The 144,179-nt window shown below is 45.7% G+C and overlaps 3 long non-coding RNA genes and 1 other non-coding gene across 4 annotated transcripts in view; 3 read left to right on the forward strand and 1 right to left on the reverse strand.

Moving 5' to 3' along the window:
- The window catches only part of LOC140219792 (uncharacterized), a 10,568-nt gene extending 7,516 nt beyond the window's left edge, over positions 1–3,052 (forward strand). The window contains exon 2 of the long non-coding RNA XR_011895973.1: positions 1,634–3,052. This is a non-coding gene — a long non-coding RNA (uncharacterized lncRNA). The remainder of the gene's footprint in view (positions 1–1,633) is intronic.
- On the reverse strand, positions 476–550 carry TRNAS-GGA (transfer RNA serine (anticodon GGA)). The gene has a single exon. It is a non-coding gene; the product is annotated as a tRNA-Ser (tRNA).
- A 37,815-nt stretch (positions 3,053–40,867) lies between the features above and the next one.
- On the forward strand, positions 40,868–57,748 carry LOC140212857 (uncharacterized). Its single transcript, XR_011889817.1, has 3 exons — positions 40,868–40,921; positions 52,664–54,650; positions 57,621–57,748. It is a non-coding gene; the product is annotated as an uncharacterized lncRNA (long non-coding RNA).
- An 8,902-nt stretch (positions 57,749–66,650) lies between these two features.
- LOC140219793 (uncharacterized) lies at positions 66,651–80,938 on the forward strand. The gene is made up of 2 exons (XR_011895974.1): positions 66,651–67,280; positions 67,315–80,938. It is a non-coding gene; the product is annotated as an uncharacterized lncRNA (long non-coding RNA).
- The last annotated feature ends 63,241 nt before the right edge of the window (positions 80,939–144,179 follow it).

Consider the following 144,179-nt stretch of genomic DNA (forward strand, 5'->3'; position numbering starts at 1 on the left):
TTTTAGGTTTTTTGGTGGAGGCAACTTGCCAGTTGAGCCTCTTGTACACGGCACCTTTCAACAGACCTTACTGGGGCAAAGCTGCAGTCACCTTTCCCTGTCACCTTCTGCATGCTACTGCTCTTTAAAGTGGTGCTTTTGTTTCCACTTTCCCCTACTTGGGTGTTGGCTGTTGTATTGCATGATTGCCCAGTACTGAACATAGTCCCAACAAGCACCAGAGACAGAGATGGGGCAAACCAAGGCGGCCTGGGGTGGCAGGTGATGTGCATGAGTGCCTATGTACGTTCTAACACAAGAATGCTGTTGTCATGTTGTTATTCTGTCCTTGTCGTTTCATTGCCTTCATTTCATTCTGATCATTCTTTTATCCTGAATAAAGGGAAAATCAGACATCCACCCGTTCGTAGCAAATGCTACAAAGGAAACCCATACGGGTTCCTCGAAAGAAAAGCCTCATAGTTGAAGAAAAATTCGTCCTGGTCCGGGACTCGAACCCGGGACCACCGCCTTTCCGGGGCAGCCGCTCTACCATCTGAGCTAACCAGGCGGCTAGCAGATGGCAGGGCGAAGTCGAATTTGTCGACAACACACGAGGCAAAGGCAAGGTTTGACGTAGTAGTTCTGCGGAAACCCGCAAGGTGGAGAGAAGTAATGAATAAAGGGAAAATCCCTTTATTCATTACTTCTCTCCACCTTGCGGGTTTCCGCAGAACTACTACGTCAAACCTTGCCTTTGCCTCGTGTGTTGTCGACAAATTCGACTTCGCCCTGCCATCTGCTAGCCGCCTGGTTAGCTCAGATGGTAGAGCGGCTGCTCCGGAAAGGCGGTGGTCCCGGGTTCGAGTCCCGGACCAGGACGAATTTTTCTTCAACTATGAGGCTTTTCTTTCGAGGAACCCGTATGGGTTTCCTTTGTAGCATTTGCTACGAACGGGTGGATGTCTGATTTTCCCTTTATTCATTACTTCTCTCCACCTTGCGGGTTTCCGCAGAACTACTACGTCAAACCTTGCCTTTGCCTCGTGTGTTGTCGACAAATTCGACTTCGCCCTGCCATCTGCTAGCCGCCTGGTTAGCTCAGATGGTAGAGCGGCTGCCCCGGAAAGGCGGTGGTCCCGGGTTCGAGTCCCGGACCAGGACGAATTTTTCTTCAACTATGAGGCTTTTCTTTCGAGGAACCCGTATGGGTTTCCTTTGTAGCATTTGCTACGAACGGGTGGATGTCTGATTTTCCCTTTATTCATTACTTCTCTCCACCTTGCGGGTTTCCGCAGAACTACTACGTCAATTCTTTTATCCTCAGGCCATTCTTACTTTTTAATCTGTCTACACTGTCATTGTCACTGCATTGTCGTTTCGTCGTCATGCCATCATCGTTCCATTCTCGTGACTTCAACGCCATTGTACTTTTGTCATTTTTGTGTCGTCGTCATGCACTTGTGGTCACAATAGTTGTGGTCATTCCAGCATCATCATTCTGTCATAGCCATTCCTGCTTCATCATCCTGTTGTCGTGCAGTTGTTATTCTAGCATCGGCGTTCCATTGTCATCATTTCCAGAATCATTCTAGTGTTGTCATCCTATTGTCATCCACCCTATAGCTTTGCATTCCTCTTCATTTACTTACAGCAACTACTGTGAGTAGTGTCAAGGGGCAGCTCAAGCTCGCATCAGCAGTTTCCACAGCCTCCACGCTGGATCCTCATATATGATGACTGGTAAAAAACGGGTACCTTAATTGATAGGCAGCGATTTAAATAGAAGAGTTCCCATGGAACAGCAAAGGCAATTGTACTCCTTGCTTTACTGCATGGACCCTCAAGTGACGGTCGTATCGTTGTCAACACCACTCAGAGACGCCAGTCTTCAGAACTTGTCAGCTGTAAAAAGGCCTTCAGTTATCTCTTCATTCATTCATCATCATTTATTCATCATTTATTGTCCCTTAAGGACCCCTTTCAGGGTATTACATAAGGGGGTAAACAAGCTTGATGCAATTCGTAAACAAGCTTGATGAATCATTGCACATCCACCACTGCATTCAAGAGCCCTTTATACTGTCAAACTATTTTTCCCTGCACTGTATACAATGGGGGGGGGGGGGTCATATGCAGCAACTATGATTCATTGGAAGTTCAAGAAAAGACTCATGCGAATGCATATGATGTAATGTATGACACGGTTTCAGAAAATGAGCTTGTTACAGGCAGAATCACTGTTCATGTATACATATTTAATCAATTTAATGTGCACTCAGTTTTCGTGGGTTTAGAGTAAGAAAATAAATGTGCACCTGAATGTAACATGCCCCAATTTATAAAAGATAAATACAGAATCTTCTACCTAGATGGCCATTTTTGCACTGTTCCTGTGCTGATGTTTCTGCACCTGCATGATGCTGCCACCTAGCATCTGGCTCACTGTTCAGAACATGCCTGCCAATGTACAGGCTACTACTGGTTCCAGCTTTCGCTTGCTTGTTACACATTCGCAGTTTTCATTTGGCTGACCCTCACATTTGTTCTGCATGATGGAATGCCAACCTTGTGACAATGATCTAGCTGCAATGGTATTTAATCAGGAGTTGATTTTGTTTGTCACAAGTGAAATTATAGTGAAATATGTGGTGAAAAAGGCAGAGACGAAAGATTTTGCGACGGTGTGCTAGTGAAGCCAGGACAAGATTCGATTTCACGTTACTTACATTGGCAGTTCTGTTATAGTTAGGATGATGCAGACAGATGTGCTCTGTACTATTTGTAAATAATGTTTTAACAATTCGTGACTAGGGCCACTGTGACTGGATGACTAAATGACTGGTGGTGTTGTTGTGTTTTGAGGAAGTTAATGCTCTGTAAAGCAAATGCTTAAGTGTTAAAGGCACTTGTGAAAAGTTTCGGCAAACTTATCCCAATATTGGTTTTACGTTATCAGTAATGTGGGCGTCCCAGGCAAGGTCATTTGTTATGTGACCGGAGAGGTATTTATATGAATTCACTGCTTCTTATGGCATGTTATGCAGCTCATAAATTTCTAACTCGTGGCTGAGATCTTGTTACGTGCATGAATTTACATTTGTTAATATTCGGTTCCATACACCATTTTTCACACCAGTTTACTATTGCGTTCAGGTTCAGTCGAACATAATTTGTGCTTAGGGTGAGATATTTCGTGTAAAATTACGCGGTCATCCGTGAAAAAGTGTACTTAAGAAGAGATGAAGTTAGGCACGTTGTTAATATAGGTGAGAAAGAGTAGGGGGCCAAGCTAGAACCCTATGGTTCACCAGGGTTCACAGGAGTTGGGAGTCCATGTTGTTAGAAAAAAGGAATTGGGAACTGTTTAATAGAAAGCATTCAAGCCAGGTAAGAAGTTTTGAATTGAGGCTAAGTAAACCTAATTTGATAAGTAATGACTTATTGTACACTTTGTCAAAACGCCTTCTAAAAGCCTAAAAAGAAAGGCAGTCTACCAAAGAACCATGATGGAGGATGATGTTCAGCTTATGTGTGAACATTATGAGCCGAGTTTCACAGACATCAGTTTTCCAAAAGCGACGTTATGAGTGTCTTAAAAATGAGCTCGAGTAAAGAAACCTGACCAGATTTGAAAACAGAATATGTTCCAGTAGCTTGCATGGGGTGCTAGTGAGTGAAATGGGCCAATAATTAAGTGAACTGTCTTTGATGCCTGCTTTATGAAGTGGTATCACCTTGGCCCATTCTTCCGATCTTCCAATCGTCGGGGAGAGAAACATCGCCCAGTGACTGCTGAAATATTTTTCAGTATAATAGAAGAATAAAAACTGGTGCTTTTTAAAAATTTGGGAATAACTGAGTTGCAACCAGTGGATAAACAAACTGACAGGGCAAGTAGGACTGAGCTTGTTTGTAAAGTCATTAACTGTATAGACAAGGTTCAGTTAGTTTGAACCATACAAACATTAAAATTAGTAAGGAAAATTTCCATGAATGTGCAAAGTTCATTGTTAATAGCTGTGAAATTTCTTGAAAAATGTTCACAAAATATTCACAAATGGTTTGAAGTTGATTCTTAACTTTTTGCTTCGATAGCGCAATGTCAAAGACAATAGTCAGTCAAGCCAAGTAAATAATTTATACTTGAAACAAGATCCGGGCATGATGTTAGAACTGGTCAAAGGTATTTGCAAGAGACTTCATTGTTCTCGTAGGTTACGTAATTAGTCGGGAAAAGGAAAAAGGGGAACACAGTTCTAAAATTACATTTGCTATCGTGGACAAGAGATTCATAATGGGTGATTCACGATTACGGTTAATATTAGGAATGTTAAAATCGCCTAGCAAAAACACTGGTAATCTGATGCAGCGGGATATTTTTTGTTGGTTAAGTCCATCTAAAGCCTACATCTTCTATAGTTCGCTGGACATGTCAATGCTTTGCAACTGGAAATCTTTTAAAATGGCTAAGAGTTCGTAACCTCCCTGTCACATTGTGTGATCTCGTCAATAAGTTTAGTTACGGGTGCGGATAGGAAAAGTTTCTAGTCCCATATTTGCAAATGCAGCCATGTTTCTGTTGGGAATGATAATACTGGGGTTAGGAATATCAATGGTAGAGCTTAGAAAATCACGCTTGTTAATCACACTCTGTATGTTGCAGATAAACAGATATGTGGGACATGTAACACAACACCCCTCCGGTGCCACTGATACAATGCCTGCAGACATACCTAACTGACGTATATGAGGGCCTTCATTTCAGATGTGCCCGTTTGCCTTACCTACGGATAAGCCATACATGTAGTATTTCTTGTTCATGACAATTGTGCTGTATCAGAGCTGAAAGGGTACAGGCTTGGGCTGGCTTTTGGTGATTTCGAGTAACCTTATATGGGTGTGATGCATAGCGAGCAAGAAATTCTTACTTCCATCAAAATTTTTGCTTCTAGTTTTGTGTGATCACTTAGTATTCTTTTTTCATTTTATAACTGGAAAATTTTACAGTGATGGGAAGGCATTTTTTCTGTGTATATAGGCTCAAGCGATGAGTACACCGATTTCATTTTCTTGTAGGCTTTCTGGTAGGTTTCCTAGTATTTCTTATGCACAGTTCAGATCCTTCCCAGGATTTGCACGTGTCGGGAATAACACGAAAAAGATGATCGCACCTTTATCTTTCTTCTAGTTCAGCTAGTGATTCTAAGACATTGTTCTGGATGGATAGGTTATCTACTGATGTTTGAACGCTAGCTACATCATCATCATCAGCCTGGTTACGCCCACTGCAGGGCAAAGGCCTCTCCCATACTTCTCCAACCACCCCGGTCATGTACTAATTGTGGCCATGTCCCTGCAAACTTCTTAATCTCATCCGCCCACCTAACCTTCTGCCGCCCCTGCTACTCTTCCCGTCCCTTGGAATCCAGTCCGTAACCTTTAATCACCATCGGTTATCTTCCCTCCTCATTACATGACCTGCCCATGGCCATTTCTTTTTCTTGATTTCAACGAAGATGTCATTAACTCCCGTTTGTTCCCTCCCCCAATCTGCTCTTTTCTTATCCCTTAATGTTACACCTATCATTCTTCTTTCCATAGCTCATTGCGTCGTCCTCAATTTAAGTAGAACCCTTTTCGTAAGCCTCCAGGTTTCGGCCCCGTACGTGAGTACTGGTAAGACGCAACTGTTATACACTTTTCTCTTGAGGGATAATGGCAACCTGCTGTTCATGATCTGAGAATGCCTGCCAAATGCACCCCAGCCCATTCTTATTCTTCTGATTATTTCAGTCTCATGATCCGGATCCGCGGTCACTACCTGTCCTAAGTAGATGTATTCCCTTACCACTTCCAGTGCCTCACTACCTATCGTAAACTGCTGTTCTCTTCCGAGACTGTTAAACATTACTTTAGTTTTCTGAAGATCAATTTTTAGACCCACCCTTCGGCTTTGCCTCCCCAGGTCAGTGAGCATACATTGCAGTTGGTCCCCTGAGTTACTAAGCAAGGCAATATCATCAGCGAATCGCAAGTTACTAAGGTATTCTCCATTAACTCTTATCCCCAATTCTTCCCAATCCAGGTCTCTGAATACCTCCTGTAAACACGCTGTGAATAGCATTGGAGATATCGTATCTCCCTGTCTGACGCCTTTCTTTATTGGGATTTTGTTGCTTTCTGTATGGAGGACTACGGTGGCTGTGGAGCCGCTATAGATATCTTTCAGTATTTTTACATACGGCTCGTCTACACCCTGCTTCCGTAATGCCTCCATGACTGCTGAGGTTATGACTGAATCAAACACTTTCTCGTAATCAATGAAAGCTGTATATAAAGGTTGGTTATATTCCGCACATTTTTCTATCACCTGATTGATCGTGTGAATAGGGTCTATTGTTGAGTAGCCTTTACGGAATCCTGCCTGGTTCTTTGGTTGACGGAAGTCTAAGGTGTTCCTGATTCTATTTGCAATTACCTTAGTAAATACTTCGTAGGCAGCAGACAATAAGCTTATTGGTCTATAATTTTTCAAGTCTTTGGCGTCCCTTTTCTTATGGATTAGGATTATGTTAGCGTTTTTCCAAGATTCCGGTACGCTCGAAGTCATGAGGCATTGCGTATACAGGGTGGCCAGTTTCTCTAGAACAATCTGCCCACCATCCTTCAACAAATCTGCTGTTACCTGATCCTCCCCAGCTGCCTTCCCCCTTTGCATAGCTCCCAAGGCTTTCCTTACTTCTTCTGGCGTTACCTGTGGGATTTCGAATTCCTCTAGACTATTCTCTCTTCCATTATGACACTTATTTCCAGATAATGCCTGTAGCATTGCTTCCACCTGATATTTATCCATATAATTGTGTTGCCTTGCGACTCTGAGGGCTTATTTAGATGTTTATTCTCCTCAGTGGTTTCGGGATAAAGTGAAATATTTCACAATGTAACTTTTTCTCCAGATGCTTCTAATAATCTGCTGTTCTTTAACTTTAAGGTACCCTAAATTAAGAACACCTGCTGTAACGCCGTGTTGTCCTCGAGATTAAAAAAAAATGTTGCCCACCATGGTTGCTTGTTTCACTGTAAGCATGAGGTTGCAGGTTCAAGTCTCGGCCACACTTCACTGGAGGTGAAATGAAGAAAGGCTTCTGGACTCGTGCATTATGTACAAGGTACAGAGCTCCAGGTAGCCAAAATTGATCTGGAGTTTCCCACTACAGCATGCCTCGTAATTATATCATTGTTTAAGCATGTGAAACCCCACAATTGAAATAATCCTAGTCCTCCTCTTTTTGCTGTGAAATGTACGAAGACATTATGGTAGCATGCGGAACTTAATTGAAACATACTGCGTGACATTTCAGAAGGTACGTTATGTACAGCCTTTGATAAAGAAATGAAGGCAATAGGAGTACACATGGGGTTTCGTGCTTGAGAAGATCTTGGTGCTGAAAAGCTTGAAGCTTTGAAGGGCCAGCACTTAGCCGCTCTGATGCTTCGAGTGATGCCTACACATCAAGAGGCGAACAAGGCATTTCATATTCAGGTACCACCAATAAGATAGTGACTTCCTTTTGATGAATACAGTTCGTCTAGTATTGTGCCTTGCAGCCAGCGTGAGAAGTTAATTCTTCGCCATAATTTTGTTTTGTACTTTCTGTGCCTACATGTGTTGCACTTTTCGATCAAGTATGTTGTTTACTCATTCCCACTATGTAGCACTTGAGGAACTTGTGACTGATTTTGTTAGTGGTTGTTCCTTTGTGGATTTTTCTTCATCTGTGAAGTTGGGGCATTCGGTACTTCTGTGGGCATGATAAGGTTTGTTTTCATCTCGCATTTTTAATGCCTGCCGGATCTTACACATAAAGCATGTACATAAAACTCCTTGCAAGACTTTTTTCTTATTACTATGTTTGAGCCTTATCATTGTCTTTTTGCATGTAAGCATTTTCAGAATGCAGCTCTTATGCACCCATTCCTGCGTTGAGCATCGGCGAAACCGGGCGGATGAGCACAGTGAAAGATGAAAGAGAGGATGCGGAGTACAGCAGGTGATGAAATACTGCGAGAGCGAGGTGCAAAGGGGAGGAAGAGGGTGCAGCGGAAGCATGAGGAGGATAGCGGAAGCCACCTTGAAGCACCACCACATGGCATGTCTGCACATCCACGACTGGCAGCATCGACCGTGCGGAGGAAAGAAAAAGAAAAAAACCATAAAGCTGGCTTTCACCATAGCATTCGCCGCAGGCATTTTTCACTAAAGATTACGGTGGCATAAGCTGCAGCTGCCAGGAAGCGGCAACTGTGTGGCTGGTTTATATAAGGTGCCTTGCATAGTGGCTCTGCCAGTTAGTGCAGTGATTAGTGGGATGCCTCAGTATATCGCGAAATGAAAACATGTATACAGCTGCACGCAAATTGCGCATTACGGAGTATCGTAATAGTTGGTGGTTTCTTTTACAGCAATAGAATGAACTCGCTTCACTAGGAAAACACTGTCTTTCCTAGAGGATTATGTAAATCACTGCGTTTAACGAGTGCACTGTTAATATTGATAAAATGTTTTCTATTTGCTTGCTTTTATTGCAATAACCTCTGTTGTGGTTGTTGTCAATGAAGAATCTTTCTGTTTCTTAGTTTTGCTCTCCATAACATTTTGCTGTTTTGTAAGCTCCTTATAATTTCAGTGATGGCACACTGACAACTCTACTAAATTTTTAAAGCGAGAGTTATATAGGAAACTGCAGGACGACCTGTGCATTCACAGGGCCAAGTGACCATAACTCTGTACTGTCTGCTCCAAGTCCTTTGTGTCGACCGTTCATTTTGGAAGAAATATGAAAATGCAGCACCGTGATACCGCTGGAGTGGGTCACTGGCCATGAAAATGTTTCATATGTGTTAAATTCAATGTGAATAGGGAATCTACTTAGTATGTTCTGGTGCATCTGGAAGCACAAGTGTCGCCATATGTCCTATTGTATGACGTGTATTGTATTGAAGCATGGTTCAAGGCTTAATCTAACAAGTTACAGGGACATTGAAGTGCATCTCTGTAACCATCTTAATTTGGTATATTTTTTTATGTGAAGGCACAGCAAAGTTCATCAATGAACAATTCCTTCAGAAGACCAGTGTGTATACCTAAGTGCTCAGTCATGATAAATTCTGGTTTTAAAGTCTCACTGAAACATGTTCGTGTTCTCAAATCAACTGCTGCCTGTTTCATCGCCCTTCTGAAATGCATAATGTTTACAGTGCACAAGAAAAGCTCATTGTGTGTTGTCTTTCTAACCTCCTAGTAGCTGTACTTGTAGGAAAGTCTTGTTTGTTGAGGTACATGATTATGTGGATGCCTCGTGTTTCACCTGACAGGACTTTTAACCTTTTCAGTGCCAGTTCCTTTCAGAGGTGATGCACCTCCAGGGTCAGGTTTTTGTTTCTTAGATGTTGTGAAACGAACAGAATGGCATAATTTTGGTTATATGCAAAAGGGAAGGAATGACACAGATAATGACAAATGCTCTCCAGGTGTGGTCCGAACGTTCTTATCTGACATCAGCGGCATGGCGGGGCAAAAACGAAAAAATGTGCTGCTCCGTCAGGGGCACTGAAAGGGAAAAGGAGGGGTGAACATGATCAGTGCGGCTGCACTCGAGGAGCCCCTTTCCTCATTGTCATGCTGGCATCTTTTAATGTATTAGCATTTGTACAGTACTCCTCGCACTTTCCGGGGGCCAACTGTCCGTTAGTTTGTTTATATCTAACCACTTTACGGCATATCTGGGTCGCTGATAGTCCGTGGACAAATGGTTGGTGCATCAGGCTGCTGCACTGAGAGAACAGGGTTTGAAACCAACCATTACAATTTCTTTTTCCTGCTCTGTAGTATGTGCATGCTTGTATGTTATTATAGAAGAAATTACAGTTCTTCTCCATGACAACTTATTGATAGCTTTTCGATTTTATTTGGGTGAGGCAATAGTCCATGCAATCAATACCCTCCGCGTCCTCTCACTTTAATAAGGTTTTTAGTTTAGTGCTTTTATTGGTAAAAATATGTTCGGATTTTGCAAACCTGTTCATCGTGCAATCACATAGACAAATATTCCAACATGTTGAATAGCTGTACTTCTTTTTTCATGTTTTCTGAAATCCCCCTCAAGGCACTGAACTAGCAACATGCTCATTGTTAGCACTAGCGTCTGTGTGTTCAAATTTTGTCATTCCGTAATTGCAGTTTGATTTTCTTTACGCAGGGTCAAGACATTCAACCTCTCCAGCAACTACCTAAGGTGCAGCAGAGATGCCTCGACTGCTCTGACTTCTGTGAACTTGAGCCTGCAAAACTGTTCTCTCTGAATACATGTATAAGGGTCCACACAGGCTAGAAACCATTTCAGTGCTCCTCACGCCCTCAGGCTTTTGTGAATCACTGCACCATTTGCTCCAAGTCCTTTGTATAGGCCGATAACTTGACACCTGAAAACACAGGACCATGATATCGTAGAGTAGGGAGAACGTTTTGGAATAGATGTGGTCTGAATATCGAATCCATGTATAGTACATGTGCAGTATGCTGTGTGGTGTTCTTGTGCATTGGGAAGGGGGCGCAGGTTTTGCTATGTTTTGGCATATGTTGAGCTGCCAAGTAACATTTATTTCAGCGTGGTCTTACGAGTTGCTAGGAAATTGGTTGTACTGATACTGCTTGCATTGTAGTAACCATATTTATGCAGTATGCCTGCATGGGAAAGCTCAACAAAATTAAAAGAACTCATCCATCAACAATGCTTTGAGCACAGTCGTGTTTGCAGCAAAAATATCCGTGAATAATTCTGAATGTATGGCCACTTATTGGGACTTCTTGGTCTCCTCTAAATTTACTGCTGCGTAAATGAACATTCTTCTGAGTGTAAAAGTCCCTCACCAGGTATGGGCATTGCTAACAGACAACAGGAATGTGCAGGTCACATGATGACAATTATTCAGGGTACTTCGTGAGAACCCCGCTTTCGGCTAGAAATTGTGGTCATACGCATTGATGGCTCTGTGGAGGATGCACCATCCGCAACATCAATTAAATTGTGTGACTGGTAAAGTATCGAATGCAGAATGCGCTAAACCAGCACAGTAAGTGTATCATGCTGTAAAAGTGTAGGAATAAAAATAATAAAGTAGGCTAGGCTTCCAAGATACCTGAGATATGATCCCACGTCTTCAATATCCGAGAAGGCAGGGAAGGAATGTCACTTGCGCGCACTAGTTGACCTAAACAGGTTGTCCATGTTAGCAGTGAAGCTTGCCTCCTGGCAACGCAGTAACTTGACATTTTAATTCCTTCTATATCCCCTAATAATGAACCAATCTGAAAAATTATTGCAGTAGAACATAGTCATAGTGGCACTTTTACAGTGAAGCTGCTAGCCTCTAGTTGGTCGGAATTTTTCGTGTCCATCGACCAAACAAAATTTAACTGAAAAAAAAGCGCATATCTCCTTTGGAATCAGGCTTACAACACACAGCTCAGTATTCATTTCAATAAAGAAAAGCACAAGACAGGCGTCAAAACTGCATGGTAGATGATAAGGTGCCTGTGAGCAATAAAATGCGAGGCACATTCCTTCTCTCCACACGTGTTTCCCAGTAAAGGTTACGGTTGCATAAGCTGCTTAAGTGGGAAAGGGGCAACAGCAGCATACGAATCTGTGAGTGGTGTCACCAAACTTCATATATGAAAGGGAGACCTGCCTAGGAACTCATTCATTTCATTGCAAGACCACTTTGGGTAGACGACGCAGACTCCCGAAGAGCAGCGTGCATACGATGAGCGTCAAAGAGTGCAAAGTCGTAATGCTCAAGAATGCTGTCATGCTAAGACTAGGCAGAACAGTGAAACATTCCAGAGCCCCATCGACGACATTTGAGTGGCTTTCTAACAGCTTCGCTGGCCATTCACTTTCGCAGGGTCGGAATGGCGAGTCAGTTTTTTTTTTACAACTTCATGTCGATTGCTGAAATTTCCAATTAAGTGGTGAAGGGCTGCCGTGATTGCTTAGTGGCTTTGGTGTTGCGCTGCTAAGCATGAGGTTGCGGTATCGAATCCCGGCCACAGCAGCCACATTTGAACAAAAACCAGGTGGTCAAAAATTAATCCAGAATCCCCCGCTATGACTTGCCGCATAATCAAATTGTAATTTTGGCATGTAAAACCCCATAATTTAATTTAAAGGACGTTTACATGCCTATTGTAACAGCTAACTGCATATCATTATTCGTTATTGCTCTCAGTAATAGGAAATACCTGTGTGCTAAGGTATAACCTGTATGTGGGTGCCTCGTTTTGGAGATGAACACTGTAAGTTCTCAGGACTTCACATGGCTGCAGTCATAAAAAAACCTATTTCATCAGCTTGTTAAATGGCACCTTTTACTTTGCAGGAGCCATTCCTTTGTTGCACGCAATATACTTTTGCACGCAATACTTGTCCTTTTTTTCCCTCTTGAATTATGAAGTGTAATCTGTGAGATTGCATCGTGCCATAAGATACAGCCTAGTGAAGCCGCATTGGTAAGAAAATACCACTTAGAATCATGGTCCTCTAGTTCAGTACCATGGAGCACTTTGTTTATAGCAAAGCTTATTACAGAATTCATCCTAGATAATGCCTGTAATGTTTTTTCCATTCATTATTTACCCATGGAATTTTATTGGCTTGTTAGAAAGCTTACTCTTGGTGTTCATTCTTTGCAGTGCTTTCTGCAGGTGAACTTCTCTTTCGCTTTTTCTGCAGGTTTTTTAATGATTCTCCGGTTCTTCACCGCCAGGGTACTGTAATCCTGTCATGTATAATTAAATGCATTCAGATGCTCTAAAGCAGAAAAACAGCAGTTTTGTAGATTCATACTATCATGGTATCTAATCCTCCCGTTCTTTCTCACTGTGGATTGTGCAACAACATTGTGGTAGCATGATGGAACTTTATTGAGTCATATTAATCACATTGTCTAAAGTTTAATTAGATAGTATATGTAGAGCCCCTGTCAAATGAAATGAAGGCAATTGGAGAAGTGCTGCTTTGTCTTTGAGGGATTCTCGGGGCTGGAATGCTGCGATGAGAAAGTACTCTTTGATGCTTTGACAAACACAGCAGGAAGCTGTCGACATTTCGTATTCAGCTGGCATCAATAACATAACGGCTCTTACTTTTGAAAATGCTGTGGGTTTAGCATTGTGCAGTGTGGCTGGTGTAAGATATTTACCCTTGACAACACTGTGGTTCTCCACTTTGTCTGCCTACTTTATGTATCACTAGTAGATGAAGAATGCTGTATTCTCATCCCCACTATGTAGCATTTGAAGAATGTTTGATGGAATTTTTTGGTGGCTGTATGTTTGTGAATGTTTATTTATCTGTGAAGCTGGTTTCTTCCATATTTTTTCTGGGGCATGACAAGTTGTCTTTTCTATTCATGTGGCACACCTCACTGGGGTGGCTCAGCAGCTATGGCATTGCACTGCTAAGCAGGAGGTCATGGGGTCAAGTCTCAGCCCTGGCAGCCACATTTTGGTGGGGGTGAAATGTTAAGATGCTTGTGTGCTGTGTAGTGGGTGAACATTAATCCCCTGTTGGCCGAAATTCATCCGCAGTCCCCTGCTACAGCGGGCCTCATAATTAGATAATGGTTTTGGCACATAAAACCCTAGAATCCAATTGTTATGGAGTCATAGTTTTACTGCCTGTTGGATGAAATAGGTGTACTCCTTCCAGGAGCCTCCTTGTAGCTCTCTTCGAGCCACATTGGAAGAATAGACTAGGCGTCTGAATGAGGCTGCCTTGCCAATGACGTTTTCCGTCGTGGTTTACGTCGCTCTCGGCACATAGTGCAGATCATTGGGGGTCAACCACAGCAGCTGGTGCTGTGCATAGGACTCCTCTACCATGCACATGCATAAAAGAACCACTTGTAAATTATCCCTTATATAACTGTGTACCAGTTTAAACTTCCAATGAGCTTTTGGGAAGCAAGCTTAGTTATATCCTCTCAAATATCTAAGCTTAGTAGCCCTATACAGACCTAAATGTGCTTCGCAACTCGTGAAAGTCTATGGTAGAGACTAGTGATTACGGGAGAGCCAGAAATAAATAATTTCAGGGGGTACTAGGCCACAGTTTCAGAGCTTCCCGATACGGCTTCAGAAAGGCAGTTTCCAAGCGATTCATAGTCACGCTGACAAATTCACATCTGGTGGCACAGTGCAATCGTGAGCAGTGAGGAAGGTCTCGAAAGTGGAGTTTCAGACCAGTGCTAACGGGCTAACGATGCCCAATGGGTGTGGTAGAGAAAGAGTTAAAGAGCGCCAGGTTATCAAAATTAATACGGAGTCTGCCACTATGCATGCCTCATAATTCGGTTTTAGTTTTGCCACTTACGGCTAATAATTCTGCCAACATTCCTGCTGCAATGCGATGTGCCATGTGAAGCAATGGCAATGCTCAATCCTCTCACAGGTAACACACAATGGCGCACAACAATGCCTCAGGCAAACACATCTCCCTGTGCATTCTGTGCACTACACACACAAACAGCAGTGGTGCACATAAGGTAACATTTATTATCAACTCACTGCTCTCATATTGCACTAAACACTGAAGAAATTAAACATTCGCAATCACCATCACCACTATTTAGCATTAATCAAAACAAATGGTGCAGCAAGCTTTGTTTATATCGATTCCCACAGTGTGTGGAAGCTGCCTAATTTCTTTAATTTAAGAAAGATTTTGCAATGCTCAGTAGTGAGAGAGCATACCCTGAGCACCAAATGTACACTTGAAATAATAAAATTCCACAAATTGTTCGAAATGCATGTACTGGAGAAATAAAAGTGCAATGTGCAAGAATTAAAGCACAAACACATGACTGTGCTGACATCTCCCTACAGGAAATAAATGCTTGAACGATGCACTCGATAACTAGAATAATGCTATAACAACTGTTTGTGACCAAAACAATGTGTAAAACTGAGCTGTACTCACAGATTGGAAATGTTGAAAATTCTTGTACATCCAAACCAAAATCTCCTTCTCAGTTCAGTACATCTCCATCACTGCCTACATGCTAATGCACAGTGGAGGCTACAATGCAGAACTTTTCACAAGAAATGCAGCACAAGCACATCCAAGCAGGCACAGGCAGTAAACTTGTCGAAAACACCACCTAAGATAGTCGACGATGCATGACCATACTGCAAATCAAGATCAAAGAGAGAGTTCACTACATGGTTTCTAGTTGCATATAGCACGAGAAGCAGTTATAAACAATTTGCAAGAGCTAGTAGTGCGTTATAAGGACGTTTTGTATCGAAATACGCCAGCGCAGCGCCTCCTCTCACTAGCAGACAACAGAAAATGTTCATCCCTCAGCACTGTCTTCTGTTGGTAAAGGGAGGAAGCCTGAACAGAAGTGTAGTCTGCTCACTCTGCAGGCAGGTGATGCAGTTGAGACCTGTCTATTCTTCCACCGTGGTTTTAGCCATGTGGTCTTCTTGCATGTAATCATTCGTTTAGAGTAATTGAATGATCTGTATTCATTATGAATTGACTGTCTGTTTTCGAGCAATATATATGTTTGAGCTTTGCGATTGTAATTCTTGTTTATATGTTTGCTCCTTGCTTGCGCTTATATAGAATAGCCTTCAATGTAATTCTTTGTTAAAAAGGCAATCCTTCTTTCTCCTAATACCACTATATTTTGCAGTTGATTGTGTTGGGTGCTGCAGAAAAGTTGAGTGATAGCACTTCTAAGTTCATTTATTTCTGCCACTGAATTCGCTTTTAATGAGGTTTTATGAGGACTCATCATTAGCAGTAGCATCTGTGCATTCTGATTTCGGCATTAAGTGCAGTTCGGTTTTCATTGTGCAGGGTCAAAGCATTCATCCTGTGCAGCAACTTCCGAGGATGACAAGTCGCAGCAAGGACGCCTCCACCACTGTGATCACTGCGACTATAAAACTAGAAAACCATCTGATATGAGAGCACATGTTAGGGTCCACACAGGTGAGCATCCCTTTCAGTACCCTTTGTGGTCTACAGCTTTTCATACAGATCCCGCCTGATTATTCATTTGTGCATTCACGCAGGTGAGAAGCCATTCCAGTGCCCTTCATGCTCTCTGAGCTTCTCAAAAAAGGGCACTCTTCAGACGCACCTGCGTGTCCACACAGGCGAGCGTCCCTTTCGATGCCATTTGTGCCCTCAGAGCTTCTCGCATAGAAATGCTTTAAAAGGTCATTTGCGCATCCACTCAGGCGAGCGGCCATATCAGTGCCCCTCATGCTCTCGAAGTTTTGTGGATAGGAGCCATCTGAATATTCACCTACGCATCCACTCAGGCGAGCGGCCATATCAGTGCCCTTCGTGCTCTCGGACTTTTGTGGATAGCAGCCATCTGAATGTTCACCTACGCATCCACTCAGGCGAGCGACCATACCGCTGTGCCATCTGCCACAAGTCCTTTGTGCGAGGTAATGACTTGAATAGACATATGAAAACACAGCACCATGACAGCCCTGAGTAAGTCACTAGTTCTGTATGTATGCATTCTGAAGTAGGCAAAGTCAAAAATTATAAATCTACACACATGTGCAGTATACTGCATGGCATTGTGGTGCACCAGGAAGGAAGTGTTGGTATATTTTTATATGTTAAACTGCGAAGCGACTTCACAAGATGTTTCGGCATAATCTAGTGTTGCAGGGACAGAGGGCTCATATTGCTTTCATTAAACTAAACTAACCATATTCCTGCAGTATCCCTTCATATGCAGGCACGACAAAGTGAAAAGCACTCATTCCTCAGCTTTGCATTCAAAATACTGCTGTTTGCATTGACGTAGTCAGGATAAATTCTGAATGTTATGCCAGTCATCAGGACCTGTTGATCTCCTCCAAGTATGCTGCTGCCTAAATGAACATTCTTGTTAGGTGAATGACCCCTGACCCAATTTGAACACTATGTACCAACAAACAAGCATGGTGCATTTGTCATGCAGTGACATTTATTCAGCAAACTATGAAACCATTCCATGGCATGCAAACAGCTCAAAGTTTAAATGAAAGCCTGTGTGCCCTTCTGGAGGGGGCCCGGTGTTTAGGTCGGCAATCAAGGACACACATAAAGTCCTTGCCAATTAAAGTCACTGTCAGATTTCTTGCACTTTCTAGGGGCTGCAAAAATGTGTAAAATGGTGCAGTTCGAAAAAACGAATCCGTGGCATTTACTGCCTTCAAGGGCTCAGATTTCCACAACCACATCCGAAATTGCTCTGAAGGCCTGTCAGTGCACTTAATTGGTGTCTTATACTGTGAGAGGAAATGGCAGGTGTGGGCATGTATCATTATAGAACACGAGAAGAGAAACTTGTCCGAGTTGGTGGTAATTCATGTTTCGGAAATTAACAGCGCTAAACAGATAAGGACGAAGAAAAAGGAGAACATGACACTGATACCAGTGTCATGTTTTTCTTTTCCTTTTTCCTTGTCTGTTTAGCGCTGTTAATTTCCAAAACATTATGGAACACACACATCTGTCTAGTGGCAGTTGCCCTTTTCCATTCTTGGTATGCTTCACCACAATCACTGCGTATGTTTGACTGCATGACACTGTTGTACTGTGGCGAATATGGCTTTTGGGAATCTACATTATATAACAAGACTTTCTGCGCTTTCCACACTACAACGCTATCGGTAGGGACGATTAAATTGGTGTCAGTGCCATTTCTGACAGCAGTGGATCCTTTCCATAAAAACACAGCAAACAAAGCAAAACGGATGTACCTGAGGGTTCATTATATATAGTACATGTGATGTGGTTTCTCGTCTCAGGTATCAGAGAAGGCTAGAAAGAAATGTGACTTGTAGGCACTAGTAGTGGTAAAGGGTTTGTCTTTGTTAGCAGTGAAGCTCACCTCCTGGCAACATGGTAACCGCAAATTTCAATTCGTTCTGTCTCCTCTAATCATAGACCAGTGTTAAAAATTATTACAGTGAAATGCACCCCAGACAAACCTTGACATGTTCCCGTGTGTAAGCCAAATTTCCAAAAGGGCCCAGTGGGAGGCATTTGAAGAGGTGGTTACTTATGTGCACCGGAAAAGCTGACTGGATATAGTTTATCCCAGGCCAAGCTGAATTTCTTTTTCAACTATGAAGTTTTTTTTTTCTGAGGAAACCGTATAGATTTCCTGTTTAGTTTCATGCTACAGTCATGAGGACGACAACTTTTTTTTTTTCATACATATTTTTAATAAGTGTTAAAGGGGCCCTGAAACACTTTTTGAGCCTAGTAAGAAAATGCTCCTGATATGTAGAAGAAGCTCCTGTAATGAAGTGAGCCAACTATCATTACCGATACGAGAAGGAGGGAATTTTCAGTGTCATGTCAAAATCTAGGAACAGTCGCCTTCTCTCGCCTCCACTATGTCGTCATGCAGCATTATCTTAATTGGACCTACCAACAGCTATTGGCTGCTTTTGTGATCGTGTGAGCATTCTCTGTACTAACTCTATAATTGCTAATGTCAAATTAAATAAATAAGATATATATTTACACATGTCTGCAATCTTCATCCTTGCACTGCCTGTCTACACACAACAGTTGCGTTGCTGCGCATCGCCTCCAAGATGGCAACAACCGGCTGTGTAGTGTTATCGACCGTGGCTGCCTTGGGGTGCCACAGTGAGCATTATTGCTGAGACACTCAATTTTCGGGTAAGGCACTAGTGGAGACGAAAGGAGAGAGAAAGTTGCTTGTCCATGCAATATCCATGTCTAACTTCACTTACTTGAAGGCTACAGAAAAAAATTGCGACGTGAGGAGACATAATGTAATAACTTAAGTCGTTCTATGTTTAGTTAGAAAAGTCCTCAGGGCCCCTTTAGTCCTCGCAGCTATAGGAAGGACTTGTGTGCTCACGGACCACCAGTATGGTGAAAAGGTAGACAAAACCCAGGGCACTATGCCGACCAAAGTAAACTTAAGAGAAAAGAAGAGTTCCTCGGGTTTTGTCTACCTTTTCACCATGTTCCATCCCGAGCAGACGAGCTTCCGTCAAACACAACCTACAGCTAGTATGTGGGTGCCTTGTTGTTTTGGAGTTAAAAAGTAGTATTTCCAAGTCTTCAAGAAGTTATGGGTGCATTCATAGATGTACACTGTTTACACCATTTTGTCATTTTCTAATCCTTTCTAAAGAAGACAAATTGAAGCACGCATTTTTCTCTGAAGCTTGACAATGTACTTGTCTTTTTTATTTTTTTTTATTTTTTGAAACTTGAGGCAGTCTGCATAAGATTTCACTGTGCTATGCGATTCACCTTAGTGAAGATGGATTGATTGAAAAACATAATTTCAAATTATGGTCCTCTGCATCAATGCCACATAGAATCTTGTTCATAGCGATGATTTTTCTAAACCATCCATTTCTCTATATCGAAGTGGTTTAAGGGCTCTTAAGTTGAAGAAGAAAGATGCATTGATTAAAACTGTCATGGTATCTAGTCTTCTTTTCTTTATGCTGTGGATTGTGCGAGAATGTTGTGCTGGCATGTGGACCTTTATTTATTCATATTGTGAAAAATTTCATAAGCTGTGTTATGTATAGCCTTTGCCAAAAGAAATGAGCCCTGCAGAAGCACAAATGCCACTTTCTCATTGAGGAGTGTGGGGTGCTGGAGGTCTTTTAGGTGCTAGTACTTTCTGACATTTTTGCCATTGCAGCAGGAGGCAAACAAGGCATTTTATATTCAGCTCCAATCAGTAACATAGTGACTTTATTTCTTTTGGCAAAGGCTGTGCGCTTAGTATTGTGCCTTGCAGCTGGTGTGAGAGGTTCATGATTGGCTACACTTTTGTTCCCTACTTTCTCTGCATGATAGCTTTTGTTAGTGGCTGTACCATTGGGAATTTCCCTTTGTGTGTGTGACTGGTGCTTTCAGTTTGTTGTCTATTGGGCATGAAAAATTGTGATCTGTTTTGTTCATGTCACATTTTTATTGGCTTTTAGATGTAGTTGTCCTTTTTTAGTATTTTTTTTCTTGATACTCTGAGCAATGTCATTCTCTTTGTGCATGCAAGTATTCCTTTACAGCAGTTGAATGATCTGCCTTCACTTAAGTTGACACTGTCTTTTCTGGAGGTTATATGAATTACTGTACTTGAATGAGTGCATTGCTAATGTTCTTTGTATGTTTCCTTTTGATGACCTACATTGCAATCATTTGTCAATAAACATATTCTTTTTCTTATAGTCTTCTTACCATTTCATTAGCTTTGAAGATACAAGAGCATGTCGGTGAGGCATTTTCAAGTTTTATTTCTTACTGCCTTTGAATGCATTTGCTATAACTTATTCATAAGCAATTTAATATTTGAGCCAGTTCTTAAGTTCCATGTGTTTTGTTTTCTTTTTTATTCTTCATGCCTAAGTGGTTCATCTAAGACACTGGCAATTTTGACACCACTGCTGTTTCATCTTTCCCTGATACAGATTTCATGTGAATGTTTGAATACCTTGAAAGGCCTTTAGTTGGAAAACCACATTTTCAAGGCCTTAGATGTCTTAGAATTTTTATGGGTTCCTGAAATTCTCGAATGTCAATTTTATGTTAACAGTCGCTGAATGAATATTCAAGCTTGGGTAGACTTACCAAAAGATATGTAAAGTCCATGAAAAACTTCTGGTATCTTTATTCTGAAAGTGGCTTTAAAAACTTTTTCTTGCATTACCATTCATATCTACTCTAATGTGCAATGGCAGAATGTATTTGAACCAATGTCAAGATGACATTATTTCCAGTGCCTAGCACCAAATCCTGTTTTGACGACTGTGTAATGAGTGGTATTTCATGCTCACAGTTAACATGTGATGGCTGTCAAACTCTTGGGGAATGGTATTTTTGAAGCCAGAGAGACATAAATTTATAACAGCATACTGTACTTGGAAATCGTCAGTGACCGTCTCACTATTTAGTCGGATAAATATGACCATCAAAGAAACTCTTGCGATACCAATCCACACTCCTTTTTTAGCACTTTTTGTAAATGTAAATTCATGGTGGAGTTGTTTAAGAACAGTTTGGTCAGCCTGGACTAGTTCTTGTTTGACCTCTTGGAGAACAACACAATATGCAGAGTGTTCTTTTTTAGCTGCACCAAATTATTAAAAGAAAAATATAAATTACACTAACCTTATATTTGCCATACGAGTGTAGGCATTGGCAGCCTCTAGATATAGAGCAATTTTTTCAGTGACATGCGTAATTAGTGAAGTTACAGTAATTAAATGTTTAATTAAGAACAATAGGTGGCTACAGCAAATGAGTACTTCAGGGCCTGTCCTTGACAGTATCTATGCCAACGATCAAATTTTGAATAGCAGAGTTAATGTGGGAGCTACGTGAACAACTAGTTCTCCTTGGCAGGCTCCTTGAAACCGAAACTTGCTGGCAAGAGAGCGTCTGTGTCGTCGATGTCGCTGCCCTCCAGCCTTTCATCACGTCTCCGTGATCACTGCCGGTCTGACCCCGTGAGCAGCTTGCGTTATCTCCTTGCTGTCTGCGGCTAGGCCTAGCGCCTCAATGCCGGTGGGCCTCCAAATTTACTTTGTCATTTCGTTGAGCGCCATGTTGGCACTGTAGCACCAATCCCGCTCTTTGGGCATTTAGATACTGCAGGCACGGTGTCTTATCAGTCTGTAGGGGCAACCATACATTCATCATCATCATCAGCCTATTTAATGTTCACTGCGAGGCGAAGGCCTCTCCCTGTGATCTCCAATTACCCCTGTCCTGCACCAACTGATTCCAGTTAGCGCCTGCGAATTTCTTAATTTCATCACCCCACCTAGTCTTCTGCCGTCCTCGACTGCGCTTCCCTTTTCTTGGCACCCATTCTGTAACCCTAATGGTCCACTGGTTATCTAACCTACGCACTGTGACCTGCCCAGCTCCATTTCTTCTCGTAATGTCAATTAGAATATCGGCTATCCCTTTTTGCTCTCTGATCCACACCGCTCTCTTCCTGTCTATTAACGTTATGCCTAACATTCTTCGTTCCATCGCTGTTTGCGTGATCCTTAACTTGTTTTTGAGCTTCCTTGTCAGTCTCGAAGTTTCTGCCCCATATGTCAGCACCGGTAGGATGCATTGATTGTACATCTTTCTTTTTAATGATAATGGTACGCTTCCAGTCAGGATCTAACAATGTCCACCAAATGCACTCCAACCCATTTCTGTTCTGTAAATTTCCTCATGATCAGGGTCCCCTCTGATTAATATACCTAGGTAAACGTATTCCTTCCCAGACCCTAGAGGCTGGCTGGCGATCATTAACTCTGTTCCCTTGCCATTCTATTCATCGTTATCTTTGTCTTCTGCATATTAATCTCAAACCCCACTCTTACACTCTCTCTGTTAAAGTCCTCAGTCATTTGTTTTAACTCGTCATCCCCAGTGTTGCTGAACAGGACTATGTCATCTGCAAATCGAAGGTTGCCGAGATATTCGCCGTTTGACCTTACTCCTAAGCCTTCCCAGTTTTCCCAGTCAAAAGCCTTCCCAGTTCCCAGTCGAACCTCGATATACCGAACAGCGCAGTGATCGCGAAATAGTTCGATATAGCCAGAATTCGATATATAAAATCATGTAAAAAAAACTTGTGCATATCAATCACAGAACCACGGGCGCGATCGGGGATCAGCCGGGAGCGCGCGTTCGATTGCGCCGCACGCAACTATCGTAGGCCGCGCATATCTCGTCAGCCGCACGAAGTCGGCGCGGTCTAGGCCAATCGCGCGCGGCGCAACCGAACGCGCGCTCCGAACGATCCCCGATCACGCCCCGATCGTGGCGCAGTAAATACTCACTTGAAGCTTCACACAAAGTATTTATTTGGCTGAAAGTACTGTGGCAGCTTCTTGTTGGCAGTCGCATGCTTAAACACGGAGTGCTCAACATATAAAAGATCCGCAAGCGAGAGGCCGGTAGCGGCGTAGACGGGCCAAAGCAACTGCAGCCTCAGTTGAAGTCGGCAGCGAGGCAACATCAGCGCTTGCGGAATCAACTTCGGCAGCGTCTTCGTTTGGCTGCTACTTCTGCTGCGATGTCCACGTCCGTCAATCTAAGCATTTTGAAACACTGCCAATCAGTGGCGTAGCTAGGTCGTCTGGCACCCGGGGCCCATAGGTCTTCTGTCACCCCCCCCCCCCCCCCCCGGGTGTAGCCGGCGGAAAGAGGGGTGTTCAGACGTATATGACACCCCCCCCCCCCCTCCACAGGCCCCTTGCACCCGGGGCCCACGGCCCTCCGGCCCCCCCTATTGCTACGCCACTGCTGCCAATAACACACCTTTTGGCGTGTATGTCTGCCACACAACGATAATCGTCATCTCTCTTGCTTGCGTTTCCTTTCTTGAAAACGCTGCGCTCGATACTTTCCCGTCGAGAATGATCTGTCATGCTGATAACGCGCATGCCGTTCGTGACTTGGAGGTACCGGGCTCGCAGCAGAAGGAAATGCGGACAAGACAGGTGACGATTATAGTTAAATATACACCCCAAAAGATGTGAACGTTTAAATGGTGTCTGCCCAGGCGTCTATGAGTGAGCCCAGTGAGCGCGCGCTGTCGCACGTTTTTGCGGTTGCAAACCGCTATTCCTCGCGGAGCGCGGCAGGCGCAGAGCGCAGCACGAAGTCATTGCGGCAAATGCAATGCGCCGTTGACAAATGTCGTTGACGCTGGCGAACTAGCCAGACCGCCTCGTGTGTACGCCGCTACGTTCGAATAGCACCCTCGGCGTTATCTATGTGTGCAGCTATGGGCGTCTTGCGCTGGAGTTTGAGGTATAGTAGCGGCGCCTGGTGGCGGCGCGGGAAACGACATCTGGGTCGTACCAGCTTGGGTCGTATTGAGCCCTGGCTGTGGCGAAGCACGTTTCTATGCCGAGTTTTGCGTCGATTCGCACTTTTTTCTGCCCTGTTGCGAGTGCGAAAAGGCTCGTCACTTCTCACAGACCACGTCGACCACGCTGCGAGCTGGTCGCAGCCTATAGTTTAACGAAAACGGACTCTCCGTGTGCCGTGGGACGTAATGCTGGAAGCAGAAGGAATCGGCGACGCCGATCCGGAGAGACCTAGCTCAGCATCGAAAAAGCGTCACCGTCGATACTGATGCGTCGTGGGCTGCCATGAACAAGAAGGCCTGAATCCCAACATCCGATTCTATCGTTTCCCTTCAAGGCCTCACGAAGCGGAGCGTCGGGCGCGCTGTATAACTGCAGTTCGTCGCGCTGGGTAAGCGAAACTTCGCGCCATGCTGACTGCTTCACCTGTCTTGAAGCTTGCTTGATTATAGATCTGCGTTCTAAAATTCGGTCTTTTGCACCTACAGTCCCGACGGCAGACCGACATAGCAGCAGGCATGGCTGGTGATTCACGATTCGAAACCCGGCCACAGCGACAACTAAAATTCGACCGGTGCGAAGTGGTGAAGTGCCCAGGTGTGTGCAAATGACCACAAATGGCCGGGTTGATTCGGTGATAATTCACTACCCCACTACGCGCAGCACAGGTTAGAGAGTTAAATGTGCTCATACTTGACCTCAAGCCAGCATGCTGAGGCAGCGCAGCAAGATAGTATTGATTACAGCAGATCGATTTTCGAGCGTTGTCATTAAAAGCTACATCAAGCGAGCAGCGCACGAGCTCGCGCTGCGCGATTCGCACGTACGTGCGAGCTCGTATGCATTGCATCAGTTATTACCAGTCACTAAAAGGGACAGATGGCCGCTACTACAAAGCAGGCCTAACTACTTGTTTAGCGGCATGCAGTCAACAATGATTGCAGGAGACCCGCCGTTCCGCGGCATGTCGAAAGACCGCTGCCGTCGCGGCGCGTACCGTCGTGTGCTCGAGCAGTTCCATACACATGATGTCTGCTTATCGCTGCTGTGGATTCATTTATAGCAAGCATTTCCTCGCGTTTGTGCGCCTGAATCTAGCAGCGTGCAAACCTTACCTGAAGTTCCACTTCGTACGCGACTCGCTTCACTTCCGATTGACACCGCGCTAAAACTTCGCCGCTTAATTCTTGAACGGCATACACGTATTCGGCACTGCATAATTTCTTGCCTTTACACAGCGTGCCATTCCTGAAAAAATCTTCGGCGCCCGATATTCGCTGCAGGCCGTGATACAACACAACCGAAAGTGGCGGGTCCATATTGTAAACGTGCTTTCCGAAGCAGACGACCGAGCTTGGTACGACCCATTTTAGGACAGAGGGCGCTTTTTAGCACCTTTTTCGCAGCGCCCCCTGGGCAATGCAAGAACCCCATAGTGCGCAGCAGTCGGGAACCCCCATCGCGCCACTGTGAAAGCTTACCGTTGCGTGAAAGCTCAGCGCCTGTCAACAGAGCGCACGCGGTCTAGGGTGGCGGAGTTCGATATATCCATCTTACGTCCGACCCCGTTCGCAATAAAAAATTAAAAACACATGCGATTTTCCAGGTGATATAAAAAGTGTTCGATACACGCAATAATTCAATATATCCGTGTTAGATATATGGAGGTTTGACTGTAGCTTGAATACTTCGTCCAAGCATACAGTGAATAGCATTGGATAGATTGTGTCTCCTTGCCTGACCCCTTTATTTATAGGTATCTTTCTACTTGTTGAGAATTAAGGTGGCTGTGGAATCACTGTAAATACATTACAAGATATTTACGTAAGCGTGATGTACTCCTTGATTACATAATGCCTATATATGAGTGCTGGTATCTCGACTGAATCAAATGCCTTTTCGTAATCTATGAAAGCCATATGTAGAGGCTGATTGTACTCTGCGGATTTCTCGATTACCTGATTGATAACATGGATGTGACCCATTGTAGAGTATCCACTCCTGAAACCTGCCTGTTCCCTTGGTTGACTAAAGTCTAGTGTTGGCCTTATTCTATTGAAGATTATCTTGGTGAATATTTTATACAATATTGAAAGTAAGCTAATGGGCCTATAATTTTTCAATTCTTTAATGTCTCCCTTAATTTTCGTAGATTAGTATAATGTTGGCATTCTTCCCATTCCTTGAAGTCGATGGACAGTTAGTATAAAGGGCCGCTACTTTTTCAAGTATTATGTCTCCATCATCTTTGATTAAACCGACTGGTAGTCCATCTTCTGCCGCTTTTCCCCGTTGCATGTCTTGCAAGGCCATTCTGACTTCATCGCTAGTTATAGAAGTAGCCTCTGTAACTTGTTCATTACTACTTCGAATGGAGGTATCGTGGCTGCTTTGGGTACTGTACAGGTCGGCATAGAATTCCTCCGCTGCTTTTACTATATCTTCGCCATTCTGACTTCATCGCTAGTTATAAAAGTACCCTCTGTAACTTGATCATTGCTACTTCGAATGGAGGTATCGTGGCTGCTTTGGGTACTGTACAGGTCAGCATAGAATTCCTCCGCTGCTTTTACTATATCTTCGAGATTGCTGATATTACCCTGCTTACCTTTCAGTACATACACCTTGGTTTGTCCTATGCCTAGTTTCCTTCTGACTGGTTTCAGGCTGCGTCCATTTTTTACTGCTTCGAGTCTTTCTCGCGTTATAATTTCGAATATCCCTTATGTTCTCCTTCTTGATGATCTGACAGTTCCGCGAATTCTATCTGATCTCGAGTTGGACACTTTCATTCTTTGTCTTTTGTCTCAGCAAATCCCTGCTGCCGTCGTCGCATGCCACATTGACAGCTATCGCCGCCAAACTTATTGCGATAAGCATCATCATCATCAGCCTGGTTACGCCCACTGCAGAGCAAAGGCCTCTCCCATACTTCTCCAACTACCCCGGTCATGTACTAATTGTGGCCATGTTGTCCCTGCAAACTTCTTAATCTCATCCGAGCACCTAACTTTCTGCCACCCCCTGCTACGCTTCCCTTCCCTTGGAATGCAGTCGGTGACCCTTAATGACCATCGGTTATCTTCCCTCCTCATTACATGTCCTGCACATGCCCATTTCTTTTTCTTGATTTCAACTAAGATGTCAATCACTCGCGTTTGTTCCCTCACCCAATCTGCTCTTTTCTTATCCCTTAACGTTACACCTATCATTCTTCATTCCATTGCTCGTTGCGTCGTCCTCAATTTAAGTAGAACCCTTTTCGTAAGCCTCCCGGTTTCTGCCCCGTAGGTGAGTACTGGTAACATACAGCTATTAAACACTTTCTCTTGAGGGATAATGGCAACCTGCTGTTCATGATCTGAGAATGCCTGCCAAACGTACCCCAGCCCATTCTTATTCTTCGAATTATTTCAAACTCATGATCCGGATCCGCAGTCACTACCTGTCCTAAGTAGATGTATTCCCTTACCACTTCCAGTGCCTCGCTACCTATCGTAAACTGCTGTTTTCTTCCGAGACTGTTAAACATTACTTTAGTTTTCTGCAGATTAATTTTTAGACCCACCCTTCTGCTTTGCCTCTCCAGGTCAGTGAGCATGCATTGCAATTGGTCTCCTGATCGAGTTATTAAGAAAGGCAACATCATCAGCGAATCGCAAATTACTAAGGTATTCTCCATTAACTCTTATCCCCAATTCTTCTCAATCCAGGTCTCTGAATACCTCCTGTCAACACGCTGTGAATATAGCATTGGAGAGATTGTATCTCCCTGCCTGACGCCTTTCTTTATTAGGATATTGTTGCTTTCTTTATGGAGGACTACGGTGGCTGTGGAGCCGCTATAGATATATTTCAGTATTTTAACATACGGCTCGTCTACACCCTGATTCCGTAATGCCTCCATGACTGCTGAGGTTTCGACTGAATGAAACGCTTTCTCGTAATCAATGAAAGCTATATATTTGGGTTGGTTATATTCCGCACATTTCTCTATCACCTCATTGATAGTGTGAATGTGGTCTATTGTTGAGTAGCCTTTACGGAATCCTGCCTGGTCATTTGGTTGACGGAAGTCTAAGGTGTTCCTGATTTTATTTGCAATTACCTTAGTAAATACTTTGTAGGCAACGGACAGTAAGCTGATCGGTCTATAATTTTTCAAGTCTTTGGCGTCCCCTTTCTTATGGATTAAGATTGTGTTAGCATTCTTCCAAGATTCCGGTAAGCTCGAAGTCATGAGGCATTGCGTATACAAGGTGGCCAGTTTTTTCTAGAACAATCTACCCACCATCCTTCAACAAAGCTGCTTTTACCTGATCCTCCCCAGTTGCCTTCCCCCTTTGCATAGCTCCCAAGGCTTTCCTTACTTCTTCCGGCGTTACTTGTGGGATTTCAAATTCCTCTAGACTATCCTTTCTTCCATTATCGTAGCGGGTGCCACTGGTACTGTATAAATCTCTATAGAACTCCTCAGCCACATGAACTATCTCATCCATATTAGTAATGATATTGCCGGCTTTGTCTCTTAACGCATACATCTGATTCTTGCCTATTCCTAGTTTCTTCTTCACTGCTTTTAGGCTTCCTCCGTTCCTGAGAGCATGTTCAATTCTATCCATATTATACTTCCTTATGTCAGCTGTCTTACGCTTGTTGATTAACTTAGAAAGTTCTGCCGTTCTATTCTAGCTGTAGGGTTAGAGACTTTCATACATTGGCGTTTCTTGATCAGATCTTTCGTCTCCTGCGATAGCTTGCTGGTATACTGTGTAACGGAGTTACCACCGACTTCTATTGCACATTCCTTAATGATGCCCATAAGATTGTCGTTCATATCTTCAACACTAAGATCCTCTTCCTGAGTTAAGGCCGAATACCTGTTCTGTAGCTTGATCCGGAATTCCTCTATTTTCACTCTTACAGCTAACTCATTGATCGGCTTTTTATGTACAGTTTCTTTCGTTCTCTACTCAAGTGTAGGCTAATTCGAGTTCTTACCATCCTATGGTCACTGCAGCGCACCTTGCCGAGCACGTCCGCATCTTGTATGATGCCAGGGTTAGCGCAGAGTATAAAGTCTTTCATTTCTAGTCTCGCCAATCGGGCTCCTCCACGTCCACTTTCGACTATCCCGCTTTTGGAAGAAGGTATTCATTATCCGCATATTATTCTGTTCTGCAAAGTCTACTAATAACTCTCCCCTGCTATTCCTAGTGCATATTCCCCCACTGACTTGTCTCCAGCTTGCTTCTTGCCTACCTTGGCATTGAAATCGCCCATCAGTATACTGTATTTTGTTTTGACTTTACTCATCGCCGATTCCACGTCTTCATAGAAGCTTTCGACTTCCTGGTCATCATGACTGAATGTAGAGGCGTAGGCCTGTACGACCTTCAATTTTTACCTCTTATTAAGTTTCACAAGATCTGCCACCCTCTCGTTAATGCTACAGAATTCCTGTATGTTACCAGCTATATTCTTATTAATCAGGAATCCGACTCCTAGTTCTCGTTAAGCATCTTCATCCATCTGTTTTACAGCGCGCGGTGCGTATAGTGCCATTAGTAGCGTACTGCACGCTTTTAGTAGGCGATAATCTAAACGCGCCGCCGCTACCTGCAGCAGGCGGCGCGATGTGGGCATCGCGTCTCGCTTCGGCGGCATCCGGCGTCGCCTACCAGCTCTACTTCTTTTCGGTTTCCCGCCGCCTTCGTAAAACACCACGCAATCGGAAAACGACAAAACGCGTCTCGGACCGCCTGAGCACCACCAGCTCGAAGCGCTTCGACATATCGTGCCGCGGCGATCCGCGCGACGGCACGAGATAGCTGCGAGATAGCGAGATAGATGCCCTGGCAGAACTATAGAAACCACCAAGACCAAATTTAGCAAAAAAATGGTGGCATGCTAAGGAAACTTTGTATGGTAACTGTTTTTGCTCCCGATAGGAGCAAAGACAGCAGCTATTTTGTATTTTGAACAAATGAGGGCCAATTTTTAGCGGCATGTACTGAAAATTTGCACTGTGTACATTGATTGTGTGCTTTCAAAACAGTTACTGAATATATTCATGTTCTCCCATTTTCAAAGGCGAAACCCTTAAACGGCCCCTCACCAGTCTGGCCATTTTGAGCTGACAAGCGCAGAGCATACAGTGCGCGATAACGATCGTGTCTGCAAAGTATTACATCGCTACGCATCGCGGAAAGATATGAAATTTCAAACCGAACGCTGTTTTCCCGTCTCCTCGCGGCCGCCGCGCTCCAAGCCCGAGTTTGACATGTACATATACGTACACATTTTTGTGCTGTAACGCCGCTCGTGGTGACACGTGACTTCAAGAATTATTCAAGGCAACATCTAGAAAAAGGGTTAACCGAGGGGCCAGCAAAGCCAAAAAAGACACCAAGGAAACATAGGGAAAATTACTTGCACTTACTTTTTGAATTAAAGAAATGATATATGAATGGCAATGAATGTGGATGAAAAAACAACTCACAACAAGATCACGTACTCGTGACGCTGCGGCAGAAAGGATGGCCGCCAAGGTTTGTGAGTGGTGGCGCTGGCTAACACTCCTATGCTTAGCTCTAGTAGTAACACATCAATACCCAAGAAAGTGGATGGGGAAACCGCGCCGCGGTAGCTCAATTGGTTAGAACATCGCACGCGTAATGCGAAGACGTGGGATCGTTCACCACCTGCGGCAACTTGTTTATTCATGCACTTTCATTTCCATTCATTTATCATTTCTTTAATTCAATTAGTAAGTGCAAGTAATTCTCCCTGAGTTGCCCTTGGTGTCTTTGTTGGCTTCTCATGATAAGACAACGTCTGTTATTTGAGTTATATATTGCTTGAATATACGAATTAAAGTTTAGAAAAATAATAAAAGCCACAAACCTAATGTGTGCGTGTTTTTGTTTTACTTCGCACCGCAGCAAGAGAGATGTACTTCCATTTCATGCTTGTTCCCACGTCCTGCAGTCGCGCGCGCAGAAGCCGAAAATAAGTCATTTTCTACCGTGTTCCAGCGCGGTATCATGCTCTGTAATCCGCTCGTGTGCGCCTCAGTATTTGTGTAGCACTGATTTACACCCCTAGACAGGTGTCCTCGTGCACAGCGCCCAAAATCGTGCGCTGCGCGAAACGCGACAATCGCAACAGCTCGCGCGCGACGCCGTCAGCGGAAGTGCGCCGCGCCGCAAAAAAAGCGAGGAGAAAAAAAATGGAGGCGGGGCCCGTGACGTATGCGTCACGTGATCCTGGAGGTCCAGAATGGGAGAACGCAGGGACAGAATTTCGCTTGCGGAGGCTTGATGGGACAAGTGGAGAGAGTGTCTCTTTTGGTAGTGGAGCTCGCCTTTTGAAATCATGGGTTCGCGGCACTGAAATATTTCTATTTGAAAATTGTTTGCGGCAGAAAGCTCCTTAGAGGACACGTAACAACTTCCAGCGTACAACCAAAATTTTCTATGGCGCCTGGTGAGGCGCCCTTTGTGTGGCTTATACCTCGATGGCCTGGAAAACGCGGCGTTCGTTACGGAAGGTCATGTGAGCGCGCCTCGCGCAGACACGCGCTCGTGCCAGTGCTCGCGCGTTCATCGTCGTCGTCTTCCTCCCCAGCTGGCTCCGGTGCTGCTCATCATGCGCCAGAGTTACCATGCTGCCTCTCGCATTCTTCATTGTCTTCTTCCCCAGCTGGCTCCGATGCTGCTCATCATGCCAAAAAGAAAGGCAAAGTTAAGGTAGAGTTAATTCATGCACTACAACACACCACCTTCGCTGGCAGTCCAACCGTTTGGTGGTTAAAAAGGGCGAATTAATACACAGTTAAGGTAGCACCATTTAGGGCACTCGAACCCACGACCTTTGGTGGGAGAAAACAATTAATAAGAAGAAAGAACGCATTCGAATGAGAATGTCAAGTAATTTAAAGGGCCCCTCACCAGGTCTGACAGCAATGCGCGCTAACGATCGTGTCTGCTAAGTATTACATCGCTACCATACGCGCCGCCGAAACAGCTTACATTTCAAGCCCAATGCCGTTTTCCTTCTCGCGGGCGCCGCGTCAGAAAAGCCGGAGGGTTAACGTACATGCGCAAGTGCGCCTGCGTACATGTCTGCTGTGACGTCGCTCATAGTGACACGTGACTTCGAGAATTGTTCAAGGCAATATTTGTTATGTGGGCAGTCTGTTGCTTCAATAGACGAATTAAAGTTTAGAGAAATAATAAAACACACAAACCGAATATCTGCTTCTTTTGATTTACTTAGCACCGCTGCAAGAGAGATGTACTTCCCTTTCGTCTGCATGTTGCCACGTCGTGCAATCGCGCGCGATCCAGCGCACGATCATTGTGATCCACTTGTGTCTATCTCAGTATTCGTGTAGTACTGCCTTATAGCGCCAGTCAGCTGTTCTGGCGCAGAGCACGCAAAATTGTGCGCTGCGCGAAACGAGACAAACGCAACAGATCGCGCGGCACACAGTCAGAAAAAGTGCGCCGCGCAGCAAAAAAAAAAAAAAAAAAAAAAGCGACGGAAGAACGTGCGCAGCTTGCACTAGTGGCGCAGGCTGGAGTCTACAGAGGAACTTGTGATCACCTAGCTTTTACCTGTCTTGCCTATGTTGTTTGTAGGTTTTGCGAGGTTATGCTAGGTTTTGCTAAGTTGTTGGTAGAATCGGCTAAGTCGTTTCTAGGTTTTGCGAGGTTATGGTAGGCTTGGCTAAGTTGTTTTAGGTTTTGCGAGGTTATGCTCGGTTTTGCTAAGTTGTCTCAGCAGGCTTCACGCTGGAAGTTTTCGAGCAGTCGCAGGCCGGGATCGCTCTCTCGGCGACGTCGAGCGTTCAGGCGCCGACTCTCGCGTTCCACTGAAACTCGGGCTCCTCTGGCTCCTCGACTCGGCGTCGCCTCTCCTCAGCCGCAACATGGGCGCGGTGTTGCGGATCAGCTCGGCGGCGACGCATCGCTTCTCGCTTGGCAGTACGGCGCTCTACGTGGTAAGCCGCTTCTTCTTCGGGCGTCCGGACTTTATTCGGCCTTAGCACGTACGCACGGAGTAGAGGAGGCGAGAAGCGTGTCGCCGTACCGGTTGTTGCGAGCTTTTACTCGCCTGTGACGTCACGACTCCGGCCTAGGCGCGTAGGGTGCGAGGAGGCTACGTGGCTCGGTGTTCTCGCTGGTGGTTGCTAGGCAACGTGAGGCGGCGCACAGCTGGGCTGAGTTTTCTGGTAATGCTCCACGGCGTAACTAAAAGCTTGAACAGCTTCGCTGTTAAAAGAAGGCGGGCCGTTACGTATATGTGCCACGCAATCCTCGAACTCCTGTATGGGAGAACGCAGGAGAGGAGGCTAGATGGGGCAAGTGGAGCGTGTTATATTGGCGGTGAAGCTCGCCTCCTGAAACATTGGGCTCGCGGAACTGAAATGTTGTTATCTCGGCTATTAATGAACCAATTTGAAAAATTATTGTGGTAGAACGCTCCGCAGACGGCACGTAACAACTTCCAGCATATAACCGAAGTTTTCTGTGTAGCCTGGTGAGGGCCCCTTTAATGAATGAAATTTGCGGTTTAAGTAAAGCACCATTATAAGAGCGCACGTGCGTGATTGGTCTCAGCGCCTGCAGCGAAATTACGTTGATTATGCCGCGAAGCGCGTCTCCGCCCCAATGGATGGATGAATGGATGGATGGATGCATGGATGGATGTTATGAGCGTCCCCTTTGGAACGAGGCGGTGAGTTGCGCCACCAAGTTCTTGCTATTATAGTGTCTAATGTCCTACCTTGGTTAAACACTAAAAAAATCAGTATGAACTCCCACACCCAAATTTTCTGATCCTCTATTGCGAACTGCGCTTTTGTACGTCTCCGTTTTTTGTCGTTTCCCTGCTTTTCTTCCACCAATCCTCCAATCGCCTCTTACTAATCCTTATTGCGGACATGTTTACTTTTCCACTTCTCTCGCTGAACCCAAGGGCTTCAAGGAGGCCAGTGGTGCCTAAATCGACCGCTAGGTAGACGTCTTCCCATTCTAATAAAACATGCTGCATAGTTTCCCTAGCTTTACCGCAGCAAGCACATGCTTCTTCTTCCTTCTTCTTTATATCTCGCTTTATAGGTGCGTGTTCTAAGGCATCCCGATCTCGCTTCGAAAAGTATAATGAGCTTCCCTTTGAGTTTTCATAAATTGTTGCTCTCCTGATTGTTTTTTCCTCTTAAGTAGTTAGTCATGGCAGGTTTCTTTTCAATTGCCGCCACCAATGAGATTATTTCAGCCTCTCTGACTTTCCGCTTGACGTTCTTTGTTGCTGTGTTGCCCACACTACAGGCCGCATACTTGCTGGTAAGCTTCCTAGTTCTTTTCCTCCGTTGTGAATCAATGTTTTTCCTGTACAGATACCTCGACACCCTCCCAGCCCATTTACTTTCTTCCGTATTCCTTAGTCGTCCCTCATACTCAATTTTACTGCGAGCTTCCCTCACTTCAAAACTAGTCCAGCCCATATCACCATGCGCGCAGCTTCATTTGTAGTCTTCCCGTGAGCGCCAAATGCGAAGCGACCCACTAAACTTTGGTACACATCGAGTCCTGATTGGACCTCTGATTTAAAGCAAACAATTATATAACCGGATTTCCAAAAGTAAGTCCTGGAACTATTACACCTTTCCACATACCTCGGAGCTCCTCCTACCTATTGTATCCCCATAGCGCTCTGTGCTTCATTATGGCTGCCATTTCTCTTCCACTTCACTGTTATTGTTTTTTTTTTCCTGTTTCCATATATCTATTGCCTATGTTTATACATATACCAAGCTATTTATATTCTGTTACCCGAGGTATTTCCTGGCCCTGTATCGTCACTGTCTGTTCACTGTTTTCATTGAATAAAATAACACCTGATTTTCTAACTAAATTATTGCCTTCCTGTCAACAGATATTAGCCAGATGTTGCAAATCAATTTGCTTCTTAGCTAGCAACACAATGCCGTCCGTATAAAATAAACCTGGAAGCTGCTGCTCTACTACTGTACCCGCCTATTTCTATAAGAGATTAAAGCCGATATTACTTCCTTATAGTGCCCTCTCCATCCTCACCATGTACATCATAAACAGCAGTGGGGATAAAGGGCACCCCTGCCTCAGTCCCTTGTTGATATCAACTTTCTCCTCGCTCCCCATCCCTTCCCATTCAACGCAAACAACATTTTCTAGGTAAATCTCTTTCAAAAGCTGTAGACAATCGTCACCTAAGCTTTCCCCTTCCAGAATATCCCACAAAATGTTGCGGTCTACGTTGTCATAGGCTCCTGTAATGTCTAAAAAGGCCACATAAAATGGTCTGCTTTCTACTTTTGATATTTCAATACACTAAGTAAAAACAAACGTTATTATCCAAGCGCCTACCTATCCTGAAGCCATTATGTAGTTCTCCCAAAATTCCATTATACTCTGCCAATGCTTGAAGCTTTAATTTGATTGCCTGCATTGTTATCCTGTATATTACCAATGTAATGGGAAACGGTCTATACGAATGAATTCTATCTTTCTCCCTCTTACCTTTATGAATTAAATTCATTCTACTTTGTCGCCAACTGTCTGGTATTCGTCTATCCTTTAAAGCTTTTTCCAATGCTTTCACCAGAGCTTCCTTACTTTTTGGTCCTAGTTCATTAATCAGCCTAACGGGAACCTTGTCTAGCCTTGTGGCTCTGCGCTTAGGAATTTTCTCTTCCGCTTTCTTCCAGTTGAAATTTACCAGCACCAGCTCCTTTTCTGCCTGGCTCTCTTTCATGCTCTTTTTTTTCTTCGAATACAACCTCGTCATTGCCTTGGAAAGATTCGGCTGTTATTTTTCGGATGTAGTTTATTGCCGCTTCTCCTTCTAGTCTGCTTTCATCTTCGTCTAGGATATGTTGTTGTATTGTTGTTGACTTCCTGCTGAATAATTTTATGTGGTTCCAAAATATTCTAAGTGCGGCCTTCTTTTTCTCACGTAGTTCTGACAACCAACGTTCACTTTCACCTTTTAATTTTGCTTGCATCAATATTTGAACCATAGACTTTTTCTCCCGGTATATTTCTCATTTACTGGTTACTTCATCCTGCGGCAACTGCGCCTTCTTTGCCTGCATGTGCTCTTGGGATGCTTTCTGTCGTTCGGCAATCGCTTCTCGTATCTCCCTGTTCCACCAGCTTTTCGGTTTCTTTTTTTCCTTTCCAATTAACATGTTGTTTCTCTTTCCGTATTTCTGTCGTTATTACACTTAGAAGCTCACTATATTTCCACTCTTTATTTGGCCATTTGCCAAGTTCTTCCTCGACGACTATATTTGTTATTTGTTCAGTGTTCAAATTTGGACTGGCCATGTTGCACTCCTTGCTCTCTTTCCCAACTACATATCCCATTTTCAAAATGATGTGTTTATGGTCACTCCCTATGCTGCTACTCCCACGTCATCAATGACCATTTCTCTCAACTTATTATGAATTCCTTCTGTTCTCAGACAGTATTCAATGGTTGATTGCCGGTTTCCCACTTCCCACGTGATCTGCCCTTCACACTTAGACCCATGTGTTCACGATAGAGAGGTTATGTTGCTCACAAAGGTCTAGCGTTGACTTCCTGTTGTTGTCAATAGAGCCATCTAAATCCTGTATGTGGGCATTCGTGTCACCTAATACGATAATTTCAGCACCATTCCCGAAACCCTTAATATCAGCGCTTATGCATTCCACTAACTCTTTATTCTTCTCTGTGCAATTATTTCCGGTCCACAAATACGTAACGCCCAGCCAAGTTTTTTTCCCACTTATTGTACCTGATAACCAAAGATGCTCTTGACATTTTGAATTTAGTCTTTTCCATTTGGCTCCCTGATGGATGAGCATTCCGACTCCCCCTCCCTTTCTTTCCGACTTAATTCTGTTGCGCCCTTCCCAAACATAATTCTCAATAACTGGTGGCTCTTCTGAGTCTCTAAGGTGCGTTTCTGTAACGGCATACACCCCTATTTGTTCTCTATTTAATCGCTCCGCAATCTCTGCCCACTTTTCCTTTTTTCTGCCGCCTTGCATGTTTGTAGCCTATTGCATGGCGAGCTCTCTTTCTTGCTTTCCACCTTTTTCTGTTATTGACGGCGACGCTATACTGAGGCTCCCTTAGGGGACCTTCTTCATTACTACTTACTCTGGCGTCCTGAGCGCCCCTGGGCCCCCTAGAAAAGCAACAGCGCGACCACCAATTCGCCAGCCCACTTCATGTGCCAGCCTGTAATTGAAGTGGATCCCGTCTCGTTTAAAACCACCACACCTTCTCACTTCCCTGTTTACTTCGACCACCTCGAAGCCTTTATCTCGGCTCATTTTCCGTATTGCCTCATTAGCAGCCATTACGGCTCTTTGTACGTTACTGTCGCATACAGGCACCTCCGGCACCGTGCACACCACGATCTGCACTTGAGGGGATAGCTTGCGCAAGTTGTCCACCCCCTTCGCCAAGCGCTGGGTTAGTGCTCTCCCTTTCCTGTTCAGGACGTCATTTAGCCCACCTGCTACTATGACAAGATTGCGCACGTGGGCAATACATTTAAAGGGGCTTTAAGTACCGGAATCTTGGAAGAACGCTAACATAATCCTAATCCATAAGAAAGGGGACGCCAAAGACTTGAAAAATTATAGACCGATCAGCTTACTGTCCGTTGCCTACAAAGTATTTATACTAAGCTAATCGCAAATAAAATCAGGAATACCTTAGACTTCTGTCAACCAAAGGACCAGACAGGATTCCGTAAAGGATACTCAACAATAGACCATATTCACACTATCAATCAGGTGATAGAGAAATGTGCGGAATATAACCAACCCAAATATATAGCTTTCATTGATTACGAGAAAGCGTTTCATTCAGTCGAAACCTCAGCAGTCATGGAGGCATTACGGAATCAGGGTGTAGACGAGCCGTATGTTAAAATACTGAAATATATTTATAGCGGCTCCACAGCCACCGTAGTCCTCCACAAAGAAAGCAACAAAATCCCAATAAAGAAAGGCGTCAGACAGGGAGATACGATATCTCCAATGCTATTCACAGCGTGTTTACAGGAGGTATTCAGAGACCTCTGGAGTGGGAAGAATTGGGGATAAAAGTTGATGGAGAATACCTTAGCAACTTGCGATTCGCTGATGATATTGCCTTGCTTAGTAACTCAGGAGACCAATTGCAATGCATGCTCACTGACCTGGAGAGGCAAAGCAGAAGGGTGGGTCTGAAAATTAATCTACAGAAAACTAAAGTAATGTTTAACAGTCTCGGAAGAGAACAGCAGCTTACGATAGGTAGCGAGGCACTGGAAGTGGTAAGGGAATACATCTACTTAGGGCAGGTAGTGACCACGGATCCGGATCATGAGACTGAAATAACCAGAAGAATAAGAATGGGCTGGGGGGCGTTTGGCAGGCATTCTCAAGTCATGAACAGCAGGTTGCCACTATCCCTCAAGAGGAAAGCGTATAACAGCTGTGTCTTACCAGTACTCACCTACGGGGCACAAACCTGGAGGCTTACGAAAAGGGTTCTGCTGAAATTGAGGACGACGCAACGAGCCATGGAAAGAAGAATGATAGGTGTAAAGTTAAAGGATAAGAAAAGAGCAGATTGGGTGAGGGAACAAACGCGCGTTAATGACATCTTAGTTGAAATCAAGAAAAAGAAATGGGCATGGGCCGGACATGTAATGAGGAGGGAAGATAACCGATGGTCATTAAGGGTTACGGACTGGATTCCAAGGGAAGGAAAGCGTAGTAGGGGGCGGCAGAAAGTTAGGTGGGCGGATGACATTAAGACGTTTGCAGGGACAACATGGCCACAATTAGTACATGACCGGGGTAGTTGGAGAAGTATGGGAGAGGCCTTTGCCCTGCAGTGAGCGTAACTAGGCTGATGATGATGATGATGATGATGAAATACATTTCGCTCGCAGCGCCCTCGCACAGTTTTTCCACATGCGGCGCCTCAGCGGGAGAGCACCGTTTGAGCGACTCGACCATTCTAGTACACTCTACTAAACTATGGTGTCTAGATAACTAAACCAAAAGACCCGGCTCGCTCCTGCTGATCGACCGATCTCTGTGCTAACTGCGTTCGCTAGGTCCGTTGACCCACGCGCTAGCCATGCTTGCTTCACAAACGAATTGATAAAGTAGCAAAACCTAGATTTTCAACAAAAGCGCGCAAGACGCGCCACTCCTTCGGAAACCAGTACCTGAACATGCTCAGGCAACGTGTCGAGCCCTGGCTGGTGAGTGCAAGTGCTGTCACGTTCTGAGGTGGAGGCGGTGCACGTAATTTGCCCTATGATATTGCGGATGCGGAATCATTTGTACTCTATTGCACGACTATTGCATGAGTTCTACTTGGCCTATTGGTTGAGTTCATCGTGCTTGTTGTGACTTGGAAGAAGTTCGGTGAGCGGACGAATTCGCCTTTAACCAAAAACGGCGAGGTTCTGACTGGTGGTGTAGAAGTCGCGGGGTGCTTTTTTGGCTGCTGGGTCTACGTCGAACAAACTTTCCTGCGCCTGTGGCGCTTGTGCTGAGTCAGTCATGCCAGGTTATACCTTTCTCGCGCCCTACCCTCAATAAACATCACTGGTTTCCCCGGGGGAGCAATAGAGTCCGTAGTAGAGACAGGGCTTGCTCTCCTGGAGAGCAGGCCCTCGTGCCAGGCTTTTCGTATGCTGCTCTCTGTAACGTTCCGAAATAATTTTTAATGATCCGCTTTGGGTTAAATAAACGTCCTTCTGCAAACTATGTGGAAAAATAGTAGGCGTGATCCACGGAGTTAGCGAAACGGAAGCAAAGCAGGTACGTGCGACATACCTCTACACACAGCGTTATTATAATCTCGGTTTTTTTCCTGAGGCCTCCGTTTGCCAGTTACGTGTGCCCTCCTGGAGCAGTACTTGTAAAAACTACGATATATCGTTGCGACGAGAGAAGCACCCAGCAACGAAAAAAGCGCCTCGCGACTTCTACAACACCAGTCAGAACCCTTCCCCCCAAAACATGGTCTGATGTGGAATGCGCGAGTACGACTACAGACAAAGAGAAAAACTCGCACAGGGCGTCTCTTTGACCGTCGTCGTTCTCGCACCTCTCGCATCAGATCATGCTCAACACGCCCAGCTATCAATCCTAACGCCAAAAACCAAGTTTCTCATGGCATAGTGAAAGCTCCTGTTTCTAACAGTGATTGAATTTTTTGGGGTTTTATGTGTCAAAACCGTTATCTGATTATGAGACACACTTTATTTGGGGTGCTCTGGAATAATTTTGACCACCTGGGATTCTTTAACGTGGGCGCCGTGCACCTTACACAGGCGTTAGCAGAAAAGCCGGCGTCAGACGGGTGCTGTGGCCCACACCCAAGGAATTGACTTTGCCTGATATGAAAATTTAGTAGACCCACGTTAAAACCCGCCCTGGCCCACTCCCAGAATTGACCTTGCCCACTCCCAAACTCACCCTCAATATTGACATTGCCCAACGGTCACAAGATAAATCCTCGCAGCGCCGCAGCATTTCAATGGGTGCAAAATGCAAAAATGCTTGTGTCCCATGCATTGGGGACACGTTAATGATCCCCTAGTGGTCAAGACTAATCTTCCCTCTCTCTTTCTCCAAGACCCCCACTACGGTGTGCCTCATAATAAAAAAACTTGATTTTGGCACATAAAACTCTAAAGTTCATTAATTCGACTTTGCTTATTTCGAGCACATGACCAAGTGAAAAGTATTACATGGAATAGTCGGGATACTTTCGCATTCAGTGTGCATTAGGAGAGTTGAGTGCCTCTGTAATTCTTCCATTTCACCTCCATCGAATCGTGACTGTCGCAGCCAGTATTTGATCCTGTGACCTCGTGCTTGGCAGCGCAAAACCAAAGCCACCGAGCAACCACGACAGGTCTGTTTATAATGCAATTTTTGTGACTACACTGATGGCAATAATACCACAGACCAATTCCTTGAGGCTCTCGTCGTTACACCAGAGGTGCTGGGATGCTGCGCTGAGCAGGACAGACCACTCCAGGATATTAACAGGAAGCTTTAGCCTGGGCCCAACTCATCGCTGCCTTTTCAGATACATGTAAAAATCAGAAATGCTTTTCTAAGATAACCTTGGTCCATTTTAATGAAATTCGTTGCATTCGAAAGAGATTGTTGAAGTATAGTGGCTGTTCGAAGGGGAATATTGATTTAGGCCTGAATGCCTTTTACAAGTATTTCCAAATATTAGTAAGTTTGAGAAATTTAGAAGCACCAAGTTTACATATCGATAACTGTGCGCCAAGAACACGTATCGCAGTTTTGTGAACTGCATGTGCTAGAACATTCAAAGCGGATGAACTTGACATAAGTGTATTTGAAGCGAATTAGTTATGATGTCTAGAAAGGTATTGCAAAAGCTTCACTCACATGTTAGTGGTGTTCCTTTTAGGTACACCACTAATATGTGAGTGAAAGCCATGTATAATATGTCAATTTTTACCACTTTATATATACTTTATATGCAATTGACAGGATTGCAATACCATTTTTCATTGCCGAGTTACAGAGGTTTAAACTTCATTATACTGTTCTCAGAAAATTTTCAGTTTTCGACAAAATTTATACAAAGATGGATGACCTTAATGAAAAATCATCTTCTAACAGCTACTATAATTTAATGTTTTCCTTGAAATGCAACAGACCTAATCTAATTTGGTGCAGTGGTTGCCGAGAAAGACGATTCCTCCTTTCTGTCTATCGGGTAGTTTAAGCAGTTTGTATACCGATCTTGCCATGAAGCCGCTCTGCGGTGTACACGTCTGTTTAAGGCGGTGACGTGTAAAAAAAATTGGCAGTGGCTTAGCTTGGCATTGGCAGGATATAGGTAGCGAAAGCTAAGGCCGCATGGTTAGCCTTGGTGGTTAATCTTGATTGCAAGTCCAGGTTTGTCTGGTTGTCTAGCTATGTTGCGGTGTTTAGCCATGCGTTTGGCACGCTGTTCGTCTGTTTCCTGGGCGATTCGTTTCCTCTTCATCTCGTTCCGACGTCAATTCCAGGCCTCCTCCTGCTTATCAGAATTGTCACCGTCCATACTGCCGCCTCAACTGTTGTGGTTGCAGCGCACACAAGCTCTCCTTTTCAATCCTCCGACATGTTATCAGGCATGCGACGCTGCTGGCGAAGCGAGCGGAGGCGAACGCAACGATGAGGAACGCGGTGTGACGTCATGTGCATCCTCGAAGCAAGGCCACGGCGAAATGGCAAGTTCGCGGCCAGTAAAGCTTTCGCTTTAGAAAATTTGCTGCGGTTTAGCCTCAGTAAGTCTTGGCTTCACTTGTTTAACCTTTGATTTAGCTGTAATTATTATACTTAGGTATGCAATCATTGTTAAGCCAGGTATGACGTCCTTGCCTAGTTTGGTGGCTAGATATGACTGTGATTAGGCTTGGGTAGGCACATCTTGTTCGATGGAGTGATGCCTGTTGTGCCACAGGGAAAGCGCAAGTGCTAGACATGCAAAGAGACGCTGTGAACAGTCACTGTGTTGAAGTCCAATGGACAGGGCATGAATGCGGTCGCTACATTGATCTCGACGATACAGCGCCTGTTGCATTCCGGACCCTCTCCAGTGAAGCAGCTCGCCAGGCAATATCCGTGGGGGCGTCAGACGCTGCTTGGCGACAATGGCTCAAAGCCTCCCACTCCCATGCAACGCTCAGGGAAGACGGCCCGGCCTCACTCCAATCTATGGCCAAGCTCGCACTGACTAGGTGGGCGCGGCGCTCCTCTTAGCCAGGCACGGTGAGTCACATGGTCAGGCGGTGGCAGTGGAGCTCGGCATGCCACGTTGCCAAGGCCACAGCTGACCACAGCCAAGGCCACAGCTTGCCACAGCTGCAGTCAAATGCAAGTCGAATTGCTGGCAACGGTGAAACTTGGCTCGACGCGATTAGTAAAGCTTTTGCTTTAAAGATTATCCACCTTGGGCCACTAGAGTCATGGTCATGAAGTTGTGGTCATTCTATCATTGACATCCCAGCTTTGCCATCTAACTCTTGTCATGCAGTTGTCACCATGCCATTGTCGTCATGCTATTCTTGTACTGACGTCATCATTTCAGAAACTTCATCTGATTGTCACCATGTGTACGTCGTTATACCGCCTTCACCATTCCATTGACATCATTACACCATTGTGACTGCATTGTCGTCAAGACATCGTGGTCACGGCCGTCCCTAGCAACCTACTGTCATAGTGAAGTGGGCCTATCCCGGGACATTGTATAGCCACTGTATGCTGTGTTGCAAAAGCCTAAGTAAGGGAAGTTTTGTAATGGCCACTACACATTCTAAACTAATGTGTCTCCAGCAAGACAATAAGTTGTGTGTCGACGTCCCTCTACCGCTGACACAGAAAGCTAAGCGGCGCGATTCCCGAGGCAAGAGCTGCATCATCGTTGCCAAGCACAAGCCCTCTTCTTTCGCTGCCAAACATTATTGATGTTGCTGTTGAAGTTGTCTCTGTGCTTGCCCCTGTAACACAGGTGCCGTCATATCTGTAATTGCCAAAAAACTCTGCCGCTCAATACGAAAAGTCAGGACACCTTTCTTCGGTCCATTACTCCGCACGCCCACAGCACAGCACATCCAGCCGGTGACTGCGTGTACCACCAGACTTGAAATTCAAGGAGTGCTCTGCATAGTTGAGTTTGTCGTTCTTCCCCACTGCTCCCATGATATTATTTTAGGTTGGGATTTTCTCTCCTGTCACCAAGCTGTCATTGATTGCTCCTGTTCAGAAGTCGCCTTCTCTTCGCTTGGCAATGCCATATCTGACAATGTTTCGCTTTCCTGCGGCAAGTTGTTTCACTTACGACATCCAGATACCTCCGCATACATACTGTGCTGGCACCTGTAACCTGTTCTGTTGCCACCAACTCTACCGTACTCTTCACGCCTTCCACTGCTTTCGTTCATCGCCACCTCTCACCACTCCCAACTGCGCTGCTTGGCTTCAAGCAGGTGCGACTCACCTTCTTGTAACAACCACTTTCCATCCTCGATTACTGCTTTGCGCTGAATCTCAGGGCACTGTGGAGCCTTACGACACCCTTACCACGTTGCAACTTCCTGTTGGATTGACAGAGGTGAACACCCCCTACTGTAGTCCCATAACTGCCACCTTGCCTGTAGATGTTTTCAGCCACGTCATCGACAACGCTGTGAAATCAGCATCTGAAACGCATCCTCATCAATACCTTTCAATATATGCTTGATTTTATTGCCCTCAGTTATAAATGCATCGACCTGTTTACAGAGGTCGATGACATCTTCAATATAACTGGTAAAAGTCTCACCAGGTTGCTGACAGTGCGACTGCAGATGCTGTTCGGCACGAAGCTTTTGAACAGCAGGGTGGCCGAAGACCTCGCTGAACTTTGTCTTGAACACAGTCCAGCTTGGGATTTCACTTTTGTGGTTCCGAAATCACAAGTAGGAATTCCAGTGAGGTAAAAAGGGACGGTGGTTAAGTTGTTCACACTGACGTGTTCATAAGATGAGAGCCAGTCATCAACGTTGTGATCGTCAGTGCCGCTGAAGATGGGAGGGTCCGGCTGACGTAGCGTGTTGGGGCATACGTTGGACCACTTACCACTTACAGGTCTAACTGTCGAATTTCATTGTGTGTGATAAAGTGTGTGAAATGGCTGCTATCATCTATGCGTCCCAGTGTCCCAACATTGCAGTAGGTTACAGCATGTTTATATTTAGTGGAAAGGGAAAAGGGCAAGGAGGTCATGTTTAGTGCAATGTGGGAAACATTTTTTACCTTCCTGGTGTAGTTAGAAGCGTTGCAAATAATTACTAAGCCATCGTTCCCTCTTTCCCCCCTATTTTCATGCACCATAAGGCATTCCTATTTAGTTTCAATGATGTCCTCAGTTTGCTAAACAAGGCACATTTATATTTGGCAAAAATAAAGGGTGTCTTGTCGATATTATGTAAGCAAACTTCAAAGATAAGTGGTTAATTACGACATTTACAGTAAATTAGGCATGCAAGTGATCTGGAGCTTAATGAATGTTTTGTGAACAAAGCAGAAATTATCCATTTGCCCTGTGAGAACTGTCAGTGGGCGAAATAGTTCAGAAAACTCCAACTTTTTCGCAATATCTACGTGCACATTTCCTGTTTGGCTACAAAATTTGGTGCTGCCAGGTTTAATCTGATGCAAAAATAACTGAGAGGTGAAAATTGGGCTTTATTACTGCTGCAGGCAAATATGTAACGTAACTCGTCAGTGTTAACCTTGTGTAGTTCTGACAACAAACCTTAAGACGCACAAAATGGGTTTATTTATTAGTGTTTACTAGTCTATCATGAAAAAATATGCATACCACGAAATAAGTAAGCAAGACAAAGGGGTAAAAAGGTTTGTAATCTACAGTGTGGCACCCTGAAGATTAGGTTGAAAGACGAGATTTAAAAATTCACAGGAGTAAACTGGACATGCATAGCACGGGATAGGGAGAGTTGCAGAGGAATGGGAACTGATTTTGTACTGAAGTGGTCTCAATCAAGCTGATGGCGACAATTATGTACAGTGTGGTGTAACCTCCAAAGCAAGGTATTCTATGGCAAGTATACGCCAGCCACAGTCTTGCTGCCGTAACGATCATCTGAATCATTGGACGCATAGCCAGTTTAGATAGATACATAGTTGCAGGATGATAAAATGGCCCATCAGTTTTCTTATAACGCTTGGGTAGTCAGTGTACTCAATAGGGGATAGAGAAACCGATCGCTCAGTAGGACTCGCCAGCATCTTGATTAGGTAACTCAATGGCAAATGTCCTCTTCCTCTGGCAATTTCTGGAGCACACTTTTGCAGGAAGAAATAAAGTGCAGTACTGTATGGCTCACATACACGATATTTCTGTAGCCTTGCTTGTACTCCTTGAGCTCCAGAAGTGCATGCTCATCTGAAGGCTCATCAGTAGTGAGGGCTTCTGTGCAGCTAAAGCATGGTTTGTTTGCAGAGATGAAGGGCCTCACAGAATGCCCAACCAAGTGAGCAACAATGTCACTTCCTGCTGGAGGCAATGGCTCGAACTCTGTGCAGTCATCAGCATACGAGGGACCTTGGAATTCTGTCAGCACTGCGTGTATCTCTGCAGAAAAGAAATCCTCCCAATCCAGCAGCTAGTGGCTGTCGTCAGCTTCATAACCTTAGCTTTTAGGTATATTGAGGAACTGGCTGACCGATACGATCTTGAGTGCATTTCTGACATCATGTGCACTGGAAACGGAGAGATCATTTGGATCACCTAAAACAAGTTCTTGAGGGAATCTTGGGCCGACCTTCCTGTCAAGAAGAGTGCATAGCCACATTTCTTTATCCGACTATTGTGCAGTTGAAGTACTGCAACAGCAGTCATTAGCAACCCCAGCCTGGCATGACTTCCACGCCTTTTTGATGCCATTCATTGCCTGAGCCCTCAATCGCTTCACCATCAAGTTTCACCGTTTAAATGGCCTCTTCATATTTACTTTTATCTGATAAACTCAGAGCAATGTGGTGCCGCACAGTCATGATTGTGCACTTCTTAAAAATTATATTGAAAACCCCAGCTGTTGTTCCAGCCTCAGGCAGCAGCTTCTTCCTCTCTGCAGGGTACCTGATAGCTGCAAGTGCTTCGCAGAACAAGGAACTGGACAGCCACGGCTATATCATCTTTGTGAAATGGTCGTTCAAAACAAATAGGGAACTTAGATTATAGACACTTTTAGCTGTTGTGTGTCCAACTTTTACACTGCTTCCAGGTACATGAATGACACATCACTGCTAGTTAAATTGTATTTGGCCACTATTTTGTCACTGACTTGCATTGGATCTTTCTGCACGAAGTGCCCTCTGTCATTTATTAGAATTTGTGAAGGATCTCGCATTTACATAGTATTGTCACATGGATTGGCAACAGTGCACATAGTGACAGAGTAGCAGAAACTTGACAGGTTTAAGCTTTGCCACATTGCACAGTTGGAAGTCCCCGTGTTGCATGTCACACAAAGCTCGCACTATGAAATATGTGCACAAAGCTTGTGCACAAAGTCCTACAACTTCTCTCCATTCACAGAAGCACCCGTGTGGTAAGCGATTACCTGCTTCCAGTGCATGTTTAGGCCACCAACTTTGAAGACCAGTACGTGGTTTGCTGCTTGGTCAGTTCCAGCAAACATTGTCTTACCACGAAAGCTGTCACCACTTAGGTCTAATGAACAGTTCTATCAATCTCCATTTCATCCAAAGGTAAACGCAGTATTTGTCGGTGTTGGACATTGCAGCCACATTTACTTTCAATACTCTTATGATCTCAGTCAAGAGACACTGTTTAAATGACAGGTTCTGTAATCATCTGCAAAGGGTTCTTTGTGGCGGAAGAGGGTTGCCCTATTCTAATAGTCATATCTGGCAGAGCCGCAAGCAAACTTCAGTTACAATGCTTCCTTTATAGTTTTTCTCATAGTACTGCTGCTCTTTCCAGCTTTTTCTTTCTAAGGTAGCCTTCTGGTCCTCATTCAAAAGCTTTAGATTTTTGGTCAGTGTAGAAAGGTTTCTTTCTGGCTGCTTTTTTCTTCTGGTAGTGCTCTTCAACCTCTTTTTCACTTGTGACCAGTGCAGGGCAGTATCTAAGATACGAGTATCTTAGATACTATCTTAGATACTCTTAGAGCATCTTGTATCTGTGTCATGATATGTCTGGCAAGATGTGTATCTGTACCTGTCTATCTAGTACATGAAAGAAGGTATCATGTATCTTAAGATACAAGATACGTACTGCTATCGCAACATCACTGTGCGAAACTGTAAACGTTAGCTGAACTCTGCTTCTCAAGCTGGTACTGCTGTCACTAAGCCACTTGAATAAAACTAAAGTCAGCGACATTCTTTTATCTTTCCTCCAGAGCCCTCCAGCTGGGCAGGCTGAGGTGTGCCTGTCCCTATTGGTGGAGCAAAGTCAAGTGGTGGCGCTAGTGCCGTCTCGATAAAACAAGCACATGACTGATTTTTGTTTTAATGCAGTAGCAATTATATGGGCTCTCCAGGTGCATTTCTGCCGTCGCCGTCACCGTGAGGTTTTATGTAAAGTCGAAGGGTGATAAAATCATGTCTGCGCGCCGTATGCTGCATGTGCGAGCGAAAACGTGCAAGGGTGAGCTGGCGATTGCGGCTCAATCTCACGCATGCTAGGGAGGGAAGCAGGGAGGAAGCACACAGTCTTCCGTTGTGCAAGGCTTTGGGGGGGAAGGGCATTCTGTTCTGGGTGGCTGTGCGTGTGTGCCTGGCTTGCTGTGTCTTGAAAGCCATCTGCAACGGGGACAGAGTCCACCGCAAACTGTGTTTCCCCAGCTTAGTTCGCATTGATGCAAGACGCAGCACGAAGGTTACTTCACTTGCTGCTGCTGCTCTTCCTCGCTCCGGCGTTTCAGCAATGAGTTTCCTCGGTCATTGAGTGAGGTGTGTTCGTGTTTGCTTGTGCGTGTATGGTGACACCATGCTTGCTAATTAAGTTAGTATGCCTATATTTACAAGTTTATACGGTCGATAAAACTACTATCCTTAATTCGTAGAGCTGTCCCCTAATTTGCTATCATGATCGAGGCTTCGCCTTCTGGGCCTAATTGTGACTTTTTTTAGTTGTGTCAGTGCTATGACACTTTCTCGTAACCGCTTTACTGTGCTGCATACACCAATGCATGCGGCATCTTTTGCGCCAATTCTGATGCCACATGGTGTCGTTATTGAAGTTTCTCTTGCATGATGCTTGTAACGGGATGTGGAAAATGCAAGAATGGGCTTGCCGTGCATCCAGTGGCTTTCACACATCAGTGATTTGAAGGATCTCATGGTTGTATGTTGTCGTTAACCAAAGCGTGATGGCGCTGCTTCCAGGAGACGTGCATAAGGTGGCTATTTTGTGTGCGTGACTGTTGCTCACAAGCACCAAAGGCAATTTTTTTTATTATGTTACATGCTTAAACGGTAATAAGTTTATGGACAAGGTAAAACTTCACAGCAGTAATTGTGCCATCATGCAGAGGCTTTTGACTGATTTTTTATTTAGATGTTCTTTAGATGGCGACCCGCCAGCTGGTCGGCAAGCAGAGCAGCGACCCATCAATTACAAAGGCAACAAGCAAAAACTACTGACAGCACAGCATATAAAGACCTTTCATGTTAAGCAGTTAAAGCAACTCCAATAAATTACTTTGTAATGAAAATATAGTTTGAGGAAAAAAGACAAAAATTTGGGATACTAACAGACATCGCATTCAAATGAAACAAGGTTGACCAGAGTTAAAAATTTCCAAGCAAACATTTTTCTGCACACGCATTTGCTGCTACATTGTATAGATCTATAATGACAAATTTGCGAATCTATCAAAGTATCTTAATATACCAATGGAAAGTATCATATCTGATACGTTAATTGCAGGGCTATCTTGCATCTGTGTCTGAAATGCTTGTTGTCCAAGTATCTTGTATTGTATCATGATACAATAGCAAAGTATCTTTGCCCAGCCCTGCTTATGAGAGGCTTTCATGCAATTCAGTGTTTTTCTTTTTCACATCTTGCAAAGCCTTTCATAGCTGCCATGAAGAAAGCCAGATGTGTTCATTCCTGTCACGCTCAACTGGAGTTTCTTACAAAAGAGTCAATACTACATCGACTGACTTCACCACAGTTGTCATGGTCAACTCCTGTAGCAATACTTGAGGAAGAGTTGGTGCTGTCAACTTTAACAGGCAGTGTCCATCCTGTCGATTTTCCCCCCTACTGGTCCTCCGTGCTAAGTATAAGTAAAACCACAAACGTGATTATTGGCCTTTGAACGAATACTAACAGGTACTTGTTAATAAAAATAACTAATTAGAGTGCTTAAACGTAAGTTTTCTCAAAAGTAATGCTATACTACTTTGCTTCACACATTTCCAAGCAATGCACAGGCTGCAGCAGATGTCGTGCCAGAAAACACACTAAACAATTCAGTCCCATAATGTACCTTAACATTTAGCGACATCCCCAATAGCCACTACGATTAGGAATGAGCACACAATCAGGAATGACCCTGAATGACCATTGGCTTACAAACATCACACTAAAAATATTGTGGGCATTTCTTACACACTTCTTCATTATCTGCACATGATCATCATAACATCGGGTTCTTTGTCTTCATTGCTTGAGGGTACTCGTCTTGTGATTGATCTGTGCCTTGAGGAAGATTTGTCTGGCACATCTTTGGGGCATATTAAAGGTTGTGCTAACTGCTATGTCACAACATGTACAAGGGTAAAAAAAAATTCAGCCATGGAATACAACGCCCTGAGATTCATAACTGCATAGAGTGCAGACAGAATTGCAGTGCTTTGCATGGCATTAAAGGGCCCCTGAAACCGTTCGGACAAATTTTGTAGACGCATAGGGTACAGTTTATGTAGAACATTCGCACCACAATTTAAGTGAAGCGTTACATATTAATGGAGCTACAAGCGATTACAAGTTACCCTCCTCCCTAGCCATGCTTTTCCTCCTCAACTCATTCGCCGAGCGATCGGGGCTAAGCTCCGCCTTCACTGGTTCTGCGTCACGATGCAACGTCACATCGTCCACTTCCGGTTGTTTTGGAGCCCACCCCCGCCCGCGCGAAACCTCTCCTGCAAACCACTCCTGCAAAAAATTTACACCAGCAGCAAAGAAGAATACATTTCGCTACTGCTACTGTGTGTGGTTGAGCTCTATGCCACCAGGTGGCTGCACCGTGCAGACCATTCACATTTGCGCTTCTGTCCATTCCCTGAAACAACATGCAAGGGGACACAGCCGGGCCCTGTCCCCTTGCGCTTGCGTTTACCCTAATACCGGACTAACGAAACGCTATTTATTGCGTTAGTAATCTTCTGGTGTAAAGTGACGGCCGCAATAGCGCAAATCTTGGTGCCCATTGGATAGCGGCAGTCCAATGCGCTGCAGCCAGTCCGCTCGTCGGCTGGCTTGCAGAGGGACACGATGTCGCAGCTTGATATATTGCCAGTCGCTATGTTTGCAGTCCACAACGCAACAAAGTCGAATCATAGCGCTCGCGAAAAGACAAACCGATACTGACGGCGGAGCTCTCGTCAAAGACGGAGCACGTTGTAACACAAGCAGACGACACTTGCTGTGTGCCGGAAGTGCTTAAGTGTACTGAAAAATTGTTCTTGTGCATTCTCTTTATGTTGCTTTCTTTTTATAAAAACAAATTAACTAACATTACAACTATTACAAACATCATTTGTTTACCGTAATTGGAAAAATTATCAATCACGCGCCCTGGTCAGCCAATCGGATAGCTCGCCCCACTGACGTCATATGGGTGATTTCCGTCATATGGGTTAGGGGCGGCTTAAAATTCCGCCGTGCAGTGTGCTGTGATCGGCAGCGATGTGCATTTTGAAAACCTTATAATAAATTGCAGGCTTTATGCAGAGCACTTAGTATGTTAATGATCAGAAGGGCCTACTCTAACGACTCAGTACGTTTGTAGAAAATCGTCAAAATCGTTTCAGGGTCCCTTTAATACGTAGCGCTTCACTTAAATTGTGGTGCGAATGTTCTACTTAAGCTGTACCCTACGCGTCTACATGATTTGTCCGAACCGTTTCAGGGGCCCTTCAATCGGAAATGAAATCGCATGTGCCGCCGGAAAAAATCGTCGGCATATATTGCGTGTGTTGGCTGAAGTCTTTTTTGCACTTTTCCACAAAATGTTTGCTATAAGTCGGTGTTGTCTCTATTGGCAACCACAGACTTCCATCGGCACTGTACTGAAGTATGCAAATTATATCGCCACATGGCACAAATATGATAAGCGTACACAACTTTAATTAGTACATGCCCTATAACATAGAATAGAGGCGGCAGCGTAAATTGCTTGGCAATATTTTAACGGTGGCCAAGAGACAGGAGTTGAATCATTTCTGCTTCGGCAATGCATTTCTGCTTCGGCAATCTGTACTGATGCATATGCATCCATGAGCCCATACTATTCCATAATTTCAATAAGTAAGTCAGTCAATAAATAAGTGCGTCACACCTTAGACAGGCTATAAATTTTCGGTCTCAGTATAGGTAAAGTGATTTATTTTTAGCTTCCTTTGATCTTAAACATGATTTAATGTACTAATGTAGCACACTAGTATACTGCACTTGACCCCTTCAGCGAGACCTGCACTGTACTAAGTGCATCTGGACATGTGCTGTTTCTTTGTTTAATTACTGTCATTGTTGTGATGCTTCTTATGTGGCCAACTTTCCTTTGTTTCTTGTTTACAAGCTTCAGTTCAGCAGGAATCCAGTTGATAATTGTACTTGATTTATCAAGATAACTGAACCTCTTTTCGCCAAACAGATTCCACCGAAATATGTATAGGTTATTTCGCTGGGTTTGGAAATTTGAAAGATTTGGCATTTGATGCTACATTCTGAGGTTGTCTCTCAAATGTTTGTGTTCGATTAGATTAAAAAAATGTAATTTTTTGAACACCTCACTCGTAAACAAAATAGTGTGCAGGTGACTGATCTGGTTACGTTTTCTTTTAACTCTTGTCGCAGGAAGACATCATTGCTGCCCAGCAACAGCCAAGAACCAGTAGTTGCAGCAGAAGCACCTCAGTTGTTGTGACCATTGCAACTATGCAACCACAAGGCTATCAGCTCTCATCATACGCTAGTGCAACCACATGGACAGGAAGTTGCTTCGCCCGCCACTGGTACTGCCCTCGGAGCTTTTCGCAGAAGAGCAACTTCCAAGACACACCTGGGCACCCACGGTCGAGTGCCTATTTCCCTACACTGGTTGATATCCTTTGTACAGTCTGAGCACCTGAGCAGCCACTTGAGCAACCGCACACTGCTGTTATATCAGTGTTAGATATGTAAATAATGTGAATAGGCACCGTGAGAGCTTGGCACCATGCAGAGTAGGTAATGAGCAGTCTAGGTGCAGCTTGTGGAGTAGACAGTTGGGATTGGGACTGTGTAGTCACATTTGATGTGAGCTGCAACACAATACCCATGGTCTATAGAGCTTCCAGACTGCACGGCAGCACGGACATATGAAACATTTAACTAAGGACCATCTTAATTACTGGTATTTATAAAACCATTCTTTCGTATATATGTGCCAACGTGCACTGCAGTTTTTCAGCCCCTTTGACAATGGGCACCAAGTTCCAGCTCACATTGAAGACAGCTGCACATATATGTGCCATAAGCTGCCCAAGCACTGCACAGTCTCTTCAAAGGATATTTTAGCAGGATTTAACGAGGTGTTTTAACGTGTTAGAATGTTGCCGTGACTGACTGCAGTGTCGGTTAAAGGGGCACTTGTTTTAATGAGATTATGTCTATTTGAGACCATGTTCATGTGGTATTTCTCTATGTGACCACATAAGAAACTTAGACATGCACAGTAATACTTGCTGCTGGGCTAGTTGGTACATGATAGCTGGTGTGAAATAGACATGCCACAACCATAGAAGGAAGACTAGAAAGAAAATTGCACATTTGTTCATGCAGCAATGCTAGCACAGCAGGAGCCTAATAAGACAGAAGAAAGCCAAATAGGTGCATGTGCCTTTTTTTCTGTCCTTGGCAACTTTGCGCTTGTTTATTCTTCAGTTTATCAAAGGCTTTGCATTCATTATTGTACCTTAATGCTAGCCAGGCAAGTTAATTGTTAACACTTTTGTTTTTCTTTTAGTCTGCTTGCATGTGTGTCACTGGTGTTCAAAAATATATTTTCACTCTTACTATAAAAGATATTTACAATTAGGGGTATCAGTTTTTGTTAGTGGCTGTAGCTTTATAAATATTTTTGCATCTGTGAGACTGGTTCTTTCGGTGTTATGGTGTGGTGTGTGGTGCATGATATGATTCAGTCTTTGTATTTTCCATCTTTTTCTTGTCTCCAAGTTCTGGTACTACTACTGGAAGATCTTTGGTTATATTCAGATCAAGCTTTTTCATTGTCTTCTTAGACATTAGGGTTTCCTTACAACAATGGAATACTCAATTGTGATTTAAGAATTTAGTCAACACTATTTGTTCCACAATGTGAAATTAATGATTGTGCATAGGAATGCGCATTGTTAATTCTTGTTTATATTTGAATGCTTGCATTAATAGCATCTAATCTTCTCTCAGTTTCAATAACTCATATTAATTGTGTTACATGCTACAACAGAATTTAGTGGTGGCACCTGAAAGTTGTTTCATTATTGCCATTGATTGCACTCATTCTGAGATACTCTTGAGGAATCTCAATTTCAAGCACGAGTTTATGATGCACGTTCTTATTTTATTCCTTCACAGGTTCAACTATAGTACTAGAAGCCTTGTTGCCACAGATGTGCCATATTTCTCCAGTTATATATGTATAAAGCCATATTTTGGCTGAATCATGCAAGAATATATACACTGCACACAATGCCATTGTTAGTCCTGCCACAGCCAGCCGAACAACAAAGCTAGCGACCTGCATGACTGTCAGCTCTATGAAGTGGCACCAGCTAGATCGAGACAAAACCAGACTGACCAGGTATGTTATACCTGTCGACAGTATACGTAACCAGTCGTTGCTCTGCTGACCCAGATACAGGTGCTGGGTGCACATCCCTACTTCAAAGTCATATTTGCCGAAGGCTGCATGTTCGCTTGCTGAGGTGGCTTGAACACACTGCGTCAGCGCTGGGCCAAGGTGGACCCAATAGCTGTCGCAACAACAGAAACTAAAGGTAGACGATCAGATATCGGGGCATATGCACTGCTTCCTGCTTGAAACGGGAGGCCATGCAGTTTGGTCTACACATTGAGTTTGAATGGTGTGGACAGTGACTGCCAGAGTGCCATAAGTGGAGCAGCTTGCCCTTATGTGGGGATGCGCACACACCGCCCGTATCTGGGCCAGCGGAATGAGAACTTGTTGGATATACTGTCGACAGATATTGCGTGCCTGGCCACACTTTCGCTGCAATTCCAGCCGATGCCAGTTCTTTGCACATATGGTCATGTAGGCTGCTCACTCTCGTGTTCGGTTTAAGGTACAAATAGCTAGAGTATGTGGCAATCTTGTTTTCTTTACCTCAGAGACATTCTTTCAGAAACTTGTACCAGCCTGTGATTGGAGAGTTCCTAAACACACACATGCTCCAAAAAAATTTTAGTTTATGAACTACAAGAATTAGCTGTGCTTTGCTTACGATGTTAACACTATGCAATAATGCATTTGTTTTGTTAAAATAAACATGAGAGTGCAAGAGCATTATAAGCCCACTGACCCATTTAGATATTATGTGGAGTACTAGAACTGTAGCTTACGCAATTTATTTTATGCTATGCGATGCCTGTTGTGTTGCATTCTCTTGTTTTGGAAAAACAATGGTACGCCAAGGCACATTGCTCATTGCATTCTCTACAGTACGCATCACCATGGAGTGCATCAATGGAGTGCATCGCTTGTACTTCGCTAAAGTAGCTCTTGTATTGCGAGACGACAATGCTGGTTTACCGTTTTCGAAATGGTTGCCGTCTTATCGTTCAGTGTTCAGTGCGCCGTAGCATATACTATGTGTATTGTTTTATGATTATTAGCAAAAATATCGTGAAAACATCCTCAGCACCATGGCAACCTAGCATTAAAAGATTGATGCATTTAGCTGAAGCAACAGCATATGCAAGCACTACACTGCTCTTCTCACTTCAATAACATTAAATATGTAAAAGTTTATTTTTTAAGATATTATGTTTCAAACCTGTTCATTAAGCAGTCATATGCGAGGTCTGTTAGAAAATTATCCGACCTTATTTTATTTATGGATTTATTTTTTGAGAACACCTGATGGATATCAAAGAAGTGCGCTTGCATCAGCTGACCTTGAACCTTCGTGCGCATGCGCAGATTTTTTCCCGCCTGCCGATAGCGTCAGTTGCTGGGACGCAGCATTTCAGTTGGGTAGTGTGCAGTGCTCTCGTCGCTTTTTTATTGCAAGGAAAATGGCGGAGCGACTGGAGCAGCGCTACTGCATCAAGTTTTGCCAGAAACTGGGCGACAGCCAAGTGGAAACCATTCTGAAGATTCAGACAGCTTTCGGTGGCGATGGGCTGCACATCGGTGGAGAGCGAGCCACGCTCCGGTCAGCCATCAACATGCCGAAATGACCAGGTCATTGCTGAAGTGAACGCTATGGTGATGCGGGACCATCGTGTGAATATCCGAGAAATTGCGAAAGAGGTGGGCATCAGCACTTTTTCTGCACATTCCATTATGACCGAAGATTTGGCCATGAAGAGAGTTGCGGCAAAATTCGTGCTGAAGCTGCTCACGGTGGAGCAAACGCAACTTATGTTGAAGTCTCACAGGACATGCTGGATTCCCCAAACAGTGACCCCGACTTCATGAACACCATAATCACGGGTGACGAGTCTTGGGTGTACGGGTACGACCCGGAAACCAAATCCCAGTCATCACAGTGGACGCATTCCACGTCACCAAGACCAAAGAAGGCCCACCAAGTGCGCAGCAACGTCAAAGTGATGCTGACTGCTTTCTTTTACTCCCGCGGTGGGGTACACCGCAAGTATGCACCACAGGGTAAAACAATCACCAAAGAGTACTACAGGGATGACCTCCATCGGCTATGTGATGCTGTGCGGAGCTAGAGACCGCAATTGTGGTCAACAGGAAATTCACGCATCCATCATGACAATGCTCCTGCACATTCCTCGCACTTGATTCAGACTTTTTTTTTTGCATAAAAACAGGCTCCTGTAGTTCAACAGGCTCCTTACTCTCCTGATTAGGCCCCCTGCGACGTCTGGCTGTTTCCCAAAATGAAGAGGCCATTGAAAGAAGCGTGATTTCAGACAAGAAAGGTCATTACGGCTGCAACGACAGCCGAGCTAAACTCCTTTCCGAAAGAGTCCTTCTCGGAATGCTTCTAACAATGGCAGCACCACTAGGAGAAGTGTGTGGAGTCCCAAGGAGACTACTTTGAGGGTGATAAGGTTTCCAACGCCCCAGTTATGCCAGTTTTTTTTCTTCGGCCAAAGGTCGGATAATTTTCTAGCAGACCTCATATACAACCATATAATAATTTATAATAAGCAGTGGACAAAGGTTGAGAAGCTGCGCTACCCGACGCGGTGGCTTAGCGGCTATGGTGTTGCACTGCTAAGCACAAGGATGTGGGATCAAATCTCAGCTGTGGCGGTCAAATTTCGATGGGAGTGAAATGCAAAAACGGCCACGTCCCATGCATTGGGGGCACGTTAAAGATCCTTTGTGGTCATTATTAATCCGGATTCTCCTACTACAGCGTGCCTTATAATCTAATCGGGGTTTTGGCACATAAAACCCCATAATAATTTCATTGGCCAGCTGTGCTTTGTTTAATCTTTTCTGAGATTGCCCTTGGGACTGATGGGATGAGTAATAGGCTCATATTAGCTCTAGGGTCTGCATTTTCTGACTTCGGCATTTCATAAGTGCAGTTTTCTTTTCATTGTGCAGGGTCAATTTATTCATCCCCTCCTACAACTGCCACAGATGACAACTTGCAGCAAGGAGGATGCCTCCACCACTGTGATTTCTCTGAAACTGGAAAACTGTTCTGTGTGCCCACTCAGGCAAGCGGTATTTATTAGGCAGAGTAAAAAAATTGTGAATCAACATACCTGTGCAGTATGCTGCATGGCATTGTGGTGCCTCATGAAGCAAGTGATATGTTTTTATATGTTAAACTGCCAAGCGACTTCACAAGATGTTTCGGCATAATCTACCATGTTGCAGGGAGATTTGTTGTACTGATAGACCTTCCATTACACTAAACATATTCCTGTGGTATGCCTTTATGGAAAGGCACAACAGTTAAAGCGGTCATCTGTCAACTAGGCCTCCAGAACACATGCGTATGCAGTAAAAGAGGCTTGATAAATTTGGCCATACTGCTACCTAAATGAACATTCTTGTGAAAGTACCGCATAGTCGGAAACAAAAAGTTCAGCAGGTGTTGCATCCTTGTAACACAAGGAGGCGCAAGCCTGGTGCACATTTGATACTCCATGAAGTTATACAATCGGAGTTACTTCTCTGTAAGACATAACGCCCCGCAATAGGAAGTACACGCGTGTCACTAAGGTGACCGCTTCTTTTGCAGTGGCGTACCTGCATGGCTGTCCTCGTGAGCCACAAGACCATGCACACCTCCTCGGCACCGTTGCACACCTCCTCGGCCCACTGACGCAGGCACTAGTCAGCGAGATGGCTGCGACGTGATGTGTGAAATCGGGCACGGACTAGGCCCACTTTTAGTAAGCCAGAACCATGGAGCAGCCGTGGCTTCAGAGAAGCGTGCTCGTCTCACGCCCCAGAGGCCTGGGTTCAGTTCTCACCCAGGCTGAAATGTACCAGATTTTCTTTTCAAAGCAACTAATTTCATTTTTATATGTTTTTAGTCTTGGTGGCGTCGGCTGTTTTTCGTCACCGCTGATGCAGACACCTAAGGCTTTCGCCTTAATAAAGAGGAAACAGGAGGGTGTGCTCACTATGTATACATATGATGCGATCCTTCGTATTTGGTAACAGAAATGGCAAGGAAGGCATGTCAGTCGTGGGTACTAGTCGTAGTGCAGCAGTCTATGCTGTCAATGATGCTCCCCCTCTGGCAACACAGCAATGGGGCATTTCAGTTCCTGATATCTCCTATAAATATGAACCCATTAAAAAAATTATTCCTGTATAACGCTTTCCAGATGGCATTTTACATGTTCCAGTGTGTAAAAAAAATTTATGGTGGGGCCTGGTAGGGGAACCTTCAAGAGCAATTTACACGTACATTATAAAAAGCTAACTACATATCGCTTTCCTTAAAGGTTTATGCTTTCAATGATAGGAAAGACCATTGTGCTAAGTTAAAACAGCATGTGGGTGCCTTGTTGTTTTGAAATTACAGTATTTCCGTGTTGTCAAAAACTTGACCAATATAGCTGAACTTGTTGAAGAACCTATATTATAGCCTTGTGGGCATCTTATTTTCTGCACTGACCATTCCTCTGCTTTATACAGTGATGTGGAAATGAGAATAATCAGAAATCCTGTCTCGTGTTTGCATAATTTTATTTTCGAATGTTAAAAAAAACAATCGTTGAAAGATATATTAATCATTCCAGCTTGACTATGATATGTGCTTGATGTAAGTGGGAAACAAAGGAAATCTTGTAATGTAACGCCATGTTATAGAAGAAACACGCAAGTGACGATAGACTGATATGATGACAACCGAAATTGTGGTGCTCAGCATGACTAGCATGCGGCACCTTGTTCATTGCAATGCTTATGACGCTTATTTCCGACTAATGCTAGTAGTGATGCTTCCATGTAATATTTATCCATAGAATTGTATTCCCTTGGGGCTCTGAAGGCTTACTTATGTGCTTATTCTTTTCAGTGCTTTTGGGCTAAGGTGAAATTTTTTACAACATAGCGTTTCCTGCAGGTGTTTCTAATAATCCACTGTTATTCAGCTGTAAGGTACCTTAAATTATGAACTACTGTCATACTATGTTGTCCTCCTGATTTAAAAAAAATGGTTTTGCCCACCATGGCTGCTTGTTGCACTGCTAAGCATGAGGTTGCAGCTTCAAGTCTTGGCCGCACTTCAGTTGAGGCGAAATGGAGAAATGCTCATGATCCATGCATTAGGTACAAGTTACAGAACCCCAGGGGGTAAAAGTTAGTGTGGAGTGTCCCATTACAGCATGCATCGTAATTATATCATGGTTTAAGCATGTAAAACCCCAGAAGTTAAATAATCTTAATCCTCTTCTTTTTGCTGTTGAATGTATTAGGACATTGTGGTAGCATGAGGAGGAAAGTGGAGGAAGCCACCTTCAAGCATCACCAGGTGACATGTCTGTGCATCTGCGACAGTAGCAGCACCAGCCGTGTGGGAAAAAAAGCGCAAAGCTGTCCTTCATGCCTAGCACTTGCAGCAAGCGTTTCCTGCTAAAGATTATGGTTGCATAAGCTGCAGTTGCTGGAAAGTGGCAACTGTGTGTCTGGTCTATATATAGCGCCATGCGAAGTGGCTCTACCAGTCAATGCAGTAGTCAGTGTGATGCCTCGATATATCGCGAAATGAAACCACATATACAGCTGCATTCAAATTTCGTGTTGGAGAGTATCGCAATTGTTGATTTCTTTATAGCAATAGAATGAGCTCGCATCACTGTCTTTTCTGGAGGATTATATATATCACTGCGCTTAACGAGTGCATTATTATTATTATGTTTTCTGTTCACTTGCTTTTATTACAATAACCTCCATTGTGGTTGTTGGCAATGAGGAATCTTTCTCTTTCTTAATATTGCTCTCCATAACATTTTGCTGTTTTGTAGGCTCCTTATAATTTCAGTGATGGCACACTGACGACTCTACTAAATTTTTAATGCGAAGAGTTATGTAGGAAGCTAAAGGATGTCCTGTGCATTCACAGGGCCAAGTGACCATAATGCTGCACTGTCTGCTCCAAGTCCTTTGTGTCGACCATTCACTTGGGCAGAAATGTGAAAATGCAGCACTCTGATACCACTGGAGTAGGCCACTGGCCATGAAAATGTTCCATGTGTTAAATGCAATCTGAATAAGGAATCTACAGTGTATTTTCTGGTGCATCTGGAAGCACAAGTGTTGCCATGTCCTCTATTGTACTGAAATGTAGAGAAACTTCAAGGCATACTTCTGCATAATCTAGCAAGCTGTAGGGACATTGCAGTGCATCACTGTAACCATCTTAATTTGGCATTACTTAATGTGAAGGCACAACAAAGCTCATGAAACTATTCCTTCAGAAAACCAGTGTGTGCAGCAAAGTTCTCAGTCGGGATAAATTCTAATTGTTAAGTCTCACTGGAACACATCGATGTTCTCAAATGAACTGCTGCCTGTTTAATTGTTCTTCTGGAATCATTAATGTTTATAGTGCACAAGAAAAGCTGATTGCGTGTTGTCTTTCTAACCTCTTAGTGGGTGCACTTGTAGGAAAGTCTTGTTTATTGAGGTACATGATTATGTGGATACCTTATGTTTGGCTTGACAGGACTTTTAACATTTTCAGTGCCACTTTCTTTCAGAGGTGTTGCATTTCCAGGGTCAGGTTTTTGTTTCTTAGATATTGTGAAACAAACGCAACGGTATTTTGGTTATGTGGAAGTGCAGGAATGACACGGATAATGACAAATGCTCTCCAGGTGTGGTCCTAACATTATTATTTGACGACAGGGACTCTGAAAAGGATTAGCAAACATAATCAGTGTGGGTGCACTCGTAGCCCTTTCATCATTGTCTTGTTGGCATCTTTTAATGTGTTAGCATTCTCACGGTGCTTGATGCACTTTCCGGGGGCCAACTATCTGTCTATCTGCGTATGTTTGTATCTAACCACTTTCCGGTATACCTGGGTCGCAGGGTAGTTTATGGACGAATGGTTGGTGCATCAGGCTGCTGTGCTGAGAGAACAGGGTTTGAAACCAACCGTTACAAATTTTCTTGCTGGCCTGTAGTATGTGTATGCTTGTATGTTATTATCAAAGAAATTATAATTTTATTCCTCCATGACAACATATTGAAAGCTTTGCAGTTTAATTTGGCTGAGGCTGCAGCCCATGCAGTCACTACCCTCCATGTTCGCTCAGCTTAAAAAGCTTTTTAGTTTAGTGCTTTTATTAGTAAAAGTATGTTCGGATTTCGCAAGCCTGTTCATTGAGCAATCGTGTAAATATTGAGGAAATCCAAGAGGTTGACTAGCTGTGCTTTTTTTTTTCATGTTTTCTGAAATCCCTCTCAAGCACTGGACTAGCAACATGTTCATTATTAGTGCTAGCATCTGTGTGTTCTAATTTTGTCATTCTGTAATTGCAGTTTGGTTTTCGTTATGCAGGGTCAAGGCATCCATCCTCTCCAGCAACTACCTAAGGTGCAGCAGAGATGCTTCCACTGCTGTGACTTCTGTGAACTTGAAATTGTAAAGCTGTTCTGTCTGAATACATGCATAAGGGTCCACACAGGCTAGAAGCCATTTTCAGTACTCGTCACGCCCTCAGACTTTTGTGAATAGCAGCGACTTCAAGAAATGCGCATCCACACAAGTGAGCGACCATATCACTGCACCATCTCCTCCAAGTCCTTTGTAGAGGCCGATAACTTGAGGGCGCCTATAAATGCAGCATTATGATGTTGTAGAGTAGGGAGAACGTTTTGGGATAGATGTAGTCTGAATATCGAATCCATGTTGTACATGCGCAGTATGCTGTGTGGTGTTCTCATGCATTGGGAAGGGGGCGCAGGTTTTGCTATGTTTTGGCATATCTTGAACTGCCAAGTAACATTTATTACAGCGTGGTCTAACGAGTTGCTAGGAAATTTGTTGTACTGATACTGCTTGCATTGTAGTAACCATATTTATGCAGTATGCCTGCGTGGGAAAGCTCAACAAAGTTAAAAGCAATCATCCATCAACTATGCTTTGAGAACATTCATGCTTGCAGTAAAAATGTCCGTGATTAATTCTGAGTGTATTATCAGTTATCAGGGCTCCTTGGTCTCCTCCAAATTTAGTGCTGTGTAAATGAACATTCTTCCGAGTTTAAAAGCCCCCCTCACCAGGTTTGGGCATTGCTAACAGACAAAAGGAATGCGAAGGTTACAAGATAATTTATTCAGTGAACCTTGTGAGAACCCCACTTTCGGCTAGAAAATCGAGGTCACAAGCATCGATGCCTCTGTGGTAGATGCACTGTCTGCAGCATCAATTAAATTGTGCAACTGGTCAAGCATCGAATGTCGAATGCCCTAAACCACCACGGGAGGTGTTTTGTGCTGTGAAAGATGAAAAAAAAGAGGAAAAAGTAGGCTGGGCTTCCGAGATAGCCGAGATGTAATCCTACGTCTTCAATATCCGAGAAGGCAGGGAAGGAATGTCGCTTGTGCACTAGTTGATCTAGTGACGCTTGCTTCCTGGCAACACAGTAACTTGACACTTTAATTCGTTCTATATCCCCTAATAATGAACCAATATGAAAAATCCTTGCAGCAGAATGTAGTCATGGTGGCACTTTTACTGCGAAGCTGTTAGCCTCTAGTTGGTAGGGATTGAACAACATGCCATGTGGCACTTTGTTCATTGCAATGCTTATTACAGACTACGTCCTGGATAATACCCATACTGTTTCTTCCATTCATTATTTACCCATGGTATTTTATTGGCTTGTCAGTTAGAAAGCTTACTCTAGGTGTTCATTCTTTGCACTGCTTCTTGCAGAAGGTGAGCTTCTCTTCGCTGTCACTTTTTCTGCAGGTTCTTTAATGATTCTCCTGTTCTTTAGTGCCAGGGTACTGTAAACATGTCTTATTTAGGTAATTAAATGAATTCAGATGCTCTCAAGCTGAAGAACAGCAGATTCATAGATCCATACTATCATGGTATCTAATCCTCCCTTTATTTCTCGCCGTGGATTGTGTGATGATCTTGTAGTAGCATGCTGGAACTTTATTGATTCATATTAATTACATTGTGCAAAGTTTCATTAGATGATGTATGTACAGCCTTTATGGAGCATGTGCAATAAGTGCTGCTTTGAGAGATTCTCGGCGCTGGAATGCTGTGATGAGAGAGTACTCTTTGACACTTCGACGAACACAGCAGGAAGACGACTAAACATTTGGTATTCAGCTGTCATCGATAACATAATGGCTGTTAATTTTGAAAAAGGCTGTGCATTTAGCATTGTGCAACGTGGCCAGCACAAGATGTTTATCCTTGACAACACTGTGGTTCTCCACTTTCTCCGCCTACTTTGTGTATGACTAGTGGATGAAGATTGCAAATTCTCATCCCTACTATGTAGCATTTGAAGAATGTTTGATGGCATCTTTTAGTGGCTGTACGTTTGTGAATGTTTATCTGTGAGTCTGGTTTTTTCTGTTTTATTGCTGGCTGCATGATAAGATGTTTTTTCTCTTGATCTCTTGTACCTCACAGTGGTGGCTTAGTAGCTATGGCGATGTGCTGCTAAGCGCGAGGTTTTGGGATCAAACTTTGGCCTGAAGATGTGCTGTGCATTCAAAATTCTCAAAATTAATCTGCAGTCCCCTACTACAGCAGACCTCATAATCATCAGATTGTGGTTTTGGCACATGACACCCTAGAATTCAATTATTATGAAATCACATTTTTACTGCTTCTTAGATCTAGTAGGTGTACTCCTTCCAGGAGCATTGTTTCTTATTGCTTTCTTTGGGCCGCAGTGGAAGAATAGACTAGGTGTCTGAACAAGGCTGCTTTGCTGATGATTTCTTTGTTCATGTTTAAGTTGCTCTCGGCATGTGGCGCAGCTCACTGGGGGGTAAACCACAGCAGATGGTGTTGTGCGTAGGGCTCCTCCATCATGCGCACACGTAAAAGAATCTCATGTTAATTATACCATATATAACTGTGTGCTAAGCTTTTGGTGAGCCTTTGGGAAGCAAGCTTAGGTATATCCTCTTAAATATCTAAGCTTAGTAGCCCTATTCAGACCGAGATGTGCTTTACAACTCGTGAAAGTCCAATGCAGAGACTAGCGATTACTGGGAAGCCATAAATAAATAATTCAGAGGGTACTAGGCCATTGTTTCAGAGCTTTCCGATACGGCTTCACAGGCACAGGTGGAATGAAGCACAGATAGGCAGTCTCTGAGCGATTCATGGTCTCACTGGAAAATTTGCTCTTTGAATTGTGCTTCTTGTTGCTATTAACATTGTACTTAGGCTTATTAAAGCAAAGCTTTCTTTGCCTTTTCCTTTGACTTTTCTACTGCTGCTGCCACTGTCTTGCAAGCCGCATCAGGGGGGGTGATTCAGAGCTTGCATGTACATGGATGTAGCATGGCAGAGAGGAAAGATGACACAAGAAACTTGTTTGGACCTTTCCATTATGTCGCATGTGCACAAAGCCCTCTAGAGCTCCCTGGGGTTGTCACATTCACCTCTCCACAACTGTAATCAGCTGTTGCCCCCCTCAGAAGCATTGCAGAAACTGGACTGCTTACCCTTCTACTAATGTGCTAGTCCTGAGGAGAGAGATATAAATTGATAGGGAGGGGTTGGCGAGAAAACGCAGAGAATCCGTGGTACCCAGCCCTGTCGCGAAACAAGCATATTCAATTTTTCTTCACATGTAGCACGAGAAGTAGTAATACAGAATTGGCAAGAGTTATTAGTGCCAAAGAAAAAGTAACATTGTGCATTATAAGGCCGTCTTGTAACGAAATACGTGAGCACAACGCCTTCTGCCACTAACGGACGACAGAAAATGTTGATCTCCCAACACTGCAGCGCTCCTGTTGGCAAAGGGACGAAGCCTTAACAGAATTGTAGTCTGCTCGCTCAGGTGGCAAGCGGTGCATTTGAGACACGTGTCTATTCTTCCACCGTGGTTTAAGCCATGTTGTTGTCTTCTTGTATGTTAGGATTCTTTTACAGTAATTGAATAATCTAAATTCATTATGTATTGTCTGTTTTCGAGCATTATATAAATGTTTGAGCTTTGTCATTGTAGTTATTGTTTATGTGATTGCTCCTTGCATGTGCTTACACTGAAATAGCCTTCATTGCACAACTTTGTTAGAAACCAATTCTTCTCTCTCCTAATACCACTGTATATTGCATTTCATTGTGTTGTAGTCTGCTGAAAAGTTGAATGATAGCACTTAGAACTTCATTAATTTTTGCCATTGAATGCTCTTTTTATTATGTTTTATGAGGGTTCATCATTAGCACTAGCATCTGTGTGTTCTGATTTTCGCATTAAGTGCAATTTGGTTTTTATTGTGCAGGGTCAGAGCAATCATCCTGTTCAACTACTGAGGATGGCAAGTTGCCACGAGGAAGCCTCCACCACTGTGATCGCTGTGACTATAAAACTAGAAAACCTTCCGATATGAGAGCACACATCAGGGCCCACACAGGTGAGTGTCCCTCACAATACCCTTAGTGCTCTTACAGCTTCACGCAGATCCCACATGATTATTCATTCGCACATTCATGCAGGTGAGAAGCCATTCCAGTGCCCTTCATGCTCCATGCGCTTCTCGAAAAAGTACACTCTTCAGACACACCTGCGTGTCCACACAGGCGAGCGCCCCTTTCAATGCAATTTGTGCCACCAGAGCTTCTCACACAGAAACGCTCTACAAGGTCATTTGCGCATCCACTCTGGCGAGCGGCCATATCAGTGCCCCTCGTGCTCTCGGACTTTTGTGAATAGGGGCCAACTGACTCTTCACCTACGCATCCACTCAGGCGAGCGGCCATATCAGTGCCCCTCATGCTCTCGGACTTTTGCGGATAGCAGCCATCTGAATGTTCACATACGTGTCCACTCAGGCGAGCGACCATACCGCTGCACCATCTGCTCCAAGTCCTTTGTGCGGGGTAATGACTTAAATAGACACATGAGAACACAGCACCATGACAGCCCTGAATAAGTAGCCCGAATCACTAACCTTGTAGGTGTGCATTACGTATTAGGCAGAGTCTAAAATTACGAATCTATGTACCTGCGCAGTATGCTGCATGGCATTGTGGTGCATCAGGAAGTAAGTGTTGATATGTTATGTTAAACTGCCAGGCGACTTCACAAGATGTTTCGGCATAATCTAGCCTTGCAGGGACAGTGTGCTGACACTGCTTTCATTACGCTAACCATATTCTTGCACTATCCTTTCATGTGCAGGCATGACAAACTGAAAAGCACTCATTCCTCAATTTTGCATTCAAAATACTACTGTTTGCATTGATGTAGTCAGGATAAATTCTGAATGTTAGGCCAGTCTTCAGGACTTGTTGGTCTCCTCCAAGTATACTGCTGCCTAAATGAACATTCTTGTTAGGTGAATGACCCCTGACCCGATTTGAACACTACCAACAAACAAGCATGGTGCATTTGTCGTGGAGTGACATTTATTCAGCAAACTATGAAAATCATTCCATGGCATGCAAACAGTTCAAATTTTGAATGAAAGCCTGTGTGCTCTTCTTCTGGAGGGGGCCCTGTGTTTAGGTGGGGAATCAAGGACATGCACATAAAGTCCTCACCAATTGCAGTCAGTGTCCAATTTTTTGGACTTCTGAAGGTGTTGCCTTGTCTGTCTGAAGCACCATCTGAAGGTGTTGCAAGGAACCGGGCACACCACTCTCTGAATGGTAGAAACACTGGAAAAGAGGTTTATGTTTGAGTTTTCGCGTGACAGAATTATGTTTCCTGGTATATTCAAATTACAATCCAACGCTATCACGTCTGTAAGTTGTGTGTAAGTCATGACAGAATTATGTTTTCTGGTAGATTCAAATTACAATCCCATGCTATCATGTCTGTAGGTTGTGTGTAAGTCGTACTTCATGATTTTTCTGACGTATTTTACTTTGAGAAATTCAATTAGTTCAGTAACTTCTTCGCGCTAGACGAAGGTTCGGCGTGGTTGGGCATGCATGGTTTGGAATGATTTTTGCCGAAACGACTCTCGATGCGGGATGCCGACGCTGGATTTTCTGTGATGCGGGGCCCTGATGCTATCACGTTAAAACTGTTTGCGCATTAGACTCACGCATGACCCTAAATGTATGTTACCATATCACTATCGGCATTTCAAAATGGCCGCCTCGTATGCGCTTCGAGCCTAGCTGTCATAGCTTTCTCCACTGCTGTAGTATGTGTGCTTAAGTTAATCTGGAGTGTACTAGACAAGGGTTGAATTGGCCAAACGGCACTTTCGTGCGGAGGCGCCGTATGTGGAAAAATTGTGTGAGGGCACTGCAAGCGAACTGGATTGCAGCAGAGACGCGCTTTGCAGCATGTTCTGCTGCGGGTAATGAGATCGATTGTGTGCGTTCGCTCTTACAGTTGTGCTTTATTTCAACTGCAAATTTATATTGACACATTTTTGCTATGTACAGTGCAGTCCACTTATAACGATATCGATAAGGACGAAAAATATGATCGTTATAACCGATGATCGCTATATCTGGACTGCAGTTATCAAAAAAAAAAAATTTTTTTTAAACGCGTTTGCGCTCTTTACCTTTGCAGCTCTGAACTCGAATTCGCTACTTGCTGTAAAGAATAGATGATGTATACAGTAGGCCGTGAAAAACAAACTTTATTTCTAGCGCCAATGACCGTGTCAAGGATTAGGCGCGCCGAAATAGTCCGAAATCTGCACTTGCTTTTGCGGCAGCTTCAGCTTCACAACCGCGGTGTGCATGGATTCCAGCTGCTGCGCGAACACTGGCGGCAATCCTTTAGCATGCATAAAATCAATTAAGGAGTCGATCGACGACAGTGCACTTTGCGTGGACATCGTGGTCGAGGTCAAGGAGCCACTGTCGATCTCGTTGTCACTGTCGCTGATGCCGTCGCCACCGTCGCACAACTTTGCGTCTGTCGAGACAGCACATCTTCGGCGATCGCCTCGTCGGTGACCTCATCGCAGAACGAGGCAGCACTGTCTGCAGTCAAAAACTCCTCCTTCGACACACCACTTGTGTCACCAGTAGGAACGAGCTCCCAGAGCTCGGTTATGTCAGCGACTTCCACCGGGTCGGTCTCAGCGGGTTGGGGAAGTTCGTCCTTACGCAGAAAGCCCGCCTTCTTTAAGCCATTGGTGATGAACCACTGGTAAAGCGCCTCTTCAACATCGGCGTACAAGGGGTCTCTAACCCCTTTTCCGCTGATCGGAATGGCCGCTGATAGCTCCTGCCTTCACAATCGCGGTGCTCCCGGTTTTCAAGATGGTTGATATCGTTAACTGGACGAGCTCATACTTCTTCACGAGGGCGCTCACCTTGAAGCCGCATCGAGAGTCCTGCAATATATCCATCTTCGTGTCAAGCGACACAGCTTTGCGCTTTGTCGGCGCCATCTTCGAACTGGGTTGAACCGTTGGTTGCACGCTGCTTTGGTGGCGTCAGCCTGCTATCGCGAGAGAGACACGGGACGGGCGCCACCGCGCCGCTTTGCTTGTCGCTTCTTTTTTTCTTTCTCTCTCTTTCGGAGCGACTGTGGCCGACGCGCATGAAGCAGCTAGCGCCATCTTGTGGCGCGCTGCGCCAACGTTGGCTGCGCCTACTCGTGCGCGGGCGGGGCGAGACGCGCTGCGCGGTAATGGCGGCAGATACGAACTTACGGAGGTAAACATCGCCTCGTCTCGACATCGTTCGTTTCAGGGAACTAAGCAACGCAAACGTTACGATTATTTGGCACGGAAAACGCCGTCCAGACTGCAAAATTTTGATCGTTATATCCGATATGCGGTGAATAACCTATCGTTATAAATGGTTTTTTTCCCCATAGACCTAATGCATAAAATGACACTCTCATGTCGACCCATCGTTATAACCGATATATCGTTATATGTGGTATCGTTATAAGTGGACTGCACTGTATACAAATTTGAGGCATGGGTTACAAAACACGTCTTCAATTTTGCTGTCGTTGCCAAGCACGTCGTCTGCTAGCGAGGGTGCGTTTGTTGCGCGGACACTGGCAGACGCCCACTCTTTCTCACAGAAAGTCTGTGCAGTAAAGCTTTATGGTTTTACTTACTTTGACGCACCCGCAACTCTTGTCGGCTGGTATCAATTGTAGTTTTAGCCAAGTGAACTGCTATCTTTAGCCCTGTTTTCTAAAAGTCACACATAATTTTTGCTACAGAAGCTGCCTATTTGCAACATGAAGCTGCTCAAGAAAATTTGAATTATATTGTATCATTTTATGCACCCTTCTTGTTAGTTGAATATTGATCAGGGACAGTGATCAAATAAAACAATATTATAGTGAAGTAAACCAGGTCTATTAACTGCATGGCACAAAGAGATGCAGATGACCAATGCACTTCTAGGTAAATCTAAGGGTACATAGACATATGTATCCACGTCATATATGTAAGAGAAAAATTTTTAAATATTCTAAATGCACTGATTGAAAAAGTTAAAACATCCGACCGGAATTAGCGTGTTTCTTTTAAAAGCTGCACCAGCCCCAGATGAAGCAATCAACTTTCCAAAAAAAAGGAATCAAGGCAATCATCAGACATTTGTATGAACAGTGTTAGGCAAAAGATATTACCTACATACTCAGACTGAATCGGGTAGACTGGGAAGTCTTTACCAGTGTAATCTCTGTGGCTTGTCTGGTGATCTCGTTCAACGTGTCAACAGGTGAAATGAAGTACAAACATATAGAATTATCGAATGGTATTTGCTATTCAGATCGCATGTGACTTCAGAATTCATTATCAAATATTCAGAGCCATTCCACTCTGTGAAGGTGGGATGATCAGCGAAGCTGTATATAAAGAAAAGAAAACAAAGCACAATATACATTTAAACTATGATACAACGAAGTAAGTAAAATCGGCAATTTGCTTCGTTATATTGAAATTTCATAATGACATTCAACCTTTTATAGAAATGTGTACAGTTGCCAATAAATTTTTCTTATAGAGAAAGGGACCGCAGAATTTTCCAAATTATTGGGCAATCAAAAAAAGCTAATTTGAATGAGAAAACTATTCATTTTGATGAATTTAGGAGTTGGTGACGAATGATATGTTTTAATGCCACGTCGACGATATCTTTACATTGGCGGTATGAATTAAGAGAAGCCAGTCACGCTCTTGCATGCGCTGCGCCCCCATGGCTGATAGCGTTACCCGCACCGAGACGACGCTAGCATGAAAAGCGCCGGCAACAGGTAGTGAATGCTTTGTTTGCCTCTCACTCGAACAGGTCGCAGAAACTCGAGATTACGCAACCTCCTCTACTAAACATGTGTTAAGGTACATGATGCCATGCAGTCTTTGCACGCCCACTCTTTGCACACACGGCAGATTACCTCTAAAGCAGGGTGCGCGGATGCATATGTGATCAGCTGTGGTTACAACCATGCGCAGCGACGGCCGAAACGCATGTCAGAAATCACGATACACACCAACTTACCCCTGCCCCTCGTGCGCTCTTGAATGCGTTACTGCAAGGTTGCTTCCCTCCCCCTCTTGCCCTCGCACACCTTCACTTGCACCTGAAGCACAATGGTCGCACTTCGACTTTATACGGAACATGACGCAGCTCCACTTCGGTGTTCGCTCTTGTTGCGCTTCGCGTAATTTGAGGGGTGTGTTTGCAAGCAGCCGCTTGTAATTCAACCATTTGACCATCTGCATCGAAGAAAGTTTTCTTTTATTGTCTTGGCATTCCTTGGCGGCGGAAGCAAAATTTCGTTATATTGATAGGCATACAAACACACATTGTTAAATTGAAGTTCTAAATACGAAGTTGGGGTTTTGACAGAAGCCCATCTGGTTGGGAGGCGTCATTGAAGAGGGGTAAAAAGGACACAGACCACTGAAAGAATACAAGAAAAAACGTTTTGGCTCCCCTGACGGGAGCCTTGTTCACAATGAAATCAAGGACATGCGATACAATATTTATATGGCTTTAAGATATGACATAAGCAGCGCGTGTAGATGGGGGGGTGGGTTCCGTCGTTCCACTTTAGGGTGCTATCTGTCATTTGGATTAGGAGGGATTCCAAGTGGTGTCTTGAAGTCAAATTTCTTTCTTTTTCTAATATCTTGGCGTTATCCCAATCAATCCTGTGGCCCAAGTCACCTGCATGTTCTGCGAAGGCGTTTGATGCGACTTTTTTCTTTTTCACATCGGTAACATGCGGCTTCAACCACTGTCCGAAATTGCCTGTCTCGCCAATATATATGCAGTCGCAGTCTTCACATGGAATCCTGTAGATGATACCAGGAAACTTTGTCTTCAGAAGCTTGTCTTTCACGTTTACCAGCCGATGGCGTATATTGAGGGGGGGAGGGGGGATGGCACAACATCGGCTACCTGGAGGTCATAGATGCGTAGAAAACGGGCTAAGCCCTTGCTCACGCAGGGCACATACGGTATGGGGGCACGTTTTCTTGGGAGCACACAGTCAGGCCTTGGGGGCTGAGACAGATGGCGTTCCGAGTTCACAAACGACCTCGAGTAGCCACATGCCAAGAGATTTTGTTGCACTTCTTGTAGGTCAGCAGCCTGGCTTTGTGGTGTTGTGCAGATACGCTTGGTTCTGCCAACAAGAGAGGATACTACTGATCTTTTCTGGTTCGTCGGATGCACTGAATGAAAATGCAGATGCCTGCCTGTGTGTGTGCTCTTTCTATACATGGAAAATGCCAGACTGTGCCGGTCACGTTTCACGAGGAAGTCCAGAAAAGGAAGCTTGCCGTCTTTTTCTTCGTTAACTGAATTGGATAGACGCTTCAATACTATTCAAATCCGACAAAAACGAATAAATTTCTTCTTGCTGAATTATGCAGAACACATTGTCTATGTAACATAGGAAGACTCTGGGTGGCGAGTTGAAAGAGGCAAGTGTTCTATGCTCAAGCCATTCCATTGTTAAATTTGCAGCAGTTACCGAAACAGATGCACCCATCGGTGTCCCGTGCACTTGCCTGTAGAAGGTGCCTTCAAAAGTGAAGTAGGTGTTCTCCAGACAGAACGAAAGAAGCCTCTTCAAGTCAGGAACGTCGATGGGTGTTTTTTCTGGTAGGGCAGGGTCATCGTCCAGAGCGGCAGTGAAAGTTTCCGCGGCGAGTCCAATAGGAACGCTTGTAAAAAGCGACACGACGTCAAATGAGACAAGCGCTTCCTGATCGTCTGGAGTAAATTGACGAATCTTGCTTATGAAGTCTTCAGAGTGGCGAACGTGAGTGGCGCCTCTACAACAAGAGGGGAAAGAACCTTATGAAGCTATTTGGACAGTTTATGAAATGGAGAGCGAGTAAAGTCAACAATTGGTCACATCAGGGCGTTGGGTTTATGTATTTTTGGCAAATCGTAGAGCGACACGAGGGCGCGGGATCGAATCCCAGCCACGGCGGCTGCATTTCGATGAGGGCGAAATGCGAAAACACCTGTGTACTTAGATTTAGGTGCACGTTAAAGAACCCCAGGTGGTCAAAATTTCCGGAGTCCTCCACTACAGCGTGCCTCATAATCAGAGAGTGATTTTGGCACATAAAGTCCCATAATTTAATTTTTAAACCGTTGAGCGCCGGCGCCAAACCGTTAGTGCACAGAAGGAAGAAGTACAACCCTTTGTGCCTTGGGTCTACAAAACGAAACACATCCGTAAGAAGCTTCTGGAGCTCCCTCTGAACCTTGAGCGTAGAATCTTTCTTCAGACGACTGTACGTCGCCTCGTCCACAAGCAGTGACGACATCTTGTCACAGTAGTCAGTCCTGTTGAGTAGCACCGTGGCATTGCCCTTGTCAGCTGGGAGGATGGCGAGGTTTCGGTTTGAGCAAAGGTCTTTGATAGCCTTCTTTTCTTCCGTTAAAAGCGGGGAGATGAAGGGGTGTGCGTGAAGCCGCGACAGAATGCCTATAGTGTGAGTTCATGCCTCCTCCCGCTTTGAAGGTTCTGTTTGGCCGATAGCATTTTCTACAGCACAGACCAACTTTTTTGCATCCTTCTGCAGTTCGAGGTTGAAGTTCAAGCCCAGGCTCAGGACAGCGAGTTCTGCCAAGTTAGGCTTGTGCGACGAGATGTTTTGCACAGTGGACGTGGCAACGTTTCTGTGCAAGGCATCAACGGGTGGCGACAGTCCAGCAAGTTTTCTTTTGTGAGTCTCCTGCGTATGATGGGATTGTAGCCTGCCTTGAAATTTGCGTGTAGTTGAATGTTTGCGAACTCGTCTGGGACCCGGTGCCCAAGGCTACGGCACGCGAAGAAAGCTTCATTTTCTAGGTTCCTCACGGATTGTCTGCATTCCAAGATCCTGGTTGTAAAAGAAGTTTTTCTGCCTTGGCAACCACGCTGAAACCTAAACTTGAGCGTACAGGCCTGTTGAGACGTAGCGAGCGTGGAATAAGTCCTTGGGACCTGCAGGTCATGTTGAAGTTAAGATGATTTTTGAATGCAGAAGCTCTGCTTGTCACTGAAATGTACTGGCGAATCTTGGTGATGACTGGTTTGCCGTACACCCTGCAAAGGTTAATGAAGTCGAGGTTTTGACGGAAGCCTTCTAGTGGTCGGTGTCCTTACCCTTCTTCAGGTTCTAAATACATGGTGTTCTATGGACAAAAGGTTGCGTAAACTTATATACTTCGTTATGTTGAGAATTTTGTTATACAGAGGTTCATTATATCAAGGGTTAACTGTATAGCAAATAGGCACGTTATGTTTATTTGTATTTACGTTTATTTCGTGACCGCAGTAATTACGGCTTTATGGTCGCAATGATAAATGGTCATAAGCTCTGTGATGACACTGGAGATGTTCTTAGCGACTGATAGGCCTATGCATGACCGATAGCGTGTCATGGAGACATTGGTCTTCGTGTAACACTGAAGGTCGAACTTCTCTAAGAGAAATGCCAAGGGCCACTTTCCGTTGGGATGAGACACATCGACATTAAAGTCACCCACAATGACAATGGGATTGGCGTCCACCGGGAGGATTTACCTAAATGTGTCAATCATAAAGTCTCAAAGGTCCCTCTGTGACATTCCAGGATGAACCTATACAATGGCAACAATGATCCCATGCCCAGTCTGTACGGCACACGCGTCGGCACATTCCACACCAGGGCTCTCGCACATCGTAGGTAAGGCATAGGGCGCAATGGCCACGCTGTTGTTGTTTGTGTAGGGTCATTTCATCTATTTCCTCGTCACCGCTCCAAATATTGGCAGACTCAAAATTGCCTTCTTCATCCAGTAGAAATTAGTCTGGGGTTCTATAACAATGCCTTGCAAAATTAGAAGAGCCAGAAATACTTTCACTTCTTTCTTGTCGACATGGACTGGTTAAATATCATTCCAGAAGCCTCGCAACACTTGTTTCGTGCCAAGAAAATACTTAGTTTACGAGAAAATTGCATCTGATGGGTCCGTATACCTATTTGGAAATTCAAATCTCCTGCCACCGAACCAGGGGAGTGGTGACGTTGCATACGCTATCGCCACCCTTTGCTGGCGTCGGTGAGTAAAACAGTGCCCGACAGACAGCGGTACCGAGCAAAGACAGAGCAGTGGATTCGCCACTGCAGCAGCTTTTTGGTCAAGTGGTGTAGACCGTTCGGGCATCCTGCATCATCAGATGGAAGTTGAATTCTTCGCTGCTTGCACTTTGTGCGAGTTTCGGGAGCTAGCAAAACCAGTGTAGCACCACACGATAACTGCTGAAATGTGAAAGCGTGGGTGGCCCAGAGTCGAGCAAAAATGAAACCTTTCGACCGCCCGCATCATTGTCAGGGCTATTTCAATGAGTTCTTTTTTCTAAAAGTAAAATAGAACTGGACAAGTAGCATTTTATTTCATTTTATAATACAGTTCATGGATGTTTTGTGCAATGAGTGGCTGAGTGCTAGTCACAGAATTTAACTGAGGAGTGCTTTCGTTATCGTGCAAGTACTTGAATGTCCCCAGGGAGCCTCTAATCATGTCCTGCATTTACCTCAAATTCTCGATTATTAAGGCTCTGTTCATGATAATATTGATGCCTTAGAAATTCTCAAGCACTAATCTATCAGCCTGACTTAATATTTGCCTTTAGGGTCCCTTTAATTTTCTTGCATGCCGGTTAGTTTCAGTGATGGTTATATTGAAAATTTCCGCATTGAAAAAAAGTTCAAACCACGCCACTACGTTGTAAATGTCAGGTGGTCCTTCAGTTAGTCCAGGCGTTTGAGAAAAGGGAAAATGTGGTGGTGCAGCAGGTGGATTTGACACGTTGATGGGGAACCACTGATGGGCAGCCGCGAAGTCCTCTAGTCCATCCACAGAATCATCGTCATCAGAATCCTCAGACGAAAACACATGACTTTCTGTATCAGTACAAAACTGTTGAGAGCTGTCGTCTGACTAGCAGCCGTTGAAGAACTTCCTTTTATGCACGCTTTCATTGCCTCATTTCGAAGAGGCAGGCATGTTTCATGCGGCGGTATCAAAGGCGGCAATACAATGAAAGCCGAGACACAGATTGCACAACATGGACAAGCGTGGCCGACTAGCGTCAAGAAACACAACTATGACGAGTATAGTCATCATTGGTCATTTTGGTACAAAATCTCATGACGACTATACTCATCAATGGAAGGGAAAGGGTTAAGAGGTGTGTACTTATTGCACTGGTGAAGCTGACTGCATATAGTTTTTATCCCAGGCCAAGATCAACTGCAAAGCTTTCTTTCTGAGAAACCCATACAGATTTCCTTCCGAGTTTCATGCCACAGTCAAGTGGATGACAACTTTTTCCTTTCACATTTTTCTGAAGTGTTAAAGGGTCCCTGAAACACTTCTTGAGCATAGTAAAAAACGTTGCTGATCTGTAGATGAAGCTACTGTGAACATGTGAGCCAAATATAATTGTAATACGGGCAGCAGGGAGTTTTCAATGTCATGTCAAAATCTATGAAGAATCACTTGCTCTTGCCTCCACTATGTTATCATGCAGCATTATCTCAAGCAGCTGGACCCACCAACAGCTATTGGCTGCTCTTGTGATAGCTTGTGCATTCTCAGTGCTAATACTATAATTGCTAATTTGCTAAAATGAAATGCATACACATATGTCTGCAATCCTTGTCTTTGCACTGCCTGTCGACACACAACAGTTGCATTGCTGTGCATGGCATCCAAGATAGCAACAGCGTGCTGTGCAGTTTTGTGTACTGTGGCTGCATCGTGGTGCCACAATGAGCCTTTTCACCACCGAGACACTCGCTTTTCGGGCAATGCACTAGTGGAGACGAAAGGAGAGAGAAAGCCATTCATCGGTCCAATGACCACGACCAACACCACCTGTACATGAAGGATCGAGAAAAAAAATTTCGACGTGAGGAGATGTCATATAATAGTGAGGTCATTCTAAGGTTAGAAAAGTCCTCAGGGCCCCCCTTTAGTCCTCTCAGGTATAGCAAGGACTTGTGTGCTCACGTTTAACCAGTCTGGTGAAAAGGTACACAAAACTCGAGGCCCTACGCCGACCAAAGTAAATTTAAAAGAAGAGTGCCGCGGGTTTTGTCTACCTTTTCACCATGTTCCATCCTGGGCAGATGGGCTTCCGTCAAACACTGAACCCACAGTCAGTATGTGGGTGCCTTGTTCTTTTAGAGTGAAAGAGTATTTCCAAGCCTTGAAGAACTTAAGGGTGCATTCATAGATGAACCTGTTTACATCATTTGTCATTTTCTTATCCTTTCTAAATAAGACACCTTGAAGCACTCATTTGTCCCTTTAGCTTTAAAATGTACTGGTGCTTTTTTTTTCCTTTTCTAGAAACATAAGGTAGTCTGCATAAGATTTCAATGTGCTATGGGATTCACCGTAGTGAAGATGGATTGATAAAAAAAATATTATATTTAAAATTGTGGTCATCTGCATCAATACCAGGTAGCATCTTGTTCATAGCGATGATTTTTCTAAACAATCCATTTGTATATATCAAAATAATAGATTAAGGAGCTCTCAAACTGAAGAAAAAAGATCATTGATTCAAACTGTCTTGGTATCTGAACCTCTTCTTTTTTTTATGCTGTGGATTGTACGAGGACGTTGTGCTGCCGCTTTGAGATTTATTAAGTCATATTGTGCAAAATTTCATAAGCTGTCTTATGTGCAGCCTTTGCTAAAAGAAACAAGCCCTACAGAAGCACAAATGCCGCTCTCTCATTGAGGAGTTTGCAATACTGGAGGTCTGTTGGGTGCTAGTACTGTCCGACATTTTGACCACTGCAGCCGGAGGCAAACAAGGCATTTCATATTCAGCTCCCATCAGTAACAGTGACTTTATTTCTTTTCGCAAAGGCTGTGCGTTTAGTGTTGTGCCTTGCGGCTGGTGTGAGAGGTTCATTATTTGCTACACTTTTGTTGCCTACTTTCTCTGCGTGATAGCCTTTGTTAGTGGCTGTACCGTTGGGAATTTTCCTTTGTGTGTGTGACTGGTATCTTCAGTTCATGTTCTTTCGGGATAACAAATTTGATCTGTTATATGCATCTCACAATTTTTTTTTTCAAGTTTCAAGTTCAAGTATATATTTTTATTGTCTTTTGGATGTAGTAGTCTTTATTGTTTAAATTTTTTTCCTTATTACTCTGCCGTTTCATTGTCTTTGTGCATGTAAGCATTCCTTTACAGCAGAGCAATGATCTGCCTCAACTTAATGTTGAAGCTTTTCTGGAGGGTTATATGAATGAATGTGCTTAATGAGTCCATTGATAATGTTGTTTATAGGTTTCCTTTTTGCTTGCATTTGTAGTGATAATTTCTGTTGCAAACATTAATAAACAATCTTCTTTATATTTTTATAGTCTCCTTGCATTTTATTGATTTTGATGCTGCAACAGAATATCAGTGATGGCATTTTCAAGTTTTATTTCTTATTGCCATTGAATGCACTTGATATGACTTACTCGAAAGCAGTTTAATATGTGAACCACTTCTTAAGATCTATGTCTTTTTCTTCTTTTTTTTCCCTACATTGGTTCATCTAAGACACTGGCAATTTTGAAATGACTGCTGTTTCATCTTTCTCTGATACAGACTTCATACAAATGTCTGAATACTTTGGAAGGCCTTTAGTTTGGAAACCACATTTTCAAGGCCTTAGACTTCATAGAACTTTGGTGGGTCCCTGAAATTCTTGAATATTAATTATATGCTAACAGTTGCTGAATGAATATTCAGACTTGGGTAAACTCGGGGAAAAATATGTAAGGACTATAAAAAACTGATGGTATCTTTATTCTGAAAGTGGTTTTAAAAACTTTTTCTTGGGTTATTATGCATATCTGCCCTAGTGCACAACGGCAGAATGTATTTCACCCAGTGTCAAGATGAAAATATTTCCAGTGCCTAGCACCAAATTCTGTTTCGACTGCTGTGTAATGAGTGGCTTGTCATGCTCACAGTTAACATGTGATGGCTCTCAAACACTTGGGGAATGGTCTCCTTACAGCCAGAGTGACGTAAGTTTATAATGGTGTACTGTAGTTGAAATATCTATTCTTTCAACATATACAGAGGAAACAGCACCTGACTACGATGTCTCCGTTCCTTATCAGCAGAGTATTAAAATAGTCTGACAGTCGCACGATGTGGCTTTGTAGCTGGGTGTGGCTCGAGAAGATGCAGCTGTTGTAATTCTGTTGTGCTGTAAATGTCAATTTCCATTGCTTTTGCTTCGTGATGCTGGTTTCCGGCTTGTGAACTCGTGCCATGTGGCACAGGACATGGTCGGTAGTGTGCTAGGTCATATCAGGAACACAACATGGCACTTGCCTTTGTGATACTCGACGGTGTCTGGTAACGGCTGCGTGGTTCTAGAATAGGACTGTGGAGCAGTGCCACAGTGCAGTTTAGCCAGGGCTCAGGACCAAGATGTGTTACTGGTCATCTCCTGGTTGGCCCTCTTTATTCCAGGTCCCCTGTGCTGCTTGTTCATGTCTCCAGAGTACAGCTGGAGATGTGTTTGCACTGGTGCATGTCCACATCAGCAGTGCCAGCTCGGCGACCACTGCCTTCATTTTCTTCTTTTCTCCTCCTCCCTCCTTGGCAGCTAAGGTAGCAGCAACACGGCGTCCCGCTGAGTGTCCTTTTTGGCCTGTGCTAAGCACCACGTGCAACAATGCAAAAATCATGTTGCACAGAGAATTTCGCAAGTGCTGCACACAAAGATGACTGGCCGCATCGTCAGACTACACTGTTCCACGTGCTGTGTGTACCAGCATCATGTATGTGCCCCTCCTGTAACTACTATTCCTTGGAGGCTATAAAAGCTACAGATGTTCTGAGAAATCATCACTTGGCAGCTGAGGCAGCAGCAGCGCAACATCCCACTGATAGCCCTTTTGTGTAGTCCTATCTTAGAGCACAACTCTTAAGCCTGCTTCACATGATGCAATTTTCATGGCACCGGAAGTGCAATTTTTTGTCTCATGCGACGGAAATTTCATTCGCAGTTACCCCCGCCCTCTTTTTCGACTGCGACCAACTGATTGGTCGCTCCGATTGCAGCGATCGCTCCAATTTTCCATCGAAACTGCACCAAGAGCTACTTAGCAGTTTGTATTGATAAATGGCACCTCGCTCAACAAGTGCAATGTGTGCGGACGTGGATGTCTGAATCCAGTATGTATGCAAAGGGGAAAATAAAACACTTGTACTGCAGATTCTATTTTTCCATTTCTATGCGTTTGTTGACATGCTATGTAGCAAGTTATGTGCATTTTTGTATTTGCTACCTATGCTTCACACACACCTATGCCAGTTTCCACTACTATGAGGTGTTCGATGCACGAGACGAAATGGTGTTTTGGGGTAGTCGCATCTTTTTTAGTTGTTGATTAGCATACAAAAATAGCACGCATGGAGCAGTTTAAATAACTTCAGCCTCTGTAAGGGCAAGGACGGGACAGCAAAGTACCCGAAATTTCAACGTTGCACTAAACATGTGACAATGTAGTTGTATTCCTTTCCTGTCTTCCTGCGTAAATATCTCGATGCATTTTGAAAGGTTACCTTACCTGCTTATTAAATTTGACATGCCAAACGTGCAGGCTATCGTAATGAATCCTCCATGATGGCATGTGTACCTCCGTAGCTTGAATAAACAGTGTTGTCAATTTGTTTTTAATTATTTCATGCACATTAAGTTGTATCTCTTCTCTGATGGAGAATCATATTTTTCCTGCACAGAAACCAATAAACCTTGTATATGTCGTGCACTTTGTATCCTTATAGCACCTGTATTAACCCTTGCTTTGAACAATACTTAACTATACAGTTACATAGCATTATTGGCTTGCTATAGTGCCACAGTTACAATGCACCCTCTCCCGCACAATGTGAAAAGCAGGCAAATAGCCTATTCTTATGTACATGAAACAGTAGAAGACAACACGTTAAAGAAAATAAATCAAAACTGTGCAGTGAGGTCGGCCAGTTGCATCCCTTCCTCTGAATGATTGCTTCCTTTAAGTATGAACAGGTCTTGTACGTCCACAGCTAATCAAGGGTGCAGAAATATCCATGCCTATCATGTTTCTAATAACAGATTCAATAATTTTATGATCTGATTTACTAGTGTGTAAACCCATATAATGTTATTCTCTCTCACTACTACCTTTGTAAGTAATGAAGTACCATGCCCCTTGCAAGAACATTTCACATACATGCAATATGCAGTTTATCCAGTGAAGGGTCACAAACAACTTTTTTGCAATTACACACATTTATTGCAATTTTCACCTACCTACAAGCAAGGAAAAAAAAACCTGTAGACAGCAAATTGTTCTTCGGTTTATTCACCTGCCACTGTGGCTATGGTATCCTGCTGCTAACACGAGGCGCCTGGTGGAAGTGCCAGCCGTGGCAGTCGCACTTCAATGAGAGTCGTTAGTAAAAAAAAAGCTTTTGCACTTAGATTAAATTTAACATAGCTTATTGAACTCTGAAACTTCCAGAGGTTATTGCCTAAGGGGCACATGTATATATGAAATCTTACAATACTAACACTATCTGAAAACAAAGAGCACAATATAAAACAAGTATCTTTGTGATACTTCAAATCCTAGAAAAATTTATTGCATTAATATGTATTGTTCAACAGCATTGCACTAATAAGCATGATCAGGCATGCAGAGTACTTTATAAGGTAGTTGGTTCTACAGATGTGTAAATGCCAAAAGACATGAATGTTCATACTACATCATGCACACAGCAGAAAAAAAACCGTTTTCAAGAGTTGGCCCTTCTAGCAGAAATGAGCGGGTGGTAAGCAGCAGAAGCATTATTAGAGGCCATTGTGTAATACCGCTTATGAAAGAATGAAGAGAGTACCTATCAGCAAAGCTTTGTAGAGATCGTCGTCTTTACAGTGGAGGCTACCTTGCCCGATTGAAAAGTAGAGAATAAAATGGTACCTGTCGTGGAGGCTTAGTAGTTATGGCATTGCACTGCTAAGCACAGATTCGTGGGATGTAATCCACGCGCCACGGCCACCTTTCAACCCTTTAATTGTTCCAGACCAGCAGTACTCGTCCTAGCCAAAGCGTCCCCAAACTATTTTGGACAAGCAGAGCTTGTCCTGCCAGAATAGGTTCTCCTCTTGAGTGCTCAGGATGAGAAGAGCTCCTTTATAGCTTAAATAGCGTGTTGCCGATCTGATGGAAGCACTTGACGATTTCAGTTTTTCAGAGGAGGCACTGGTTTTTCCAATGGTAGGAGCGCGGTTGGTGTGTGAGAACATGGTGTCCGTTGGTGGCGACACGTGTAGCTGGCTCGTCAACCCGAAAAAGACTCTTTTCATCTTCGTCATTTTCTTCCAATGAAGATGATTTGCATACCGATGTTTATCTTGTGTCTGGAAGTGAAGAAGACAGTGATCATGCTGAATTGAGCAATTCTTCTGTTGATAGCATCTCTGAAGCAAACATTGTGAGTGCTCGTCAGTGGGTGCAGCTTGATGTCGACAATCCTCGCACGAAGCCTCCTCGGTTTCAATTATGGGCTGTTCCAGGCAAGACTCAATTTGATAGCCAGATGACCATCTCTAGTACATACAGCAGTTTCTCAACGTTGAACTGACTACACTAGTCATCAATGAAACCAATATTTGCAATGCAGCTAAAATACTCTCATCCTGGTGTCATTACCTGCTTTGAAATTTACCACACTGTCCCGAAACTTCCAGGGGGTAATAGCCAAAGGTTGATTACCCAACACAAGTGAAGAATGATTAGGCGTTGGCAACTGTTTTTTTTTTATAAGGTTTGTATTTTTTATTAGCAGCAAACAGCTGGTTTCCTATGTAATGTTCAGGAATGAACTGTATTGTGTTGATTTGGCTTAGTATGCGGTGCGAATATTTTTTGAACATCAAGTAGTTGCTTTTTAGTGCAAAATGGTTCGAAATCAGCAATAAGAAACATAACCACTGTTGGTTAGAACATTGAAAAAAATAAAACCCTTACGGTGTTAATGGAGGCAAACTGCAAAAGCACCTGTTTACTGTGTATTGAGTGCACATCAAAGAATCCCAGGCTTTCAAAATCAATCCGGAGTCCCTCGCCATGGTGTGCCTCATAATCAGATCATGGTTGTAGCACGTAAAACACCAGAATTCAAATTAATTTTCGTTAGTGAATAAGGCGACCTGCTTTGTTTTGTAAAGATCCCAAACAATTTCTTAGGGTAGTTGAATGAGAATTTCTGTTACAGATGCATGTTCAAGCACTGAGCGAATTAAAATTTTGTCAGCAACTCGCACTGCTAAAAACAAAAAGGGAGGAAGACGAAGTGTCCCTGCTAAGGTGGCTGCTCGTCGCTCCTGTGAAAAATCTCGCCTTCCGCGTAAATACGTTCCAATTTTTTACTTCAAGAGATTAGACCACATGCCGTCTGAGGACGCTCATGCACAGTCTGGTTTCCTGGCATTCAGCGAATGTCACCCCATCAGCTCTGCAGCTGAATTGTGCACCGGGACCAGGCTTAGTGCCTCCGGTGATGCGCTGACGGCAGTAGATTCGCCAGCGCCGCTCGTCACGACAGCATTACCGGACGCACAATTGACACCTGAGCCTGGATCCCAGCTGCTGGTTCCTGCTCCAAGTCCTTCGGCTACAGCCCGCCCGTCGCCTTTCCAAGATGCACATCAGACTATGAGTGATCTGCCCTCAGGCTGGAGCCCGGCGATGGCTTCCCAGTCACCGATTGGGAATAGGGCTCCAATTGTTGTGCATGACGAACCGAGTACCCCTTATGAACTTGTTTCTGTGCTGCCATCTGTGCCGTTGGCCCCCTATGGTTCTCAGAACCGTCCTTCACAACAATTTGTATCGGATTCATCTTCGGCCAACAGCGGTTCCCAAGGCAAGCGTTCCTGTCTAACGACTGACCACCCAGTTGTGTCGACACCGGCCGGGCTCGGTTTGCTATAAAGCAACCATTAAAGCTCTGGCCCCCACAAGCCTCACGGACATTCCGAACAGGATTGTTCAGGCGAACCTAGATGCTCATCTTGGCACGTACCACAGGCTTCCGCGGCTTCATGGCCAGGAAGAAGTCAAATACCATCGCTGTGTAGCTCCCGACATTGGCTGCTGTCGAGCGTTTGCAAACGTTTCAGTGTCTGTCGATCACAAGCGAAGTCACCGTGCCCGTACAGGTGTACCTGGTAGAAGGCTCGGGCTTACAGTGCTATGTCGTTTACATCGTTGACATTGGCGAGGACCAGAATGCTCTCCAGCGTGAGCTCTACTGTCCTACTCACCGTGTCATTCAGGCAAATTACATGGGAAAGGGGTGCTCTTGCATTGTCACCTTGCAGGGCCCACCAACTCCCCCAGCCCGCCTGTTCTACTATTGCTGCATTCTACAACCTCGGCCATATAAACCTAGTGTCGTCTATTGTTACAACTGTTCCCGACGTGGCCACATGTGCCGATCCTGTCCGTTTACAGCGCCAGATGAAGCTGTACTAGCTGCCTCAGTGTCTTACCGGTGTGGACTATGCAAGACCGACAACCACGAGATCACTTCTCCAACTTGTCCGACAAAGCAAAAGGCCACAGAGAAGATTCGTCGCGGGATTCATAAGCACTGGCCTCAGCATGCTGACACACAACCAGTGCCTACATCTAACAGGTTTGCGGCGCTCCAGTGGGATGACAACGACTGGCCAGAGCTCTCCGAGCCCGACCCGCCTGCACCCCATTCCCTACAGACTTACAGTGACAAAGTTCGCAAAGACCGCCGTCGGCCGCTGGTTACACAGAAGCAGAGCATGCCGGAACATCCGCGTGATGAAATGGAAGCAGTTGACGATCAAATCTCCCGCCTTTTAGCGGAGGTTTCCAAGCTCCGACAAGTGAGTGAGTGAAGAAACTTTATTGCTGGTCCGGCGAGGACGCGAACTCGTCGTGCACCCGGCTTGTCCCACGTCGCGACCGGCAGGTCTAGCCCGCCGGCCCGGTCGCGGGCACGCCGGACAGCCAGGATTTGCTTTTCTAGAGCGGGGCTACGCAGAAGCGAGTCCCACTCCTCCTTGATGAACTTGGGGTATGCCGACCCGCACTCCCAGAGCATGTGCGCTGGAGTGGAGGTCTGCCCGCAGGGCGACACACCGTGAACTGCTTGCGCGTCGCTGGCGTGCAATGGAATTTCACACCGCTACAAGTGTCGATTCCGCTGCGTCATCGTCTGTCACGCCCTGCTGTATCTACCAGATTCTGCAGATTCTACCAGGTCTTCTGCTCCGTTGATGGATAACTCTACATCCCTTTTGCGGTTCATGGTCAGCCAGTTATCCAACCTAACATCTGTGATTTTACAATGCCTGGACTCGTAATCAAAATGGCGGCTGTTCTAGTGTGCTGCAGGCAGTGGCGTAGCTAGGTCGTCTGGCACCCGGGGCCCATAGGTCTTCTGTCACCCCCTCCCCCTTCGCCCTCATGTAGACGAGGAAGGCGAGGGTATCGACAATTTCCGGGTTTCAGAACCAGTACAGCCGCCTTGGATACCACGCACGTTCCCCGGGGCCCCCTCTCCTTAGCTTTCTTTCCCAGAGATCGCGAATGCAGCATATATACACGCTGTTTTTCCTGAGCCAAATAACACAGGGTGCTGCACTGATAACGTGTGATAAGCCCATGTGCACATCTTCTGTCAGACTGTAAGGCTTGGCAGCCAATACAAATGCGGCATTGTGGAAAATATGGCTCACGTCACAAGTAACAAAATATATCTTTATAGTAAAGCTTTAATTACCAATTTTAGCGGCAATATTGCATTTGCAAAATTGAAGCCCGACATTCATATCTTGCCCAACAACAACTTCACAAAAATCGTCGTAGGTATCTATGGCACGCAGTATTTTGTCTGTGGGCAGCCCTGAACGAAAACGAAAATTAAATTGTCAGTGACGCTGATCTCCCCACCCTATTAGAAAACGCATAGCACGGGCGCCAATGCTATGACAATTACGAGTTCTCTTCATTCTGATCAATAAAGCCTTGTTTTCATTTGTTGCTATACGGACAAACGTGATTATCCGAGCTGCGGCACCACTGCAAGATTGGGAACAGAATAGAGCACGCTTCGCGTCGATTCTTGGCGTGACCATGAAAAAGAAAGAAAAGGCCGCGATGAAGCCCGTGCCAGCGAAAGCTTGCACTATTGTTGGTCTGCACTCGCAATGGAGAGGATTAAGGGATCAACGTCACTGGTCCATTATTTCATATTTCTTTCGCTGCTGCCATATACTGGGCGCCGCCCGCAGTGCCAAAGTACTGTAGGTTGTATAGCACCCAAAACGATTTTGTTAAAGAAGTTTTTGTTGAGTTAATACTACGACTTTGAGTCCTCGATTCTTTAATTGAAGTGCTTCCTGTATAAGTACTAATTACGGGATTATTAAGGATATACTTATTACTTATCTGCCATATTTTTCGCGCTACCGAGTTCCTAGTAATCACAAAAAGACATAACTTCATTGAATCTCGATCGGGAAATAACCTTACAACATTCACCTTTTTTTTATAAAATTCTGTGCAGCTGATACAGACACTGTACTTGTGACATGAAGTCACACAACAACAACAGTTTTCTGAAACTTTCGAGGGTAAGAAAGAAAGCGTGAAACATAACGGCAGGTTTCGCAGGGGCTTCTCGGAGCGAGCGGGAGACGGGAAGTAAAAGCAGTAAAAGCGAGCCGGGCATCGCGACGGGCCCGCGACTACAGCCTGTCGAGTCATACGCCGCCAAACTCTTCGGCCGAACCGAGTCTGAAGACGATCCAGAGAATCCCATTCGCGACTTTTGACGGCCCCACTTATGCAACGTCGCTCTCAACGAACGCTTCTCCGTAAACGCGAGCGCCGGGCGCGCTGGTTGAAGGCCCTCTCGCTGCTGTCTTTGTTCGTCTTCGCTGCGCGTTCTGAACGGAAGGACCCAAGAGCCCCAACGCCTTACAACGCCTCACTGTATGTTTAGCGACTCCTGCTCCCAGCATGAACGCACAGCACGAGCGCACCCCACATGAAACGTTCCGCTAAGGCGAGTAGTTTAGCGACCATTTCGCGAATTAAAATTTTTTAGCCCGCACATTCGTGCAATTATTTCGTGGGGTGTTCATAGAGCAGCAGCCGACAATTCTGCGGCGCAACGCATCGGGTACATGAGCCCGGGCTACTGGATACCGGAGCATTCTTTGCAATTTGCGCCCAGTCAAGCCTGCGGAAAGAGGGGTGTCTTCAGGCGTATATGACACCCCCCCCCCCCCCCCCCACTGGCCCCTTGCACACGGCCCCCCGGCCCCCCCTGTTGCTACGCCACTGGCTGCAGGTGTACGTATGCCCTGTTACTACAGGAGACCAGCGCCTTGCTCGCCATTCCGGGCTTCAGTGGATACGTGTCTCCTTCGATGATCGAGTGACCGTCGCGTGCACACAGCTGCCCCTCCAGGAAAGGCGGCAGTGTATGTTGATACGCGCTATCCTCAGGTTTGCCTTTCTCTTGAAAACTGGTGTAACCCATATCAGGCAGTGGTAGTAGCTGTACTGAAGTTACCCAAGGCAGCTGTTGTGGTAGTGTCATACTAAGTAAGACCAGCCGGTGACTCTCCTTCACGGATTAATCTCGGCTGGTTACTGAATGTTCGTCGACAATACCCAGCGTGTCCTATTTTAGTTGATGGTGGTTTCAACGCCCCTCACCCAGATTGGGGGTACCCCACTTCTAGCCCCCGAGGTAGGCGTGTGCGGGACTCCTTCGCAGATGCGTTGTTTGTACTACTGAAACATCTCCATTCAACAACGCGGGCTGTGCCTCAAGCTCGACGTACAACATACGCACCGGATCTTACGTGGTGGTCGGGATCCGGCACTCCCACTTGGCACCTGGAGCCCGACTGCTGGCGTAGTGACCAGCACCCTATCATCATCGGCCTTCATCCATCGCAGGCCCGCCGATTGCGCCGCAAGTGTACTGTGGTCAACTGGCACACCTTTCGCTCCGTTCTCCAAGATACCTCTGTGGACTCGTCACCAATACTTGTTGACCGCATACAAAGCGCGCTCAATGAAGCTACAACAATCAGATGGGTAGACGTCGATCGACCGGCACCGGATATCGGCCTGCTCATATATCTTGTGGGCTGCTCGCAGACAAGCTGAGCTGGCAGCATCCCGAGACCCCACTTGAATCTGCACAAGCACGTACAAGACTGAATTTCCTTACTGCTAAGGCCCGAAGATATGAACGCTACCTCTCGCGGTGGCACTGGCATACGTGGTGTGAGCGGTTTTCATCCAAGACATCGAATGCTTCTCTCTGGCGAACGTTCCGTGCCATGGAACACGGCTGCCGCCGTCCAGACGCGGCGGCCACAGCCTGCTTCGCTGCTGGCTTGTCGCCGGATGATTTCACCAGCGAAGCAGCCCGGAAGTTTTTCCCCCAGTATTACGTGTTGCCTCAAACAACCAATGGTGCTTCCTCGGCAGGCATTCCGGCACATATCGACAAGTTACCATCTACATGCAGCTGACTCCGAGGGAATTGCAAGCTCTTTCACCATGCCTGAGTTGCTTGCAGTGATAGATGGCACCAATCGCAAGACAGCACCCGGTCCAGACGCTATTACTTATGAGGCTTACAAGAACCTGAGTTGTGCTGTGCTGCCTCAACTCCTCGACACCATTAACAAGGTATGGCTAGACGGCGTTATCCCTCCGGGCTGGAAATTGGCTATTGTGATCCTGATTCTGAAACCAGGCAAGCCGCCAACCGACCTTGGAAACTTCCGACCCATTTCCCTAACATCAACGTTGTGCAAGCTTGCTGAGAAAATGCTTAGCCACACGACCGTCGTGGTGGCTATAGCACCACGGTTTCTACCACCCTGCTCAAATTGGCTTCCGTCCATCCATAGGTACTGAAGATTGGCTGGCTGGCTCCCTAGCATCCTCAGTTTTATCGTCAACTCGTAGCCACACTGTCCGTACTGTCCTCGCTATGGACGTCGAAAAGGCGTATGATAACATCAGTCATGCTGCCATCTTGGCTTCAATTGACATGCTGCATTTTCCCCCTAGAGTACGGAATTTTGTCAAATTTTTCATTGAGGACGACACTTTGCAATTCGCCTCAATGGTGACGCCGTCGGCTCATTTGTCTCTCTTCGCGGCGTACCCCAGGGATCGGTATTGTCACCCATATTATTCAATATCGCTTTCATCCCGCTTGCATGGCACTTACACGATGTACCCGACATAAAGTTCTTGTACGCTAATGACATCACGGTTTGGAGCACTCATCGTGACCTGCAGACTCAAGCCACTCATAGTAAAAATATTTTTGCGCGCACAATTGACAAGGACACAGTGAAGGGGGACACACGAGCGCTTACAACTATTTTATTTTCGGAAATATACGGAACATATATACCCCAGCTATCAGCGCTGAGCATGTGCAACAAGAGTGGTCAGTGAAACAGAAACAGAAATTTAGCCACTGCCCTTCAATCAGCTTTAGATATTACGTCGACTTACGCTTCTTCGGTCGGCCTTAAGCTTTCCGTCACCAAATCTGCTTACATATGAGGCGCCAATCGCTGGCGCCGGCGTAAACTCTCTGCAACACCCATTCGTCTTCATCTACCCGGAACCCCACTTCAACAATGTTAAACTATAAAAATTCTGGGTCTGACGGTCCAGGAGTCAGGAACCGGAACTGCTTGGCTCTCAAGCGCTAAAAAGCAGGCCATTGAGACGTTGGGTCTGATTAGGCGCATTGCTCCTAAAGCGGGTGGCGCCCGCTCATATGTTGCTCCATAGTTGGCGAAGGCGGTAGTGCAACCACGCCTTCTTTATCAAGCCCAGTTCCAGCATTTGACGCGGGCACAATGGTATCGCCTTGAAGCTGTTAATCGCCAGGCAATAAGGTGCATTCAGCTGTGCATTCTCTTGGCTCTCCAAGAGAATGCACAGCTGAACACGCTCGATGAGTTGGTGCAGCAGCGACGTGATGCTCGCAGGCTTAAGGCCAGCCTTTCACACGCAACGTGTGCTCTCAAGGCTTACGCTTTCTCGAACTCTCTTCTACCCCCACCATCGCCAGTTCTTCCTCCCTGGTAATTTGTACAGCTGAGCGATAACAATCCAACTGATATACGTCGCCCGACATCAACTCAAGCGGCGGCGGCGCTTCGTGGCCGCATTATAGCTCAAGATGCCCGCCTGCCGCTTGGTTCCATCGTGCTTTACGTTGATGCAAGCATTCAGGACAGTGAAACGACCACTACACTTTATTGCCCTTGTGCACCTGCCCTTAATAAGACGTCCAGGTTTCAAATGCAAGAGCCTCCTTCCTCCTTTTGTGCTGACCTCCTTGCTGTTCGACAAGCGTTGTGCTCTGTGGCCGCCTTTCCCATGGTCCCCACGGCCCGCATCGTCATCCGCACTGATGCCCTCCAGGTGTCGTGGCTTCTGCGACGTGCCAGTCGCAGCCCTGAAATATGTCAACAGATCCATCTTCTGGCGGAACGCATCCCGCAGCCAATATCTATCGAGTGGATCCCACGCGACCTTCTAAGCTTCCAAATCCGTGCGGATTCTGCGACCCGTCTAGGGACCTCTCCATCGTCACTGCCTCAGTTCTTTCACCGATAATAGATGATGCCACCCTCCTTTTAACAAGAAAGGAGCGCCTCCGGCGCCGCACACGTGCTCTTATACCTCCGTGTGTAGTAAACCTCCCCCGCGGTCTTACCCGTGCTGAAGAGGTTGCGCTTCGGAGGATCCGGGTCGGGGATGGCCTCACTCCTGCCGTGACTCGGAAGTGGCCGCACTTTCGCCAGTTATATCCTCGCCCTGGGTGTCCAGTATGCAAGTCGCGAGATGCTCAAGCCGACATCCGTCACCTGCTGTGGGTTTGCCCTGCATTGAAACCGACGAGGCTCCGGCACCTCGCAGCAGGGGGACTTTCGCTGCATAATCCGAGTGATTACACTGCATGGGCGCAGGGACCACGTTATCGATCCCTCTTGGACTTCATTAGATCCGCAAATCTTTTTTCATTCATTTAATCATACTTATTCACCCCCACTCCATACCCATGTATGCCCTGAGGCATTTACCCTCGCATTAAAAAAGACTTGAACCACAACACTAAACTTGAACTTCTGTCGGAAGCGCCTCCCTTGCGTAGTATGAGGGATCACGCGGCGCTCTCCTCATAGGTTTCGCTTACGGCGCTCAATAAGAACACCACGCTGTAGCCCTCCTGGACATTTGTGTAAGACTCTCAAAACGAGGGATGTTTTTGACTGTCCATGCAATCTTGGGCAAACTGAAAACACAGAATCGTTTACCGACGCTATCTCTATGTCATATGTAAGAGGCAGGGGACACAGAAAAGAAGAGGACGATGTGCGCCGACCGGTCCGAACGTCACGAGCCCTCGAGGCGCGTGACCCGAGGTGTGATCGGAGGAGCGGCGCCAAGGTGGGATTATCAACGCGGCTCTGGGCCAAGAAGCTTGGAGCGCCAGCTTCGCACTGGTGACGGGTGCCTTGGAGGTTCGGACTGGCCCGTGACGCTGGCTACCCAGGGTGTGGCCGTCGACCTCGGCGACGCTCGAGCGAGGCTCCCTGAACCTGCTGCAGCGTCCCACGGCAGTGCCGGGCACTCCAGGAATTGGATCCCCCTTCTTCGGCAGACCAGCACGGACGGTATACTCCCCGGCGCGTCCCGCCGGCACTCGGAGAAGAAGCGGCGGAGCCCGTTGTTAGGCCTAGTCAGGCAGGCCGGAGTGCCACGTCACCGACATCCAAGACGGAGGAGCTGGCCCGCCGAAACCAAGGAAGCAAAACTTGCGGAGTCGGTGGGAGCACTGACGGTGACCAAGAGCTGACGCACATCGGACTTGGAGATACGTGCCACGGCTGAACTTTGTAAGAGCGTTCCTTTTGTTAGCGCGCGGCCATAGAGTTTCTCACTACTTTACCTAGAGGGAAATCTGGCGCTGCTGCGCTGTGGTATGCATGGGAATGCCGGTATATTGTGACTTCGGACTGGCATCGTTCTCGGAGAGACAGGACACCTTGAAGAAGCGCTTGGCAAGCACCGTTCCGTCTGTCACAATGATTCATTTTCTACTAAAACAGCACGTGAAAAGCTGTTTTGGCTTCATTATTACGCAAAAACATGTTTTGTTTAAAGGGGTGGAGACATCACAATTTTGGTTCATGCGTTTGTTGATTCAAACGTTGTATCATGCTTCAGGGAGCACGATACACACAGCGGGATTCATATATGTCCGATAAATAATTTAATAATAGCATTGCTATACCGAGCGATTTCGGTTTCTGGGCTCCGGGGGATGCTATGACGTCACAGAGGAGGAAACGCAACATGGCTTGGTCACGTGGGCCACAAGAAGTAGTGACGTAAAACTATGCTGCGTCGTCTGCTCGCGCATACGCGTGCTCTGCCAGCAGATGTCAACAACTGGCGATTCGAAGTGCATGTCGCAATTATTATAATTATTGCGAAGAGCGACAACAACGGTGAGAAATATTGCGGCTTGTGAGAGTCGGTGATTCATTCCGAAGCGCCGTACGCTTTAGCTTTGAAGTGAACCGGAAAAGGCCTAGCGACGATATCGGCGGCGCCGAACGATCAGAGGCGGTGAAGCTGCCCTCGGTGCCAGAGTGACCACTCCTTCGTCGCTGATTGGCCGCTTCGCCGTACGGCTGCCGCACAAATGGGTCCCGGGCCCATCCTCTCTACGGCAAGGAAATCTCGCCGTTCGCGAGCAAAACCGCCGTCGCACGGGGGCCCGCGAACGGCAAACGGCGTGCGGCGAGTTTCCGTGCCGGTAACGTGGACAGGCCCTCACATTGAGAAAGGCCAAGCGAATGAGAGACCGCTCCGAGCTGCCGAACTATGCGACTATGCGAAGAGGGAAGCGGACAACACGAACGCCGCATATCCTGGTCCCTTTCGGAGTCGGCCGGCTCAAACGTAGGCCCGCCCGCTCGGCAACTCGCCGCACGCAGTTTGCCGTTCGCGGGCCGCCGTGCGGCGTTCGTGTTGTCCACTTCTTTTACCACTTCTCTCCTCTTGTGTCCGTGCCTGCACGCCTTACTCTTTCTTTGAATTAAGAAAGGATTTCTATATGCCGTATATGCCTGTAGCTCGGTCATAGTGGAGGCTATGCTCGGTCGCTCGGCTCAGCATGCTCCGTAATCGGCATTTCATCGCTACTCATCATACGTCACGTTTTTGTGCTAGTGTGCTATGACGTCAATATTTTCGTTCCTCCTCTGTGACGTAGTAACTGCCGCGCTAGCGATGGGTCTCGACTACGAGAAGGAGTTTTTAATGACTTTCTGGAGCTGAATTAAAATTATTTTAAAATGTTTGCAGCGTCCAATACTTCGTTCTGGGTGTCCTTGCATACGGAAGCAACCTACAACATGCTTTTTATAGCCTGAAAATTTGGTGTCCCAACCCCTTTAACCATGAGTACTTGTTATTGCGTGTACGAATACATGTTACGTAAAAGGTATCAGCGGGCCGCTAAAGTTGGAGTACAGACGACAAGGTTCGCGCTGGCTTTGAAACAGTCTGTAGTCTGTCCTTACTTTTCTTCGCTTGGTCATGCATTGTAGGTGAATAAAGATGTAATATGCGTGAATGGAAACATTTTATGAAGATTTTACTTTGAGAACGCGTTATTTGTGTAGCCATATCCACGTTTTAGACGAAGCCTCTTACAACACCAGCCAACACGAGCTTCGCAGACACATATACCGTCATTCCCATGACGGCACGGTGCCGTCATTCCCATGACGGCACGGTGGCCCCTTAAGAAACTCCCATAGACGGTGGCGCCAGATTTCCCTCTAGGTGTTATAGACCGTTTCATCGGGCGAGGAGGAAAGGGCGCGCGGAGAGCCTTTCCTCCTCTCTGGCTTGGGCGATCCGGCGCGGCGCTGCTTGAAAGTATTGCTGTCGCGTGCTGCGGAACGATTTCGAGATGTTTTAGATCTTACTTTGTGAAATTTACGCCATGTTCGTTGATACAATGTCGTCAGGGAAGCCTTTCGGTGCATCGGTAACTACTGTAGGCAGAAATATGTCTTGGGGGCGCAAAAATGTGACACGCATAATCAGCCGCGGTGTACGAGCATTATCAGTCGCGGTGCGTGTATGTGTTGTTAACTATTTTGCTTATATCGATTTTAATTCAACAAAGAAAATCGGCGTCTCTGCATTACCAACATTAAATGGTAAATCAGCTCACTGTCTGATCGAATGGCGTAGGCAGTAAAACATAAAACATAAGAGCGCATGCTCGTGCACGGCCAACCTAAGGCAACCACGAAACATCTGAGCGGCAGGCGCTATCAAATATTTTTGATACACTGGCATCGTGCTCACGCATTTCAAGTCTAGTATGCTTGAAATTACCATATGTCTACGCTAGTCTTGCTGCATGAGGCCCATGGTGCTGCCCCACACAGCGACCACTGCGGTTGGTGAGCCAGCACGATACACATATAAGCTGCGTGCTTCGGCATTGCCTTTTTGGCCTGTATACAACCATAATATATGAGAGGGTTCGCATAAAAAGAATGCGATGGCTATTTTTGACATTACGGCTATTTTGCAAAATTTCCGTAATACGTGTGACTGCGTCGTAGAGAACTGAACGAACACAACCGAAAAAAAAAAATCGGTTATCATCCTCTTTCTCTAAAAAGCAAGAGAAAACGGGCTAACGCCGCACAACGTTTGTAAATTTATAACCGCTGATGCCGTATGCTTGGACCATGCGCTATACAGAACAAAGATATCTGTAATCCAGCACCTACTACTGCTTAGGACGCTCGCGCAGTTCGGAAACGGTCGCTTTGCTGGACAAGCTTAGTTGAGACTGTAAGGTATGCTGCTATTACTAGTGTTAGAATCGCACCGCTGGCACGAGTTGATGGGGTCTCGGTGCTGACGCCCGTTATTGCCAATGGGTCGCAAGCCCCAAGGGTAGCGTTGGCCTGGCGGCCTGGGGCACTGGAAGCATCCGAAGGTCCCGGCAAAGCAAGAGAAGACTGGTAACAGAACAACTTGTTTATTCTAACATAGCAAAAGAGCGGCCGGTCAGGTTGACCGAAGTGGAGAGGCGGGAGAGCACGTAACTCAACAGTACAAATCGGAGCCTCTCCTCTGGCGTCCGGGGCAGCTGCTCTTATACCCTCGGCGTCGCGGTCCAAAAGGGAAGGAGGGAAGGTCACGGGATGAAGGTCACGGGACGGCGCAGCAGGAGCCCACGACGGCGCGAGCGGTTGAGCCGAGAGACCTGCTGAACCGAGTGTAGTGACGCATCGCCAACCGCCCACACGACGGCGCGAACTGTTGAGCCGAGAGACCTCCAGGCTCCTCATTCGGGGAACTCCGCTCCCCGGCTGCCGCGCTTTGACAAGCGAGGGCACACACACACACACGCACACACGAAGACACGTGGCACTGAAACACGCCTGGACACGCTTGGCGGGTAGGCGTCGCGGCGGCGTCGGACGGGCCAAAATGTCCGCCGCTTTGAACAAAGCCCCGGCGTCCGTTGCATCCGCGCCGGCATTACCGCGCGTTGTAGGCGAAACGTAACAGACCGCCCCGCCGGGGGAAGGAGATCCCGAAGGTCAGGGGACTGCATCCGCTGTCCGGAGGGATGTCGCTCGATGATGCTCATAACCGAAGTTGGGCGTCCTTGGGCGTTTCTTGAGCGCAGCGCACAGAGAAGGCCTCGTTCTCACGTTCAGGTGCACACAGGACACTGCAAAGTGACTTCGGGAGAGTTGACATTTTTGTTCTCGTTTCCGGCAAGCGTTAGAACCACGCCAAAAGTCAACCGCTCAGTCAGCAAGCACGGCACAACCCTCACTAAGCCCTGCCAGGCTCTTTCCCCTTTTATACTGCTGCCTAGTTCCTTACAGTAGTTTAGCAGCACTCAGAACGCGTCCACAAATCGGAAAAATTGCACTAGAAAGCACATCATCACTTTGAAACACTACACAAAAGCAATAAGTTAAAAAAAAATCCTGCCTCAGGAAGAAAAACATCAGTAACAAGCAATTTTGAGGCTGATTCCCACGTTAGGGGCTTCGACTTAAGCCATCGGCGTTACCGTTGAGACTCCCCTTTTTGTAACGCACCTCAAAGGAATATTGTTGCAAAGCGAGGCTCCAGCGCAGGAGGCGGCCATTTTTGGGAGAGATGGTCTGCAGCCATTGGAGAGGGCAGTGATCCGTTTCAATGATAAACCTCGAGCCAGCTAGGTAACATGACAATTTCTGAACGGCCCACACGATACACGCACACTCTTTCTCGGTGGCGCTATACGCCTGCTCACGACTGGTCAGCTTACGACTAGCATACAGGACGGGGTGTTCTACTTCTCCATTTTCCCGTTGGCACAGTACAACGCCCATGCCTCGCTCACTAGCATCACACTGAACAACGAACCCTTTTGTGTAGTCGGGCGATCGTAGCACAGGCTGGCTTGTTAGGGCGCTCTTTAGGGCGCTAAAAGCTCTTTCCTTCGTCTCATCCCAGACGACTGTTTGCGGCTCTGTCTTTCTTAGAGCATCCGTCAAGGGAGCCGCGATATCAGAGTACCTGGGGATGTACCTCTGATAGTAGCCGGTGACACCTAAGAACGACCGAATATCGGTCTTCGTACGCGGTTGCGGGAAGTCTCGCACAGCGGCCACCTTTATTTCAGAGGGGCGGCGTCGACCCCGACCAATCACGTGTCCGAGGTAGACAACCTCGGCCTGTGCTAACTGGCACTTGGGAGCCTTGACTGTCAAGCCCGCATCGCGCAGGCGGGTTAGCACTGCCCGCAAGTGCGCCATATGTTCCGGTCAGGATGCGGAGAATATCGCTACGTCGTCTAAATACGGTAAAGCGAATTCTTGCTGTCCCCGCAACACTTTATCCATGAGGCTTGAAAAGCAGTATGGCGCGTTTTTCAAACCAAAACTCAAAACTTTAGGACGGAATGTCCCCATTGGTGAAATGAACGCCGCATACCTACTAGCCTCTTCTGTAAGTGGAACCTGCCAATAACCCCTGACAAGATCTAGGGTGGAAATAAACTGCGCGCTACTCACTCTTTCAAGGCGCTCCTCGATGTTAGGGATCGGATAAATTTGATCCTTAGTGATGGAATTAAGCCTGCGGTAGTCGACGCAAGGACGAGGTTCCTTGCCCGGTACCTCAACTAAAATCAAAGGGGAGGTATAATCACTCTCACCCGCCTCAATAACACCGAGCTTAAGCATTTTCTTTACCTCAGCCTCCATAATATCGCTCTGGCGGGGTGACACCCGGTACGCCTTGGATCGTACTGGCTCTGGGGAGGTAAGTTCTATGTCATGAGTAAGGACAGAAGTCCTACCAGGCCTCTCAGAGAACAGACCTTGAAACTCTTGTAAGAGCTGGTGTAGTTCGGTTTTCTGCTCAGGCGACAGCGATGCTTTACTTATTAAGTCACTAATGACTTGATCGGTGTCTTTCCTGTTCGTCACTGAGCCTAGTCCCGGAAGCTCGACCGGAAGCTCTTCTAACTTTCCCGCATCGGGAATTTCCTCTCCAGTACCTGGTGCCTTTAACGCTACAGGCTCAATTTTATCCCGTTCGGGCGTGCTCTGAATACTAGCTTGCTGCGCCTCTGACCCTTTTTCATCGTTCAACAACGTCGGCCCCGCAACTACCGCCTTTTCAGCGAGCTCCCGAACCTTCGATCTGGTTAAGGCCTGAACGCTAGCCTCACCAAACAAAAGCCCCTTCTCGCGCAGGAGGTGATCGGACCTGTTCGAAAATAGGTACGGGTACTGGGGGGGCAGCATAGATGACACTGCGGCCTCCGTCTCAAGTGCTCCGAAAGGTCCTTCAATAAGCACTTTTGCTACCGGCAGACACACGCTATGAGCTTCCACTGCTTGCTTGATCCATGCGCACTCGCCCGTGAACATAACGGGTTCTACGTAAGAGGGATGAACTACATCCATTGTAGCTGCGGAATCGCGAAGCACTCGGCACTCTTTCCCGTTCACGAGGAGGTCTCGCATGTAAGGCTCGAGAAGCTTGATGTTCTCGTCAGTGCTGCCTAATGAAAAAAACACGACTTTTGGTTTTGTTTCTGGGCACTGCGCCGAAAAGTGACCCGGCTTCTGGCACGTATAACACAGGCGCGCTTGCCTCGCCTCGAACCGCTTTCTGCGTTCGGCTTCGGCTGCCGCCGTCTCCTTACGTTCGGTCGGACTGCTTTCACTCGCATCCGCACTACGTGTATCCCCCTTTGCTCTCATGGGTGTGAACTTCGGCCTCTCAAACTTGGAGCCAAATTCACCCTTTTGACCGTCCTTAGCTCCGCGAGCCCGACGCGTCACAAACTCCTCGGCTAACTCAGCGGCTCTAGCCACCGTACTAACGTCTGGCCTATCCAAGACCCAGTACCGCACGTTCTCAGGTAACCGACTATAAAACTGTTCTAGCCCGAAACACTGCAGAACTTTCTCGTGGTCACCAAACGCTTTCTCTTCTTTGAGCCACTCCTGCATGTTTGACATAAGCCTGTACGCAAACTCTGTATATGACTCACTTCTGCCTTTCTCATTTTCCCGAAACTTCCGACGGAACGCCTCCGCTGACAGCCTGTACTTTTTTAGCAGACTCGATTTCACTTTGTCGAAATCCTCTGCCTCCTCTCTCTCCAAGCGAGCGACTACGTCGGCCGCCTCGCCGGGTAGCAAAGTGAGCAAGCGCTGTGGCCACGTTTCCCGAGAGAACCCCTGCTTCTCGCATGTTCGCTCAAAGTTAACCAGGAACAAACCAATGTCCTCTCCAAGCTTAAACGGCCGCATCAGGTCAGTCATTTTGAACAATACTCGTTCTCCTGCACCGTGTGCCTGACTTCCATTACGAGCGCGTTCTATCTCTATCTCGAGACGCTTCATTTCCAAAGCGTGTTGACGGTCGCGCTCTTCTTTTTCTTTCTCTTTTTGTTCTTTAAGTTCGCGCTCCTCTTTCTCTTTCTGTTCTTTTAGTTCACGCTCCTGTCTTTTTGCCGTCTCCCTCTCCTCAATGGTCTCAAGGCATTCCGACAGCTCGTCATCCTCAGCTTCTAACTCAAGAATAGCCCTTAGCAGTTCTGGTTTTCTGAGTTTGTCTGAGACATCCAGACCCAACTCTCTCGCAAGCTCCAGCAATTTCGGTTTGCGCAACGACTTCAAATCCATGGCTGCTCTGAATGCTGCTTTCTCTACTGCCTACTATTGTCTTGCCGCAAACTAACCCGGCAGCAACGACAACCACAATTACCAGCTCTGTTTCTAACACTAACAAAAGCCTGGCAAAACTCAGAAGAAGAAAGTCCCGCACTCACCAAACCTCGCAGCCAAGACTTCAGCGCAGTCGTTCCGCTGCAGGCAACCAGTCGTCACACAGGGCTCGTTGCACTGCTCCCGGATGGTCGTTGTGCTGCTCAGCATACAGTCAACCGCATCTCTTCGCTGCTGGCCTCCGTTGTAGCGATCTCACCGCTGGCAACCAGATGTTAGAATCGCACCGCTGGCACGAGTTGATGGGGTCTCGGTGCTGACGCCCGTTATTGCCAATGGGTCGCAAGCCCCAAGGGTAGCGTTGGCCTGGCGGCCTGGGGCACTGGAAGCATCCGAAGGTCCCGGCAAAGCAAGAGAAGACTGGTAACAGAACAACTTGTTTATTCTAACATAGCAAAAGAGCGGCCGGTCAGGTTGACCGAAGTGGAGAGGCGGGAGAGCACGTAACTCAACAGTACAAATCGGAGCCTCTCCTCTGGCGTCCGGGGCAGCTGCTCTTATACCCTCGGCGTCGCGGTCCAAAAGGGAAGGAGGGAAGGTCACGGGATGAAGGTCACGGGACGGCGCAGCAGGAGCCCACGACGGCGCGAGCGGTTGAGCCGAGAGACCTACTGAACCGAGTGTAGTGACGCATCGCCAACCGCCCACACGACGGCGCGAACTGTTGAGCCGAGAGACCTCCAGGCTCCTCATTCGGGGAACTCCGCTCCCCGGCTGCCGCGCTTTGACAAGCGAGGGCACACACACACACACGCACACACGAAGACACGTGGCACTGAAACACGCCTGGACACGCTTGGCGGGTAGGCGTCGCGGCGGCGTCGGACGGGCCAAAATGTCCGCCGCTTTGAACAAAGCCCCGGCGTCCGTTGCATCCGCGCCGGCATTACCGCGCGTTGTAGGCGAAACGTAACACTAGCCAAAACTATTTTATTAATGGGTGGAAACCTCATCCATCCAACCAAGTAGTCACGCAATGTAACCTGCAGTGAACAGTTTGAACGCTTGTCAAACAGCACAGCTCCTATCGTAGCAGAACAGTACCCATGCTGTTACGATCGTCGCGTATGTTTTATGGCTCCTAAACCGCAGCTTAGAAATAGAGGATAATACTGCAATAAGGTCACATTAGTGATTGGAACATTTAGAAATACACAATTGATCTCCGAGGCTGATTGTAGGCTCAAATATGCGAGCACACCATCGCGCTGCGTGTTCCGTACCCCTCAACGCCAGCAGAAATTCCGGCCATGACGCCTTAAACCACTCCAGCACGCCTCACAGAACCGTTTACCACGTAGAAGACGCACGTCATACTAAACAGACAGCACGACCGCGAAGACAAATGCCAGAACCTACCGCCGAGCGTATACCTGCCATGCAAAAGACCGCTTTCACCCAAGCCAGTATGGCGCTGCTCATAGGCGGCGCCACTGCGTTCACAATATGGCGGCGCCTACAAAAAAACGGTCTATAGTGAGAAACTCTATGCGCGCGGCTATAGGCCAGGGTTGCCGGACTTTCGCGTGGAACGCGCTAGAAACAGGCACAGCCGGCAATTAGGACATATTTAGTCACCGTTACGTAGGCGACAAAGGTGCCGATGTCTCTTTTTGGTGTTTCATGTCTTGGGAATGTTACTTGGAGTTGATTGAGTTTTGAGTGCATTTTATCTTGGGTTTGCTCTTAGTAAAATCTGCTGTGTTCGCCTGCGGCTCCCGACTCCATCTCTCCCAGCATCCGCACGGCCCACTAGATCAGTGTGACACAAATTGGCGAGCCTGCCAGGGTAGAATCCGTACCAGGACACGTCCCAGGATAGAATCCGTACCTGGATACGTCCCAGGATAGGATCCATCCCAGGATATTTTCAGGATTCTATTTCGGCCCTGTCACTGGTCTTACTGGTTTAGAGATGGAGTGGGAACGTTTGGTGGCGATAGCTAAAGATTTACACCTGTCGAAGGAAAAGACGATGGCGTTCTTCGAAAAGCAACACGAACGAGCGTGCGAGAAACATGAACGAACGTGTGAAGAGCAGAAACGAGAAAAAGAAATTTTAGAATTGAAGATAAAGCTAGCAGAGATGGGCGCGGGCTCTCGTGAAAGCACGAGTACTCTCGGATCGGCGTCATCCGACTCACCTTCTTCCAGGCCAAAACAGATTTGCCCTAGGAAATCGATGGCACGTTTCGATGAGCGGAGGGATGACCTGGATGCGTATTTGCATCGGTTCGAAAGAATAGCAATCGGGCAAGACTGGGAGAGGAGCGAGTGGGCTAACGCCTTGAGTCTACGTTTAGTGGGCGAGGCTCTAAGTATCTGGGCATATCAGCAGAGGAGTCATTAGACTATGACAAGGTCAAGAAAACTTTATTGCAAAGATTCAGGTTGACCGCAGAAGGGTTCCGAGAGAAGTTTAGGTCTTGTAAGCCTGAAGATTCAGAAACAGGCTAACAGTTCGCGTGTCGGCTCACAAATTATTTTGAGAGGTGGATAGAGCTGTCCGAGACGGACAAAACGTACGAGGAGGTTCGCGAAGGTTGTGGGTGAGCAGTTTCTTGCCAGGTGTAGCAGCAATTTGGCGATATGTCTTAAGCAAGGAAAGCTACAAACTGTGGAGCAGATGGCAGAACAAACAGATCAGTTCGCAGAGGCACAGGGATTGAAAAATTTAGGAAAGAGCGACAATGATGCGCAAACAACAGCAGATGGAGAGATGAAGAACCAGGGGCAAATCAGTAAACGAAGGGAACCCCAGAGATGTTTTCTATGCAACCGGTTAGGTCATGTAGTGATGAACTGCCGAGTGAGAGATAATCGTCCCGAAACACTGGTGGTTTGCCAGCTGTGCCAAAAGAAAGGTCATAAGGCAGACGAATGCAGGACTGGAGCCGTGGATAAGATGGCATGTATCATGACGACAAGAGAGGATGGGCAGATAGAGCTGGACATGCCTGTAGTTGAAGGCGAGGTACAAGGGCGCAAGGCTACGGACCTGAGAGATACTGGAGCCAATACCATTTTAGTGAGGAGGAGTCTAGTACCACCATAAAGCATGACCGGGTACTTTAAGCCAGTAATCTTGGTAGATAAGTCCATTAAATATCTTCCAGAGGCACGGATTCAAATATCAACACCCTTTTTTACCGGACTAGTTGCAGCTAGATGTGTGGAGGACCCTCTTTATGATTTGATTGTGGGAAATGTACCTGGGGTGAGGAGAGCAGATGACCCAGATCCAAGTTGGAAGAGAAAGGGGAATGACGTGGAAAAGAAAGAACATTCAAAAACGCAAAAAGAGAGGACGCAGGAGAGAGATGTAGCAGCTGCAGCAAAAACACAAGCAAGCAATAGTAGCACCAAATCTCTGACAGCATTGCAGGTTACAGCCATTAAGGGATTAAATGTAACTGCTACAGAATTTAAAGAACTTCAGAACAAGGATGAATCAATACGAAAGTGTGAACTTAAGATAGAAAAACCTGGTGCGAAGGAAAGGAGTAGGACAGTGGTAGAGTTTATGAAGAAGAATAAGCTATTATACCGGAAGTGTACGTTTAGCTCAGGTAGGGAAGTATTACAGTTAATTGTTCCGAAGGATCTCAGGGATACAGTACTAAAGATAGGGCATGGTAGTGTAACCGCATATCACAAAGGAGTAAAGGATACTTTAGAAAGGATCACAGAAGAGTTCTTTTGGATCGGGGTGCAGAGTGACGTGAAACGGTATGTGAAGGCATGTGATGTATGCCAAAAGACAGTGGCTAAGCGAGGTGTAAGAAAGCATGAAGAGAGAAAGGCGATAGAAAAGGGGAAGAACAAGGAGGTGGACACTGATATTGATAAGTAGTCCATGGGGGTAGAGAGGGTTAGGCTTAATCAAACCCTAGTGGCAATACAAGTAGGGAAGTCAAGGGAGTTGATTCATAAGTCCGAGGAAGTGTTTGCAGACCTCCCAGGGCGGACAGAAGTAGTGCGGGGTGAGCTATAGTAGTAGTAGGGCGGATTTCATGAGTAGGGCGTTGGAGTGATGAAAGGTCATGAGTGTAACGCGGACGTTAAAGGGAAGCTGAAAGCTTTTACAGAAAGAATGAGTGAAGAGGAGTACGTCGTGGTTTTCAACCCTCTGAATTCGAATATCGCATCGAAATTGAGCGAAAGAAAGCGCAAACATATTTTATTTCGACGAAAAGTGCAGCTCGCGCGCATCGTTTCCGCCTGTGATTGGTCGGGCGCCTCGTGACGTCAACAATGGTGTTCGTCCGGACCGACTGCTGCCGCTACACCCGAAGCACGGTGCAAGGTAGTTTGGTGCTGTTTTGCTGAGACGGTCATGGAAAATTTCGAGAGCTTGCGTTTCTCTGAGGAGTTCGGCGTTAAGTCCAAACTCCACCAGAGCGATATTGCGCGCGACGGTGACGGGCGACGGCTTCGAGCGACAAAACGGGCCGTCGCTTGAACAGATCGCTCGGTGTTGCCGCTCGATCGCTCGTTTCTAGAAATCTAGAACTCGTCGCTCGTCGCCCGGAAGTGCTATGAGCGACTAGCCAATAGTGCGAAGCCGGTACTGGATGTACATAACTCAAATACTACTGTTTGTCGCACGGAACGAGTAAACTACAGAATTTTACACGTGCAAGAATAAGAACCTAGTGCAAGACCTTAAGAAATATTTTATGCTCCTTTTTCAGTAAGATACATCAACTTAAATTGATAAAGCATGCGTCACGCTAGTTTCGGCGCGTATATTGCTGCCCTCATATCGGGAAGTCGTCGCTCAAAGCCGTCGCTCGCGTGGAGTTCGTCTTGCAGGCGACGAGCGAACGCGACAGCCATCGCCTCTCTTGTCGCGCTGTCGCTGTCGCGTGCAAGATCACTTGTAAGGGGTTTATACTTTACTCCCTACATGTACCAGCTGATTGCGAAGAGCCGGCCTCTCCAAGAAGCAAAAAATGCTGGTGCAAGCACTGCTTTCCACGCGAACGAAGGCGAAGTGTTAGCACTTCCTTGTGTTGGAAATGTTCTTTGGCGAGTATGTTTTTCGCTAAGCTGCATTCAGCGTTCCAGTGAGTACGTTTCCGGGCAAACAACTGTAGTGTTGTTCCTGCATGCCTCCTCGTAGAAAGTAAGCGGTGATGCGATCTTCGGCATTTGTGCGCTGCCCCAAAGATGTCGGCAATCTACACAAACGGTTTAAACGCGGGAAAAGTTTACCGGCTGTTGTAGCACGTGTAGTATAGAACCTTCATCAGCGCGCCATCCGCACGCTACTCGTAACCGGCGAATTCCGTCGGCTACGTGAGATGGTCGGTTTCTCTATGTGTGCGAGAGAAGGGGGAGCGCAGCGTCCTGGCGTGAGCAGGCTTTCCAACACATGCAAACTTTACGCTTGCACTGCGTTATGGTGGCTGCATGCAGGCTGTTTCACAACACACGTGCGAATAGAAAATTAGCGGCGCTTGGTGGTGAAACCTGCGTCAAGGGTGGGAGTTTAACATGCCCCTTCCGTTCAGCGTGCTAACACGAAGGAGAACCCAAAGCACGCATTATTGATAAACTCTGGTAGTAATCGTCACGGAAGTGGCTAGAGCACAACACTGTTGTTCTTGAGCGCTTGAAGTTGTTCCGCTTCACAGCAGCCTCCCGCTTAGCTGAAAGCTTCTTGTCTTGCAGAAACTAATCGAACATCGTCGCGGCCGCTGGTGTTCGTGCAAGCGTAGGCTGCACAGAACGCCGGCATCATCGGCCTACAAGTTCAGTTGATGCTGCGCACGTCAACTACCACTCCTATATACACACAAACAAAGGAATGTAGGGTCGAGCGAAGCAGATTAGGACGGCGCGCACGCAGAAATAAGCCCGGTCAGGCACGGTCGCGGAGACTGCGAAGGAACGGAACACCAGTGCTGACGTCACTACGCCGCGGTTTCCGGTCTCCGCTCGCATCGTCAGCGTCAGCAGCAGCGCGCGGCGCTCGACGGGGGGCGGACCTACAGCGCAATTTTAACCGACGATTGCGTCGCTCCTAAAGGAAAAATCCCCCCCCCCCCCCGAAATTTTACCTGCATGGTTTATAAGGTTCCCGAATCCGTATATGAGCGCCTTATTGAATTCGACAGACTCTTCAGCTTCCCTTTAAGTGTACATGTGTTAAAACAATGAACTCGCAAACGTTGTGAACTGTGCATGTGGTGAAATGTGCGTGACAGTGTGGCGATGTGTTGTGAGCCACGACGACGCGAAGAAAAAGCACCCAAGTCACAGCGGGAGAGTCAAATTCGCCACCACGAACACCGACAGAAGGCAGGTTTTAAAAAAAAAAAAAACTCCTGAAAAGGGGGCTTATGTCATGTAAGAGGCAGGGGACACAAAAAGAAAAGAAGAGGACGATGTGCTCCGGCCGGTCCGAACGGCGCGAGCCCTCGAGGCGCGTGACCCGAGGTAGGTGTGATCGGAGAAGCGGCGCCAAGGTGGGATTATCGACGTGGCTCTGGGCCAAGAAGGTTGGAGCGCCAGCTTCGCACTGGCGACGGGAGCCATGGAGGTTTGGACTGGCCCGTGACGCTGGCTACCGAGGGTGTGGCCGTCGACCTCGGCGACGCTCGAGTGAGGCTCCCTGGACCTGCTGCAGCGTCCCACGGCAGTGCCGGGCACTCCAGGAATTGGATCCCCCTTCTTCGGCAGACCAGCACGGACGGTAGTCCCCGGGGCGTCCCGCCGGCACTCGGAGAAGAAGCGGCGGAGCCCGTTGTTAGGCCTAGTCAGGCAGGCCGGAGTGCCACGTCACCGACATTGTTCGGGACACCGACATCCGAGACGGAGGAGCTGGCCTGCCGATACCAAGGAAGCAAAACTTGCGGAGTCGGCGGGAGCACTGACGGTGACCAAGAGCTGACACACATCAGACTTGGAGATACGTGCCACGACTGATCGAACTTTGTAAGAGTAGCTTTGTAAGAGCCAGGGTTGCCTGACTTTCGCGTGGAACAGACACAGCCGGCAATTAGGACATATTTAGTCACCGTTACGTAGGCGACAAAGGTGCCGATGTCTCTTTTTGGTGTTTCATGTCTTAGGAATGTTACTTGGAGTTGATTGAAATTTGAGTGCATCTTATCTTGGGTTTGCTCTTAGTAAAACTTGTTTGCTGTGTTCGCCTGCGTCTCCCGACTCCATCTCTCCCAACATCCGCACGGCCCACTAGATCAGTGTGACACTCTACCGAATACGTACAGTGAACGCCACTGCGCGCGGTTGCCGCGATGGAATCTCCCGAACCGGCTTCTTGCGTGAAAGGTACGCAAACGCTAAGAGAAAACTATGTGAAATATGTTCTTACAGTGGGCTGTCTGTATAACCGAATACGAATGAAGCCTCAATGCAACGATCGCACGGGTTCTTAGCGACCGACTGCGCGTCTGCATGTATGTCCGCGCACAATGTTTTGCTTTCGCTGTGAGCGCGTTTTCGCACCGTGCCGTGAGCTTTAGGCCGCAGCATTTGAGCATTTGACGTTACACTAGCAGCCATTGTTGCGTGGACGCTATCAGAACTGTTCAAAAATAATTTCGGTATAGAGACTTCCATCGACGCCTACGGCGACTGTGATGTGCCGTCGCGACGACTCAATGTTTTTTTTTTTTTTTTGTATTCTAAAGTCTTGGACATTTCAGCATTATGTCTCAAGTTGCGTCGCACTGTATGTTTATCGGTATTCTCAGCGTGCGATTTTCCTCTCCTTCTTTTTCGTAAGCCAGTGCATTAATTCATAACACGTACAAACATGACCATATGCCATGCCTTTTTTTTAATGTGCGTCTTACCGCTCCCTTTCTGTTCCAGTGATCTTGCCAGTATCTAGCATCAAGTTCATAGACCAAACCGTCGTGACAGCGAGCGCGGGCGAACGTCTCAGTGCGCGTTTTCTGCTACTCACCGAACATCGCAGTCCCGCCGCCGTAGCAGAAATCTTCCTCGCGCCTGTGCTTGCTGCATACCCGAGTTCCAGCCGATGGCTGTCTGCCGGTTCTAAGTTTTGCGAACGAATCTTCACACAGCTCCTTGTCCTGCGGCTACGTGTGAATAAGGCTGACACCGGGCTCCGTTGCGTGCGTCCGGCACTGCGGCACCGCGCAGTAGCCTATACCATGCTGCACGCCTCCAAAGACAGCCACTACCTATTATAGTACTTTCAAATGTTGTCAAGCAGACACCCAAGGCGGTAAAGCCTCACCACTTAATCATAACCGCAGCGCAGCTGGAACCTTAAACTTTCGTTTTCAGCTCGCTTCGGCCAGCCGATGCGGCCGCTGTGACCACGTGATCCCTCATGCCACGTCACGCCGACGGTGGCGCCAGCTTTTCCAGTGGTGGAGCTCGCCTCCAATATTGCAATCTGTCTTGGCTCGGTACCGCCGTCTGTCGGGAGCCGTTTTACTCACCGACAGCTGCAAAGGGTGGTGGTAGCGGAATGTATGCACGTCACCACTCCCCCGTTTGGATGGCATTCGAAAAAGGCATTGGGACTCTTCAGATGCAATTTTCTCGTAAACTTTTTTTCTTAGCGCGAAACAAGCGTTGCGAGGTTTCTGGAGTGGTATCTAAATAGTGCACGTCGACTTAGTATTTGCCTTTATATATATATATTATCCCTTTAACGCCTGCTTCACCTCCGCCGTTGGTCGGCACGGTATTGCACTATATTCGGGATCGGTCCACGTATGAAAAATAGTTCGTCTGTGTCCACGGAGACTAGATACGCAGAACCTAGTCATATACAGCTTTGCTGTGAAAAATAATAAAGCAGCGGTAAAACGTTCTTCTCTCGCCTTATCTAAGACGCGGCTACAATTTCAGGGCGCCCGAAAGCTTCTCCGATGCCTCAGTCTCGAGCCCCGCGGCGCGCAGGAGCCGGACGCTCTCTCCGTGCGATTTGGACGGCCAAGGCGGCCGGAGGAAAACCAGCCGGCGCGAGCAAATCTCGGAGACCATGCGAGAGGGCAGTTGCTTTCTCGCACCGCTAATAGATGGCGCGTAAGTCGCACCCAGCAGAAAAGCCGGCCAATTCGGCTTTGACAGACAGAACAGTTGGTTCTGTATTCTGTGAGAACAGTTCGGCACGGCTCACTGCTCACTGAAAGAGTGAACGGGCTTCCCCTTTCCGAAAGAACCACCGCTCACTGAACCACGGCTAACTCGTTCTTTAACCAGAGCGGCTTAAAAGATTCGGTTCGCCCCTGAGCGACCGATCAACCGCGTTCGCTTGTGCCACGCTTGTGCGTGTTGCAATTCTGCGCTTTTAAGAGAGCTGCCAGCTGTCGCTTGCTTCGCAAACGCATTGAAAGCAGCAAAACCTAGCTTTTTAGCGAAACCGCGCAAGACGCGCCAATCCTGCGGAAACCAGTACCTGAAAATGCAGCGTCAACATGTCGAGCCTTCTCTGGTGAGTGCGAGTGCTGTAATGTTCTAAGGCGGAGGCGATGCACATGATGCGCCCCTTCATATTGCGGATGCAGAATCATTTGTACTATATACTATTGCATGAGTTCTACTTGGCCTATTGAATGAGTTCATCATGCGGAGGAAGTTTGGTGAGCGGACCAATACGGCTTGGTGTAGGTACCCAAAAGCCAAGTACGTAAAAGGCGCGAAGACTGCGACGCACAAAGTAATAAACAGGCACACAGGGAGGAGCTGCCGTTCGAAGCCAGGTGAAAACAGACTGGAAGGAGAAGCGGCAATAAATTGCATCCGAACAGCCGAATCTTTCCAAGGCAATTAATGGCGAGGTTGTATTTGAAGAAAAAAAGAGCATGAAAGAGACCCAATGGGAAAAGGAGCTGGTGCTGACAAATTTCAACCGGAACAAAGCCAAAGAGAAAATTCCTAAGCGCGCAGCCACAGGGCTAGACGATCCTTCTCGTTAGGCTGATTAATGAATTATGACCAAAAAGTAACGAAGCTCTGGTGAAAGCAGTGGAAAAAACTTTAAAAGATGGACGAATACCGGACAGTTGGCGACAAGGTAGAATAAATTTAATTTATTAAGGTAAGGGGGAGAAAGGTAGAATTCATTCGTATAGACCATTGACCATGCATTACATCGGTAATATACAGGCTAGCAATGCAGGCAATCAAATTAAAGCTTCAAGCATGGGCAGAGAATAATGGCATTTTGGGAGAACTTCAGAATGGCTTCAGAATAGCTAGGCGGTTAAATGATAACTTATTTGTTCTTACTCAGTGTATTGAAATATCAAAAGTAGAAAGCAGACCGTTATATTTGGCCTTTTTAGACATTACAGGAGCGAGCCTATGACATCGTAGACTGCAACATTTTGCGGGGTATTCTGGAAGGGGAAGGCTTAGGTGACGATTGTCTACAGCTTTTGAAATAGATTTACCTAGAAAACATTGTTTGCGTTTAATGGGAAGGGATGGGGAGCGAGGAGAAAGTTGATATCAACAAGGGACTGAGGCAGGGGTGCCCTTTATCCCCACTGCTGTTTATGATGTACATGGTGAGGATAGAGAGGGCACTAGAAGGAAGTAATATCGGCTTTAATCTCTCATACAAACATGCGGGTACAGTAGTAGAGCAGCAGCTTCCAGGCTTATTTTATGCGGACGGCATTGTGTTGCTAGCTAACAAGCAAAGGGATTTGCAACGTCTGGCTAACATCTGTGGACAGGAAGGCAACAATTTAGGTTTGAAATTTAGTGTTAGAAAATCAGGTGTTATGGTATTCAATGAAAACAGTGAACAGACAGTGGAGATACAGGGCCAAGAAATACCTCGGGTAACAGAATATAAATACCTTGGTATATGGATAAACGAAGGCAATGGATATATGGAAACACAGGAAAAAACCATAACAGTCAAGGGGAAGAGAAATGCAGCCATAATGAAGCACAGAGCGCTATGGGGATAAAATAGGTACGAGGTCCTCCGAGGTATGTGGAAAGGGGTAATGGTTCTAGGACTTACTTTTGGAAATGCGGTTGTTTGCTTTAAATCAGGGGTACAATCAGGACTCGACGGGAACCAAAGGTCAGTGGGTCTCCTCGCATTGGGCGCTCACGGGAAGACTACAAATGAAGCTGTGCGGGGTGATATGGACTGGACTAGTTTTGAAGTGAGGGAAGCTCGCAGTAAAATTGAGTATGAAGAACGCCTGCGGAATATGGAAGAAAGTGAACGGGCTGGGAGAGTGTTCAGGTATCTCTACAGGAAGAACATTGATTCACAGTTGAGGAAAAGAACTAGGAAGCTTACCAGCAAGTATGTGGCCTGTAGGGTGGGAAACACAGCAACAAAGACGGTCAAGCGGAAAGTCAGAGAGGCTGAAATAATCTCATGGGTGGTGGCAATGAAAAGGAAGCCTGCCATGAGTAACTACTTAAGAGGAAAAAACGAAATCAGGAAAGAAACAATTCATGATAACTCAAAGGGAAGCTCATTACTTTTCGAAGCGAGATCGGGATGTCTTAGAACACGCACCTATAAAGCGAGATATAAGAAGGAACAATAAGCATGTGCTTGCTGCGGTAAAGCTAGGGAAACTATGGAGCATGTCCTATTAGAATGTGACGTCTACCCAGTGGTCGATTTAGGCACCACTGGCGTCCTTGAAGCCCTTGGGTTCAGCGAGAGCAGTGGAAAAGTAAACATGTCTGCAATAGGGATTAGTAAGAGGCGATTAGAGGATTGGTGGAAGAAAAGTAAGGAAACGACAACAAACGGAGACGTACAAAAGCACAGTTCGCAATAGGGGATCAGAAAATTTGGTTGTGGGAGTTCATAGTGTTTTTTTTTTCTTTTTTTATTGTTTAACCTAGGTAGGACATTAGGCAGTATAATAGCAGGAGCTTGGTGGCGCAACCCACCGCCCTGTTCGAAAGGGGACGCTCAAATCATCCATCTATCCATCCAGGGCTGCGGGTTTCTGTTCTTGCTTTTGGCCTTTCTCTGTGCGGGATCGGTTAAGTATCGGGTAGTCCTTAGTTAATTTTTGTTCCGGTTTTCATTCCTGACCAATTTCAGCTCGAATCAGTTTTATTTGCAGTGAGACATCTGAGGCCGCAGTCATGTCCAGGGTCTCACCTGGGCAGGGGTTTTCTGCCCAGACAGTCTCTCTCAAACCTGATGAATTAACATTGGAAACCTTTCTCCGCAGCGGCATTAGCAGCATTGCCGTCGCGCTGTTGCCCTTGTGTAATGGCTCTATCAGATTGAATAACCGCAAAGCAATCCAGGAGCAACTTCAAGCTGTGACTCCTCACTACCAGAATATCACCAATTTGTGGCAGTTCTGTCATGGTGGCATAGTGTGCAAGTATCCAGACCAGGCTTGCGTGCTCAGCATTTGCCTCTGACACAGTGATTTCGTTTATACCACCACATTTTGCACGCACCAAGGCACTCGTGCGCAGAGGTGACTCTAACCCCATCTGAAACCCTGGAGAAGCTAGCCATGGCCGGAGTTGTAGCAATTTACCGCTGTAATCACATTGTGGATAATATAAGAGTGCCCACTGAATCGGTTACTGCGACATTTGCTGGTACATCGTGCCCATCGGAAATCAAAGCATGGCTTCTTGTCTTTTGTGTTGAACCTCTCGCTTGATGTCCCCTACAATAATGAAATTGCTGGAGATTTGGACATAGTGCAGGTGGATGCAAGTCTGGATTGCACTGTTGCATATGTGGAGAGTGCCACTATAATACCGACTGCATGGTCCAAAATGAGAAGTGTTGCCTCTGTGAAGGTGAACAGACAGCGGACTATACAGATTGTCCAGTTCGTGTACAAGAAACGCAAGTGCTAGAAGTTATTGACAAGCAGAGGTGCTCTAGGAGAGATGCTATGGCAGTTGTCAAGGGGAGGTCACACGGATATGCTGGAGTTACCGCACATCAGTCTTCTTTTGCGGATTTGACCTTTTGCACAGACAGTTGAAGCCGCAATGGAAAAGGCAATGACAAAAGCGATTGATCAATTAGTCGCCAGCCTCTCAGAATGCTTATGCGACCTAATAAGTACTCAAATGGCTGATCTGGTAAATATTACTCCACCTCATCCTTCTGCAGCTTTGAAGCTACCAACTCCGAAAGAAGTAAGCAACATCAACAAAGGGAGTTTGCTTCCCTCAGATGTCAGCCTTTCAGTGTTACGGTGTGGTGCATGATGTGATTCAATCCTTGTATTTTTCATCTTCTTGTCTCCCAGTTCTGGTACTACTACTTGAAGATCTTTTGTTATATTCAGATCAAGTCTTTTCATTGTCTTCTCAGACATATGGATTTCCTTAAAATAGGGGAATACTCAATTGGGATTAAGAATTTAGTCAACACTAGTTGGTCCACAGTTTGAAATTAATGATTGTCTGTAGGGGATGTGCATAGTTAATATTTTTTAAATATCTGAATGCTTGCAATAATAGCATCTAATCTTCTCTTGGTAGCAATAACTCATATTAATTGCATTACATGCTCCAACAGAATTTAGTGGTGGCACTTGAAGGCTGTTTCATTATTGCCATTGATTCCACTCATTATGAGATACGTAGGAGAAATCAGAATTTTGAGCGCCATATCATGATGCGCGTTCTTATTTCATTCCTTCACAGGTTCAGCTGCACTACTAGAACCCCTGTTACCACAGATGGGCCATATTTCTCCAGTTATATTTGTATGAAGCCATATTTGTGCAATATTATATACACTGTGTACAATGCCATTGGTATTACGGCCACCGTGAAATTTAGACTGAACGCCGTAGCGAGCGACCTGCCTGACCGTCAGCTGTATGAAGCAGCACCAGCAAGAATCGAGGCAAAAATGTGGCCAGGCATGTGATACCTGTTGACAATGTACATAACCAGTCATTACTCTGCTGACCCTGAGACAGGTGGTGGGTGCACATCCCCACTTCAAAGTCACATTAACCGGAGGCTGCTTGCTCTCTCGCAGAGGCGATTTGAACATGCTGCATCAGCACTGGTCCAAGGTGGGCCTGATAGCTGTCGTGTCGTGACAAAACAATAATCGGATATTGGGGTGCATAGACTGCTGCCTGCTTGAAACAGGAAGTGATGTAGTTTAGTCTACACGTTGAGTTTGAATGGCATGGACGGTGACTGCCAGAGTGCCACAAGCGGAGCAGCTTGCCATTATATGGGGATGCACACCCGTTGCCTGTATCTGGGTCAGCGTAATGAGAACCTGTTGCATATACTGTCGACAGATACTGCTTGCCCGGCCACACTTTCATTGCAATTCCAGCTGATGCCAGTTCTTCGCATGGATGGTCATGTAGGCCAGTCGCTCTCGTGTTCGGTTTAAGTTTCATAGTGGAGGTACAAGTAGCTGGAGTAGGGGCAATCTTGTTTTTATACCTCAGAAAAATACTTCCAGAATGGCGCTTGTACCAGCCTGTGATTGGAGAGCTCCTAAACACAAACACGCTCCGAAGTAATTTTAGTTCATAAACTTTAAAAATTAGCTGTGCTTTACACACTTTGTTTGCACCATGCCATTATGCATCTGTATAGCTTACACAATTTATTTTATGCTGCGCAATGCCTGTTCTGCTGCATTATCTTGCCTTATAAAAACAATGGTACATTATGGCATGTTGCTAGTTGCATTCTCTACAGTGGACACGACCTTGTAGTGCATTGATGAAGTGCATTACTTGTTCTTAGCTAGGGTAGCTCTTGTAATACTAGACAACATTCCTGGTTTGACTTTCTGGAAATGTTTGTCATCCTATTATTCAGTGTTCATTATTGATGCACGTACCTGTTTTGTGGTTATTGACATCTTTCATGCTTAGCAAAACAGAGTGACACATTAGAACAACTTCAGTGATGAAAATAAACAACAAGAAATGCTGATGCAGCACCTGACCACACTATGCAGAAATAATAATAATTGTGCTTTGCTGTGCGTTCTAGACATTAAGCATGTTGTAGATAGGTAGCTCAGATGGTGAAATACTAGCATAAGGCTTGTTTGTTTGACTAAGGACGTCTGATCTCAGTTCAAGATTTCATTTCACACACATTCTTCTGGCCATCACAGGTGGTACATTCTATTGAAGAAAAAAGGGACTTCCTCTTGTATGCTTACTGTAAAGGGGATACTGTAGCTCGCATTTATATGTTTGTGTTGTGAATAACTATGATGTCGGAGGTTATGCTTGTCCTGTGAGAACCGATGAGAACAGCAGATGTACCACACTTCTACTGTTGTGAATGGCAACGTCCCTTGGGCTTCAATTGTTACTGGTAAGCAGGCTATAGTGAAGGGCACAAAACTAAACGAAAATGTCAACATGGTCACACTCCACAACATGTGCAAGTAGGGTGCACCGATGTCCGTGCACTAAGTTTGTCAGAAGGAATATATGTTTCATAGGTCACGATGACATAAGTTTCCTTGCAGCACCATAGTGTGTACGTGTATTGTTTTTATGAATATGAAAAGTATAAGAACATCTTGAGCACCATGGCAATTTGGCATGAAAAGCTGTACTATTCAACTGAAGTGACAGCATATGCAAGCACTACAGTGCTCCTCTCATTTCAATAACTTTAACTGGGTAAAACTTAATTTTTTAATAAAGTATGTCCTGATTTTATAAACTTGTTCATTAAGCAATCACATATATAACAATTTAATAATTCATAATAAGCAGTGGAGAAACATGGAGCAGCTGTGCTACCCGACATGGTGGCTTAGCGGCTATGGCGTTGTGCTGCCAAGTACCAGGTCGCAGGATGAAATCTCGGCTGCGGCGGTGGCTGCATTTCGATGGGGCTGAAATGTAAAAACAGTCGTGTCCCGTGCAATGGGGGCAAGTTAAAGATCCTCTGGTGGTCAAAATTAATTCGGAGTCCCTCACTACGACGTGCGTCATAATCAAGTTGTAGTTTCAGCATGTAAAACCCCAGAATTTCATTTCATTGACCAGCTGCGCTTTGTTTTGTCTTTTCTGAAATCTCTCTCGAGACTGATTGGATGAGCAAAAGGCTCGATATTAGCTCTAGAATTTGTGTTTTCTAATGTTGGCATTTCATGTGTGCAGTTTTCATTGTGTAGGGTCAATTTATTCGTCCTGTCCTACAGCTGCCGCAGATGAGAAGTCGCAGCAAGTATGCCTCCACCGATGTGATTTTTCTGACCGTGTTACTGGGAAACTGTTCTGTGTGAATACATGTCAGGGCCCAGTCAGGCGAGTGTTCATGTAAATGCCAATTGTACCCACGGACCTTCTTGTGAAGGTCTAATCTCAAGGACAATCTACACATCCACACAGTAAAATGCCATTTCAGTGCCCTTCATGCGCTGAGAGCTTTTTGCGAGGTGGCATTCTGCTGACCTACGTGTGCAAGTGGCCATTTCAGTGCCATTTGTGTCCTGAGAGTTTGTCACATAGATGAAATCTGAACGATCACTTGCAGCTCCACTCAGGTGAGCGGCCACATCAATGTCCCTCGTGCCCTAAATCTTTTGCGAATAGCAGTAATCTCAAGGAGCATTTGTGCATCCACCAGGCAACCAACCTCACCACTGCATCATCTGCTCAAACATTTTCGTGCAGGCTGGTAACGTGAGGCTACATATGAAAGCACAGCAACATGATGCTGCTGAGGTCACCAGCCACGCTGGTGTACTTCGTGCGATACACAAATGGAGTCTGAATTGGGAATGTAAGCAGTCCACGTGTGAGGTGGCATTCTGGTGCATTAGGAAGTGCAAGTGTTGCCTTATGTTGTGTTTTTAACTGCTGATTAACCTTACAGCATCTTTCAACATTGTCTAATAAGTTGCAGGGAAATTTGTTGTACTGATTACACTAACATTCCTGCGGTATGGCTTCATTGGAAAGCACAAAAAATTGAAGGGATCATCTGTCGACTAGGCCTTCAGGACACTTGCGTATGCAATAAAAGAGGCATGAGAAATTCTGAATGCTTGATCATTGGGACTTGGTGTTATTTAATGTGCTGCTGCCCAAATGAACGTTCTTGTGAGTGTACCACATTGCCAGAATCAAACAGAAAGAAAAAGTTTGGCAGGTGTTACAGCCTTGTAACACAAGAATGCGACAGCCTGCTGCACATATGGCAATACATGAAGTTATACAATCGGGGCTGGACATCTCTGTAAGACATAACATGCCGCAATAGGAAGTACACGCGTGGCACTAAGGTAATCTCTTCACTACGGCACAGCGGCACGTGCTACTTCCGCAGTGGCATACTTTCGAGGCCGTCCTCACTAGTCGCAAGATTGTACACGCTCCTCCATTGCTTGCCGTCGACAACCGGTGCTCTCGCCACTTTGACTGGGATGTCATTGCTCAGAGCCCACATGCCCGCTTTCTTGCACAACACCTGACACGACAGCAATGACTAAACTTAATATTTGCCAGACATTCAAGACTGCTTACATGTGGGAATGCGAAAGCATCATACCATTTGTAGACCTCAGAACGTCATCAACGCACTCATTTTATTCACTCATAACGTATCGCCACCCCCTCAGCACTGTCATGTGCTCTGCCCATTGACGCACACACTAGTCAGCGAGATGGAGATGGCTGCAACGTTACACGTACAATCAGGCACTGACTAGGCCCACCTTTAGTAAGCCAGAACCGTGGAGCAGCTGTGGCTTCAGAGAAGCATGCTTGTGTCGAACCCCGGAAGCCCCGAATTCCCACCCAGACCGAAATCTACCAAATTTTCTTTTCAAAGCAACACATTTACTTTGTTTACAGGAACTGCCCTGAGAAGTGTGACGTCAGTGCTTGCATTTTTGTATGTGTTTTTACGCTTTGTGGCGTTGGCCATTTTTCGTCACGGCACAGTTTTGCCAAGGTCACTGCCAACATCCTTCGTATTTGGTATCTGAAATGGCAAGGAAGGAATGTCACTTGTGGGCACTAGTTGTAATGAAGGGGTGTCTATGTTGTCAGTGATGCTTGCTTTCTAGTGGCACAGCAATGGGGCAATTCAGCTCATCTTATCTGCTATAATAATGAACCTATTACAAAAATGATTGCTGTATACTGCTTCCCAGATGGCATTTTACATGTTCCAGTGTGTAAAAAAAATTTACGCTGGAGCCTGGTGGGGGAACCTTCAAGAGCAATTTACATGTACATTATAAAAAACTAACTGCATGCCGCTTTTCTTAAATGTGAATGCTTTCAGTGATAGGAAAGACCATTGTGCTAAGTTAAAACAGCGTGTGGGTGCCTTGTATTTTCGGAGTTACAGTATTTCCGTGTTGTCAAAAACTTGACCAATACAGCCGAACTTGTTGAAGAACCTATTTTATAGCCTTGTGGGCATCTTGTTTTATGCACTGACCATTCCTCTGCTCTATACAGTGATCTGAAAATGAGAATAACAAGAAATTCTGTCTTGTTTGCATCATTTAATTATTTTTGAATGGTAAAGAAACCAAGAAACGTTGAAAGATTTAATCATTGCAGCTTGACTATGTACTTGATGTTTCAAGTGGGAAACAAAGGAAATCTGTGTAATGTAACACCACATTATGGGAAACGCGCAAGTGACGATAAACTAATATGAAGACAACCGAAATTGTTGTCCTCAGATGACTAGCATGCGGCACCTTCTTCATTGCAATGCTTATGACACTCACTTCTGGATAAGGCGAGTTATGATGCTTTCACCCAATATTTATCCATAGAATTGTATTCCCTTGGGACTCTGAGGGCTTATTTTGGTGCTTATTCTTTTCAGCGCTTTTAGGTTAAGATGAAATTTTTTACAATGTAATGTTTCCTGCAGATGCTTCTAAAAATTTGCTGTTCTTTAACTTTAAGGTTCCTCAATTTAAGAAGATGTACTGTCATGCTATCTTGTCCTCCCTATTCCTAAAATTTTATTTTTGCCCACCATGGGGCTGCTTGTTACACTGCTAAGTATGAAGTTGCAGTTTAGTCGTGTGGTTTGCTGGGTCAGCTGGTGCATGGTGAACATATAGAGGGTGCCAGCAAGTACAGACTTGCGCAAAAATAAAAGGAACATACAGGACAACACTGGACTTGCAGCTGAAGTTTATGGCAAATACATTCCACAAATCTCTGCCACGCATGCATAGAAAACCAAGAACAATAACAAGGTTTATAGAGAAAGATCAACATAAAATACAAAATACCTAGCCATTCCCCTTCCCATCAAGGGCCACAACACTTGGATTGACATGATAAATTTAAAAATTGAAGTTCCTTATCAGTGAGATGGACCAAAGGTTATAATAATAATAATAATAATAATAATAATCTTTATTTCCATCGGGATGATGGAGGAGGTTGTGGGTAAAAGCTGCTCGTAAACGGCAGCTTGACAAAGGCCCACAGCCCCCTTCTACAGGGCAACAACAGCAAAGCAAGGAAAGACACACACAAGTATGCATATAATCTCTTCGCAATTTAGCAGAGCCAAAAATAACAGGATCATTTCATAAATGAAATAGAAACAAAGAAAATAGAACAACAATCAATACAATAAGTGCAGAGGGTATAAAGCTGTACAATAAACACAGGATTAAGTATACACATTATAGGAATACAGGTGAAGTTACTAGGAATGTGTGCAGTGAATCTGTCGTAATTCACGTTTAGATATTTCAAGTAGGTCAGTCCCGGATTTTTTGCAGTTGTTTAATAGAGTTGGAAGTGTGAAGGATAATTTTTCCATTGTGTAATTGGTTCGAGGAGTTGGTACAATCCATTCCTCTTTATGACGGGTAGTGTAAAACACAGTGCTCTTTTTCAGTAATGACAATTCATGCAGATATTTAAGATGATTTTTTAGTTCGCGCTGGAATGCAAGTGCCAGCTTATAATTGTAAAGATTGAATACTGGTATTATGCATGCTTTGGAGAAAAGACCTTGCGAGTGACTGTTGTATGGTAGATTAAAAAGTATTCTGATAAGCTTTTTTTGAAGTATAAAGATCCTTTGCAAATTTGTATACGTGGTTGTGCCCCAGACCAAGAAACAATAATTAAGATGAGAGTAAAATAGGGAATTATAAAGCAGGATCTTTACTTGATACGGGAGATATGATCTGTAATGGGAAATAATGCCGACAGCTCGAGCTAACTTAGTGAGAACAGCATCAATGTGACTATCCCATAGCATGTTCTGAGAAAATGTAACACCCAGAATTCTAATATTATTTGTGATTTCTATTGGTGCGCCACCATAACTTAAGCTTACATGAGAATTTAGCTGCCTCGATTTAGGTCTAAATATTACAGCTTTCGTCTTATTAACGTTTATGTTTAGATGGTTTACTACTGACCACGTTTTAAGCTGACACACTGACACATACAAGCGCACCCAACTTTTTGATGTGGAATGCTTTACTTATTTCTCTTTCCAGTTTACTGCACTCTCTCCTTCTCATAATTGATACACTATCAAAAGCTGGTTGGCATTCGTGTTTTTTGCAATGCAAGGGCAAGTTCCCTTCTTTACCTGTAGGAAGCAAATAGTGATGCTCCTGCGTGTGATCATTGATGCAATGGTCTGTCTGACCAATGTACAACAGTCCGCATGAGAGATATGTGATAGACGACCAAAGATGCACACTTTTCGTAAAAGAAAAGGGGTGTCGTTTTTTTTCAGAGCCACTACTCCCATCTTCCTTCTCTACTGTGATGCTTTTGCACAACCTAGCCAGTTCGCTTCGCGCGGAAAACATTAGCTTGACGCTGTTCCTAGTGGCCACCCACTTAAGATTATGAGACAGGCCATGCAGATACGGCATCACTACGACCTTGTTTCTGTTTGAGGATTCAATGTCGTCCATGGTTTTCACGGGTTTCTTTTTCGTCATCTTTCTAAACAGCGTTACAGCCACAACCATCAAAATTGAGGTCAGGTACCCCGCCAACATTAGCTTTGCCTTCTGAGCTTCAGAACTCTCCTGCAAAGAGTGGGTGCAGCTCTTGTTAAGAGTATTCGTGAAGCACAAGGGAGCTATACCTCATTTTGTTAATTTGTAGTGGGACCATTCCTACAGGAAGAGTGATTTCTTCTATCTAGGACAATAACTCCAGCACGCATGACTCTCACTTTGAAATTTAATTTCCAAATCAAGAAATCTAATCAAGCTTTCTTTGCAGAGTTCGAAGGTGAACCTAAGATCCTGGGAAGACCCTTCAAAACATGTTAAAATCCTTCTCGCATTCGATTCTAGGTTATCATCGGAATTTAATCTTAAAAGCACTAAAAAATCATCCACATACCTACAAATTTGCATACTATGTTTGTCCTGCAGCCTGTGAATTGCATTACTGTCAAACTTGGATAAAAAACATGACAAAGGCCAGGAGCAACCTTAGGTCTGATGCAAATACGCTTTCTCTGAATGAAGACAACCTGGTTAAAGGACACTAAAGTAGTTTACAGGTAAAATGTAAGAAGTTCCATAATACACTCAAGTGACAACGTGCATGAATTTATAAACGCTACTTCTCCTCTTTCTTCAGTCAGATCATACAGCTGTAAAAAGGTCCTCATGTGGGATAGAATAGAACAAGTCTTCAATATCTACAGACGTTGCTGTATTGGCACAAATCTCGCTTGACTTTAACCAGTTCACCTCTTCCAAGGAGCTGTGGACGTCAAAAGGATCCGAACTATCGGGAGTTTTCAATGTACGCTGCAGGAACCCACTAACCACTATCTGCCATGAGCCTCCTTCTGTGACGATAGCCCGAAACGGGACCTCAGGCTTGTGAGTCTTAGCCACAAAAAACACACATAGGACATCTTCCTTACTCTGTTTTACGGCTTTTTGTAAGGCCTCAAGCTTCAGTTTCTTCAGGAGTTTTATTGCTAGAGCCGTCGACTTTTTGGGTGACACATCTGCAGGCCGAAAATTCTCACTGGCAAGCACAAGTCCTCATATTGCGCAAACAAGGCATTCATATTGATCTGCCCCTGATAAGATAGTGACTTTCTTTTGATAAAGACAGTTAATTGATATTGTGCCTTGCAGCCAGCATGAGAACAAATGTTTGGCAATTGTTTTGTTTTGTACTTTTTGTGCCTACATGTGTTGCACTTTTCGATCAAGTATGTTGTTTACTCATTCCCACTATGTAGCACTTCAGGAAGTTGTGGCAGATTTTGTTAGTGGTTGTTCCTTTGTCGATTTTTCTTCATCTGTGAAGGTGGGGCATCTGGTACTTCTGCGGGCGTGGTGAGATATCTTTTCATCTCGCATCTTTATTGCCTGCTGGACCTTATACATAAAGCATATACATGAAATTCCTTGTTAGACTTTTTTTTTCTTATTACTATGTTTGAGCCTTCTCATTGTCTTTTTGCGTGTAAGCATTTTTAGAGCACAGCTCTAAGGCACCCGTTCCTGCGTTGAGCATCGGCGTAACCAAGGAAACGAGCACAGCGAAAGATGAAAGAGCAAACACCGAGTGCAGTGGGTAACGAAATACGGTGAAATCGTGAGGAGGAAAGCAGAGGAAGCCATCTTGAAGCACCACCAGTTGGCATGCCTGCACATCCACTGCAGTGGCAGCACCGGCCGTGTGGGGGAAAGAAAAAGAAAGAACCAAAAAGCTGGCCTTCATGCATAGAATTCATCGCAAGCGTTTCCCACGAAAGATTATGGTTGCGTAAGTTGCAGTTGATGGGAAGAGGCAACTGATTCCTGGCAACTGTGTGGCTGGTCTATATATAGTGCCATGCGTAGTGGCTCTGCCAGTCAGTGCAGTCATCAGTGTAAGGCCTCAAAATATAGCGAAAAGAAAAGATATATTCAGCAGCGCTCAAATTTTGCATTGGGGAGTACCGTAATTGTCAGTGATTTCTTCTACAGCAATAGAATGAGCTCACTTCACTAGGAATACACTGTCTTTTCTGGAGGATTATATAAATCACTGTGCTTAACGTGTGCACTGTTAATATTGATAAAATGTCTGTTTGCTTGCTTTTATTGTGGTAATCTCCATTGTGGTTGTTGGCAATAAGGAATATTTCGCTTTCTTAGTATTGCTCTCCATAACATTTTGCTGTTTTGTAGGCTCCTTATAATTTCAGTGATGGCACACTGACAACTCTACTAAATTTTTAATGCAAACAGTTATATAGGAAGCTGAAGGATGACCTGTGCATTCACAGGGCCAAGTGACCATAATGCTGCACTGTCTGCTCCAAGTCCTTTGTGTCGACCGTTCACGTTGGAGGAAATATGAAAATGCAGCACCGTGATATCACTGTAGTAGGTCACTGGCCATGAAAATGTTCCATGTGGGTTAAATGCAGTCTGAATAGGGAATCTACATAGTATGTTCTGGTACACCTGGAAGCACAATGTAACCATATCTCCTATTGTATTGAACTGTAGAGAAACTTCAAGGCATACTTCAGCATAATCTAGCAAGTTTTAGGGACATTGCAGTGCATCGCTGTAACCATCTTAATTTGGTATTCCTTTATGTGCAGGCACAACAAAGCTCATGAGTAAACTATTCCTTCAGAAAACCAGTGTGTGCAGCAGCAAACTTCTCAGTCATGATAAATTCTTATAGTTCAGTCTGACTGGAATGCGTCAGTGTTCTTAAATGAACTGCTGCCTGTTTGTTCTTCTGAAATCATTGATGTTTATAGTGCAAAAGAAAAGCTGATTGTGTGTTGTCTTTCTAACCTCTTAGTGGCTGTACTTGTAGAAAATTTGTTTGTTGAGGTACATGATTATGTGGATGCCTTGTATTTGACCTGACAAGACTTTTCAGTGCTAGTTTGTTTCAGAAGTGATGCACCTCCTGGGTCAGGTTTCTGTTTCTTAGATATTGTGAAACGAACACAAACCTGTTCATTGGGCAATCATATATGTAAATATTGAGGTAATCCAACAGGTTGACTAGCTGTGCTTTTTTTACATGTTTTCTGAAATCCCTCTCTAGGCACTGGACTAGTAACATGCTCATTGTTAGCACTAGCATCTGTGTGTTCTAATTTTGTCATTCCGTAATTGCAGTTTGGCTTTCATTATGCAGGATCAAGGCATTCATCCTCTTCTGCAGCTACCCAAGGTGCAGCAGAGATGTCTCGACTGCTCTGACTTCTGTGAACTTGAGCCTGCAAAAGTGTTCTGTCTGAATACACGCATAAGGGTCCACACAGGCTAGAAGCCATTTCAGTGCTCCTCACACCCTCAGACTTTTGTGAATCACTGCATCATCTGCTCCAAGTCCTTTGTATAGGCCGATAACTTGACACCTGAAAACACAGCACCATGATGTCGTAGAGTAGGGAGAACGTTTTGGGATAGATGTGGTGTGAATATGTAATCCATGTATAGTACATGCGCAGTATGCTGTGTGGTGTTCTTGTGCATTGGGAAGGGGGTGCAGGTTTTGTGGTGTTTTGGCATATGTTGAACTGCCAAGTAATGTTTATTTCAGCGTGGTGTAATCAGTCGCTAGGAAATTTGTTGTACTGATGCTGCTTGCATTATGCAGTATGCCTGCATAGGAACGCTCACCAAAATTAAAAACAATCATCCATCAATTATGCCTTGAGAACGGTCGTGTTTGCAGCAAAAGTAGCCATGATGAATTCTGAATGTATGGCTAGTTATTAGGACTTCTTGGTCTCCTCCAACCTTACTATGCATAAATGAAAGTTATTCTGAATTTAAAAGCCCCTCACTAGGTTTTGGCATTGCTAACAGACAGGAGGAATGCATAGGTTACGTGATGACAGTTATTCAGTAAAGCTAGAGAGAACCCCGCTTCCTGCTGGAAAATCGAGGTAGCACGTATTGACGCCTTTTTGGAGGATGCACTGTCCACAACATCATCAATTAAATCCTGTGACTGGTAAAGCATTGAATGCAGAATCCGCTGAACCACCACGGGAGGTGTATCGTGCTGTGAAAGATGAAGAAAAAAAAAATAAAGTGGGCTGGGGCTTTCGAGATACCCGAGATGTGATTCCACGTCTTCAATACCTGAGAAGGCAGGGAAAGTATATAATTTGCATGCACTAGCTGATCTAAGCGGGATGACTGTGCTGGCAGTGAAGCTTGCGTCCTGGCAACATAGTAACGGCATTCTAATTCCTTCTATATCCCCTAATAATGAGCCAGTTAAAAAAATTATTGCAGTATAACATAGCCATGGTGGCACTTTTTACAACTTCAGGTGGATAACTGAAATTTCCAGATGAGTCTGGTGAAGGGCCGACATGATTTCTCAGTGGCTTTGGTGTTGTGCTGCTAAGCATGAGGTCGCAGGATCAAATTACGACCGCGACGGCTGCATTTTGAGCGGGGCAAAGTGCAAAAATGCCAGTGTGTTTAGATTTAGGTGTATGTTAAAGAACCCCAGGTAGTCAAAATTAATTCGGAGTCCCCCCATTATGGAGTGCCTTGTAATCGGATTGTAGTTTTGGCATGTAAAACCCCATAATTGGATTTAAAATATGTTTACATGCATATTGTAACAGCTAACTGAATGTCATTAGTTGTTAATGCTCCCAGTAATAGGAAAGACCCGTGTGCTGAGGTATGACCTCTGTCTGTTGCCTTGTTTTGGAGATAAACACTATTTCCAAGTTCTCGGGATTTAAGTAATATGGCTGCACTCGTAAAAGAACCTATTTCATCAGCTTGTTAAACACCACCTTTTTCTCTGCAGCAGCCACTCTGTTGTGCACAATATTTTGAATGTCGAAAGTAATTGGCATTCTTGTCTCATGGTTGTCAATAACATACCTTCGAAATAAGATGTCTTGAAACACTCATCGCATCAGCTTGGCTATGTACTTGTCCTTCTTTTCCCTCTTGAATTACGAAGTGAAATCTGTCAGATTGCATCGTGCCATAAGATGCAGCCTAGTGAAGCTGCATTGATAAGAAAATACCAGTTAGAATCATGGTCTTCCCGTTCAGTGCCATGGGGCACTTTGTTCATAGCAATGCTTATTACAGACTTCTTCCTGGATAATACCTGTAATGTTTCTTCCATTCACTATTTACCCATGGAATCTTATTGGCTTGTCACTTGGAAGGCATTCTCTAGGTGTTCATTCTCTGCACTGCTTTTTGCAGAAGGTGAACTTCTCTGTCGCTTTTTGTGCTGGTTTTGTAATGATTCATCTGTTCTTCGGCTCCAGGGTACCGTAGTCGTGTCGTATATAATTAAATGAATTCAGATTTCATACTGTCGTGGTATCTAATCCTCCCTTTCTTTCTCACTGTGGATTGTACAACAACATTGTGGTAGCACGATGGAACTTAATAGAGTCATATTAATCACATTGTCTAAAGTTTCATTACATAGTGTACGTACAGCCTTTGTCAAATGAAATGAAGCCAATAGGAGCACAAGTGCTGCTTTGTCTTTGAGGGATTATCGATGCTGGAATGTTGTGATAAGAGAGTACCCTTTGATGCTTTGACAAGCACAAGAGGAAGCCGATGAGACATTTTGTATTCAACTGTCATCAATGACATAATGGTTTTTACTTTTCAAAAAATCTGTGTACTTAGCACTGCGAGTTGTGGCCAACATAAGATGTTTATCCTTAACAACACTGTTGTTCTGCACTTTCTCTACCTACTTTGTGTTTGACTAGTGGATGAAGATTGCTGTATTCTCATTCCCACTGTGTAGAATTTGAAGAAGGTTTGATGGCTTTTTTAGTCTCTATGTTTGTGAATATCAATTAATCTGTGACACTGGTTTCCTCATTATTTTGTCTGGGTGCATGATAAGGTGTCTTTTCTACTGATCTTTCATACCTCACAATGGCTTTGCAGCTGCAGCATTGCGCTACTAAGCACAAGGTTGTGGGATCAAATTTCGGCCTTGCCGGCTGCAAGTGAAAATGCTCATGTACTGTGCGTTGGGTGCACACTAAAAATCCCCAATTGGTCTAAATTATTTCGCAGTTCCCTACTACAGTGGGCCGCATTTTCAGATCTTGTTTTGGCACATAAAACACTAGAATTCAATTATTATGGGATCAATTTTACTGCCCTTTGGATCTAATAGGTGTTTTCTTTCCAAGAGCCTTCTTTCTTGTGGCTGTGTTTGAGCCACAGTGGAAGAATAGACTAGGTGTCTGAACAAGGCTGCCATGCCAATGGTCTTTTTGGTCATGGTTTACGTCTCTCTCGGCTCATGGCACAGATCATTGGGTGATCAACCACAGCAGCTGCATGGTGTGCGGGGCTCCTTTACAATGTGTGTGTGAAAGAGTCGCTAGTAAATTATGCCATGTATAAATGTGTACTAAGCTTCTGGTGAGCCTTTGGGAAGCAAGCTTAGTTGTATGTTCTTAAATATCTAAACTGAGTCGCCGTATTCAGACCTCAGTGTGCTTTGCAACTCGTGAAAGTCCAGTGTAGAGACTAGCGATTACTGGGGACCCAGAAATAAATAATTTCAGAGGTTACTACACCAACATTTCAGAGCTTTCCGACATGGCTTCACGGGCACAGGTGGGACGAAGCACAGAAAGGCAGTGTCCGAGCGATTCATGGCCATGCTGGAAAATTTGCTCTTTGAATTGTGCTTCTTTTTGCTATTAACATTGTACTTAGGCTTTTTAAAGCAAAGCTTTCTTTTCCTTTGACTTTTACGCTGCTGCTGCCGCTGTCTTGCAAGCTGCATCAGGGGGGAGATTCAGAGCGTGCATATACATGGAAGTAGTAGGGCAGAGAGGATAGATGACACAAGAAACTTGTTTGGACCTTTCCATTGTGTCGCATGTGCCCAGTGTTCTCTAGAGCTCCCCGGCCATTGTCCCATTCGCCTCTTGACACCTGTAATCACCCATTACCTCCCTCAAAAGTATTGCAGAAACTGCACTGCTTATCCTTCTACTAATGTGCAAGTCCTGAGGAGAGATAGAGAGAACGGTAGGGAAGGGCTAGCAAGAAGACGCAGAGAATGCGTAGAACCTGGTGCAGTCGCGGAAACAAGTGAACAACATCCTTGCCACTCTTAGCTCGCGTTTACCGTACAGGGGGAAAGTGCAGGACTGGGAAAAGGCGATGTGATAAGATAGCGCTTCTACTATGGAAACGACAGCGGTTGTGGGCAAACTGAAGGTACGGTACTCTAGGTTTCTACTATTTCTGAAAAATTAACATAATGGAAATTTTCCAAGTAGACAGCTAACGCAGAGCATATAGATTCAAAGCTACATTAAATTGCCATAGGGTCTAGGTTACACTATACTAGCGGTTGCATGCCAAATCAACACCTCTGTGCCCACAGTGCTAGTTACACAGCTATAGCATTGCTCGACGTTGCAAGTTTAATCCCTACCTTGGTAGCCAGATTTCTGTGGAAGTGAAATACTAAAATGTTTGTGCACTTAAATTGAGGTGCATGTTAAAGGGCACCTGGATATCAAAATTAATCCGTAGTCTACCACTATGGGTGCCTCATAATTCGATTTTGGTTTTGCCACTTATGGCCCGTAATTCTGCCAACACTTCTGCTTGCAATGCGATGTGCCATAAGAAGCAATGACAATGCTCAATCTTCTCACAGGTTATAAACGATGGCACACAACAATGCTTCAAGTAAACACATCTCCCTGTGTGTTCTGTGCGCTATGCAGACAAGCAGCAGTGGTGTACATAAGGTAACATTTATTATCAACTCACTACTCTTGTATTGCACTAAATGCTGAAAAAAATGAAACATTCACAATCACCATCATCACTAATTATCACCAGTGAAAGCAAACAGCACAGCAAGCTTCATTTATATCGACTGACACAGTGTGGGGTATTTGCCTAATTTTCTGCATTAAGAAACATTTTACAACGCTCAATAGTGAGAGAGCATACCCTCAGCACGAGGTGTATACTCAGATTATTAAAATTCCACGGATCGTTTGAAATGCATGCACTGGAGGAATAAAAGTGCAAGTTCTAAAATGCAATAAACACAAACACACGGCTGTACTGACGTTTCCCAACAGGATATATATAAATGCTTGACTGATGCACTTGATAGTTAGAATAATGCTATAACAACTGTTTGTGACCGAAACAGTGTGCGAAAATGAGCTGTACTCATAAATTGGAAACTTTGAAGGTTCTTGCACATCCAAGCCAAAATGTGCGCAAGGCATTCATAGCCTGCTCAGCTGAGTACATCTCTCTCACTGCATGCATGCTCATGCTAGCGTGTAATTGAGGCTACAGTGCAGCACTTTTCACCTGAGAGGTGGCACAAGCACATCTAGACAAGCACAGCTGGTAAACTTGCTGAAAACACCAAGACGGTCGACGATGCCTGACTTCACTAAATCGAGATCAAAAAGAGTTTACTATGTGGTTTCTAATTGCATATTCAATTTTCCTTTGTAAAGAGCATGGGAAGACATAATACAGAATTTCCAAGAGCTGGTAGTGCCATAGCAAAAGCAACAGCTTGTGTTGTAAGGTCGTTTTGTAGCGAAATATGCGAGTACAGTGCCTCCTGCTGCTAGCAAATGACAGAAAATGTTGATCCCCCCAACACTGCTGAACTTCTGTCGGTAAAGGGAGGAAGCCTGAACAGAATTGTAGTAGGCTCGCTTCGTATGCAGGTGGTGCCGTGGAGACAGGTCTATTCTTCCACCGTGGTTTGAGCCGTGTCATCTTGTATGTTAGCATTCTTTTACAGTAGTTCAATGATCTGTATTCATTATGAATTGACTACCTGTTTTCGAGCAGTATATAAATGTTTGAGCTTTGTGATTGTAATTATTGTTTATATGTTTGCTCCTTGCTTGCACTTATACAGAAATAGCCTTCATTGCAATTCTTTCTTAAAAACCGAATCCTTCTCTCTCCTAGTACTACTATATTTTGCAGTTCATTGTGTTGGGTGCTGCAAAAAAGTTGAGTGATAGCACTTGGAAGTTCATTTATTTCTGCCACTGAATGCACTTTTTGTAAGGTTCTATGAGGGCTCATCATTAGCAGTAGCATCTGTGCGTTCTGAGTTTGGCATTAAGTGCAGTTTGGTTTTCATTGTGCAGGATCAAAGCATTCATCTAGTGCAGCAACTACCGAGGATGAGAAGTCACAGCAAGGACACCTCCACCACTGTGATCACTGTGACTATAAAACTAGAAAACCGTCCGATATGAGAGCACACGTTAGGGTCCACACAGGTGAGCATCCCTTTCAGTACCCTTTGTGGTCTTACAGCTTTTCACACAGATCCTGCCTGATTATTCATTTGTGCCTTCACACAGGTGAAAAGCCATTCCAGTGCCCTTCATGCCCTCTGAGCTTCTCGAAAAAGTACACTCTTCAGACACACCTGCGGGTCCACACAGGCGAGCGTCCCTTTCAATGCAATTTCTGCCATCAGACCTTCTCACACAGAAACGTCCTAAAAGGTCATGTGCGCATCCACTCGGGCGAGCGGCCATATCAGTGCCCCTCGTGCCCTAGGACTTTTGTGAATAGGAGCCAACTGACAGTCCACCTACGCCTCCACTCAGGCGAGCGACCATATCAGTGCCCCTCCTGCTCTCGGACTTTTGTGGATAGCAGCCATCTGAACGTTCACCTACGCATCCACTCAGGCGAGCGACCATACCGCTGCACCATCTGCTACAAGTCTTTTGTACGGGGTAATGACTTGAATAGACATATGAAAACACAGCACCATGACAGCCCTGAGTAAGTCGTTAGCCTTGTAGGTGTGCGTTATGTATCAGGCAGAGGCTAAACTTATGAATTTACATACCTGTGCAGTATGCTGCACGGCATTGTGGTGCATCAGGATGCAAGTATTGATATATTTTTATATGTTAAACTGTCAAGCGGCTTCAGAAGATGTCTCGGCATTATCTAGCATGTTGCAGGAAAAGTGGGCTGATATTGCTTTCATTTCACTAGCCATACTCCTGCAGTATCCCTTCATGTACAGGCAAGACAAGCTGAGAAGCGCTCATCCCTCAACTTTGCATTGATAACACTGCTGCTTGCAGTGAAATAGGATAAATTCTGAATGGTAGGCTACTCATCGGGACTTGGTCTCCTCCAAGTAGACTGCTGCTTAAATGAACATTCTTGTTAGGGGAATGGCCTCTGACCAGGTTTGGGCATTGGCAATAGACAAACATGGACCATTGGTCACACAGTGGCATTTATATGGCAAAATAAGAAACCATTCCGTACTTATATGCACCGGAAAAGCTGAGTGCATATAGTTTTTATCCCAGGCCAAGATGATTCTTTTTTGAAATGTGAAGCTTTCTTTTTGAGAAACCCATATAGATTTCTTTCTGAGTTTCATGCTACAGTCAGGTGGACGAGAACTTTTTTCTTTCATATTTTTATTAAATGACAAAGGGGCCGTGACACACTTACTGAGCATATTGAGAAAATGTTCCTGATATCTAGAAGAACCTCCTGTGAACTTGTGAGCCAAATATCATTGCAATACGGAAAGCAATTTTCTGGGTCGTGTCAAAATCTAGGAACAATCACCTTCTGTCGCCTCCACTGTCGTCATGCTGCAGTATCTTAATTTGACCCACCAATAGCTATTGGCTGCTTTTGTGATCATGTGAGCATTCTCAGTACTAATACTATAATTGTTAATTTTAAATAAAATAAATAAAGAAAAAATATATATATATATGTCTGCAATCTTCACTTTTGCACTGCTGTGCATGGCCTCTGATATAGCAACAACATACTGTGTAGTGTTGTCTACCGTGGCTGCCTTGGGGTGCTGCAATGAGCCTTCTCGCTTCTGGTACACTCAATCTTCAGGCAAGGCACTAGTAGAGACGAAAGGAGGGAGAAAGCCACCGGATGCAGTAACGATACCTAACTTCACATGTACTTGAAGGATCCAGAAAAAAATTGCGACCTGAGGAGATGTAATTTAATAGTGAGGTCATTCTGTGTTTAGTTAGGAAAGTCCTCAGGGCCCCTTTAGTCCTCTCAGGTATGGGAAGGACTTGTGTGCTCATGTACAAACAGTATGTGGGTGCCTTGTCCTTCTGGAGCTAAAGAGTATTTCCAAGTCTTCAAGAACTTATGGGGGCATTCATAGATGAACCTGTTTGTCATTTTGTCATGTTCTCATCCTTTCTATAGAAGACACCCTGAAGCACTCATTTATCATTTTAGCTTGACAATGTGCTTGTCGTTTTTTTTTTTCTTTTCTTGAAACATAAGGTAGTCTGCATAAGATTTCACTGTGCCATGGGATTCACCAAAGTGAAGTTGGATTGACAGAAAAACATGATTTCAAATTGTGGTCCTCTGCATCAGTATTAGGTAGCGCCTTGTTCATAGCAATGATTTTTCTAAGCAATCCATTTGTATACATCAAGATAGATTGAGAAGCTCTCAAGCTGATGAAGAAAGTTGCATTGATTCAAACTGTCATGGTATCTAGTCCTCTTTCTTTAAGCTGTGGGTTGTGTGAGGACATTGTGCTATCATGTGGACATTTATGGAGCCGTACTGTGCAAAATTTCATAAGCTGTTTTATGTACAGCCTTTGCTAAAAGAAATGAGCCCTGCAGAAGCACAGCTAGATGCCGCTTTCTCATTGAGGAGTTTGCGGTGCTGGATGTCTGTTAGATGCTTTCTGACACGCTGACCACTGCAGCAGGAGGCAAACAAGGCATTTCATATTCAGTTCCCATCAGCAACATAGTAACCCTATTTCTTTTGGCAAAGGCTGTGCATTTAGTATTGTGCCTTGCAGCTGGTGTGAGGTTCATGATTGGCTACACGGTTTTTTCCCTACTTTCTGTGTGTGATAGCTTTTCTTAGGGATGTACCATTGGGAATTTTCCTTAATGTGTTTGACAGGCACCTTCAGGTTGTGTCTATTGGGCATTAAAATTGTTGTTTGTTTTATTCATGTCACATTTTTATTGGCTGAGTGTAGTTACCTTGTTTAGAATTTTTTTCTTATTACTGTGCCATGTCATCATCTTTGTGCATGTGAGCATTCCTTTAAAGCAGAGCAATGATCTGTCTTCGCTTAAAATTTAGTCTTTTCTGGAGGAATATATGAATTACTGTGCCTGATGAGTGCACTGCCAATGTTGTTTATATGTTTCCTTTTTGCTTGCATTCATAGTGACTACTTCCCGTGCCATTGTTTGTTAATAAACGTAATGTTTTTCTTATTTTTGTAGTCTCTTTATGTCCAGAAACGACACGAGACAGCAACATTCGATGCGAACAAAACCAAGATTCTCTTTTTCCTTTTCTTTATTGCTTTCTTAGCGCACGCGCCTTTGGAACCCGCCGTCTCCTTCTTGCTCGTCTTGTCCGCTCCCATGAGTTTCAATAGCTTCTGGCCACGAAAAGTTTTCTTCTCATCAGTGGAAGCAACCTTCATGTGTGTAAAGATGTAGTTCAGGTCTCCGAACAAGTCTTCCTTTCGTTTTTAAGAGACAGGAGCGCGACTTCGCGTCGACTCCAGAATATACTTCAATGACCTTAGCCAGGTTCCAGAAGGATCTAGGACTGCGTCCGCTGATCAAAACGATATCTGCTTGGTTCACTGTTATTTCGTGCTTTCTTGCGTTACACTGCTCTCTCAGTTCTTTCAGATATTGTCACATAGTGACGGTGAAGAAGGCAGCAAAACTGTGATTAACGAAACTAGCATTTTATTACGCGAACTTGTGCCCTCAAAAGCCGGCTACACTCAAAGAACAACGATAGCAGCGAACACACTCGGCGATCGGCGAAAATCTGATCAGCGGGTCAAGCACGTCGGCTTTTATACATCAGTCGTCGAATGTTCCATAGTAATTGCTGGGACCCGCGTGTCTTCCACAAAGTTCTGCACAATTCGCTTCGCGCATCAGATTACACAATGTTCGGTGACATACAGCGGATGGAACAATCGATAACATTGCAGAAACTGCCGATACATCCAGGTGCGTCCGGCGCTGTGCGATAACATTTGTTAGGCGGTGGAACGTGGTCGCCCGATGAAGATAAACAAGTACACGTATCAATGCCCCCCTCTTAAGAAGCATCGACCTGATGCTGCAAACAAACGAAAGTAATGGACAAAAACACCTGTAGCAGAGAAACAACAAAATAAGGAAGTTCGTCAGTGTGCGTAAAAGGGCTTAAGGCACCACGTGGACCACTTCAGATCGTGCGCAGCGCCGCTGTGAATGCAAAATGCCATCTTGCGTGACCTCATAGTCCAGTGTACCAATACGTCGGATGACCTTGTAGGGTCCGAAATAGCGTCGCAATAGTTTCTGACTGAGTCCTCGTCGGCGTATCGGGGTCCAAACACAAACACGGTCACGGGTCTGGTACTCGACGTAGCGTCGTCGGAGGTCGTCGTGTCGGCTGTCGGTACGCTGCTGGTTCTTGATCCGTAGGCGGGTAAGCTGTCGGGCTTCGGCGCGCTGGCGATAGGTAGCGACGTCAAGATTCTCTTCGTCAGTGACGTGCGGCAGCATGGCGTCGAGTGTCGCCGTCGGGTTCCTGCCATAAACCAGTTTAACGGCGTGATCTGTGTTGTTTCTTGCACCGCCGTGTTGTAAGCGAATGTTACGTACGGCAGGACGGCATCCCAGGTCTTGTGGTCGACGTCGACGTACATTGCTAGCATGTCGGCGAGGGTCTTGTTCAAGCGTTCCGTGAGTCCATTCGTCTGTTGGTGGTAGGCAGTTGTCCTCCTGTGGCTTGTCTGGCTGTATTGCAGAATGCCTTGGGTGAGCACTGCTGTAAAGGCCGTTCCTCTGTCGGTGATGAGGACTTCTGGGACACCATGACGCAGCAGGATGTTCTCGACGAAAAATTTCGTCACTTCGGCTGCGCTGCCTTTCGATAGAGCTTCAGTTTCAGCGAAGCGGGTGAGATAGTCCGTCGCCACGACGATCCACTTATTTTCTAATGTTTACGTCGTAAGCGGTCTCAACAAATCTTTCATGATCTGCTGAAATGGTCGGCAAGGAGGCTCGATCGGCTGTAGTAATCCTGCTGGCCTTGTCGGTGGTGTCTTGCGTCGCTGGCAGTCTCGGTATGTCTTAACGTAACGGGCGACGTCGGCTGTCAGATGCGGCCAGTAATACCTTCCTGTATCCTCGACAGCGTCCGGGAGAATCCGGGGTGCGCAGCGGTTGGATCATCATGTAGGGCGTGCAGTACTTCTGGATGCAGCGCTGGCGGAACAAGAAGGTAATTGGCGCGCACTGGTGAGAAGTTCTTCTTCACGAGCACGTTGTTCTGTAGCGTGAACGAAGACAATCAACGCTTAAATGCCCTAGGGACAACGTCGGTGTTCTCTTCCAAATACTCGAGGGCTTTTATCTCCGTGATAAGCAGTCGGTGTCAGAGTGTTTTCGTCCGGACTTTTAGATTACCGTGACGTCGTATTCTTGCAGTCTGAGGCTTCACCGCGAGCCCTCCTGAAGTTAGCTAGCCAACACAACGCGTGATGGTCGCTGACTACTTTGAATGGCCTGCCATATAGGTAAGGGCGGAATTTTGCTGTAGCCCAAATCATGGCGAGGCATTCCCTTTCTGTCGTAGAATAATTGCCTTCCGCTTTTGACAGTGACCGGCTAGCGTAAGCTATCACCCGTTCAAGTCTGTCTTTCCTCTGGACTATCACGGCACCGAGGCCTAGGCTACTGGCATCAGTGTGGATTTCAGTATCGGTGTCCTCGTCGAAGTGTGCAAGTACCAACGCCGACTGCATGCGTCGTTTGAGTTCTTGATATACGTCTGCCTACAGCGTTCCCCGCTTGAACTCGGCATCACATCTGGTTAGATGTGTTGGCGGCTTTGCGATGCATGAAAAGTCCTTGACAAAGCACCTATAGTAGGCACACATGCCAAGGAATCTACGCACTGCCTTCTTGTCGACGGGCTGCGGGAACTTTGCGATGGCAGCTGTTGTCTGCGGGCCGGGGGGTACTCCAGCTTTGCTGATGACGTGGCCTAGGAACAGAAGCTCATCGTAAGCGAAGCGACACTTTTCCGGCTTCAGAGTGAGCCCTGATGACGTGATGGCCTCTAATACTGTCGCAAGCCGCCTAAGGTGATCGTCGAAATTTCCGGCGAAGACAACGACGTCATCCAAGTAAACAAGACACGTCTGCCACTTCAATCCTGCTAACACTGTGTCCATGACGCGCTGAAATGTTGCAGGCACCAAGCACAGACCGAATGGCATGACCTTGAACTCGTAGAGGGCTTCTGGCGTGATGAAGAGGCGGTCTTTTCGCGATCTCTCTCGTCGACTTCTGTTTGCCAGTAGCCAGACTTGAGGTCCATCGATGAGAAGTATTTAGCATTGCAGAGCCGATGCAATGCATCGTCTGTCAGTGGGGAGAGGCATACGTCCTTCGTGATCTTGTTTAGTCGACAATAATGGACGCAGAAACGTAGGGTTATGTCCTTTTCACCAAGACTACAGGAGATGCCCACGGGCTTTTCGACGGCTGGATGATGTCGTCGTGCAGCATTTTGTCGACTGGTTGCCTAATAGCGTCACGTTCTCACGTCGAAACTCGGTAAGGGTTCTGGCGGAGTGGTCGAGCGCACTCTTCAGTTATTATGCGATGCTTTGCGACTGGTGTTTTGTTGAATCCTCGATGACGTCGAAAAACGCTCTTTGTATTGTCATAGAAGAATTCTGATCTGTTGCTGCTTACTCCTGGGGAGACTTGGATTTATGTGAAAGTCTGGTTCGGGAACTATGGTCGTCAGGATAGATGCGGCAGAATCCGAGAGGACAAACGCATTGCTGGTTTCAACAATTTGCTCGATGTACGCGATTCTCATGCCTTTGTTGACGTGCTTGAACTTCTGACTGAAGTTTGTCAGCAACACCTTCGTTTCCTCCGTGCAGTCCAGCGATCCCTCTTGCGACACAAATTTCACGGTCTAGTAGTAGACGTTGGTCACCCTCGATGACGCCTTCTACGTCAGCAGGTGTTTCGGTGCCGACAAAAATAATAATGCTGGAGCGCGGTGGGATGCTCACTTGACATTCGAGCACACTCAAGGTTTAGTGACTACGAGAGCTCTCCGGCGCTAACGCTTTATCTTCCGACAGCGTTATCGATTTTGACTTCAGGTCAATGACTGCGCGGTGTTGGTTCAGGAAGTCCGTGCCGAGAATGACGTCTCGTGAACACTGTTGGAGGATAACGAAGGTAGCAGGGTAAGTCCAGTCATGAATGGTAATTCTTGCCATGCAGATTCCAGTCAGCGTTATGAGGTGTCCTCCAGCTGTTCGAATTTGAGGGCCTTCCCATGCAGTCTTAACTTTTTTCATCTGGGTGGTAATGGGTCCGCTCATAACGGAGTAGTCGGCTCCTGTGTCTACTAAGGCGGTGACTGCATGGCCGTCGAGAAGCATGTCGAGGTCAGTGGTTCTTTGTTTTGCGTTCCAGATAGGTCTTGGTGCCGGATCACGGCTGCATCACGTTGGCCTATGGCTAGAACGTCGCGTCGTCAGGTCGTTTTTCATCGGCGTATTCTTTGCTTCCAGACTTCGTCGGGACGGCGGTGTGTCGTCGTTGTTACGTCGTTGAGATAATCTCTTCGGCGGCGGCGGAGGATCTTCGTCAGTTCGACGAACAGCCACTGCACCTCCATCGGTTGCTGCTTTTAGTTTTCCGAATATGGGCTCGCAGACCGGCGCCGGGCTAGGCCAGTGTATGGCCAATGTAAAGCCAGGGACTGTCATTGAGAGTTCCACTGAATGGCGGCTGGGTAATCGGTGATGTCAAATGAGCGCTCCCCAAGCTGTGGATGCGGCGCGTTGATGGCGAACCCTCTCAGTCCCAAGTGGCGTTATGGGCATCAGCGGTACACATGGTCGGCTTCTCCGCAGTGATAGCAGAGCAGGCGGTGGTCGGGGGCTCGCCAAATGTCCGTCTTCCTCGCGTAGGTGTGCTGGGAGACGGGTGGGCGTGCTGGCGGCGAAGGACGGAATTGCGGCGTTACAGGGCCCTGTCGCGGTCGCGGAGGGGGACCTTGACCGCATGCGACGGCGGTGTAGGTCATCGCTTCTGGTTGGGGCTGTGGTAATTGAGGTTGCACCTCAGGAACTCCAAGCGATTGCTGAACCTCATCTTTCACAATGTCGGCGATCGAGGCCAGTTGAGGCTTCGACGAAGGCAAGACCTTGCGAAGACCTGCAAGACCTTGCAGTTCCTTGCGAACAGTGGCCCTGATGGTCTCTTAAAAGTCGTCGGAATGCAGTCCTTGGATGGCGCACTGCGGCGTGAGCACCTGGCGGTTATATTGCTGGGTGTGCATTTCCAGAGTTTTCTCGATCGTCGATGCCTCTGCAGAAAACTCAGCTACGGTCTTCAGCGGGTTGTGAATCTGTCCGGCGAAAAGTTCTTGCTTGACACCCCGCATCAGGAAGCGGACTTTTTTCTCCTCCGACATTTCCGGGTCGGCGTGCCGGAAAAGACGGGCCATCTCCTCCGTGAAGATCGCTATGGTCTCATTGGGAAGCTGTACTCGGGTTTCCAGTAGCGCTTAATTGGGCGCGCTCTTTATGCATGACGCTTGTGAATGTTTGCAGGAAGCCGGTTTTGGACAGGTCCCACGTCGGTAAGGTGGCTTCTCGATTCTCGAACCATGTCCTGACCACGTCTTCCATTGCGAAATAGACATGTCGCAGCTGGTTGTTGGTGTTCCAGCTGAGAAACGCAGCGACCCTCTCATACCTCTCCAGCCAGCTTTCCGGGTCCTCAAACATGGAAGCGCGGAATTTCGGTGCCTCCCTGTGCTGCTGCAGAACTATTGGGGCCGCTGCAGCTGCCATTGGGGCTGTCTTCGTGGTCGTCTCTGGACCATCTTCTTGAACTGTCTTCTTGGTCGTATCTGGTAGAAGACCGTGTTCCAGTGGCAGCTGCTGTAGCCGGCAGCTTTCTCGATGTTCCGGGATGACGTGGTGTTGTGTTTGCTTGCGGTCCAGGTTTGGATGACGGTTTTTCGGGGGAGTCCGGTACATGAACGTACCCTGCACCTCCACCATATGTCACGTAGTGACAGTGAAGAAGGCAGCAAAACTGTTAGTAACGAAACTAGCGTTTTATTGGGTGAACTTGTGCCCTCAAAAGCAGGCTACACACAAAGAACAACGATAGCGGCGAACACACTCGGCGATCGTCAAAAATCTGATCAGCGGGTCAAGCACGTCGGCTTTTATACATCAGTCGTCGAATGTTCCAGAGTAATCGCTGGGACCCGCGTGTCTTCCACCAAGTTCTACATGATTTGCATCGTGCATACAAGCAATCAGATTACACAATGTTCGGTAACAGACAGCGGATGGAACCATCGATAACATTCCAGAAACTTTCGATACATCCAGGTGCATCCGGCGCTGTGCGATAACATTTGTTAGGCGGTGAAATGTGGTCGCGCGATAAAGATAATCAAGTACACGTGTCAGTATTCCGTCTTCCATCTTTTCCACCAATCTTTCGTGATTTCTTGCTTATTTCTCCACATTTCTTCTATGCTGTCCTTTTTTTCACCTTCGGTAATGCCTTTAATCCTATGCATTCCACCTATTATGTCAGCCGGAACAATAGGTAGAGGCTCATCCGGTTCGCTGTACACATAAGTCAGCGGTTTGTTATTAAGGTCAGCTTCAACTTCAGTTATTGTTTGCATCTCTTCTCTTGATAACAGTCTTTTTCCAATAACTTTCCTCATTGCTGATTTCATGCTCCGTACCATCCTTTCATAAAAGCCTCCCCACCAAGGCACTTGCTCTGCAATGCACTTCCATTTGATTTGATCTCCTTGGCTTGGTCTTTTGGAGACTTCTTCCTGTAATTCCTTAATCATACGATTGATGTCTCTGTTGGCCTTCTTGAACGTCCTTGTGTTGTCACTGTAAATGGTGGTACGTAGCCCTCGTCTCGCTGTAAATCTCCGGAATGCATGTAAGAAGGCTTCTGCTGTCGTGTTGTCCACAACTTCGAGATGTACAGCTCGTGTAGTAGTACATACAAATATTGCAACACACTGTGTTGTAGTGTCTTTCATCATGTCTTTCGTAAGTAACGGACTCGCGAAATCCACACCGGTCACTTCATATTGACACGTGTACTTATCTTTATCGGGCGACCACGTTTCGCCGCCTAACAAATGTTATCGCACAGCGCGGGACGCGCCTGCATGTATCCGAAGTTTCTGGAAAGTTATCCATGCTTCTATCCGCTGTCTGTTGTCGCCGAACCTTGTGTTATCTGATTTCATCGCGTGACGCGAATGGTGTAGAACTTTGTGGAAGGCACGCGGGTCCCAACGATTAGTCTGGAACATTCGATGACTACTGTATAAAAGCCGACGCGCTGGACCCGCTGATCATATTTTCGACGATCGCCGACCGCGTTCGCCGCTATCGTTATGCTATAAGTGTAGCTTGTTTTGTGGGCACAGGTTCGCCCAATAAAAGTTAGTTTTGTCATTCACAGTATTGCTACTGTGTTCTTCAACGTCACCACCACGTGACAATATGGTTGTCGCTCGTTGACTCTGTCAGCAGGAAGTGGCGCTGTTTCTTGGTGCTGTGTTCTGCGTCAAATCGTTGGCACTTTAGACATCCATGAATTATCTTCTTCACCAGCTGTCTTCCTTGCTGACGTCCGTTCCGAGTTTCACATCCCGAGCGCCAAGTTATGCAGCACGAGGTGGACAAAATGCTGACTAAAGGCGTCATCGAACACTCTTTTAGTCCGTGGGTGCCCCAGTGAAGAAAGATGGCAGCTGGTGCTTTCGCGTCGATTACCGACATCTGAATGAGGTCACGCGCAAAGACTTGTACCCGCTGCCACGTATTGATGACGCCGTGGTCTGCCCGCATGGAATAAAGTACTTCTCATCGATAGACCTTTGCTCTGGGTATTGGCAAACCTCTGTAGATGACATGGAGCACGGGTGAAAAGACCACTTTCTTAACGCCCAACGGGCTATATCAGTTCACTGTTATCCATTCAGCCTTTGTAATGCCCCGGCAACCTTTGAGCGAATCATCAGCTCTCTACTTCGCGGATATAAATGGTCCACTTGTGCATGTTATTAAGACGACGTGATAGTTTTTTCGCCCCAATTTGTGAGTCACCTTATGTGTCAGTCGGCCATATTTGTTGTTTTCCGGTGTGATGACCTGCAACTCAACTCATCCAAATGCCACTTTGGACGTCGCCAGATTGCTGTTCTTGGCCACCTTGTCAATGCCGCAAGAGTTAACCCGACCCCGGCAAAATTCGCACCGTCAAAAACCTTCCGGTGCCGTCTGTGGCAGATGTCAGAAGCTTTGTTGGACTATGGCGCTATATCCATCGCTTCATCAAGAACTTTGCCGACAGCTCCTGCCCACTCACTGAAATACTCAAAAAAGATGTTTCCTTTTCATGGGGCCTTGCGCAAGCCGACGCCTTCGCCGCCTTCGTCCGCCTGCTATCGGCTTCCCCTTTGCTGGCTCACCAGGACCCATTTGCTGCAACTGAAATTCACACAGATGCCAGAGGCCATGGAATAGCAGCTATTCTCGTTCATGGGCAGGACAACGCATAGCGCGTATTTGCATGCATTTGCATGCATTTGCATACGCTAGCCATCTTATCTCGCGCACTGAACGGAAGTTTTCTATCACAGAACGCGAGTGCCTGGCGTTGGTTTGAGCAGTAGCCAAGTTCCATCCGTACTTATTTGGCCACCTATTTTTCATTATCACTGATCACCATGCCCTGTGCTGGCTGTCATCACTGAAAGACCCAACTGGCCGATTGGGTCGGTGGGCGCTGCGGCTACAAGAATACACTTTTACTGTACTGTATAAATCTGGCCGTTTACACCAGGCCGCCGTCTCTCCCGTCACCCGGTCGACAGTCCAGACCATGATGCCCACGACACAGATGATTGCGTCCTAGCCGTTTTAGATTTTGCGACATTCATAAGGAACAATACCGTGATTCTTCACGTCTCCTCGTCAATTACGTAGCTTCTGTGCATCCTGAACCTACTGTTTGCGCTTCCTATTCCATGACGGTGTTCTGTACCGACGCAATTTTCGCCCTGACGGCCCGGAACTTTTGCTCGTCCTACCTTGACATCTTCGGGCAGAAGTTCTTGAACATCTACATGATGTACCCACCGCCGGCACCCTCGGTGTCTCTCGTATCTACGACCGTGTACGATGTCGCTTTTCCTGGCCCGGCCTGTATCACTCTGTACGCCTCTACGTTGCTGCCTGCGCGCTCTGTCAGCGCCGCAAACGACCTGCTGTATTACCTGCTGCACGCGTACAACTTATCAATGTCCCTTCCGAACCATTCTTTCGCGTCAGCGTCTATCTCCTAGGCCCTTTTCCTACGTCTAAAACCGGCAACAAGTAGGTAGCTGTTGCGATTGGCTACATGACGCGTTATGCCATCACGCGCACATTGCCGACAAGCTGCGCGACGGTCGTTGCGGATTTTCTTCTGTATTATGTCATACTGCACCAGGGTGCGCCGAGGCAGCTGCTCACTGATCGCGGCCGCGCCTTCTTGTCCCGTGTTGTTGAAGATCTTCGTTCCTGTTCTGCCATGCGCAAACAATCCACCACATATCATGCGCAGACCAATGAACTAACTGAGCAGCTCACCCGGACGTTGACAGAGATGCTATCCATGTACGTTTCTCCGCACCACAGTGACTAATACGACACGTTACCATGCATAATATTTGCTTATTTGCGCTCGCTGACGGATCCGTCTGCGTATATCTGCAGAGAGCCGCCATTGAGCGGTGTTTTTACTACAGTTCTAGTGCTAATGATTGACGAGGGAAAAGTGAGGTTGAGGGTTAAACATACAAATAGTTTCCTAATGGTATGGAAACCGAGCTTTTTTAACTCGAGTACCCTAAAACGATGATGTCAGGCAGCTTTAAAGGCGCCCAGGATGCTTAAGTACGGAACAAATATAAGAAAAATATTTTAAGCGTACATACTCGTCTGGCAACTCCTGGTAATAGCCAAATATCTAAATTTTCTTAATCTCCAAGTTGCTCTTGTGTATGGTCGTTAAACAGTCACTCTGAAGAAATGGCTCTGTACTATATCAATATCATCCGTTGATGCTATCGTATTGCCCAGTTCCATGTTCTCATAGGTAATTAGATCTTAACTGTATTCGTATACCGCCAGCAGGAGTCAAAACAATGATATTAGTTTGAAAATCTGTGTTAATAGAACTCCTTTGATTGGAAACGGGGAGGAGGGGGGGGGGGGGACCGGGCTGTTTGAGTTTGCGGTTCGAGAAGGCGCATCTATTAGCACTTTGTAAAAGCTAGTGAGCAATGGCGCCCTGCGGCAAATGGTACGCGGAAAGGCAATTAACCGCTAATTTGGGAACCGAAATCTTCGTTGTCTTTGCTGGCTCGCACTGAAAGAATCATTGAGTTGCTCTGTTTCGTTTCGCTCTGCGCCATTCTGCGGTCAGTTCTATTTTGTCGGTACACATCATTGTTATTGCGAGTCCACTCAGGCTAGTTTGTGATTATTGTTATTGTTTGGGGAGCGAAGTCATAAAACAGTGGCGAACGAGAAATGACAAAAAGAAGGAACGAACAGGCTGGAAGCTGCCGCCGGAAAGGGGCACAGCGCCTGGCTGCTTTTGGGGGAAAATAGAAAGAAAGCGGTGAAAGGAGGAAGGAGGGAACAAAGAGCTATTCGATATACCGAAGACTGCAGCGAGGCCACAGGAAATGTTATGGCACGCAAGTCAGTGGTGAAAAGAAAATAAGCAGAAAACATTCGCTACGCGTAACACTACATAGACGAGGTGAAAGGAAACAAAAGGCCGTCGCAGTCCTCGTCTGGCTACGTGGATGGGACAAACGTACAGGGACTTAATGATACCGGGAATCGTGAGATGGTGGTTCAGACGGATCGCACAGCCAGGTATAACATATACTACATCAGTTGCTTAGATATAAAATCCCAGACTCTGTCACTAGCCAGTTCAGACTAGCCAGGTGCGCGACTAGTTCGCGTCCTCGCCGGATCTGCAATAAAAGTTTCTTCACTCACTCTGTCACTACGGACAAGTCAAAGACGTCAGTGATCGAAGACGCTGTAGCGGTGCGACTATCACCTCCAGAGGAGGTGAAGGAGTAGACGGCACGTGCAGGTGGCGCTAGATAGAACATGCTGGCGCGTTCGACCTGAGCGGCCGGTGTCGACCGTTCCGAAGATGCCGAGGCAGCATGGCTGGCCGGCCTAATAAACCGTGGTCACGGCGACTACCTCTTCCCGCCACCTCCCACAAATTTGTGACACCGGACGACCGAGCCCATCTATGCCAGCGTCGGTGCACCGACTCTAGCAAGACGAGAATGACGTGTCCTCACGCAATCTGGCAGACGTCCCGCGGTTGTAGGGTGTCCGGGAATCCTACATCGACATGTCGGACATCTTGTTCATACAGCTGAACAGCCACTTCCGTATCAACAAGGTTCCAGGCTCCGGGTGCGTTCCA

The sequence above is a fragment of the Dermacentor andersoni genome, chromosome 8 (genome assembly GCF_023375885.2).
Source record: "Dermacentor andersoni chromosome 8, qqDerAnde1_hic_scaffold, whole genome shotgun sequence".
Classification (NCBI taxonomy): domain Eukaryota; kingdom Metazoa; phylum Arthropoda; class Arachnida; order Ixodida; family Ixodidae; genus Dermacentor; species Dermacentor andersoni.